General features: G+C 49.4%; 4 protein-coding genes across 5 annotated transcripts; 2 read left to right on the top strand and 2 right to left on the bottom strand.

The window, feature by feature from the left end:
• The first annotated feature begins 11,114 nt into the window (after positions 1 to 11,114).
• On the top strand, positions 11,115 to 14,178 carry OMG (oligodendrocyte myelin glycoprotein). Its single transcript, XM_048519312.1, has 2 exons — positions 11,115 to 11,385; positions 12,318 to 14,178. Exon 2 carries the CDS (start codon positions 12,324 to 12,326, stop codon positions 13,641 to 13,643), a length of 1,320 nt encoding a protein of 439 aa, XP_048375269.1. The 5' UTR covers positions 11,115 to 11,385; positions 12,318 to 12,323; the 3' UTR covers positions 13,644 to 14,178.
• Positions 14,179 to 26,173: 11,995 nt separating this feature from the next.
• LOC125445885 (mucin-5AC-like) lies at positions 26,174 to 33,658 on the top strand. The gene is made up of 2 exons (XM_048519313.1): positions 26,174 to 26,265; positions 31,671 to 33,658. Exon 2 carries the CDS (start codon positions 31,678 to 31,680, stop codon positions 32,797 to 32,799), a length of 1,122 nt encoding a protein of 373 aa, XP_048375270.1. The 5' UTR covers positions 26,174 to 26,265; positions 31,671 to 31,677; the 3' UTR covers positions 32,800 to 33,658.
• A 13,930-nt stretch (positions 33,659 to 47,588) lies between these two features.
• LOC125445886 (basic proline-rich protein-like) lies at positions 47,589 to 48,605 on the bottom strand (the record flags this gene model as incomplete). Its single annotated transcript, XM_048519315.1, has 1 exon — positions 47,589 to 48,605. A coding segment is annotated over one exon (1,017 nt), but the record flags the coding sequence as incomplete, so codon positions are not given.
• A 3,326-nt stretch (positions 48,606 to 51,931) lies between these two features.
• On the bottom strand, positions 51,932 to 138,041 carry LOC125445883 (neurofibromin-like). Of its 2 annotated transcripts, XM_048519310.1 has the most exons (31): positions 137,728 to 138,041; positions 122,168 to 122,311; positions 120,605 to 120,688; positions 115,378 to 115,568; positions 112,091 to 112,197; positions 110,682 to 110,749; positions 108,068 to 108,143; positions 107,184 to 107,341; positions 101,568 to 101,741; positions 98,265 to 98,387; positions 96,202 to 96,276; positions 95,953 to 96,084; positions 92,739 to 92,873; positions 90,946 to 91,059; positions 88,772 to 88,851; positions 86,753 to 86,876; positions 80,555 to 80,710; positions 77,733 to 77,979; positions 76,474 to 76,547; positions 76,258 to 76,341; positions 75,257 to 75,697; positions 72,850 to 72,989; positions 72,111 to 72,233; positions 70,161 to 70,244; positions 68,377 to 68,493; positions 67,396 to 67,577; positions 67,089 to 67,300; positions 62,804 to 62,965; positions 61,680 to 61,783; positions 60,280 to 60,415; positions 51,933 to 52,291 (listed from the first exon to the last, which is right to left on the bottom strand). In XM_048519310.1, exons 1-31 carry the CDS (start codon positions 137,785 to 137,787, stop codon positions 52,202 to 52,204), a joined length of 4,197 nt encoding a protein of 1,398 aa, XP_048375267.1. In that variant the 5' UTR covers positions 137,788 to 138,041; the 3' UTR covers positions 51,933 to 52,201. The 2 variants fall into 2 exon arrangements, with proteins under 2 accessions (XP_048375268.1, XP_048375267.1); XM_048519311.1 differs by lacking the exon at positions 80,555 to 80,710 and having other exon boundaries at positions 51,932 to 52,291.
• Positions 138,042 to 142,910: the final 4,869 nt, after the last annotated feature.

Here is a 142,910-nt window from a genome sequence, read left to right as displayed (position 1 = left end):
TTTGTACTGACCGCGAGCTTCAGCTCCTTTCTGTTTTATTCACTTGTTGACCAAGAGGTACTCCTGGGTTTGTTTTTTTTAAAGGAGCCTTTTTGCTTCTGCCAGTAATCTGCATTGGCATCCTCTCGGATTGCTTATATCTTTCCTGACCTGCAGAATGCATTTTATCTGCACTTCTGCGATGGTGGATTTGAGCACGGCAAAGCAAATTACCCTTCTCGACTCTCCCTTTCAGCTTGTCTGTTCTTCCCGGTTTGAAATTAAGCACAGACAAACTGAACTTTCTGGGCAGCTTTTCCGTTTTCATGCCAGACAAATTTGATCCCTGTTCTCAAATGGTTTGACCATCATTCCACCTCATCCTAGATCCTGGAGTAGCACCCAGGATCATGTCAAGATTGCTCTTCCCTTTGGGGGACTATGCAACTTGCTATTCTGAAGCACGGCCAATTTACTGTACATCTAGAAATTGGTTTGCAGCAACCTTAGTGTACATTCACCTCAGCCAATCTTTGTTTTAAAAAATCACCACGGTGACTTTTTGCCTTTGGAAGCCACAGGAAATTATACCTTTGTATGTGGATTTCATCTTTACCATCCTTGCAATAGAAAGGATGTGACACGAAATCCTCTCACCACCTGCTGTAGCAGTTGGCCTCAGACGCTTAATGAAGCGCTGTGTGGATTACTGTGAATCCAACAGACTGACAATTAATTATGAAAAAACCAAGGTATTGGTCTTCTCTAGGCGCTTTAAGAAGCTCACATGGGCAATGAAAAGCACCCAAATTGAACAGGTTAAGTGCTATAAATACCTTGGCCTCTCATTCTCCTTTAACCTTTCATGGGCAAACTCCAGGAGGGAAGGTCAGCTTCTCCTAGTTGCTACATCTAATAGTATGTCAGCATCTACTACATTTCTTTTTACAGCAGTGGCCACTCCCTTTATCCCTCCTGCCCTTCAAATTCTTTCAATGCCAAAGTCAGCCTGAGTATTGTTTCTTTTACCCAATTTGGATTCCAGCTATTAACCACTCCCTTGAATTCTCTTCAATCCAAATTTTTTCACAATATAATTGGACTCCCAAATTGTGTGCCCTATGCAGCCTCTCTTTGTCTGGAGTTAGGGTCAAAACTCCTTGGAATCAGCCAGCTGCTGGCTGAGGGGACTTTTAGATTCTCTGGCCATGCTAATTCATTTTCTTCTCGACTGTAACTCCCTGGTCCACCGCCTCGCTCTTCTGGACACCCATTCTCCCAACCCCTGGTTTTCTCCATAATTGAAGAAAAAATTGTTTCTATTGGACTGTCAGTTGATTCACTCCTTTGGCTCCTTTGTCCCATTCCATAGAAGCTTATAGGTAAAATTAAAAGGTCAACTATTGGGACAGGAGAGTTCTTCTACCCTAATCACCGCGAGCCAAGAAAACGTGGCTCCCTCCCTTGTATTTTTTCTCTCCCATTTGAATGGGCCACTAGCTGGCACAATACCTGTATTGCTTAATAAACCCTGGTTCAAAGTTGAGAGCCATAATGCTCTCGCCAGGTTTAATGTTATGCCTTCTGCCTTGTTACATGGCAGATTTAATAAGCAAGAAAAGACTAAAAGATTGTGCCCATGCAGCGATGGCTCAGTTGAATCTCTGGCCCACCAATTACTACACTGTCTCAGATTCAAGGAAATCAGATCCAAGTATGTGAATCTCACTCCTTTATATTTACCAGATCTCCCCGATTTAATTAGATTACACTACTTGTTGGACAACCCTGATCCTTCTCTCTGTATGACAGTGGCAGACTTTCTCCTGGAAATTATTAAATGCCAGTAGATTTCCTTCATCCTAACATGGATATCCTGTATTGTATATGCTTTTTAATCTGTTTTTATTATTGTTGTACTGTTTATGCCAATAAAGGCTTGCTTCAAAACCTGCTGTAGCGCCCATTGATACAATGGTGAGGTGGGCATGGGAGGACTTTTGCGGCACTGCCAAGATGACTGGCACTTGAATGCTTTTTTTAAAATGATGCTGCAAGTTGCCTTGAGCTTTTTATTTTACTTTTTAAAATAAAGAACACAAATAATGGAATATTTATGCTCTGATGGTGCTGCTAATCTTTGCCTTTCCAACTAATGTACAAAGAACACTTTGCAGCTTTCGACAGCAAGAACACCAGTGGGACGGCTGCACAGGGCACACGACGGAAGAATACAAAGTCAAGAGCCATATTAAGGTATTCCTGTAGTGAGGCTGATATAATATTTGACAGGAAACTGGGACAGTGTGGTTTATTTAATCTACTCTCCCTTGCAGAGGGGGTGTGTGTGTGTGTGCGCGCACACACACACACGTGAGAGAAAGACATGGAAAGAGAGCAAGTGTGCACACATGAAAATTAAGCACCACAGAAGATTAAGAATTGATGGTGAAATGTTTCCAAGTCAAGTCTGGATATGTTAAATTTATAGACCAACTGTAATATGGCAGTTAGTGTACTGAAGAGACCCTGGTGCAAATCTCCCCTCTGCTACGAAACTCAGTTGGGGCTGGGGCATCTTTCAATGTGTGGCTATACGAGGCCAGATCTTTTCAGAAAGCCGTGAGAAGTCCCAACTAGGCGCTTTTGACTGGCTTCCTTGCTGATAGTGTTCACATGGGGGCAGAGGTGGGAGGATAAAACGAATCTCCTTCGGTGGGCTCTGGGGAAGATTGATTCTTCTAAAGCTGTCAGGTTTTTGGGGCTATTTTGTGTGCATGTTTTACTTTTATGATTTTACTGTGGCATTTGCTTTGATGTAAACCTCCCTGAAGACTATTTTAGTAAATGATAAGAAATAAAATGGATTCAAAATACCCAACTGATTTTCTTCTGGACCTGCACAAACCGCCTTGTTACCTACCTGTTTTGTTGACGACACATCCCTGTCCACCGTGTCCAACAGAGATAAGACCCAGCACAGCTCAAACATCTGCTATTTTGCAGGCAAGACAAGCAGCAACCTCCAGTCAGCCCCAGAAGCTGATGCATCAGTAGCTGAGACTAGGAGAAGGATCTCGGCAATTGCAGAGGGGGAACTGAGCAAACACTGGGGGAAGAACTGGACTATACATCCCAGGGACGCTCCATCCTCCACACAACCCAGTGGTGGGTTAAAATCGAAGCCAAACTGAATGAGTTGCGCATTTCCTTGGAGGATCTGCTAATGTTAACAGAGCAGGAGGTCTCTGGGGCTATCAAGAAGAGACTTTTTGATAAGAGAGTTTCAACAGATGCTAGAGGAAGCTAATAAAACCTGTTCCCCGATCTCTCTGGGAATACCTGTGGATAGATGAATTGTAGCCCGGTACCTTTATCTCCTGGTTGAGGCCCGGTGGCGTAGAGCAATCCCCTTAGCTAGGTGTAATGCCCTGCCTTCTTCCTTTAGCCTTGGATGCCAACTTGGAATTCTACATAAAGAAAGGAAATGTCCGTGTGGCATGGGTTCTGTGGAAACAGTATCTCACATGCTGTTGAATTGTCCTTTTTATGAGATAGGTAGGAAGAAGCACATAATCCCCTTCCTGCATGGAAGTGAAGGCATTGCAGATGAACAGAAGGTTATATATCTTTTAAACAGCCACAACTACGAGCTGTCGGAAGCGGTGGCTAAATTTTTAAATGGTGTTATTTTGACTCGTCAGAAGTTGTAAAGGCTGTTATTATCTTGCAATGTTAATGATAAACTATTCATATGCCATTAAAGGTATTCGAAATCGAGAGAGTTTGGGGGAAGAACCTGCTCAAGAAACTGAAGTTGGACGTGGGGACAGCTCCTTGTTCCCAAGCCCTCCTCCTCCTCTCCTGTCCATCTTTGACCTCCCCCCTCACACCCAATCGTTTAGGTTTGATAGGGCAGTAAGGGGCTGATTCCGCCCCTCTCATTGCCCTGTTTACTGGCTGTGCACCTGACCATCTGACCATCTGCCAGCCCCCTCCAAGAATTTGTCCACTCCCAGGTTTTGATCACCGGGGTGTGATGCCAGACGCCCCCTATTATTAATTATTAACTACTTATTGTGGGGTGCTGCTGCTATAGTTTTAAGATTTGTATCTTAACTGGGGTTATTCGATTTGTTCCGTTATGGTTGTTGTTGTTTTGTTGTACACCGCCCTGAGCCCTTCGGGGGTAGGGCGGTTTATCAAATCGAATTGATGATGATGATGATGATGATGATGATGATGATGATGATGATGATGATGATGATGATGATGATGATGATGATGATGATGATGATGATGATGATGATGATGCATATATTTCAGTTTTTCTTAAGATTTCTGGGAATTTTTCTGGGGGAAAAAGGAAAAAGGCAGGGTCTTGCCCCACAGCTTCACAATTCCCAGAAATTTTACAGCTCTACTCCAGGGACTCCTAAAGAGAGGTATTTCTAATTGCCTAGTAGACGCTCCTTTTAACTTGGGATGCTGGGGGCTGAGTCTGGGACCTTCTGCCTGCAAAGCTCAGGTGCTGCCTCAGAGACACGGTCCTTCCCGGGAACTGTTCTCAAAACAGGATTTTACCAATTTCTCAAGATCATGGACAATACTAATAAATTAATTAATAAATATTAATAAAGAAAATACAAGAACCCCCCAAAAGAGGAGACAGAAATAAGAGCAGGAATCAAGGTACTTTCCATGAATCAACAATGGTAAGCCAGGACCACTGATCTGGATAAACCAGGCTAGTCTGGTACCATCAGATCTCTGAAGCTAAGCTGGGTTGGTCATGGTTAGTACCTGGGTGGGAAACCACTAAGTCCAGGGTTGCTATGGCGAGGCAAGCAATGGCAGACCACATCTGAATGCCTTTAAAACTCTATGGCAGTGGTGGCGAACCTTTGGCACTCCAGATGTTATGGACTACAATTCCCATCAGCCCCTGCCAGTTGGCCAGGCTGGCAGGGGCTGATAGGAATTGTAGTCCATAACGTCTGGAGTGCCAAAGGTTCGCCACCACGGCTCTATGGAGTCTCCGTACATCTGTGATATGGTGGAACTTTCCACTATTACCCTCATAGTTAAAGAAAGAACTGGGAGGAGTGCACAGACAATCTCACCCTAAGAGAGCACATTCCCAAAGAGCATTTTGGTTATCTTCACTTTTAAAAAAAAGGCTTTAATTATAAACACCAGTGAAAGTGGTGTGCATAACAGTACGCAGATGTGGGCATCGTAACAGTTTCATAGGCTACCAAGGAACACTAGCATTCCAGGTAAGCATCAGAGTGTTACCTATACATGTCATACAGCTCTACTCCAGGTCTGCATAAGATCTGGAGATGATCAAGTTCTCAAGCTGTTTAGTTAGGATCATATATGGGTCAGCAAACCCTTTACTGTCTTTTTTGAATGGAACAGGGTCTTGTACTGCACCCTAATTTAGAAGACTTTAACAGAGTCCCATCAATTTCCCGCAAAGGCTGTGACTTCTAAGTGGAACCTCCACATTCAGAGGAAGTAGACCTTTGGAGTCCAGTGTGGGAGAATAACAGAAGAAGGAGTTAGTCTTTGTACCTTCATCTCTCTCATTACTCATGACTTGTATGGCAGGAAATAAATCTCTGGACTGTTGGTTATACCCTGCATAAGAACAGAAGGGTCGTGGCATCCTTTTTATCAGCCCCACGAATCATAACTGCTTGATGTGCATCTTTAGATGACTAAAGAGTCATCTGATTTGATTAGATTTGTAAAGCCTGCGAGTGTTCAAAGACCTCAAAATTGCAAGACATTTTGATGGGGTGTCTGTGACAGATAGAGGAGGAGGAAATCCTACATCCCACACACAGTTCAGAATTTTATTTATTTATTTGTTTGTTTGTTGGATTTATAGGCCGCCTCACCCCCGAAGGGCTCGAGGCGGCTCACAGTATGGCTGTTCTCTAGACGGCAAATCAGTACAAAATATAACTTAAACCCATTAAAAACTTAAGCAGCAATTTCTAGAAATAAATACAAATTAAAACAACAGAAGTTGTTAAAAACAGGCGCCCGATCTAAAGGCCAAAAGGGGTAGGGGGTACGCAGGGACCAACCAAGATGGAATCAGGGCCCAACCAAGATGGAAAAACAGGCAGCCTCAGTGGGGGGCGGTGGAACTGCGGCCGGCCCCTCCAAAAGCCCGGTGGAATAGCTCCGTCTTACAGGCCCTACAGAACTCACCAAGGTCCCGAAAGGCCCGGACAGCTGGAGGTTGAGCATTCCACCAGGCAGGGGCCAGAGCCGTGAAGGCCCTGGCCCGGGTCGAGGCCAGCCGCATCGTCGCAGGCCCAGGGATCTCCAGCAGCTCTGCCGCCGCCAAACTCAGCAACCTATGTGGGACATAAGGGGTAATGTGGTCCCGTAGGTATTTTCCAGTTCATACTTCTTAGTCATTTAGAAGCCTTCACCTTAAAATAACAGCTGCTCTTCACTTAGCAGGTCTACAAAACTGGTGCCTGGGCATGATTCAACTAAGTTTTGGACTAAACTGGTATGTTTGAAGGGTGAAAAAAGTTTCTTTTTCTGCTGTCCCTGAAGTCTTAACCCTAAAAGCAGAGTTCAGAGTATGCCTGCTTCACTGGCAATCGGAATAATTTATGTAATCACCCTACTCCTTCAGCTGCCTCCAAGGAATGCCCTTTTCAAGGAATTACACACCTCAGGTGTATCTAAGGACAGGATCTGGGAAGGGAGGTGGATGCTAATTATCCACTTTGTCATGCCTTCGTGTGCCAGAATTAGATGCGGCCGGTTGTCAGCACTGCAGCATGAACAGCAGCCAACAAGAGTAAAACGAGGAGCACTTTCAACACTGCCCAAGTAAAATGATCTCTGCTGGGATGCACAACGCACACCGAAGGGTCCAGAAGAGGTTTAAGAGCTTATAATGTGCAAGAATGTCTGTCTATGGTTGTGAGAATATCAAAACAGATAAAAGAAAGCACTTCTTCCAATGATGCATACTGGGCCTGTGGAGATCAAGGCCCATCACACCAATGGCCATGATGAGCAGTGGCGTAGGAGGTTAAGAGCTCGTGTATCTAATCTGGAGGAACCGGGTTTGATTCCCAGCTCTGCCGCCTGAGCTGTGGAGGCTTATCTGGGGAATTCAGATTAGCCTGGGCACTCCCACACATGCCAGCTGGGTGACCTTGGGCTAGTCACAGCTCTTCGGAGCTCTCTCAGCCCCACCTACTTCACAGGGTGTTTGTTGTGAGGGGGGAAGGGCAAGGAGATTGTCAGCCCCTTTGAGTCTCCTGCAGGAGAGAAAGGGGGGATATAAATCCAAACTCTTCTCTCCTTCTTCTTCTAATGGAACCTCCACGTGCTGGGGGGGGGGGGGGGGGGCCAACAAGCAGTGGAAGGTTTTGATTTTGTGCCCCCTCCTGTGGGCTTTCTAGGGCATCTGGTTGCCTGTTCTGGGAAATGGGGTGCTGAACCAGATGCCCGCTTTGGGCCCAAGTTCTCATTAGTCATGTCAGCAGGGAATGAAGCCCCCTTGTACAGAGGCAGTGTAATGTCAAGCACGAGGTACCAGGACCAACACCAGAGGAAGGGACACTCTGCTGTTATATACCCAGCTTGGGGGTCTTCCGGGGTCATCACAGGCCACAGGATGCTGAATTAGGTGGACTACTGGTTTGATCAGTGGTGGGATCCAAAGATTTTAGTAACAGGTTCCCATGGGGGTGGGATTCAAACTGTGGCATAGCGCCAATGGGACTGGGTAGGGCACGACAGGGGCGGGGCATTCCATGGGCTGCTGTGGTAAGTGGGACGCAGCCGCCAGGCAGCCGGTCCCTTAAGGGGAAATCTAATGCCATGCAGGCGAGGCTTCAAGCCAAGCACGCCGGTGCACCTCCTGCTAGACTGCTTCAAGTTCTGCACGCTGCTGCTAAGGGGAGGGGCGTAACTGAGGCAAAAATCACGTGGCAAAATCACCAATTAGTAACCCCCTCTCGGCACACACAAATAATTAGTACCCTACTCTCGGGAACCTGTGAGAACCTGCTGGATCCCACCTCTGGATTTGATCCATCAGGGCTTTTACATTTGAGATCACAAGTTGAAATGCAAAAAAAAAAAAGAAGAAAAAAGGAAATGCTAGCATCTGTTCCTAAAACAATTCCAATTGTGAACGAATTGCCTGAATGTAAAACAATCTGCAAGTTTTCAATGGCCCCAACGAAAACAATATACCACTTTCTAATGTTTGGGGGCATATGCTGCTTGGAGGAGGAACAGAGCGTTTGGGGGCACATGCTGTTCTGAGGAGGAACAGCCGTCCTTAACAAAACGATGATGATTCTCCATTTCTGTCACCCTGACAGTCGGGGAGGCCTGTGCTGCAGGAAAGCTTTGGAGAGGCTGCAATCATATGCAGCACGGTGGGAAGCATGCCATGGACTCCAGAGGGGACTGCAGATCCAAGGTGATCTCTTGCACCGTGCCAACCACGACGGGGATAGGAGCACACCACAGTCCCAGCTCAAAACACTCCTGCCCCCAAAAGTGCTTGTGCATTCACGCATGGGATTTAAGTCCTGGGATTGGGCACCTCTAGGAGACTCAAAGGGGCTGACAATCTCCTTGCCCTTCCCCCCTCACAACAAATACCCTGTGAGGTGGGTGGGGCTGAGAGAGCTCCCAGAAGCTGTGACTAGCCCAAGGTCACCCAGCTGGCGTGTGTGGGAGTGCACAGGCTAATCTGGATTCCCCAGATAAGCCTCCACAGCTCAGGTGGCAGAGCTGGGAATCAAACCCGGTTCCTCTAGATTAGGTACACGAGCTCTTAACCTCCTATGCCATTGCTGCTCCTGATGGCATAGGAGGTTAAGGTGGACTGGTTAGTAAGTAGGAAGCAGAGAAGGAAACAAGAGTCAGAGAGAAGGTCTGGGGGCTTCTTGGGGAAAAGAAAGTAGAAATAGAGGGGAAATGAGGTCCACCCTGCAAGTTCTTGTGGGTCCCCCATTTTTGTATATATAGCATTCCAAATGATTTAAAATATGTCAGAACTGGTGGTAGGCTTCAGCTAGAATTAACCAGTATCAGCTAACAGTAAATTGGAAAAAATGCAGTAGATCAGAAGGGGGCGTTTCGGCCTCTCAGAGAAAAAGAGAGAGAGAGAACAGCAGTGCAGAACCAGGGAGCCCGCTGGGGCAGAGGACGCTCCAAGGGGCATAGAAAACTCCCCACTTCCATCCCCAAAGCTCATCCAAAATCCTAGTCAAGCAAAGGGAGTCAAAGTACAGAAATCATCCCCCAAGTTTATAGGAAGAATCGTACATGGAGAACAGTAACTTTTAGGCATCATGGCCTTTCTTATTGCCCACATGCCTCGGCCATTCATTCTCAACGTGGCTGCACAACGCTGCAGCTGCTAACAGGCTGAGATCGGCTTGCTTTGACGAAACACACGGGCAGTTCCCGCCTGGGGCCGCGTCCTCGGCTCCTGGTTCACCCTTCCAGCACAGGACAGCGTGGCTGATGTGGATCTCAACTGGTAGTGAGCCAGAGGCACGGCTGGGAAGCATGGCCATGCATGGAACATCTGGAGGAGGACAGACTAGATCAGTGGTGGCGAACCTATGGCACGGGTGCCAGAGGTGGCACTCAGAGCCCTCTCTGTGGGCAAGCACAGAGCCCCCCCCCCCCACCTAGGCTGGCCTGGGCTGCTGGGCTCAATTATTAGCATTAAACCTAAGACCTAGTTTTGGGGAAGCAGTGTAGGTAACCCTGTTAAGTGCTGTTAAGCCCCACTGATTTTCATGCGAAGAACTAAAGCGCGATCCTTTACCTGGAGTAAGCTCGGTTGCCGGCAATGGGGCCTGCTTCTGAGTAAACCCTCCTAGGGTCGTGATTTACCCGTTGGAGGAGTTGCACAGTTGCTTCAAAGCAAAACAACTGACTACCACCAAGCTTACTCCCAAGTAATGCACACCTCGGAGCCAACTGGTTTTTCTAAACTAAAACCTCAGTATTCAGGTTAAATTGCCATGTTGGCACTTTGCGATAAATAAGTGGGTTTTGGGTTGCAGTTTGGGCACTCGGTCTTAAAAAGGTTCGCCATCACTGGACTAGATGGTCTTTGGGCCTCTTTGCAGCACTACATAATTTATAAAATAAACTCTACCCAAACATGCTTTTAAAACTCTAAGGAACTTAGGAGAACGAGGATGGGTTTCCCATGCCCTGAAAAGCAGATATTAGAAGCAGAAGAGAAGAAGAGTTTGGATTTATACCCCCTTTTTCTCCTGTAAGGAGACTCAAGGTGGCTTCCAAGCTCCTTTCCCTTCCTCTCCCCACAACAGACACCTTGTGAGGCAGGTGGGACTGAGAGAGTTCTGAAGAACCGGGACTATCCCAAGGTCACCCAGCAGGAATGTAGGAGTGCAAAAACACATCTGGTTCACCGGATAAGACTCTGCCGCTCATCCGGAGGAGTGCAGAATCAAATCCAGAGTCCACCTGCTCTTAACCACTACATCACACTGGCTCTTAGTCCAAGATAACATAGTTAAGAATCATGGATTTTTTTTTGAGTAGGGAAGGCTTGAATCTGAGTTTCTCAGTTCCTAGTCTGACACTGTAACCCAGTGGTGGCGAACCTTTGGCACTCCAGATGTTATGGACTACAATTCCCATCTGCCCCTGCCAGCATGGCCAATTGGCCATTCTGGAAGGGGCTGATGGGAATTGTAGTCCATAACATCTGGAGTGCCAAAGGTTTGCCACCACGGCTGTAACTGTTACAGCACATTCCCACACTCTGTTTAACAACTCCACAGATGTAAGGCAACTGTCGTTGAGGATCTCACAGGCAGATAATTAACATTTGAGAAAGTCACGGTGGTCATGAAACGAAGGCACAGCAAGCAGAGAATTATGGAAAGACCAGCAGAAAACAGCCCAAGGGCTGAAGTATCATCAACGATTTTTAAAAAGAACACTCCAAAATCGAGGCTGGATACTATGTGCACAGCTCAGGAATGCCCGCTGCATCCTAATGCAGCCAGGCTCATCCCCTGGGAGTGGGGGAGGGAAGGGGGGTGGGAGGAGGAGGAGAAGGAACAGACCAAGGGAAGTTTGGAAAGTGCTTTTTAAAAAAACCTGCCCGTTTTGTCGAGTGTGCACCCCTTGCGATAAATTTGAGTCAGCACCAAGCGACGGGGCTCTGCAGTCCTCCGACGGAGCGCTGATCAGGTGGTCACGGAGCCCGTGGAAACGGCAGCACGATGCAGCTGAGGAGGCAAAGCACAGCCCACAGGCAAACCGGGGCTGTCCTCACGAGCGAGCCGACAACCTTCGCAGGTCTATCTTTCCGAGGAAGGATGCACTGAGGCTGCAGCAGGGACTGGGGTAAGTTAGTGGCTCGGCTTCTCTTTCTCCTCCACTTCGGACCAGCCTCCCCTTGCCCCCCCCCCTAAAATCGCTTGCTTTTAAGGCCTGCACCTGCCTCAACAGAGACAGAGGGAGAGGATATAAACATATTAATCTCTAAAAGGCAGAAATGTCGTCTTAACTTGCATGCCCAACCAGCCTGCTTGAGGGACAGCTACAGAATCTCCTCTGAACAATTTGGGGTTCCACCGAACAGGCTGCCAGGTGAAGGAAAAATGGAGAGGATGACTATAATGTGAGGAAATTGCAGGGAGGGGAACTGGTCATGTCACGTACATGAAGAATTGTGACTTAACAGTGCCAGATTTATATCTGAATTAAAGACTTCCTTTGGAACTATGTCATACTTGCAGCAAACAGACTGTTTATATTGATGCAGGGGTTTCAAAACTATCTTTTTAGACAGCCATTCTTTTCTCTCCCTCAAACAACCCTTTAAAAATTGTGTGTGTGTGTGTGTGTGTGTGTGTGAGAGAGAGAGAGAGAGAGAGAGAATATGAATGAATACCAACCCAAAGATAAACACAGGATTCAAACCCCTGCAAATAGAAAGCAGGCATTGTATAACGTTTGGAAGGAACGAGCAGTTTAGGAAGAATGCTACCACTGGGAGCTGGCATCGGAGGGGAAAGAGGAGGGTGGAAGGAATAGATGAGCAGACAGCAGGGCAGGAGGATAAAGAGAGCTTTTGTAAATAACTGTCTTTTTGCCCAGGGAGGACCAGGCCACACTGATGGAGGTAGGTGTGCTTGTTTCATACAAATGCAACTTCCACTGAAAGACAGCGATGCAGGGAAGGGGAAAATGCACAGCCGCCCATACAACCCCTCCAAATTGCATTCCTCAGCTGTGCAATAAATTGGGTGTTTCTGTATGTTATTTGCTTCCAGGCAACCATGGAGAATCCGGTCTTCAAGGCATCTCCCTGTCTGCTGGCTCTTCTCCTCGTCCTACCAGCTGTTCAGGGCGTCTGTCCTTCTCTGTGTTCATGCTCAGGAAACCACAGAAGGGTGGACTGTTCTGGCAGAAACCTGACTGCACTGCCCCATGGACTTCAGGACAACATTACCTATTTAAACCTGTCTCATAACCGCCTGGCAGACCTCAACAGCCAACTTGCTCAGTTTGCCAATCTGAGGACCCTGGATATTTCCCATAACCAGCTCTGGAACTTGCCGGCTAACCTGCCCAGGTCGCTCTGGGAGATCCATGCTGCACACAACAATGTCAAGGTTCTCCAAAAGCTGGACACAGCTTACCAGTGGAACCTAAAGGTCCTCGACATGTCTGAAAACATGGTGGAACGGGCCGTTCTTATCAACAACACACTGAGCAACCTCAAGTTCCTCAACCTCAGTAGCAACAGACTCTGGACGGTCCCCACTAACATTCCTTCCAACGCAGAAACAGTGGATCTATCCAACAACTTCTTAACGCAAATTCTACCTGGCACGCTGGTGAGGCTCTCACACCTTTCCAAACTTTACTTGCACAACAATAAGTTCACCCACATTCCCGACAAAGCTTTTGACCAGCTCACTCAACTGCAACTAATCACATTTTCCAAAAACCCGTGGGCGTGTGAAGACGGTGAGCAAGCCCTCTCGTATTTGCGGAAATGGGCAGCAGAGACCAGCGCTGCAATCGTAGACCTCCCCTGTGCCAGTGAAACCAGCACCTTTTGGAAACATGCCACGTCCCCCTCAACTGCTCCCACAGCTGGGGAGAACCACCTCCTTGTAAAGGCTATGAAGGCCGCAGGTACTGCTGGGTCTCCAATGACAACCGAGCACGCCCAGCTTGGGCACCGCCAATTCAGAACGAAGGAGGGTGTGCTCAGTGCTACCACCGGCCACACTGTGGCATTTCCCAGCACCGACAAGCCACTAATCCTCTACGCGGAAGACCCGGGCACAGAGAAGCTCAACTCATATGAAGCAGCAGCTGCCACGCAGACTATCCATCTGCAAGGTACAAGCTCCGTGAATGCAAGCACAAGGGGTCTGGCGGGAACATCGGTGACTCCGATGACCTTGAGCATCACCAGTGGAATGCCTACAAACTATTCAAAGAGGCCTCAAAGCACAACTCTCACCATAAAGAAAGCCGAATCGGCCACAAAAGTGAACCCCAACAGCAAGTCCAGAGCAAGTCACTATGAGGTAGTCCCGTTCGTCACAGTCTTGCTTACTGCTGTGGTGCTGGCAATCGGCTAAAGGCTTGTGCTTGTGAACCGTTGCTTTACCATTCCTCCTCAGCAAGTGGTTGGAACAAAAAATGCTTGAGTCAAACAAGGGTTCAAATAAAAGAAGAAAGCCCATTTCCGTCCTGGAACAGGGCTTACAAAAAGCAACTTCTCCTAAACAAAAAGGCTGCACAAAATTATGTCTTGATAACCGAGCTCCTACTTACCTTAACTTTGTCAGAGTCAAATAACACAAAAGTCTAATTCTATCAAATAATATAATGGGGTTTTTTTATGAAATGTGCTTTTTTTGTATTTACATTTTTAATTTTCTTCAAACACACACACACACAATGAAAACAAAGTCAGTATTTTATGTATCAATTATGTATAGTTTTGTCATTAAACATCTGGAAAAGAAAAATATGAACAGCCTGTATCATCCATGTATTTGCCTTGCCAGACATGCTAGTCCGAGAGTCTTGTAACATAAAAGTACTGGTCCTCTTAAAAGATGATGTGCGAAAAGGGATTAAATGGTTAAAAATAAAATTGTCTAAAACTGACCAGCTTCTTATTTTGAGGTATAAGAGCGGTGCATTAATTAAATGTGCATGTGCATATGTACATAGGGCAGTGGTTCTCAACCTTCCTAATGCCGCGACCCTTTAATACAGTTCCTCCTGTTGTGGTGACCCCCAACCCTAACATTGATCCATTTTACAGATGGAGAACACTGATGCAGAGAGTCTTAGGCGACCCCTGTGAAAGGGTCATTTGACCCCCAAAGGGGTCCTGACCCCCAGGTTGAGAACCGCTGTGTTAGGGGCATCTTAATGAAAAGAAATAGCATTTAAATGTCTTTTAAGCACATGTAAAGATGCTTCGCCTGGGGATAAATGCTAACCGTGGGGTGTTGCTATAATCCCAATGACAATCCCAAATTCCAGTGGAGCCTGCTGAAAGCTGAGGGCCACCTCAAAAGCACAGACAAATGGCCACATTGAACAATGGTCTGCACAAGCTGGGCTTAGCAAGTTCACTTCAGACCCAAGTGTCCCATTCCAGTGTGAAAGTCAGTCCTTAATCACTGCTCAGGTATTCTGACGTTAGGCTTCATGTCAAGGCCTCCATGAAGCAGTATGTTGGCACCACATCTCAGCAGGACAGGCAGATGGATTCATTTTAAGGAGAACCAACTTCTCTGGACTCAGGAGCCCCTCCAGGCAGCCGTATGGGGGGACCTCAAGATTCCCACCACAAATGTATTTTTGGCCACAGCACAGGGTTCTGTTGTGCACACTCAGGTCATTTTCCCAAACCATAAGCAAAGGTCACAAACGCAGGCATGGCAACCACTGCTTTCAACTGGCAAGTGCCCAGTTTGCCCCACCACAAGGAGAGAGGCATGATGAGGGCTGCCCCGACCACATAATGGGCTCAGGGAGGACCAAAGAATCATAATCCCAATTCTTCATCATGCTGCCAGAGACAAGACCCAACCCCCCAACCCCTGTCAGAGAAGAACGGGCTGAAGGGGGGACCTCCATGTGAACGTGAATGATGGGGTCCTCCGCTCTCCTCCTTCCTACACGTGTCCTTCACATCCACTGCAGTGGCGTAGGAGGTTAAGAGCTCGTGTATCTAATCTGGAGGAACCGGGTTTTATTCCCCACTCTGCCGCCTGAGCTGTGGAGGCTTCTCTGGGGAATTCAGATTAGCCTGTGCACTCCCACACACGCCAGCTGGGTGACCTTGGGCTAGTCACAGCTTCTCGGAGCTCTCATAAGAACATAAGAACAAGCCAGCTGGATCAGACCAGAGTCCATCTAGTCCAGCTCACTGCTACTCGCAGTGGCCCACCAGATGCCATTGGGAGCTCTCTCAGTCCCACCCACCTCACAGGGTGTTTGTTGTGAGGGGGGAAGGGCAAGGAGATTGTAAGCCCCCCCCCCTGCAGGAGAGAAGGGGGGATATAAATCCAAACTCTTCTTCCTGCAACAACTACGGGGGGACCTTCTCACCCAGTTCCTGATATGCAGGCTCCCCACCGGTTTGCATCAAATGTCTCCTTTCAGTGCGCTCTCACAGGAGCATACTCCCCTGCTCCCCAAAAACTGGTCCTAGCTCCCATCCCTCCTTCCTCCCCATCCTCCCTTCAGCCCAACTGGCAGATGCAGGCACTGCCCCACTTGCCCTGCCAATGCTGCTTCCTCCATCACCTTGACAACACAGGAATACAGCTCTGTCGCCCTGACAACTGCATCACTGCTCGCTCTTCCCTCCTGATGCTCTGCCTTGGTTTCTCCTGGAAGAGTTCTGTACTCAGCAGTGCAGAACCACCCAAATCTTTACAGGAGAGATCTCCATCCCTGCACAGAAGGCTGTTTGGTTACCACAATGCTTGGTTATCAAGGCCAGCCAAAACCTGTGGACCCCCTGCACACAGATCTCTAGGTGTCTTAACGATGGAGAGAATGAACTGCAGTCACAACTAAAAGCTCAGAAGCAAGACAGGACCTAGATGACCTTCATGGTTTGTTTCCGCTCCCGGGTACGGTACAAGAACGGCCACTAGATTAGCTGGCTTTTCAGGGATATCAGGCAAACACACAGAAGGTTCGCTGAAATGGCAACATGGATCTATGTTCAGAGGCAGCATGCCAGGGCTCAGGTGCGCAGGCAGGGGAAGGCCTTGGCCTCTGGGCCCTGCTCAAAGCCTTCCCCAGTGTGGGGGAGGTTGGCCTGGTTGGCCAGTGTGGGGAGCAAGATAGTGTGGACATTTGGGACACTTGGGTCTGAAGACAGTGTGGGGAGCAAGATAGATTTTTCTTCCAGGTTAGCGGGCTCTTCTTCTAAGCACTTTCTAACGGAAGGGACCTTCTCATTATGGGTGGAAATTTTGACCGAAAAGGGAAATGGTTTGACTCAAGTTGCCTTTCATGGGTTGCAGAGGGGAGGGGAAGGACACTGTGTACATGACAGAGAATCCTTCTCGCAATAGATGAAACGGAAGGAAAGATTTTTCTTCTGAGAGGAGGAAATTGCGCAGCCATTGCTAGGGCAGCATCCTGCTTTGGCCGCTTTCGACACAGTTCCACTCTCTGTCCCTCCCAAATGACTCTAAAAGCAGCAGCGACTGTGCACGCCGCTTCCATTATGCCCTCCGGCCTGGGGGCACTGCTCGCTTCAGGCTGAGAAACTTCTCCGCTAGGGTCACGTGAAGGGGCGGTCCCAGCCTTCCTGCATCACAGAACATGAGGATCCCGAGAGGTTTGTCCAGGGTCAGACCTGTTCAGCTCCAACCAGGAGGCAGGTTCGTGGGCCCTGCCACCATGGCCGGGGGTCTGATGCGGACACAGCACTGAGCCCCAGGTCACCGGACACAGCCTGCCCCTTAAGCACATGTGTACCATCCAGGCACTTCTTCCAGCATGATTATTGGGACAGAAGAGCTGCGCGCGCACACACACACAGAGGAGGAGGAGTTTGGATTTATATCCCCCCTTTCTCTCCTGTAGGAGACTCAAAGGGGCTGACAATCTCCTTGCCCTTCCCCCCTCACAACAAACACCCTGGGAGGTGGGTGGGGCTGAGAGAGCTCCCAGAAGCTGTGACTAGCCCAAGGTCACCCAGCTGGCGTGTGTGGGAGTGCACAGGCTAATCCGAATTCCCCAGAGAAGCCTCCACGGCTCAGGCGGCAGAGCTGGGAATCAAACCCGGTTCCTCCAGATTAGATACATGAGCTCTTAACCTCCTACGCCACAGAGAGAGACAGAGACAGAGACAGAGACAGACACACACACACACACACACACACACAGAGACAGACAGACAGACAGACAGACACAGACACAGAGAGACACACACAGACACACACAGACACACACACACACACAGAGAGAGAGAGAGAGAGAGAGAGAGAGAGAGAGAGAGAGAGAGAGAGAGCTCCTCCTTGGATAGGAGGGCTATCATCAGAAACGGATGGGTGGGGTAAGTGTAGTCAGCAGCTGAACAATTCAGCTGCATGTGCAGGAGAAAGATTTCACGTTGCACGTGTGGCATGCAGTTCAGTCCCTGCTCAACGGAGAAGCTGCTGCTGGAGCCATTCTAAGCCCTTCCTCCCCCCACCTTGGGCTGTCCAGGTCTGCAGGAGGGAACTCTGGAAATAGACCCAGGCCACGGGAGCCACTGTCCTGTTTGGAATGCAAATGCTTGGAGCGCAGTGCTGAAGGTGGAGAGCCAGATTGGCAGCAAACTCTTGACACGTGCCAAATTTTTGCTTTGCAGTCCCCACAACAGGTTATATATTGCAGCAGCTATTTCCATGGTAACCGGAAGCAGAGAACTCCAAAAAGGAGACTATCCTTACATGTTAAAAAAAGAGCACAGCATTTCTCCCTGGTTCAAAGGATCAGGATGGCATGCTGCAAGCCAGCTGGGGCAGTGTTTTCACTTGCCAGCAAAACTAAGCTGGCAAGTCCAGATATTATACTAGTTGCAAAATATCAGGAAAGCCATAACCCAAAGGAGTCCTTTTACTCATGTTCTTGGAGAAGAGCGGCTGGAAAGGGCACTCTAATTCAGTCCATTTCCCCACCACTGTTTTCTAAAGGAAGGGAAGGACACATTTAAGGCCTTACGCGGCCTGGGACCATCGTACCTTCAAGAACGCATCACTCCATACGTCCCTGTACGGCCTCTTCGATCAGTCGAGGCCAATCTACTGGTGGTCCCTGGCCCCTCGGCAATGCAGCTGGCCTCCACATGGGCCAGGGCCTTTATGGCTCTGGCCCCAGCCTGGTGGAACGCTCTACCTCCAACTGTCCGGGCCCTGCGGGACCTTGGTGAGTTCCGCAGGGCCTGTAAGACGGAGCTGTTCCGCCGGGCCTTTGGAGGAACTGGCCGCTGATGGTGCCACCCCCCCTATGGCCCCTGACATCTGGGCCAATTGCCATCTAATGAGACTCGCCACTCCTCCCTTTTTTGGGGGGGGGAGGGAATTTTAAAGTTAGCATACTGGACGCCACCCCTCCCCTCCCATAGAAAACCGTAGTTTTCTATGGTTTTATTGCTGCTTTTAAATGTTTTAATCATCTTACATTGTTATTCCTTATGTTGTACACCGCCCAAAGCCCTTTGGGGATGGGGCGGTATAAAAGTCTAATAAGTAAGTAAGTAAGTAAGTAAGTAAGTAAGTAAGTAAGTAAGTAAGTAAGTAAGTAAGTAAGTAAGTAAGTAAGTAAGTAAGTAAGTCAATCAATCAATCAATCAAAGACACACCACCCACAATACTTCCTGCTGTCTCCCTCAGAAGAACCACCAGCCGTCTCCCATTTACTATGTTATTTTTTTAATTGCTTACATTTCTGCCCTGTCTTCTGAACCCCACGTTCCTTCCAGTGCAATCACCTGGCCACCTCCGGGCAACAAGGCACTCGGGGAAGCTCTCTTGCGGTGGTTCCAGAATGCCACCTTTCAGAGCCTCTTTCCAAAGCAAAAAGACTGCCTAGCTTGGTCAAGGTCTTCAACCCAGACTGAAGTTTCTGTACCCCAGTTTCTTGAGCGTGATTTTAACTGTAACTTTGTGGATCGCTCCAGCCAGTTAAGTGCTTGGGCTCTTCTTTATTTTAGGAGCAGCAGTGGCATAGGAGGCTAAGAGCTCGTGTATCTAATCTGGAGGAACCGGGTTTGATTCCCCACTCTGCTGCCTGAGCTGTGGAGGCTTATCTGGGGAATTCAGATTAGCCTGTACACTCCCACACACGCCAGCTGGGTGACCTTGGGCTAGTCACAGCTTCTGGGAGCTCTCTCAGCCCCACCTACCTCACAGGGTGTTTGTTGTGAGGGGGGAAGGGCAAGGAGATTGTCAGCCCCTTTGAGTCTCCTGCAGGAGAGAAAGGGGGGATATACATCCAAACTCTTCTTCTTCTTCTTAATGGGCGAGGTGAAGCACACGCATCATAAATTCCCTGAAGTCAACGGATTCTAAAAATGCTTTGCTCTAGCTCAGTGAGGGCAAACCTTTTCGAGACCGAGTGCCCAAATTGCAACCCAAAACCCACTTATTTATCGCCAAGTGCCAACACGGCAATTTAACCTGAATACTGAGGTTTTAGTTTAGAAAAAATGGTTGGCTCCGAGGCGCACGTTACTCGGGAGTAAGCTTGGTGAAGTAACCGTGCAACACTTCGAATGGGTGAATCACGACCCTAGGAGGGTTTACTCAGAAGCAAGCCCCACTGCCAGCAACCGAGCTTGCTCCCAGGTAAAGGATCGTGCCCAGGCTAGCCTAGATATGTGTGTGTGTGTGTGGGGGGGTGATTTTACGCCCCCCCCACACGATGAACTCTGTGCACGTGTGCCCACAGAAAGGGCTCTGAGTGCCATCTCTGGCACCCATGCCACAGGTTCACCACCGCTGCTCTAGCTAGACTGAGCCTCCTTGCTTTGTCTTTAAACTATTTGTACTTTACCATTAATACTTCACCACAACTCTTCCCATCTGCTCAGGAAAACATAAATGACACTTTAAAATGGATGGAGGTTTCTCCCCACCTTCAAGTACCACCCTTCAGCACAGATTTTGTTCTGTGACCTCTGAACCCCGTCTCTAATTCATAGGCTTGGCTGTATCAGAGGGGTCAATATACTTGTGTCCTTCTACATTTAGGCAATTAGCTCAGCAATTCTTTGCTTCCACACGGATTCAGAAACCGAGGTAAACATCTGATGGTTGGGCTTTTATCTGCGCATTTTACATTTATTCATTTATTCACATACGTTCCACTGCCTTTTTCTTTAAAAAGAAATCCAATGCAAATACAAAACACAATTATACAAGCCAAAAAAAAAAAAAGGTTAAGAGACAATTATCCAGCTAAATCTCTCTCCAACTTACACTCCTCGTTGTTAGTTTTAAGCAGATTACTAAAATATACAAAACTAGACCACATCTGAACAACTAAGAAAATAAATCACAATGGCATATTATTGCACAACTGAAAGTGTGGTCGATCTGCTATTATTTTCTAATAAAAAGGCAATGTCTCCATGAGATCTGTAGTCTGGAGCAAAGGAAAAATTAAAAGATTTCCAGCCTCAGAAAAATCGTTACATTCAAAAGTCAGGTGATATAGAGTATCTACACTACCTGCTCCTCAGCCTCTATCAGATTAGGATATCTCAAAGGAAAACATTTGGTGGCAAGGCATCTAGGTGAGCCAACATACAGGCACGCCTATACTGAGAAACAATCAAGCAAGAACAGGGGTTGGGAAGCGGGCCAGACGATAGGGTACCAACAAACTGAGTGGAGCAAACACACCTTGCACAATTTAAAACCCACTGCCTCCACCTGGCCCCAAAAGCTCTCCTGAAGAGCTTCCCTTTCCAGTCCCCTCAAACCCAGAAGGGCAGGCAACGCTCCAACTTCAGGGAAACTGTTCCAGCGCAAGAGTCGCTACTGGGCTGCAGCAGCAGTTCTATCAGCGCTGCAGGTAGGAACAGCAAGGATAAACTGTTTCGTTGTTTAGACTGCCACACATGTTCACACAGGGACAGGGATATCGGTTAGGCCAGGGGTAGGGAACCTGCAGCTCTCCAGATGTTCAGGAACTACAATTCCCATCAGCCCCTACCAGCATGGCCAATTGGCCATGCTGACAGAGGCTGATGGGAATTGTAGTTCCTGAACATCTGGAGAGCCGCAGGTTCCCTACCCCTGGGTTAGGCTCTCAAAATTGTGCCCAGGACCTGAAACTCTAAGCCCGTGGTGGTGAACCTTTGGCACTCCAGATGTTATGGACTACACTTCCCATCAGCCCCTGCCAGCATGGCCAATTGGCCATGCTGGCAGGGGCTGATGGGAAGTGTAGTCCATAACATCTGGAGTGCCAAAGGTTCGCCACCACTGTCCTAAGCCTTATAAAAACCCAGATTCACTAGGATAATTTTAAAAGACAATTTCACAGAATGTGTTCTACCTTGCAGGGAATAACTTGCAGTGGAACAGAAGGCAATGGCAGAAGAGAGGCTCTGCAGTTACAGCGTCTCAGGGTGGACCTCCAGTGCAGGGGTGCCAAACACGCGGCCGCGGGGGCGAGGTCCGGCTCCTCCTTCCAAAAAGACAGCCCTGAGAACTGGGCTGTCTTTACTCATTTCATTTATATTCTGCCTTTCTCCGCAACGGTGACCCAAAGCAGCTCACACCATTCTCCTCTCCTTCATTTCACCTCCAGAACAAGCCTGTGAGGTAGGTTAGTTTGAGACGGTATGCCTGGCCCAGAGCCGCCCACTTAGATTTCACTGCACAGTAGGGATTTGAACCCGCACCTACCAGAGCCTAATCTGAAGCCTCCAACCCAGGGTTAGATCTGATGCAACCTATGGTGCTCCAGATGGGACTACAATTCCCATCAGGCCATGCCGGCAGGGGCTGATGGGAATTGTAGTCCACGAACATCTGGAGCACCATAGGTTGGCCACCCCTACTCTAACCACTAGAACACAGGTGTCAAACTCGCGGCCCTCCGGATGTTATGGACTACAGATTTATGCCTAATAAAGGTTTACTGCACTACAGTTCCCTTCATCCCCTGCCAGCATCATGTTGGCAGGGGATGATGGGAACTGTAGTCCATAACATCCAGAGGGCCGTGAGTTTGACATCTCTGCACTAGAACATGTAACTGGCTGTCATGAGGTGCTGCTGCTGAACAGTAGGAAGGAGCCACGCCAGGGGAGCCTTGCCGAAGATGTGCCCTGAGTGCGCGTGGCTCGCTCCCAGATAGGGCCACTCTGAGAATTAGACACACTGATGATGAGTTGCCTAGAAGCACCCCTGGAACGAGTGAAGCTTCTCCAGCAGTGTTCTGCAGGCTGCAACCTTCGCTGTCCCAGGGCTCATCGCATTCAGGCCCATTCTGCACGGCATGCCTACTTCGGGGCTCTTCGCTGCGCAGTGGGGTCTCCTCGCATTCCTTTGCTTACCCTGGATTCAGAAGCAAGCCTTTATTGGCATAGACAGCAGTACAACAATAATAAAAAACGGATTAAAAAGCATATACAATACAGGACATAAATGTTAAGTGGAGGGAAATCTACTGGCGTTTAGTCATTTCCAGGAGAAAGTCTGCCACTATCATACAGAGAGAAGAATCAGGGTTGTCCAACAAGTAGCGTAATCTAATTAAATCGGGGAGATGGGGTAAGTGTAAAGGAGTAAGGTTTACATACTTGGATCTGATTTCCTTGAATCTGAGACAGTGTAGTAATTGGTGGGCCAGAGATTCAACTGCGCCATCGTTGCATGGGCACAATCTTTTAGCCTTTTCTTGCTTATTAAATCTGCCTTCATTTCTTTGCTTACACGCAAGGAAGCACACAACTGCCCCTCTGCAGCTTGCTTGCTGAAATCCCCCTGGCCTCTGCCGCTTTTCCTGGTTTTCTTAACTCTACTCATCAAGTCATTCTTAAAAGCACCCAGTCACAAGATTGCTGGCTTTGTGAAAGCCCTTTCAATTGTTGTTATATTGATACTGCTGTTATTGCAGTTATATCGATACTGCAGTCCCTTTCCAAAAATAATCCCCTCAAAGGAAAGAGGCAAAGCAATTCCCTGGACCATATTCTGAAGAAGGGGACCACTGTGCTAGAACGGATATTCTCTCTCTCCACCCCACCCCCACTGCTGCCATGGGAAGAGAGAGAGGCTTGTTATTTCAATATTCCTCCGTATTTAGATTTCCTTGCATCAGATCTACCCCTCCCCACCCGCTCCCTGACACCCCTGTAGTGTGCATGTGTGGTTGAGCTTCTTCACTTTGACTTCCACTCAGTGGTGGGATCCCAAAATTTTAGTAACAGGTTCCCTCGCCAGCCACCCCTCAGCAAAGGGGGCAGAGGCGTACCTAGGCAAACCTGAGCCCTGGGCAAAACCTGAGTTGGATGCCCCCCCCCCCATAGGCAGCCACCCCACCATGACCCCCCCAAATTTTTTTGCACCAGGTCATTTCTAAATCATTATCACATTATAGAAAATGCCCCAACTCACAAATCTGAACACAGCAATGGTGAAACACACAGGTTCTTTGATAGAGAATGGTGAGATAAAAGGCACGAAAGGCTGAGAATCCATGAATTGCAGTACCTGAAAGGGATTAACCCAGTTCAGGGAGTTGCATTATTAGTCGCAATTGCTATATGGAACCTTCACATTCAAAGGCAGGATGCCTCTCGGGGAGGCGGGGGCGTGGAGATGGGAAAAGCTGACCCAATTAGTAACTCCCTCTCGGCACACACAAATAATTAGTAACCCCCTCTCGGGAACTGGTGAGAACCTGCTGGATCCCACCTCTGCTTCCACTTGCTTGCTGGATTTAACTCATACGTTCCCCCCACCCTTTCTGTGGATTTGCAAAGATGCCATCAGGATGAGTAGGAAGCAGGAAAGAGCTGGCAACACAGAAGGGGGGGAGGGAAGGCATGGGCACCATGCAAGGTAGTGGGAAGGATGAAGCTAAGCAGGCTGGCCATCGGCGGAGGGAAGATGTCAGGGCTAACTGTAGTCACTGGGAAATCTGCCCCACTCTGGCGGCAAAGCAAATCAAAGTCATGCTGGAAGTGGTGTTGCTTGCCACGGAGATACTGGAAAGTGAAAGCAGGTCTCAAGGAAATAAGTCCATACAACACATCTTGTTGTGACTGACATTCACTTCTGCAGAGTGTCAGACACCTTGTGCAGAGTCAGCCTCAGATTCCAAACTCCTTATCTTCTTGAAGCCTTCCCACAGCTTTGCAAAACAATTGTAATCCATATCACTTCCTTGGGTGGACTACATCATGCCACTTTATGTCTACGTGTAAGCGCCATCCTGATTTCCGTAGCAGCTCCTCCTAGCTCATTTTCACTCATTGAGTGAGGAAGAACAGGAGAATGTCACTAGACATTGAATCACAAAACTGTGGTTAAAACAAGCACTTTCCCAAGAGGGGGCCACTTCAGAACACAAGTGAGGAATCCTGTATTTGCTCAAGCTCATCACCCAGGCCGAGAACTCCACACACTAAGAAAGCCAGAATGTGCTACAGTCAGTTTTGTGCATGGAGGAGTACTCAAACGTATCACCATGGACTGACATCCAGAGCAGAATAACTGTAGGGGGAAGGGGAGGAGGAGGAATTTTGCAGTCTATGATCCTGTCCATCTTACCAGACAATGCAGCCTCACTTCCAGTTTCACCAGACAGAGCTCTCATCTTCCCAAGCTTTTTTCCTCAAGAACCATAAAGCCTAGAAGAGACTTGCTCTTTAAATATCACAAATGGACCACAAGCAGAGTTGTGGTTGCAAACCCACTCCAGCTGCAGCCTTGATAACTAGCAGGGAGGGGCTCAAACACATAGATCTTGCCTCCCTTCATCAAAGCAGGGGTGCCTTCAATTTGTTCAAGCCTGCCTGTGGATTGATCTCCACAAAATCAAAGTTTCAGATTTCTTGTCAAGAAAGCCTTTTGTGCAGACAGTTAAAAAATGGAAGAGATAAAGAGTGTCAGCAGTCACTCTGTCAAAGTATGATGCATCTTAGATGTCTATGATCTAGCTTATATAGAACCGCTATCTGATTAAAGAAATTGTAGATGGAGCAGTAGTGGCGTAGGAGGTTAAGAGCTCGTGTATCTAATCTGGAGGAACCGGGTTTGATTCCCAGCTCTGCCGCCTGAGATGTGGAGGCTTATCTGGGGAATTCAGATTAGCCTGTGCACCCACACACACCAGCTGGGTGACCTTGGGCTAGTCACAGCTTTTCAGAGCTCTCTCAGACCCACCTACCTCACAGGGTGTTTGTTGTGAGCGGGGAAGGTCAAGGAGATTGTAAGCCCCTTTGAGTCTCCTGCAGGAGAGAAAGGGGAGATATAAATCCAAACTCTTCTTCTTCTTAATTGTAAGATGCCGATCATTTTATTTTGTATTGGTTTCTATGTTATTGCCGCCCTGAACCCTGTTGGGAAGGGCGGGATATAAATAAATGTATAAATAAAGTAATTTCAATTGCAGGTGCATAAATCTGCGTATTTGCTCAAAGAGCCAAAGTTTAGCATTTTTTAGATGAGCGTGTGTGCTCCTGAGATGTTACTGTGGAAGAGGCATTCCTTTCTTGTGAGATGAAAACAAGGGATACTTCTTCCAAAATGGCACCTGCTATCCACAGTTTTTACAGGCTCTTTCACCAAGAATAACTGATAATGCTTTCTGTTTGGCTGCCAGGCTAATTGGGGGGAATTCATCAAAAAGTATTTAATTGCTAAATGCATCCAATTAATCAATTAAATTTGATGCAGCTATAGTTAACAAATGGACTGCGATCAATATTGAAGGTTGAAAATGTTTCCAGCATTTCTGTTTTACTTTCTGGAGCCCATGAGATTGTGTTTTTAATTCTTTTCTGAAAAGATATTTGTTTTGGATTGGGCTTTGCAAACAAGGAAGCAAACCCTTTGTTAGCTTTCTGATGACATCATTCATAAGCCTGACATAAATTGAAGTCCTTGATATTTCCACCCAGCTGTTTCAAAGTTTGGGCCACTAAAATAAGCTGAATAAGTTAATGAGCTGTACCTGTTCTCCCAAAGAAAGGATCTTCAAAAAACAGAGGTAGGAACTTCAATAAGAATGTCTCACAATTAAAGCAATAGTACCTGTTTTGGTTTAGGTGGGGTTTTTTTTTTTGGTCTGCTTTTGAAATTTACTGCAAGGGCGTAACAATCAAAGTTTGGTAAGGATCTATGATATCAGCCTCTCTTAAAAGTACAGAATAGGCTCTCCTTGTTGAGTGTGCGCTGGTAACGTTTCCTAGGTTGGTTAGCAATGGCCAAGATTTGTCGTTTTTCAGCTGTGTTTGTGAGGCATGGAGGCAGGAGGAGAAAGGGAGATGTGTGCCTTCCAGCTGGGTGCCTTGAAGGTTGTTTAGACTGCTTTGATGTGCAACATGAACTCTCAACAAGAGGCTACTGTTAGGACAGAATACGGAGAAATAGAATCATTTCCAGTTCCCAAAGGTTTTAGACAAGGATGTATTTTATCTCTCCGTCTCTTCAACCTGTAATCATAAGGAAAGCTGGATTAGATTTAGATGGAGGTGGAATGAAAATTGGGGGGGAGGAAAATTAGCTGTTTGAGATGTGCCAGTGAAACTACACTGCTGGCAGAAAACAGTGAAGACCTGAAATGGCTAGTGCTGAAAATTAAAGGAGCCACGCCAAATCAAGATCGCATCAAGCAGACAAAAATAACACTGGAGAATCACACCACTTTAAAGGGAACAGTGAGGACAATGAAATGGTTGAGGACTTTCTCTTCCTTGGCTCCATCATCCACCGAAAAGGAGTCTGCAACCAAGAAGTCAGAAAGAGACTGAAACGAGGAAGGGCAACCATGAAGGAGCCAGAAAAGATTCTGAAGTGTCAGGATGTTTCACGGGCAGCCAAGATTGGGTCCACTCATGCCATAGTGTTTCCTATTACTATGTAAGAGCAGAACAATTAAGAAAACTGACAGGAAGAAAGTAGATTCCTTTGAAATATGGTGTTGGAATTAAAAAAAAACAAATCAGTGTGTTCTAGATCAAATTAAGGGTGACTTTCCCTAGGGCCCTTTCCGCAGGGGCCAATAAATACGGGTTAAGGGTGGGATAAAACCCAGGTTGGGGTGGGGGGGAACTTCACATGGATCCAGCTCCTAAAGCGTGTCCGCCCTGGGTTTCCCTTCCCACCCCCCACCTGGCTTTTACAAGAATTGCGATTTCTGAAATTCTTTTATTTATTTAGTTAGTTAGTATTTATTAATTAAACTTATAGGCCGCCTCATCCCCGAAGGGCTCGAGGCGGCTCACAACATGGCTGTTCTAACGAACAGCAAATCAACAACATAAAATCTTAAACCCCTTAAAACAATAAAATGCTTATGCTTATGCTTATGCCTATGCAGCAATAAATTAAAACAACAGAAGTATTTTAAAACAATTGTTTAAAACAGGAGCCCGAACTAAGGCCAAAGAAGAGAGGAAATAGGTAGGGCCCGCGATGTCATCAGTGGATCAGGCCCAATGCGCCTTGCAGCCCCGGCCGAGCAAATGTTATGTGGCTACGCTTTTTATTTTGTGTCCCTCCCGGATCCTTTCCGCACGGGCCAAGAAACACAGGTGGGGGGGGGGGGGACTTCACATGGATCCAGCTCCTAAAGCGTGTCCGCCCTGGGTTTCCCTTCCCACCCCCCACCTGGGTTTTGCAAGAATTGAGATTTCTGCAATTCTTTTGCTTTAACACGCCTCGCAGCCCCGGCCGAGCAAACGTTATGCGGCTACGCTTTTTATTTTGTGTCCCTCCCGGATCCCATCGGCCGAGCCACGCAGGCAGTGCTGGCTCCTGCAAGGCTTTGGGGGAGCATGAGTGCCTGCCTGCGTCGCTGCGCATTGAGGACGTAAGTTTTTTAAACGTCACCCCCCAAAAGGCGCCTCCATGTGAAGGTGCGCACCGCGGCTGATGCACTGGCTGTCCACGGAACAGCCAGCCATGCGAATGGCCCGGGGCAATGCCGGGCTCGTTGATCCCAGTTGCAGCCTGCTCAGAATCTGCTGTGCAGAAACAGCCTAGGAGCTAAAATGACGAAACTGAGGCTGTCGAACTTGGTTACTTCTTAAGAAGAGCCACAAATGCCAGGAAAAGTTGAAGGCAGCAGAAAAAGAGCAAGATCCAACATGAGATGGAAGCCACGGTCCTCAATTCGCAAGACCTGAGGGAGGCTGTCAATGATTGGACGTTTTGGAGGACGCTGATTCACGGGTCACCAGGAGTCAGAAGTGACTTGAAACACATACAACCTACAAGAAGCAGCCAGCAGCCTCCTCCAAGCCCTTTTTTGCTGTCGCTTCAATTACTCATTCTCTGCCCCCACCCCCGACTCCATAGTGTCAAGCAAAGGGGACCTCCATTTGGAGGAATGGTTAGAACCAGGAACACTGATCCTCTTGAAGATCTAAGAGCTAATTCACCGGGAAATCATTCAAGTCCCCCCGCCCCCAATGGATGAGGGAGACTGTCCTGGGATACAAGACAGTTTTGCCCGCCCACCCACCCCCCAAACAAAACTAGCCTTAAGCCAAGCACAGAAAGCCAAACACAAACCAACTGGGATTTGTCAACAGGCATGGGATTTTGTGTTACTGCTGGCAGGAAAAAAATGGAAGTTCTACTTTCTCCCACCTGGAATGTTGTTAATTATGAGCCTGCCACAAATTGGAATTCTGAAACAGATCGAAGAATAGGGTAGCACAAGTCATGACCATTCCAAGTGGAGCCCATTGCAGACCCTTCAGCAAGTCAGCTCCAAGTCCAAAAGTACCTTGGAGACCAAGAAGATTGTGGAGATGTAAGTTTTCAGGGCGAAAGCATCTTTATTCCTCAGACTGAAACTGGTGGGGTGAAAGAAATGAGCTATGATCGGGAAGGCTGCTGAGGTCAAACCGAGCCTCTGCCATGAACTTGGGAAGGGGTCTCGGCCAGCTGTTCAGCCAGTCTCGGTATTTTGTCTGAAGGGAGCGGTAACAGCGGTGGAGTACCTTAACAGAGCTGTTTGTAGGGAGTACTCCAGAATACAGAAATTAGAGCATGTTTAGGAGTGGGATCCTGGTTTTAAAAACTCAAGAAACACTGACTGCAGGTTACAAGTCAAGTTAGTCTGTTAAAACACCACAGAAAATGGCATCTCCAGACTCCTAGAAGGATAGAATATTGTTTAAGTAGCAAACCTCTTTTGGGGCTTGATGTGTTAGATTATTCCAGTTAAAGGAAGAATTTTCTCCAAAGCGATGATCAATTTATAAGTTTCAGTGACTTTAGCCTTTAGAACTAACGTGCTTGCGTACCACTTTAGCAGGGTAGATTATGAGAGGATAACAAAAATCCACAGAAAGTAGACGCAGCACAGAAGAAGAAGAGTTTGGATTTATATCCCCCCTTTCTCTCCTGCAGGAGACTCAAAGGGGCTTACAATCTCCTTGCCCTTCCCCCTCACAACAAACACCCTGTGAGGTGGGTGGGGCTGAGAGAGCTCTGAGAAGCTGTGACTAGCCCAAGGTCACCCAGCTGGCGTGTGTGGGAGTGCACAGGCTAATCTGAATTCCCCAGATAAGCCTCCACAGCTCAGGCAGCAGAGCGGGTAATCAAACCCGGTTCCTCCAGATTAGATACACGAGCTCTTAACCTCCTACGCCACTGCTGCTCCTCAGAGGCCAAGAGGTTGAGCTGTTGTGTACTGCATAATCCCTGGCTCAAATCTCACATCTGCCTTGAAACCTCTGGCTGGGCTTTGGCTAGATGCCATGTCCCTCTGGCATCCGACCTTATCATTTCCCACCCACCCCACCCCCACCCCCACCCCGAGCTTCCTATTGTACCCTTGTTCCAACCCTAGTGCTGGTCTCTTGCCCGATGCTCCTTTCTCCCTCCTGCGGGAAGAACTGCATCCATCCTCAGAGTCACAGGGTCACGTCACCTCCCTCCCTTTTCTTATCCCTCCCCAAACCCCGCCTGTTCCTTCCAGCCATGGGTTTTCATCTTGAAGTACAAGGTAGATCTCATCAGAGCTTGGAAGCTAAGCAGGGTCTGTGCTCAGATGGGAGACCGCCAAAGACTGGGACGGCCATGCAGAAGAAGGGAACGGCTATCCATCTCTGCTCAACTCTTGCCTTGAAAATCCATTGAGGCAGAACCTGCTGGGATTGCCCTGTTGTGACTCCACCCCACACTTTACCTGAGCTCCACTTGCCCACATTCACTCCTTTCCCCTTTTCTCATTGTTTATTTTCAGCCATAAGCTCTTAAGGGCGCAGCTTGTTTACTTTCACCTATGGAACATGGCTATTATAACAACAACAATTTCACAGTCTGTGCCTCCTGCTCCCCCATAATTAATGCAATACTGACTTGTATTCCAGAGCATACGATAAGTGCTTTTCGGTGTTCTGAAGTGTTATATGAATGCCCAGTATTGCCTACTAGTAGCCTTCCATACTCACCATTGGAGCCTGGAGGACATGGACTTGTTCACAGAGGCCGAGATCACCAGACACTCACAAATAGAACCCGTGCTGTCTCACTGCTAGGTTTACAGTGGGCAGACTTCTCAAAAACTGCCATATTATTAGCTGGCATTGATATCAATGCCAGCAGATGTCACTGCTGCACTCAACAGAGACTGGGGGAGGCTCACGGCAAAACCAACAGCTGTTCCTCTGTCAGTCATGTCATAGGCCAGTGATAGCGAACCTTTTTGAGACCAAGTGCCCAAATTGCAGCCCAAAACCCACTTATTTATCACAAAGTTCCAACACGGAATTTAACTTGAATACTGAGGTTTTAGTTTAGAAAAACGATTGGCTCCGAGGCATGTGTTATTTGGGAATAAGCTTGGTGGTAGTCGGTGGCTTTGCTTTGAAGCAACCGTGCAACTCTTCCGACAGGGGAATCACGACCCTAGGAGAAGCAAGCCCCATTGCCAGCAACCGAGCTTACTCCCAGGTAAAGGATCACACTTTAGTTCTTCTCATGAAAATCAGTGGGGTTTAACAGCGCTTAGCAGGGTTACCTACACTGCTTCCCCAAAACTAGGTCTTAGGTTTAATGCTAATAATCGAGCCCAGCGGCCCAGGCCAGCCTAGATATGTGGGCTGGGGGTGGGGACTCTGTTTGTGCATGCCCACAGAGAGGGCTTTGAGTGCCACCTCTGGCACCCATCCCATAGGTACGCCATCACTGTCATAGGCAGAAATCTGACGGAAACAGTGGAACATTCTGAAAGTGCTATCAAAGGCCAATCACACCTGAAAGGCAGCGTCCTTTTAGATTGGGGAGGGGGGGGGGATGCAAACCCATTGCCAAGGATATATTTCATGAGGTGACCCAGGGATATATAAAAGGGCATTTGGGGAGGGCGGGAACAGATTGGCAGTTCTGTCATTCAACACATTAATTTTTCTCTTCTCCACATTTCCAACAATACAGGTGAACAATGCAGTTCTATTTATTCTCCATCTGCATTCTGTTACTTCGTCCCCCCACTTGCAAGGCTACAGAAGGGACCACCACGCCTACTGCCACTGCTTCTACAGGCTCCCCAACATCAGCCAGACTCCCCAACACCAGCACTGCTGGCTCCACCAGCAGCAACACTTCAGCCACCACCTTGGCTCCTACCCCTGCTGGACCCGACACCACCAACGGCTCGGCTCCTACCACTGCCAGAGTCAATGTCAGTTCTAGGCCCAACACCACTGTCTTGGCTCCAACTGCTGCCAGTTCCAACACCATGAACGGATCGACGCCTGCCAGTTCCAGCTCTGCCAAAGCCACCATCTCGGCTCCTTCCGCCACTGGCCTCGCCACCAGTACCTCAGCCCTTGCCAGTGTCAACCCGACCACTGCCACCAATGCCACTGTCTCAGCTTTTACCACTGCCAGAGTCAATGTCAGTGCTGGCCCCAACACCACTGTCTTGGCTCCAACTGCTGCCAGTTCCAACACCATGAACAGATCGACGCCTGCCAGTTCCAGCTCTGCCAAAGCCACCATCTCGGCTCCTTCCGCCACTGGCCTTGCCACCAACACTTCAGCCCTTGCCAGTGTCAGCCCCACTGCCATCAATGCCACCATCTCGGCTCCCACTACTACTACCATGACCTCTTCCACAGCCAGCCTGGCCACCACCCACACTGCAACTGCTGCCAACCCAGCCCATTCCACTACTGGGGTTCCTTCCTCTGCTAACCTGACCACCATCTCTGCCACCAAGGATACTACTACTGTTCCTTCCACTGCGGGCCCAGCCACTACCAACCAGGATACTACCACCACCAGAGCTCCCTCCTCTGCCACCAAGGATACTACTGCTGTTCCTTCCACTGCGGGCCCGGTCACCACCACCACCAGAGCTCCCTCTACTGCTGGCCTAGGCAGTACTGAGGTTCTTCCTTCCTCTGGCCCAAAAACCACTAACCAGGTTTCTCCTCCTGTTCCACAGAACACCACCTCTACCCCCGGTCGGTTTACGACCACCAAGAACAGAGCTGGCACATTCTCAATGCCTCCACTTGTTGCACTGGCTTTACTTGCAGTTTCTGTACTCAACGAGTAAGACAGCAGCCGGTGCACGGGGGGGGGGGGACTTTTCCTCCTCTCACGGTCAGCAAGCCAAGAAGCAGTTGCTTGTTACGCTGCTTCCTGCACTATCCACTTGCAATACCTTCAATGAAAAGATGTGCCGGGGTGGGGCGGGCGCTCGGATTCTGGAACCATCATAAACATTCCAAATGCTGGGAGGGCTGCAGTGGTTTCCAGTGTCTTCGGTGATCCTTCAGAGTGGAGGCTTCAGCGCTGCTGGTGGGGAGTCAACTTCTAGACACACCGTTTAGCTTGCATTGATATTATGCCCGAGGCAAGAGACAGCAGCACAGATCCTGCTTTCTCCAGAGAACTACAGAAGCTGGAGCCCGCCACTTGCCCAAACAGTGGCCCTCCCTTGGGGTGTTTTCTTTGGTGTCCTGGACACAAACGAGAAAGCCCCCATGACCTGGCTACACTGGACCTCATCTGGCTACTAGAAAAATCCACTGCTCAGGACCTGCCTCACTTAGCAGCTCCTACACTCAGCAGCCAATCAGGAGGACCCTGAAGCATCCTGGGAAAAGGGCAGCAACTTTCACTCTCAGCCCTGCACCAAACTTACCATGAAAAGCCCACTAAGAAAAATGCGGCACTTAAGCTGGTTCATTCAAGCCTTCATCGTGCACAAACTATGGTGGGAGAGTAGCAGAAAAGCCCCCAAGTCCTTACAGACGTCCTGCTAGAAACCCACGAAGCTCTCTTTCCCAAGGCCAACGAGGAGCCCTTCCAAACCTGAAGATCCCCTACGCTACGCATCATGCTGGAAATGTGCTGCACTGTAAAATTCAAATAATGTGAATGTCCTACAATATATTTATTGAAAAAAAAAAGATTGATGTGAAGCGTGTGTGTGTGGGGGGGGGGGGGGAGACAGCAACAGCTTGCTGAAGCTGCGCCAGAGACTTCTGGGATACAATAAAGGCACCTGGTAACTTAGGTCAGGGTCCAAAACAAAGCATAGCACAGAAAGGGAGGAGGAAGAAGAGTTTGGATTTATATCCCCCTTTTCTCTCCTGCAGGAGACTCAAAGGGGCTGACAATCTCCTTGCCCTTCCCCCCTCACAACAAACACCCTGCGAGGTAGGTGGGGCTGAGAGAGCTCCGAGAAGCTGTGACTAGCCCAAGGTCACCCAGCTGGCGTGTGTGGGAGTGTACAGGCTAATCTGAATTCCCCAGATAAGCCTGCACAGCTCAGGCGGCAGAGCTGGGAATCAAACCCGGTTCCTCCAGATTAGATACACGAGCTCTTAACCTCCTACGCCACTGCTGCTCCTGTTGCCCTCCGAATCTAGTAACTGAAGCGGTTGAATTATTTCCATCTGGTATTTCAGACCCACAGTTGAAGCTGGGAAAGAGGAGGGAACCACAGGTGCGTGCAGGAAACACAAAGCAAATCGTCCAGCACTACTCCATTAGGCCAAAAGGCAGCGGCTGAGAGTGACACGGACACAGAAGGGGGTGGGGTCCTGAAAGCAGGAGAGCCAGGTGGGTGGGAGGAGACAGCGGACGGAACACCTGGGAGATGGGAAGCACGCCCCAAGGCCTCATGGGTTAGGGACTACTGGAGAAGAGAGGTTGTGTCGTACCCATGAAAAAAATCAGAGCGGTGGTGGCAGCAACAGAAGGCAGTGAGTTCTACCCATATTTATTTATTTATTATTTGGATTTGTAGACCGCCGCATCCTCAAAGGGCTCTGGGCGGTGCACAACAATATCCACATGTGTACATCATTACAATCAGTGCAATTACTAAAACCAGTAAAATCCATTAAAAGCAGCGGTCAGTACAAAGGTATCAGGCGTCCCCAAACCCCAATTTATTTAAAGGCCTCCCCGAGAAGAGGGAACGGCCGGACTCCCTCTAAGAGGGTAGCATAAGGTGGTAAAATGAATATGTGGGGGGGGGGGGCGCACATTTCAGCGACTGGACACTCCAAAGGCCTGGCAGAACAACTCGGTCTTACAGGCCCTGCGGAACTCCCCAAGGTCCCACAGGGCCCGGACAGCTGGAGGAAGAGTGTTCCACCAGGCCGGGGCCAGGGCTGTAAAGGTCCTGGCCCGTGTGGAGGCCAGCCACATCATTGAGAGGTATCAGAGAAAGCCCACACTGCCAGAGAGCCAGAAACATGAATTTCAAACAGGCTTTTTTAGCTAAGATGACCCAAAGGTTGCCAGTTCAGGAGAAATTGATCTGCTGTGCCGAATCCTACGTATTGCATTACACATGAGGGAAGTTAACCTGTGGGCTTTCTGATTAAATATTTAAGGCAAACCTTTCCAGTGTCTCCACAGGCAGGCATCGCAAGGTCACAGGGCACTTGCTTTATCTTATGCTACCAAGTGGAGAAGTGACCACACGATGACCCCGCTATTGAACCTGGGACCTCTCCCATAATTTGAGCTTTCCTGATCAGGGCATTCAATTCAGTCTGAGTTGAGGAGAGCAAGAAAGGAGCACATGAACACCAGTGAGACTCCCAACCTGTTTCCTGGGAGAAAACAGGACCAGTTCAACTCTGTTCAGAGTATTTGCTTAAAAGCCTCAGTTACCACAACACAACAGTCCTCATGAGAATACACAAATGGTCTGTCACAAAGGTGGCCAAATATGCACCTATCAGGAATTAGCAGGCCCTCAGAGGACTGCGGTGTTCTCCTTTTCATGCTGCCCCTTCAGACATCTGCGCTACAGACAGCCGCACTGTCATTCCTCAGGCCTGTAATAAGTGCCCAGGAAGAGCTACACTAGGGGTGGCCAACTGATGGTGCTCCAGAGGTTCATGGACTACAATTCCCACCAGCCAATTGGCCATGCTGGCAGGGGATGATGGGAATTGTAGTCCATGAACCTCTGGAACACTATAGGTTGGCCACCCCTGAGCTACACTAACTTTCTCAGGTTTTTACTCTGTCTAGTTTCATTCACAAGAATGAAATCATTCTATTTATCAGTAAGAACACATTTCAGATGACTTGCATGTTTTGAGGTACCACTGAGGAAGACTTTAAATACTCGGACAACGTCTTGGCGAAAGGTAGACTTTTCCCCATGATACTTGTGGTTCACTGTGAACCTTGGAGGTTGTTTTCAATCGAGGCTCCGAATGGGTGAACCAGCTATGCAAATGGTTCCTCCTCCTCCTCCTCCTCCTCCTCCTCCTCCTCCTCCTCCTCCTCCTCCTCCTTCTTCTTCAAGATCAGAAGAAGAAGAAGAAGAAGAAGAAGAAGAAGAAAAAGAAGAAGAAGCAGAAGAAGCAGAAGCAGAAGCAGAAGCAGAAGCAGAAGCAGAAGCAGCAGAAGAAGCAGAAGAAGCAGAAGGAGAAGAAGAAGAAGAAGAAGAAGAAGAAGAAGAAGAAGACGATGACGAGGAGGAGGAGGAGGAGGAGGAGGAGGAGGAGTTTGGATTTATATCCCCTCTTTCTCTCCTGCAGGAGACTCAAAGGGGCTTACAATCTCCTTGCCCTTCCCCCCTCACAACAAACACCTTGTGAGGTAGGTAGGGCTGAGAGAGCTCCGAGAAGCTGTGACTAGCCCAAGGTCACCCAGCTGGCGTGTGTGGGAGTGTACAGGCTAATCTGAATTCCCCAGATAAGCCTGCACAGCTCAGGCGGCAGAGCTGGGAATCAAACCCAGTTCCTCCAGATTAGATACACGAGCTCTTAACCTCCTATGCCACAAGGGACTCATCTGAATTTATGATCACGATGACCTTGTCCCACACCCAATTCATCAACACATGGAGTATGTTTTCAGCCCAGCATAAGTGACACAAAAATTCTGGTAAAAAAATTAAAAGTCACTGACGATGTGTATAAAGCAGTGCTAGTCTTGGTGTCCACATTTCTCTGAGGAAACTTCAGAACACTGTGCATTAATAGCCTGTAAAACCAGGCTGGAAATGCTAGGAAGGGAACCATGATGATGCTACCTTCTCTCTCTGACCGCTGCTGGGAGATGTCCTTGGCTTTTCTCCTGGCAGCCTGCTCTGCCCGTATTCAGCGTGGGGTGGATGGTGCCACACATGCTGAATCTCTGCTTCCCAGGATAACAGTTCCCAGAATTGCATCTGGTTAAGCTGGGGATGATATAGCTCAGTGGTGGCAAACCTTTGGCACTCCAGATGTTATGGACTACAATTCCCATGGGTGGGGGGGGGGGGGGGTGGGGGGGGGGGGGGGTGGGGGGGGGGGGGGGTGGGGGGGGGGGGGGGTGGGGGGGGGGGGGGGTGGGGGGGGGGGGGGGTGGGGGGGGGGGGGGGTGGGGGGGGGGGGGGGTGGGGGGGGGGGGGGGTGGGGGGGGGGGGGGGTGGGGGGGGGGGGGGGTGGGGGGGGGGGGGGGTGGGGGGGGGGGGGGGTGGGGGGGGGGGGGGGTGGGGGGGGGGGGGGGTGGGGGGGGGGGGGGGTGGGGGGGGGGGGGGGTGGGGGGGGGGGGGGGTGGGGGGGGGGGGGGGTGGGGGGGGGGGGGGGTGGGGGGGGGGGGGGGTGGGGGGGGGGGGGGGTGGGGGGGGGGGGGGGTGGGGGGGGGGGGGGGTGGGGGGGGGGGGGGGTGGGGGGGGGGGGGGGTGGGGGGGGGGGGGGGTGGGGGGGGGGGGGGGTGGGGGGGGGGGGGGGTGGGGGGGGGGGGGGGTGGGGGGGGGGGGGGGTGGGGGGGGGGGGGGGTGGGGGGGGGGGGGGGTGGGGGGGGGGGGGGGTGGGGGGGGGGGGGGGTGGGGGGGGGGGGGGGTGGGGGGGGGGGGGGGTGGGGGGGGGGGGGGGTGGGGGGGGGGGGGGGTGGGGGGGGGGGGGGGTGGGGGGGGGGGGGGGTGGGGGGGGGGGGGGGTGGGGGGGGGGGGGGGTGGGGGGGGGGGGGGGTGGGGGGGGGGGGGGGTGGGGGGGGGGGGGGGTGGGGGGGGGGGGGGGTGGGGGGGGGGGGGGGTGGGGGGGGGGGGGGGTGGGGGGGGGGGGGGGTGGGGGGGGGGGGGGGTGGGGGGGGGGGGGGGTGGGGGGGGGGGGGGGTGGGGGGGGGGGGGGGTGGGGGGGGGGGGGGGTGGGGGGGGGGGGGGGTGGGGGGGGGGGGGGGTGGGGGGGGGGGGGGGTGGGGGGGGGGGGGGGTGGGGGGGGGGGGGGGTGGGGGGGGGGGGGGGTGGGGGGGGGGGGGGGTGGGGGGGGGGGGGGGTGGGGGGGGGGGGGGGTGGGGGGGGGGGGGGGTGGGGGGGGGGGGGGGTGGGGGGGGGGGGGGGTGGGGGGGGGGGGGGGTGGGGGGGGGGGGGGGTGGGGGGGGGGGGGGGTGGGGGGGGGGGGGGGTGGGGGGGGGGGGGGGTGGGGGGGGGGGGGGGTGGGGGGGGGGGGGGGTGGGGGGGGGGGGGGGTGGGGGGGGGGGGGGGTGGGGGGGGGGGGGGGTGGGGGGGGGGGGGGGTGGGGGGGGGGGGGGGTGGGGGGGGGGGGGGGTGGGGGGGGGGGGGGGTGGGGGGGGGGGGGGGTGGGGGGGGGGGGGGGTGGGGGGGGGGGGGGGTGGGGGGGGGGGGGGGTGGGGGGGGGGGGGGGTGGGGGGGGGGGGGGGTGGGGGGGGGGGGGGGTGGGGGGGGGGGGGGGTGGGGGGGGGGGGGGGTGGGGGGGGGGGGGGGTGGGGGGGGGGGGGGGTGGGGGGGGGGGGGGGTGGGGGGGGGGGGGGGTGGGGGGGGGGGGGGGTGGGGGGGGGGGGGGGTGGGGGGGGGGGGGGGTGGGGGGGGGGGGGGGTGGGGGGGGGGGGGGGTGGGGGGGGGGGGGGGTGGGGGGGGGGGGGGGTGGGGGGGGGGGGGGGTGGGGGGGGGGGGGGGTGGGGGGGGGGGGGGGTGGGGGGGGGGGGGGGTGGGGGGGGGGGGGGGTGGGGGGGGGGGGGGGTGGGGGGGGGGGGGGGTGGGGGGGGGGGGGGGTGGGGGGGGGGGGGGGTGGGGGGGGGGGGGGGTGGGGGGGGGGGGGGGTGGGGGGGGGGGGGGGTGGGGGGGGGGGGGGGTGGGGGGGGGGGGGGGTGGGGGGGGGGGGGGGTGGGGGGGGGGGGGGGTGGGGGGGGGGGGGGGTGGGGGGGGGGGGGGGTGGGGGGGGGGGGGGGTGGGGGGGGGGGGGGGTGGGGGGGGGGGGGGGTGGGGGGGGGGGGGGGTGGGGGGGGGGGGGGGTGGGGGGGGGGGGGGGTGGGGGGGGGGGGGGGTGGGGGGGGGGGGGGGTGGGGGGGGGGGGGGGTGGGGGGGGGGGGGGGTGGGGGGGGGGGGGGGTGGGGGGGGGGGGGGGTGGGGGGGGGGGGGGGTGGGGGGGGGGGGGGGTGGGGGGGGGGGGGGGTGGGGGGGGGGGGGGGTGGGGGGGGGGGGGGGTGGGGGGGGGGGGGGGTGGGGGGGGGGGGGGGTGGGGGGGGGGGGGGGTGGGGGGGGGGGGGGGTGGGGGGGGGGGGGGGTGGGGGGGGGGGGGGGTGGGGGGGGGGGGGGGTGGGGGGGGGGGGGGGTGGGGGGGGGGGGGGGTGGGGGGGGGGGGGGGTGGGGGGGGGGGGGGGTGGGGGGGGGGGGGGGTGGGGGGGGGGGGGGGTGGGGGGGGGGGGGGGTGGGGGGGGGGGGGGGTGGGGGGGGGGGGGGGTGGGGGGGGGGGGGGGTGGGGGGGGGGGGGGGTGGGGGGGGGGGGGGGTGGGGGGGGGGGGGGGTGGGGGGGGGGGGGGGTGGGGGGGGGGGGGGGTGGGGGGGGGGGGGGGTGGGGGGGGGGGGGGGTGGGGGGGGGGGGGGGTGGGGGGGGGGGGGGGTGGGGGGGGGGGGGGGTGGGGGGGGGGGGGGGTGGGGGGGGGGGGGGGTGGGGGGGGGGGGGGGTGGGGGGGGGGGGGGGTGGGGGGGGGGGGGGGTGGGGGGGGGGGGGGGTGGGGGGGGGGGGGGGTGGGGGGGGGGGGGGGTGGGGGGGGGGGGGGGTGGGGGGGGGGGGGGGTGGGGGGGGGGGGGGGTGGGGGGGGGGGGGGGTGGGGGGGGGGGGGGGTGGGGGGGGGGGGGGGTGGGGGGGGGGGGGGGTGGGGGGGGGGGGGGGTGGGGGGGGGGGGGGGTGGGGGGGGGGGGGGGTGGGGGGGCGGGGGGGGGGTGGGGCGAGGGGGGGGAGGGGGGGGCGTGCGCTCGGGGGCGGGGGGCGGAGGGGGAGGGGGGGAGGGCGGGAGGGGGGGGGGGGGGGTGGGGGCCACCATGGCCAATTGGCCATGGTGGCAGGGGCTGATGGGAATTGTAGTTCATGAACATCTGCAGAGCCGCAGGTTGCAGACGCCTGAGCTAGTGGGTTACAAAAGCTCAAAGGAATAACCAGAAGTGGCTAATCCCCAAGCTAGCCACCAAACCTACACAATCTCCCCCCAAAACATACCTCTGGGGATGGGAAGACAAACAGACCAAAAAGACTGTGTGGCCTGACCACTGGGCAAATCTAGGTCTTCACCTAGAATGCAGATTTTGACAGTCATAAAAAAAAAGGCAAGAGGATCTTCCTTTATTGGCTTGGAGGGAAGCTTGGCATTAACTGGCTTTTAGATTCTGCTCTTCTCCACGTGCCGTGATGGAACGTGGAGGGTGTTGGAAGGGCTTATCTACTTTTATTTATCTACTGTTCATTTTGAATGCCCAGGATCCAAGAGGTTCATTCAAGACTTCTCACTTTTGTCTATCAGGGAGATCAGTTTGCTTAGGATGCCAAGAACATTCAGCTGACTCTGTTTTACCAGAAGAACAAGAGGAGAAGACGCGTAGGGGAGAGCAAGAGCATCATTTAAAGGTGGGAGGATATAGATACATATGAGCAATGGAAATGGCAGCCGGAATTCTTTCTGTCCAATACAGGAGAGAAGAAAGTGCCCCTACAACGGAATATGCATGCAGGCTGAGTTAGTCTATGTATATAAAAAGCTAACAGTATTTTTGTTGATGACAGTATACCTCAGTAACTGCTGGGCCAATTCCTCTGAAAATTCCCAGCCACTATAGTCAGCCAGGCGAGAGTGTTTTTAGATGGTCACATACCCAAAATTTCACACCTGGCCCAGGTAAAATGCCTTTTTCCTGGAGCTCCCTGATGAAGGACATGCAGCTGCCTGTGTGTAACTGTCACTTTTAGAATGTTCGTGCTGCTTAGAATGTTCACTCAGATGGCCAAATATGAGCAGTGGAAACAGTACATAGGCAGTAACTCGAGTGGAAGTGAAACACATACACACACATACACACGAGGGAGAGGGGAAGGGAGGGAAAGGGAGGGAGGGGTGGCATGCAAGGGAAGAGAGGGAGGGAGAGGAAAGGGACGGAGGGGAGGCATGCAAGGGAAGAGAAGTGAGAGAGGGAAGAGAATGAGGGGTGACATGCAAGGGACGGGGGGGAGGGGCCAGGCACCCTAGATTCCCTGAATACTGTGGTTACAGTTAAGAAAACCAGGCACGCATTACTCAGGAGTAAGCTCGGTACAAGCTAACCAGACATACTTTGAATGGCTGCGTCGCACCCCTCAGAGGGTTTCCTCAGTTTACACCCCTTGCCACCAACCAAACTTACTCCCAGGTAAAGGATCATGACCAGCCAGCCTAGATGTGTGGGAGGGGTGCCTTTCCATTCCCCCCCCCCCCCAAGGAATGTGGGCACACACATCAATGACATCGCACAGTATCAGGCTGCGTGTTTGCAGCATGAGCACGTACTGCTGGCCTCTGCAATTGATTTGCTGCTACTGTTCCTTTCCCATTTTACCACAATAAGCCACAGCAACACGTGGCCAGGCCCTGCTAGTTTAATATATAAGGACACTGAATGAAGACCTGAAGGGTTTCCTAAGCATCAGGGAAATAAAGCACAAGTACTAGCTAATGTTCAGCATGTATTTAATTTACTGTAACCAATTCAGTTCTGTTGCATTTTACAACCAGTTCACACACAAGCCTTACAAAACCATTAAAGTAGAGAAAAAAGAAAGATAAAGTTCAGGTCTGTCCGGGTTAGTCTTCAGTCTTCTGTAAAAAGCAGAAACTTGCTACCATCTGTTTCCGACTTACCAAAATACTTCCACCATGTGTGGAAACATGACCACAAATATGCTTATAACATGGCTAGGGTATTTTGCTAGGGTCGAGATGTGTGGGGGAAGAAGAAGGCAGGAGGTGAGAGACACCAACGTCAGCCGGCTGCAACAGATGAATGCTCCAGCCAATTATTATTATTATTGTTCCCAGAGGTAGCCTCTTTAGTCTTTTGTAGCAGATAACAGGATATACTTACAGCATCCACAGATATATTTCAGTAACAGTGGAAGCAGAAAGAGCAACAAACCTTGAAAATGGTCTGTAGCTGCAGCCAGTGGCGTAACTAGGCAAACTGGAGCCCTGGGCAAAACCTGAGTTTGGTGAAGTCTGGCTCAGAGGGTCCAAAGGTATGGACCCTCAAAAGTGTAGCCCCCATCTTCTGTTAGCTCCCATTGGAAACAATGGATGATGGGGTACCCCCTTTGGGAGTCCATAGCTTTGGACCTCCTGGACCAAACTTTACAAAACCCTGGTGGTATCAGTAAGAGACTTTCCTGATGATACCTCCCATGTTTGGTGAAGAATTTCCTGATGATACCTCCCATGTTTGGTGAAAAATTCAGGGGGTCCAAAGTTATGGACCCTCAAAAGTGTAGCCTCATCTCCTATTAGCTCCCATTGGAAACAATGGGGGATGGGGCACCCCCTTTGGGAGTCCATAACTTTGGAATCCCAGAACCATACCTCACCAAACCTGGGTGATAGCATCAGGAGAGTCTCCCGAAACATCCCTGATATTTTGGTGTTGCTAGCCTAAAAAATGCACCCTCTGCAGGCCAAAAATGGAAAAACACTGAAAATACAAAAAATCCCACTAACGAACTTGCAGTTTTTGCGCCCCCCACAGGGCTGCGCCCAGGGCAACTGCCCACTTTGCCCAATGGGAGGAACGCCTCTGGCTGCAGCATAAACATAAGAAAGCTGGAGGGGGACACCAAAACAGAGCACAGCAGTATAAGAATCATGCAGAAAGATTAGAATCAGCCATACCTTAGTGCAGAAGCCACAGACCATAGACCAGACTATAAAGCAGACTTTTGAACACAGGACACACCACAGTAGCGGCCCTGGTAGTCCCCACCCTCACTGCCCGATGTGGCTTCTGAAGACAACCACGGCTATCAGGCAGGCCTGTGTGGGAAAAGTCTTGACTGCTCTGAGCATCATGCTACAGGTGCATTCACAAGCATATTACCTAGTCATAAACTCTTCAAACTTGGAACTGGTGAGATTTATACTGGACCACTGCGTGTCTGCGACAGGCTTGTGTTCAGGAGGACCCAGGTATGCCAGCAGAGTTGCCATCTTGTCAAATGGTCGCCTCCCGACAGCTTTGTGGTCCCTAAAGGACAAGCAGATATTCATCAATAAAACCCAACGTAATTTTTACTACTTCTCTAAGGAAACATGTAAGGACCACTGGTCTTGCAGATTTATTTATTTTTCCTTCCAGCAGGCCGCCGTTGGTAATCAACACTCAAAAACCCTGTCTGCTCTGGCCAAATGACACACGTCTCCAGCTTCAGATGGAAACTCTCCTTCCACCTACCCAACTCGTGAGAACAGGGACGTGTGCAAACAGTCATATGGTGAGTTTCGTGTTCTGATTTTACATTCTTGACTAATCAGGAAGTCCTCCCTCCCACAATACAAGCTTGGGCTGACAACTCACAGCTCACATTCCACACCTCTGTGTGCTAGACTTCTGGCTAACATCATAAAGAAACCTTTATATTCCACAGACTGAGAGGAAGAGTTTCAAGGACCTTTGCAACTATGGTCCTTTAAATATGGACATGGCTTGGGACCAGGGAATCATCTCCTCAGTATTCTTGCTTGGGAATTAAGATGGCAAGGAGAGGCCCTAACCACTGTTTCATCAGTCAAGGAAGCTTATCTGATGGCCCTTTTCAGGGGCAGCCCCATAGCTAGGGAACAATCTCTCGAGGGAGGTTTGTCTGGCCCAGGGATGTAGGTATAGATTTTTTATGGAGGGGTTCGGGGGGCCACACCCCCACCTGCCCCTAAGGCATGGCCCTCAAAGGTGTAGCCCCCATCTTCTATTAGCTCCCATTGGAAACAATGGAGGATGGGGGCACCCCCTTTGGGAGTCCATAACTTTGGACCCCCTGAACCAAGCCTCACCAAACCCGGGTAGTATCATCAGGAGAGTCCCCCAAACAATTCCTGAAAGTCTGGTGCTGCTAGCCCAAACAATGCACCCCCTGCAGCCCAAAAACCGAAAAAGCACCAAAATGTTTTAAAAACCCACAAACAGAAGGCGGAGCTTCGGACATGAAGGGGGGGGTTCAAACCCGAAAACCCCCCCTTACCTATGTCCATGGTCTGGCCTCATTTTCCATTGTCAGGAGCCATTGAAAAGTGCTATTTAGGACTGCAATTGACTAAGTTATTTTTTAATTTATCGGCGGCACTGATTTAGATCTTAAATTGCAGTCCTTTGTGCATTTTTAAAAGTTTTATTTAAATTGTAAACCGCTTTGCAGGACCTTAAACAGTTCCAGAACAGTTCCATGTTCTGCTGGGCTTTTGGTTGAGGCCACGCGTCTGTCCCAGATCTATCTGACAGCCTCCCACCAGCTGTCCACCAATGCACGGTGTAGGGGTGAGCCAGAGAACCCAGCAGAGTCTCAGAAAGTGCACAGGAATGCCTGCGCCACCTGTCCCCTTCCGGGTGCACACGCACACCCATCACGGGATCCCCCTGACTCACAGGTCACCAGATGCCTGAGTCATGGGTCACAAGACCCCCAGATGTGGAATTGACCCAGACGGAGACGTTTCTTCCTGCACGTACACTGCCCCCGCAGGCTATGAACTGCGCAACCTCCTCCCACTCTCCCCAAACCCTAATAAAAGGTGCCAGGGACCACGGTACGGCAGATTAGCCAGATCCACGGATCGCGCTAGCCCGCCGCTGGCTTCTCTCCACCGGATTATATCGCTGCATCTCGTCTCTTCATTGCGTCGCAGTACCGACTTCAGCACAGGGTCATTCTGCGCTGTCCCTCTTATCAAAAAGAGAAGAACTCTGCCCACCCTCAGACAGTTCCTTCTGAGCATCAGGGTGGGATGAGTGGTTTGCTACAGGTTTCTGTTATTGCCTGCCATCTGAGTTTTATTTTTTAGCTGTTCATTAGTTTTATATGTGTTTTTAAATATATGTGTGCACCACCCTGAGCCCAGCTTGGTCCAGAAAGGGCGCGATACAAATTTAATACATAATAATAGTTCCAAAAGGTAGAAAAGCTTCTAAAAACATTTTAAATAAATAAATGTCTGCTATTGTAGGTTTGGGCTTTCTACGTGTGTGCTGAGGCAATACCCGGGCCTTTTTGATGCTCTCACACAAGGCTCGAAAGTCAAAATAAAAAGCTGCTGAGATACCGTCAAGCCAACAGTCTACACAGCATGAACTGCCAGCCCCAGGCTATAATCCCAATCCTGACACTAAAAACCAATTAAATGGAAATAGTAAGCTTTTAAGTCTTAGATCTGCAAATCTAAGTAATATATATTCTACTACAGAATTACGAGGAATGCAGGTACTGATTGTCCATAAATGGACATTAACAAATTTTACAGACTGTGATCTAAATTACTTGTCCAAGGCCATACAGTGTCTGTCTGATGTTTGTATCTTGGTCCTTCTAGTACTAGACTACACTATCAATGTAAAGCTATATTTTTTACACACACACCTGCTGGTAGCAGAAAGAAGTGTACTCAGCGTTCTTCACTGACTGCACAGAAACACTCTACAGATTAAACCAGAGCACATTTGTGAATCAGAACGTGCATTCCACATTAAACTTAGATAGTACTTAGCGAAAAGAAAATCCTAGTGCATTCTGCCCCCCCCGCCTCCACCCCCCCCAACACAATGGTCTCCTTCAATCCTAATCAAACTAATACAACTCTTTATCCCTGATCAGTTGCTTCTACCTGTTGCTTGAAAGGTACTGGCCAATCTTCTCCTCATTGTTCCACAGCAGACGGTGTAGAGCGAGTACGTTGCCATCGCTGATGAAAGACAGGCTGTGATTGACAGTGTCACTCGCGGGACAATCCGACGCAATATCCAGGAAAAACCTACACCAAAAGGAAAGCCTTCAGCAACTGCAGCCAAGACATCAACGTATCTCTGGCCCCTTCCGCACACGCGAAATAATGCGTTTTCAAACCACTTTCACAACTGTTTGCAAGTGGATTTTGCTATTCCGCACAGCTTCAAAGAGCACTGAAAGCTCAAACTGCATTATTCTGCATGTGAGGAATGAGCCTCTGTGTGTTGCAAGTTTCTTTTTTCCCTCTCGCAGCGCAGGTGTTCTGACTGTACCAGGTGAGGGTCCTGCAGCGCTTCCCACTGAGCTCACCAACCTTGGGTGCTCTTCATACGCTTACAGAAAAGGCAGGGAGAAGGGAGACGGTGCATAAAGGCTGGCCCCTGCCGCAACCAGCACCGCGCATTCTCCCACAACGGAGGCGGCGGCAGCCAAAGGGCAGGAACCATTCAGAAATCAGCACCAGAATGTACCCAGTCCTGCAAATGCAGAGCTGTTCTAGTCCACTATCATCCCATCTCCTGCAGGGGGGGGGGGGGGTTCTATCGGGCCAAATTTCGTACAAGAAGATCCTGCTCAGCGTTGGATTGATTGGAACCATTTGAGTTGCGGAAGAAGTTTTCCTCAGGCAAAGTCGGACAGGATTTTCCACTTCCCTCTGCTTGGACATATGAAACACCTGGAATATCTTGCTCTGTGGGTACTTTTACGCAAGATCCAAATCCAGATTCCCCCTCCCCAGCACACACTCTTTATTTATAACCCCAGAGGTACAGAAAGCATGCAGAGTGTGGAACCGTGGAATCAAGGCTTCCACTTTTGAGGACCAGGGAAGAGACACCGTGACCAAGCCCTTGCTCCTCCTAACGCTCACGAAAAGCCAGCTGCTGACCAGGGACACTGGCGCCTCCTGCAGGCAGTGAGGATGACACAGTCTCTTCCAACTCCTCCTAGAGCCAATTCAAGGTTGTGGCATCTGCCAGGTCCACCCACTGATATATGAAGTGGCCAGCCAACTACCCAGCTATCTATTTACAAGGGGTGTCTTAACCTCCACAACCCCAAAATGGTGTATCAGGCATCCCATGAGCCTTGTATTCCCTGGAACACAAACGTTAACTGCAGAGGCAGAGGCCCTTTCCGCATGGGCCAAATACAGCAAAAATGCCGTCCCCAGGGAGCTGTTCGCATGGGGGCGCAGCTGCTTTGCAGCCGCGCCGCCCTCATTCCTCTCCAGCGGCGCAAAGCCGCCATTTTCCCACCTCACTCCCCAAGCGAGGTTTTTGGAAAACGGCGGCTTCCAGCCGCTGTCGTGCGAATGGCAGCAGCTGGAGGCCCCATCCCTCCCCCCTTTGCCCGATCGACCTACCTTTTCTGCGACCGTCCGGCACATTGCTGAGGCCAGGGGACACGCCCCCCTGCCCTGCGATTCCGGAGCGGTCGCGCAGGGCAGGGGGGCGTGGGGGGGAGGGGGGGGTGGGGGGGGGGGGGGGTGGGGGGGGGGGGGGGTGGGGGGGGGGGGGGGTGGGGGGGGGGGGGGGTGGGGGGGGGGGGGGGTGGGGGGGGGGGGGGGCGGGGGGGGGGGGGGGGGGGGGGGGGGGGGGGTGGGGGGGGGGGGGGGTGGGGGGGGGGGGGGGTGGGGGGGGGGGGGGGTGGGGGGGGGGGGGGGTGGGGGGGGGGGGGGGTGGGGGGGGGGGGGGGTGGGGGGGGGGGGGGGTGGGGGGGGGGGGGGGTGGGGGGGGGGGGGGGTGGGGGGGGGGGGGGGTGGGGGGGGGGGGGGGTGGGGGGGGGGGGGGGTGGGGGGGGGGGGGGGTGGGGGGGGGGGGGGGTGGGGGGGGGGGGGGGTGGGGGGGGGGGGGGGTGGGGGGGGGGGGGGGTGGGGGGGGGGGGGGGTGGGGGGGGGGGGGGGTGGGGGGGGGGGGGGGTGGGGGGGGGGGGGGGTGGGGGGGGGGGGGGGTGGGGGGGGGGGGGGGTGGGGGGGGGGGGGGGTGGGGGGGGGGGGGGGTGGGGGGGGGGGGGGGTGGGGGGGGGGGGGGGTGGGGGGGGGGGGGGGTGGGGGGGGGGGGGGGTGGGGGGGGGGGGGGGTGGGGGGGGGGGGGGGTGGGGGGGGGGGGGGGTGGGGGGGGGGGGGGGTGGGGGGGGGGGGGGGTGGGGGGGGGGGGGGGTGGGGGGGGGGGGGGGTGGGGGGGGGGGGGGGTGGGGGGGGGGGGGGGTGGGGGGGGGGGGGGGTGGGGGGGGGGGGGGGTGGGGGGGGGGGGGGGTGGGGGGGGGGGGGGGTGGGGGGGGGGGGGGGTGGGGGGGGGGGGGGGTGGGGGGGGGGGGGGGTGGGGGGGGGGGGGGGTGGGGGGGGGGGGGGGTGGGGGGGGGGGGGGGTGGGGGGGGGGGGGGGTGGGGGGGGGGGGGGGTGGGGGGGGGGGGGGGTGGGGGGGGGGGGGGGTGGGGGGGGGGGGGGGTGGGGGGGGGGGGGGGTGGGGGGGGGGGGGGGTGGGGGGGGGGGGGGGTGGGGGGGGGGGGGGGTGGGGGGGGGGGGGGGTGGGGGGGGGGGGGGGTGGGGGGGGGGGGGGGTGGGGGGGGGGGGGGGTGGGGGGGGGGGGGGGTGGGGGGGGGGGGGGGTGGGGGGGGGGGGGGGTGGGGGGGGGGGGGGGTGGGGGGGGGGGGGGGTGGGGGGGGGGGGGGGTGGGGGGGGGGGGGGGTGGGGGGGGGGGGGGGTGGGGGGGGGGGGGGGTGGGGGGGGGGGGGGGTGGGGGGGGGGGGGGGTGGGGGGGGGGGGGGGTGGGGGGGGGGGGGGGTGGGGGGGGGGGGGGGTGGGGGGGGGGGGGGGTGGGGGGGGGGGGGGGTGGGGGGGGGGGGGGGTGGGGGGGGGGGGGGGTGGGGGGGGGGGGGGGTGGGGGGGGGGGGGGGTGGGGGGGGGGGGGGGTGGGGGGGGGGGGGGGTGGGGGGGGGGGGGGGTGGGGGGGGGGGGGGGTGGGGGGGGGGGGGGGTGGGGGGGGGGGGGGGTGGGGGGGGGGGGGGGTGGGGGGGGGGGGGGGTGGGGGGGGGGGGGGGTGGGGGGGGGGGGGGGTGGGGGGGGGGGGGGGTGGGGGGGGGGGGGGGTGGGGGGGGGGGGGGGTGGGGGGGGGGGGGGGTGGGGGGGGGGGGGGGTGGGGGGGGGGGGGGGTGGGGGGGGGGGGGGGTGGGGGGGGGGGGGGGTGGGGGGGGGGGGGGGTGGGGGGGGGGGGGGGTGGGGGGGGGGGGGGGTGGGGGGGGGGGGGGGTGGGGGGGGGGGGGGGTGGGGGGGGGGGGGGGTGGGGGGGGGGGGGGGTGGGGGGGGGGGGGGGTGGGGGGGGGGGGGGGTGGGGGGGGGGGGGGGTGGGGGGGGGGGGGGGTGGGGGGGGGGGGGGGTGGGGGGGGGGGGGGGTGGGGGGGGGGGGGGGTGGGGGGGGGGGGGGGTGGGGGGGGGGGGGGGTGGGGGGGGGGGGGGGTGGGGGGGGGGGGGGGTGGGGGGGGGGGGGGGTGGGGGGGGGGGGGGGTGGGGGGGGGGGGGGGTGGGGGGGGGGGGGGGTGGGGGGGGGGGGGGGTGGGGGGGGGGGGGGGTGGGGGGGGGGGGGGGTGGGGGGGGGGGGGGGTGGGGGGGGGGGGGGGTGGGGGGGGGGGGGGGTGGGGGGGGGGGGGGGTGGGGGGGGGGGGGGGTGGGGGGGGGGGGGGGTGGGGGGGGGGGGGGGTGGGGGGGGGGGGGGGTGGGGGGGGGGGGGGGTGGGGGGGGGGGGGGGTGGGGGGGGGGGGGGGTGGGGGGGGGGGGGGGTGGGGGGGGGGGGGGGTGGGGGGGGGGGGGGGTGGGGGGGGGGGGGGGTGGGGGGGGGGGGGGGTGGGGGGGGGGGGGGGTGGGGGGGGGGGGGGGTGGGGGGGGGGGGGGGTGGGGGGGGGGGGGGGTGGGGGGGGGGGGGGGTGGGGGGGGGGGGGGGTGGGGGGGGGGGGGGGTGGGGGGGGGGGGGGGTGGGGGGGGGGGGGGGTGGGGGGGGGGGGGGGTGGGGGGGGGGGGGGGTGGGGGGGGGGGGGGGTGGGGGGGGGGGGGGGTGGGGGGGGGGGGGGGTGGGGGGGGGGGGGGGTGGGGGGGGGGGGGGGTGGGGGGGGGGGGGGGTGGGGGGGGGGGGGGGTGGGGGGGGGGGGGGGTGGGGGGGGGGGGGGGTGGGGGGGGGGGGGGGTGGGGGGGGGGGGGGGTGGGGGGGGGGGGGGGTGGGGGGGGGGGGGGGTGGGGGGGGGGGGGGGTGGGGGGGGGGGGGGGTGGGGGGGGGGGGGGGTGGGGGGGGGGGGGGGTGGGGGGGGGGGGGGGTGGGGGGGGGGGGTGGGGGGGGGGGGGTGGAAGGGGAGGGGGGGTGGGGGGGGGAGGGGAGGGGGGGGGGGGGGAATAGTGGGGGGGGGGGGGGGTGGAAGGGTGTGGGGGGGGGGGGGGGGGGGGGGAATTGGGGGGGTGGGGGGGGGGGGGGGAGGCAGTGCACTCCTGCGGCCGCATGCACACTCCTGCGCTTCCGCACTGCCTAATCGGGAAAATTTTAAAACCCCGCGGGACGCGGGACGCATTGCCGAAAAGCGTGACTGTCCCGCCAAAAGCGGGACGGCTGGTCACCTTAGTGTAGGCACAGTTATCCCTTCCACATTGTGACTTTCCCCATCACAGTTTTGATATATCGCGGGTCAACATAAGAAATTAAATGGGGATTTGGGGGGAGTTTTGCGGAAGTTACAGATGACCTGCAAAGGCCAGCAGAGGACACAGAAAAGGTTTAGGAAACTCTGGAATGCATAAAATATCAGTATAGTATTATATAATATCAACATATTTCATCTTTTAATACCTTAAATTTACACAATTTATTTTTTACAGTGAAAAGAAAAAGATCAGGACGAAGGGAGGGTGAAAAATTTTTATGTGGATTTCCAGATTGCTTGCCGGGGTGGGGGGGACTGTGCCCCTAACCCCAAGCAATGTGGAAGGGATAACTGTAATTCCAAATGGCCAAATTCATCAGGTACTTTTCAAACTGCCACCTAATTATTTTTTTAAGTAGATGGAATACAGCTGAAACAGGATATTTGGGCTTTTTTTCTTAAGGGATGCAGTGTTTTGGTTAGCAGATGCTTTTTTGAAGACCTGCAGGATCAAAACGAGTGTCAACCCCATTTCTCTTGCATACATAGAAAGAAAAGTTGGAAAGGAAGGTCAATGCATTTTTAAAAGCGCGTACTGCAATGCACCCCCAAGGCCCCAAAGCGGAAAAGCCTGGTGAAACTCTTTCAGCCGTTCATCATACTTACTGGATTATTTCCCCAGCTTTGCATTTTGAAAGCTGGGTTCCTTAGAACTGGGCTTTCAGGCTTATAGAACTTGCAACTGCCCCCCCCCCTCAACAGAAGCCCCCTCATCACAAGCCCTCTTATGGTAACAAACTTCCACATCCTCCCGTGCACAGCATCACACACATATACCTTAATGTATTACAGTTGCCTTCTACAAAGGCAGACCCTGGTCCATCCGCCAGGCAATCAGTCCATCTATTCTGATTGGCAGCTCCTCTCCAACCTCTCAGCCATGCCTAATACCTGACGCTCTTTAAGGGGATTTGCCAGGGATTCACCTGAGACCCTGCAGCACGCCAAGCAGATGCTCTGCTCCTAAGCCATGGGCTCTCCCTTGGAGTGATCGATCCAAAGCATTTCCTTCCCCAATACAGAGACAAAGGCCCCTTCCGCACATGCAAAATAATGCATTTTCAAACCACTTTCACAACTGTTTGAAAGTGGATTTTGCTATTCTGCACAGCTTCAAAGAGCACTGAAAGCAGTTTGAAAGTGCATTATTCTGCATGTGCGGAATGAGACAAAGAGTCCCAACATCTATCCACAAAAGGAGGGAGGAAGGGGTGTGTGCTGCCAAAAGCAGTGCAAAGAAGAAGAGGAGCAACCCCTGCCCTCACTTTCTGACTCTTCTTTGTAAGAACTGCCTGTGGTGGCAAAGAAAAAAACACATCCACATGGCTGAGGCACAGTTGCAGAATTCACCTTCAGTTGTGGAGTCAAAGAGGCACACAGAGAATGCTCGTAACAAACAAGACTTTGGCTCAGGGTTAATTGAAACGAAAGCTCTTTGGGCGCCAGAATTAGTAGAATGATTTCACAATGAGAGTCAAGTTGGCTAGAAGTGAAGTTTTTCTCTTGGAATGAAAGAGGAGCAGAACAGCAACCGGGGGGGAAGGGGAGGGGGGTGCGCGTGGACAGAAGCGGCTAAGAAAACTTCTCCAAAAAACTTACTGATTTTTTGTTTTCCTTTTTTTCTTTTACGGTAGCTTTATTCAGGAGAGAGTGACAAGTAGCCTACAGAACAGAGATGAGTACAAACAAGTCACAGCACCAGCCACAGACAGCAACCCAAACAAAATAAACAGCACAATCAACCAACCACTACTGACTAGGGCACAAAGTTACACCATCAAATGTAACAGAATAGAAAATGAAATATGCACACTTGGTGTCAGATTTGTTTCATGGAGCACAAGGCAAGCAAATGGTGGGTCTCAATCATTCCTACTATTTCTGGCCGGGCTACCGATTTTAAAAGCATCTTGATTTGCTAAGCGTGCACAGCGCATGTGTTGGCCGTTCTTGTTTGTAGCATCTGGAAGGTTTTACAAAAGGGCCAAATAAATTCTTCCAAAAAGATATTCAAGTACGATTTCACCTTCCCAGCCTTGAAAAAAAACACCTTTCTCTGTGTGTCCATCAACATCTTCACAGGAGCTGAGTAAAAAAAATGTTTTACATCACAGTCATGATTTTCGTCTTACGGCAACCACCCGCTCGCCATCCCGAAAAATGTCCCAAGGCCATTTTCCTCCCCCTCCCCCAACTTGGCACAATGCCCAGGAGAATGAGCTAGAAATCTACTTTGGCCAAGCTTTCCAAAGAAGCACACTTGTCCAGTGCGATTAACATTCAACAGTTCTACACAGAGAGTGAGTTTCTCCCAGCCCACGTGATGCAGAGGGTCAATCCTTCCCGTACAGAAGGATGCCCCTGGTCCAATGATGCCAGGCAGCCAGAGGGGCACAAGCTGAAACGGGGGTGTTTCAGTTGGCATCCAACCACCCTGCAGTCACAAAGCACAGCCAGGAATTCTCTGAACAAACCAAGCTGCTCCCTCACAGACACTCGCTCTGACTGCAGCAGCCCGAATCTGAGCCTTACCTCAAGCAGCTGCACAAAGGGGTAGAAGTCCTCCCATACCACACGTGGCATTTTTGGACAGGAAAACAGGAGGACAGGCCCAGACTGCACCAGAAACTGAGGCAATGGCTTTGCCGGCTTTCTCTCTGCTACAGCAACAGCAAGGCGACTTTGTAACCCACTTTGACTCTCAAGCTAGAAAGGTTAATCACACTGCTGCCTCACTGGCTGGGAGAATTCTGAGTCAAGGTTAAAGATATAAGAGCAATCCTGCTGGATCAGACCAGGAGTCTGCTTGGCCCAAGGCCAACTACACACCTCCAGCAAGCCCACAAGGAAGGGCAGGAAGATATCCGGCCTTGCACAGCCATCAAAACTGAAGAAACACAAAGGATCTTGAAGGATCTCCAAAAACAGGTCCATGAAGGTCCGTCAGATTCAGGAAAAGCCACAGGACAGCTTCACTGCAAGGAAGAACTAACCTTTACGAAGTATTACCTTTCATGGCATGTGAGCTTCACAACTCAGGCTAGTAACAAAATTCGTTGCTTGCTATTTGGTTTGACTTCAGGCCTGAATCCTAAATTGCAGGTTCAGCTGTCTTGGAACCGAGTGGAAATCAAAACCATCACTGGGTGGTTAAATCTGATTCTTAGTTGATGAGGAGGAGACCTCTGCTTCTCATCCAGAGACCGGGATCCACAGGCCAGGTGCACTTTATTTCCTCCACACCTTTTCACTTAAGATGAGATCAGTTTGGATGGAAAAAAGAGAGAGGACCAGAAAGCAAGCAAAAGTCTAACAGCCATACCAGCACTCTGCTACTCGCAGTGGCCCACCAGGTGGCCCACCAGGATGAGGTTCAAAAATGAACAAACCCACTGCAGGTGAGCTCAGACTGAAGAGTCAAGACCCAGATTTTGCCTGCTTGAATTATGCATCTCATCACTAAGGAGAAGGAGCCTACTGGATCAGACCAGTGAAAGTCCATCTAGTCCAGCATCCTGTCCCACACAGAGACCAACCAGCCACCCCAGAGAGCAAGTGACAAAGCACCGAGGTCAAGACCTTCCCGTGATGTTGCCCAACTACAGCATGCCAGCATGCCAACTTCATGATGGGACAGGTGGGTGAGAAGGGGGGGCGTTTGTCCCCCGCCCGCTCCCAACTCTCCACCATACATCATTATCTGACTCAGTCCCTACGTGATAAAACTGGTATGGAACAAATTTCTCCAGAAAAGACAGAATCAGATTAAATCAATGGAACAGACAAGCCAAGAACCTTCAGCCATTCCTAGGAGGGAGGAGAGCGGAGTGGACCCTGAAGAAGCAGGAAGAGCCTCCTTGGCCAACTCTTTTCTCTTTTGTTAAAGAAACTGCTTTCCAGTGGAGAGAGCAGAGGTCACCCCAAAGGCTGAAGCTCCGGGGTTGGGGGGAGGGGGAGAATGAGCAAACGGCAGGATCAGCAAAATCTACTTCCTGCTTGATGGGCTGTTGCCTAGCAGAGAAGGCTCACAGGGAGAATTTCACTGAGATTGGTTCTGGTGGGTTTTCCGTGCTGTGTGGCCGTGGTCTGGTGGATCTTGTTCCTAATGTTTCGCCTGCATCTGTGGCTGGCATCTTCAGAGGTGTATCACAGAGGGGAGTCTGTTATACACTGTTATAACTGGACACAGTATGTAACAGACTTCCCTCTGTGATACGCCTCTGAACATGCCAGCCACAGATGCAGGCGAAACATTAGGAACAAGATCCACCAGACCACGGCCACACAGCCCGGAAAACCCACCACAACCAGTTGAATCTGGCCGTGAAAGCCTTCGACAATTCACTGATATTCTTTACTGAGTGAGCTGAATTCCTCTAAAGCATTTGTAAATACCACAACTGGTTTCATCCATTTCTACTTCCATGACCCTTCTAAACTGCTCCCGGGGTCTGGAACCATTTCCCCTTTATTCCTTTTAACTTTGTCTTGGGGTACAAGCTGTTCAGAAGAATGCCACAAGTCAGCTTTCTGGGGTTACACCACTTCAAAAACAGGTGAGAGGATTTATCATTCTCCCCTCCCCTCCCCCCCTGTCCAAAGTGTAACCGTGGCTAGGTAGAGAGGTCTTAGTCCAGGCTCTACATGCTTTCTGAAGTGGGATCACAGCAGGAGAGTTACACCAGGCATGTGTTGTGAATGTGGGCATTCAGACACACAAGCCTTTCAGGCAGAGAATGAGACTGGTTCACAAACAGTACCATGTATAGATTCAGCATCTATTATGATTCATCAAGCCTGACTTGAAAGCCAGAAAGTGGCCCATAAAACAAACTAGACGGCTTTTACTGGCGAAGTCTCCTGCAACTAACAATATTTTCTTACACTTGCATGACTTCTTGGTTTGAAGAGGAAGCGCACAGACAAAAAACCCTCAGTTCAACACTTGCACCCATTGCGGGATTCCCTGAAATTAGTTTTTCTTGTGTAGGCAGACAAAAGCAACAGTAGTCACTAAAATGTCACCAACTGAAATGTCGCAAAGCAGGACGCAAGCGACTGAGCATCCCGATTGCTTTACTGAGTCCCAATCTGGATTCAAGCTATTAACTACTCCTTGAATTCTCTTCAATCCAAATTTTTTCACAAGATAACTGGACTCCCAAATTGCGTGCCCTATGTAGCTCTTTGTCTGGAGTTAGGTCAAAACTCCTTGGAATCAGCCGCTTGGCTGAGGACTTTTAGATTCTGGCTGCAAATTCACTTTCTCTCAGACTGTAATTCCCTGGTCCACCGTCTGCTCTCTGACACCCATTCCAACCCCCGGTTTTCCATAATTGAAGAAAAAATTGCCTCTATTGGACTGTCAGTGGATTCACTTTGCCCTTTGTCCTATTCAGAAGCTTATAGGAAATTAAAAGGTCAACTATTGGATAGAGAGTTCTCTACCCTAATCACCGCAGCCAAGAAAACGTGCTCCCCCCTGTATTTTTCTCTCCCATTTGAATGGGGCCATTTGGCACACTACCTGTATTGCTTAATAAACCCTGTTCAAAGGAGAGCCATAATGCTCGCCAGGTTTAATGTTATGCCTTCTGCCTTGTTACATGGCAGATTTAATAAGCAAGAAAAGGCTAAAAGATTGTGCCCATGTAACGATGGCTCAGTTGAATCTCTGGCCCACCAATTACTACACTGTCTCAGATCCAAGGAAATCAGATCCAAGTATGTGAATCTTACTCCTTTACATTTACCCCATCTCCCGATTTAATTAGATTACACTACTTGTTGAACAACCATGATTCTTCTCTCTGTATGATAGTGGCAGACTTTCTCCTGGAAATTACTAAACGCCAGTAGATTTCCTTCAACCTGTATTGTATGTGCTTTTTAATCCGTTTTTTATTACTGTTGTACTGTTGTCTATGCCAATAAAGGCTTGCTTCTGACTGAGCATCCTAGAGGCCTCTGCTTTTCACACAGAAAGTCCCAGATTCAGTCCCAGCCATCTCCAGTTAAAGGGATTTTGGGCAGTGGATGCTGGGAAAGACTGCTCTATGTTTGCCCTGGAGTATGGCTGCCTGTGGCTGGACTAACAACCTTGTTTTTGAATTCTGGTTCTGATAGACTAACACAACCACCTACCACTTAAAAGTCTAATTTGAAGAAATCTGTCTTTGCCAACACATAAGTGAGATTTATTCTGGATTCAACAGCCCAGAATTACAACAATGTTTATTAAAGACCAAGGGGTCAGTTATCTTACAGACACGGGCAACAAAACTAATGGTGAAAGGGAGTCCCATTTATGTTAGCAAAATAAGATGGCAAAGGGGTGTGTGTGTGTTTTATTTGTTTCTTCATTCATTCAGTTTCATCCTGCTCGTCTCAATATGGTTGGGTTAAGAGCGATTAATACTATTCTATGTCACTGAATAAAACAGAGCATACAAGCCAGTATGGCCGATGTAAAACTATAAAACCAGAGATTAACAAGACACCTGAAATACCTAAAGATGGCGTTCTCGGTACTCTCTTAGCAAAGGTACATAAGCAGCAGTAGTCAAACATAATAACATAATAGGGGCAGCACAGAAACAGCAGGAAATCATTCCCTAAGAAGATCCAGGATGGAGGCCATCTTTTGTGCAATCATTGTTGCCCTTACCTGAAAGTCTGGTGGAACATCTCCATCTTACAGACCCAGTAGAACTGAGCCAAATCCTGCACTGTCACTCGACAGAGAGTTCCACCAGGCTGGTCCCAGTGCCAAAAAAGCCCTGGTTCAGGTTGAGGATAGCCAGGTATGTCTTGGGCCAAGGATCATCAGCCTACTGGTTTCAGATGAGCGCAGTGTTCTTTAGGGGATTTATTGGGAGAGGGAGCCCAACAGGTACAATGGTCCAAGACCATAACCCTTGAACCTGATTCAGTACTCAATTAGGAGTCAATGCAGCTGGCATTCAGGTTAAATAAAGGCTCTCCACGAGGTCCCCATGAAGGACCCACGCCATCACGTTCTGGACCAGCTTAACTTACCAAGCAACTTCAAGGGTAGCCCTATTTACGGTGAGTTAAAGTAGTCTAGGCTGGAGGTGACCCCTGGATGGCTCATTGAGACTAGATCAGGGTAGGGCAGGGAGGAGACTAGATGTCTAATTTGGTGAAGATAAAAAAAAGACCTCCTGGTAGTCTCCATTACTTGGGCCTCCATTGCAAGGGAGGCATCGAGAACCACACCCAGGCACCTGATGAAGGAAGCTGGTACCATGTGAACCCAGTCAGGAGTCAGAAGCTGAAGTCCATGCTACGGGTCTCTTTGATCCAGTAACATGGCCCCCATCTTCACTGGATTCCATTTCAGCCAACTCTGCTCCAATCTCTTCACCACAGGGTCCAAAAACACATGGCCAACGTATCTGAGACAGTGCCCAGCCACCCATCAACAGCTGGGTGTCACTGGCATATTGATGACACCTTAGGCCAAGGCTCTGGACTAGCGGGGGGTGGAGGGTGGAATGCATATAGATATTAAAAAACATTGATGGGCACTGAATCATGGTAGTGCATCATGGGAACAATTTACAGAGAATCCAGTGACTGGAGATGCCTCAACCCCTGTCCCAAAATCACACTCAGTAGTAGGAATCCTTTCCATTTGTCTGCAGGTTGAGATCATAGTCAACCCTAGAAAACATAACCCAACCCAACCCCCCCCCCCCCCCCACAATTTGTCAAAGAGCCTTCTTAAGACACTGGTAGGCGGGAACATAGCTGGCTGGGGAGGGAAAGCATCAAACTGCTATTTCTTAAAATACCTAAACAGTGCATTGGTTATTAATCTCCAAGAAACCTGGGCCCTAAAGAGTGTTGATATTCCCGGGTACTATTCATTCAATCTACCAGCCACCAAATCAAAGACCTTGGGTCGCCCCAGGGGGGGATTGACCATAGCCGTTTCATCTAACATAGCTGTCTCTAGTCTAACTAATTATCCCCCATTGGCACAGGATGTCCTGTTAACCTTTACAAACAGGAAAATAGTATTTGTCAACTCCTATATCCCAGGCAACCTGGCAAAAAGTGCAACTGTTGACCACTGGGACAAACTAACATCTTACATATTAGACCTTAAGTCCAAGAACCCCTTGTGTGAATTTATTCTAGTGGGTGACTTTAATGCAAGGGTAGGCACTAGCTTGCTGAACTTGATGAGAGAAGAGGACCTGGACGAAGACCCCTTCCTCTCCTTATTGACACCAGAAGCCCGACACTCTAAGGATCAAATATGCAACCAAGCTGGGAAATGCTTGATCAGAATGGCCACACAGCTTAACCTCCTCTGGCTAAACGGGCTCATCCAATTCCCAAACTCAGGAGAATACACCTTCACTTCATCAAGGGGCTCCAGTGTGATAGACTACATCTTGACCTCTCCCCTTATAGCAAGTTGCACTGATCTCTTGGCTGTAGACAACTACTTGCTGAGTGATCACCTTCCTCTCCACCTTATCCTGGAATTGGATAGAAGAAACACTTCCTCACTCGAACAAATCTACCCACTGGTAGGCGACCCGGGGGGGGGGGGGGGGGGGGGCAGAGTCCTCAGTGCATTCCTCTGCTCAAAAATAAAAGACAGGCCAACCATTGCCCAGAGGTAGGCAAAATAATGGCAAAGGCAGACTGGGAAGGACTTTGGGTTCCAAGCCATTTATTCAGCCCAGTAGCATCTATCCAAACAGCAGCAACACCCAAAGTCGCATGTGCGGGTTATTCCCAGCCCTGCTATGCAAAAATTTCAAGGTAAATTGCCATTTAATGCATATCTATCAGTGCACCACAAGCTACCCTCCAGCAGCCGACACTGAAACCCTTCACCAGGCCGCTGGATCTCCGCCTCTGCTAACAACCAATCAGACCAGGACTGAACTCCCAAAATCCCCAGGACCAATGAAGAACCTGATGGAGCTGGACATCGACCTAAGGTCCTCAAGGGTTCTTCAGATAGAATCTCATCCATCGAGCTCTGGCAAATCCTGGGCTCAAGAACTGGCAGAACTAAACGAGCCCCCACCTTCCAGAATGCTAAGGCAGCCATGTAAGTCTCCCAACATATCTCCAACAACTCCTCTTATTGTTTTAGAGCAGGGGTAGGGAACCTGCGGCTCTCCAGATGTTCAGGAACTACAATTCCCATCAGCCCCTACCAGCATGGCCAATTGGCCATGCTGACAGAGGCTGATGGGAATTGTAGTTCCTGAACATCTGGAGAGCCGCAGGTTCCCTACCCCTGTTTTAGAATCTGCTACTACAGAGGGTGTTTCCCCATCTCAAATTGACCCAAGCCAAAAAGTCATAAGCCCATCAGAACTCTACCCAACACAGCCACTCACACAGGGATGAACGGATTCCCCCCAGCCTTGGAACAACTGGGACAGGTGAAGAACGGGGGAGCAACAGGGCTGGCATCTCCCCAAACCAGCTGCCTCCCCTTCCTGAGAATACCTAAAGGGCAGAAATCCCACCAGATCACTCCACCTCCTCAACTTCTCAGTATGTAACGGAACAAACACAATGTTAAAAAAACCCAACTTTCTCACAATGTCTCCTGGCAAAATATAAAATATTGACATGGCCTGCTCCGCACATACCTGATAGAGACAGTGGCACACACTTCGGAGCTGGGGTGGGAACTCCGCAGAGGAGTTGATGATTGCGTGGAAGAATTTCTCGGTCATCTGGAGAAGGTTCCGCTTGTTATCTTCCAGGCTTTCGCTGGATTCCAACCTGCAAGTCATGCCCGTTAAGACCTTGCCAATCTAGCAAGGCCAGGGTAGCACATTAAAGGTGTAGAGGTGACCACACAGTCTGGCTGCAGCCGTGTTCAGAACCAGAAATAGCATGGGAACATCTCCCAGTGACTGATAAGTGGGCAGATGGCTAAAGGAACCCACAGAATGTGTAAGAAGAAGAAGAAGAAGAGTTTGGATTTATATCCCCATTTCTCTCCTGCAGGAGACTCAAAGGGGCTTACAGTCTCCTTGCCCTTCCCCCCTCACAACAAACACCCTGTGAGGTGGGTGGGGCTCAGAGAGCTCAGAAGAACTGTGACTAGCCCAAGGTCACCCAGCTGGCGTGTGTGGGAGTGCACAGGCTAATCTGAATTCCCCAGATAAGCCTCCACAGCTCAGGCGGCAGAGCTGGGAATCAAACCCGGTTCCTGCAGATTAGATACATGAGCTCTTAACCTCCTACGCCACTGCTGCTCCAAAGTAAGAGCTTTGCTTCAGGAATTTGTACCTTGCCACAGCTGGACACTCATACTTTCAACCTGAATAATAACAATTGAGTCCCATCAAGTTGCAACCAACTTATGGAAACTGCTCATGTGATTTTACAGACAAGATCCTCACAGAGGATTGTGCTGTGCTGTTGCCTCCCTCTGTATGGCAATCCTGGACTTCCTTGGTGGTTTCCCACCCAAGTACTAAAAAGGGAAGACCCTGCTTCGCTTCCAAGCGCTAATAAACGTGGGGCTAATCTGAGCTACTTAGGCTGCTGAAGGAAAGAACAGGTTAACATTAAAATACAGAGCAAGCTTATAGGTGAGTTTGCCATTGATTTAACAGTAGGAAAAGTGGCCAGAGAGCTCTGAATCTATCCGGAAGGCATCAAGTCTGAGAGGGAGGTGGCCACGTGACAGCAGACTCACCACATGTTGCGCTCCAGCCTCTTTTTCTCCAAGGGACAAGATGGCTGGACAATAAGCCAGGCAGCCATAGCGGGGAGAGTCAAGCCCCGTCCCCTTTCAAGACTGGGGGGGGCGGGGAGAAGGGAAATGCCAAGCACAGCACCAGGTATAGTCCTAACATTAGCTAAACTTCAGTAAGGAAAAAACCATCTCTCTGATCAGTTGTTGGTTCTCACCCCATGAAACCCGAGGGTTTCAGAGAGCAGAAGATCAATCTAAACCCTGCACGAGAGAAAACCTTTGCAGACAGGGTAGGAAGAGACACACTATTGCAGACTTTCCCCATCACCAGCATCAAACCTTGTAGGGTCCACTTCAAAGCTAACATGTTGCCATTCAGAAGATGTAATGATGGTCCTTAACAAAGGCTCCAAAAGCTTTTGCAGATAGGTAGCGCCGTAAACCTGCAAGTGAAAATATTTAATCCAATTTGAGAACTCACATGTCATGTAACTAACTGTCCTTACCATTGATTTAGTCTATAACTGATATCTTTCAAAGGTAGGCAGAACTACACCTTATGAGAAACACACGGTCGTGTTGAGCTTTTCTCTTCTCCCTTCAGCAAAGTGCAGCAAAATGTACCCACTTCCCCAACATCAGTATTTTAGACATTTCCCTGTTCTGGAATATCATATCTTGTTGGGGCAAGCAAATAAATCTTGCTCACCCCTCTCTGTCGGAATAATACCGGAACGGGGGCACATAGCCAAATATCTTGAATTATTAACTGAACCCCAACAGAGATGGATTATCACAAGGCCCAGATCCAATACCTTCCCATCGGCCGTTACTTATCCATCCCTCTCCAGGATCGGGTTTGTCCACACTGTAAAAATCAAGTGGAGACTCTTGCTCACATTATTCTTGACTGTCCGAGATATGTGGGCATTAGGAATTTCTCTCCCAGGCTGGCCCCGGACAAATCTGAAAACGACTCTGACTGCTATGTTGTGGAGCTTCTGTTAAGCAACACAGATGTCGTGCTCTTGGAAAAAGTAGCAAAATTTCTTTTACAAGTGACAGAACTTTCTAAGTAATGTATACTGCTATATACAGTCTTCCTGTCTGCGCTTTGAATGTACTCTTGATTTGTATTTCAAAAATGTCTGGCAACGCTCTAGAACCTATTTTTTAAAAATGCCAAATAAAGGTGGTTGTTGTTGTTGTTGTTGTTGTTACATTTCCCTGTTCCACATCACTGGCTGACAGGAGGAAGGCAAGGAAACATGAAACGTAGCTATGCCATGAAGGCTCACAGCAAGTCACTACATACCATGGAAAGGACAAACAAAGATATGCAGTTTCTGGCAGTGACCCCATGGAGACTCGTCCTCCTTTTAACATTGAAAATATTCTGTTTCTTCATTATGTCCCACTTCTCTCTACACTCACGACTAATTTTTTTTTTAAGACAAACATACCTTAAAACAGAAAGTCATTATTTTGCTTGCCAAACTGTTTCCTCTGAAGAGAGTCTGCATTGAGTCTGCTAATTCCACTTCCTTAGAGAACATATTCCAAAGCAGCTGGTAGAGCAGATGTCGGGAATCAAAGAGGGTGACCAGGACACGAGCCAGTTCATCCTGTTGTTTTTTAAAAATGGCATTAAATATGCATAGCAGCATGACAACCCCAGACAGAAACAAGCAAACAAACATCCACCCTATCACAGACAAACTATTGGGGACATGGGACCCATGTCCCAGCACACTTGCTGGGAGTCACAATCACTCCCTCCTCTGAAGCCCGGTATCAAAAAACAGAAGGATGGCCATGTGGTAAAAGATGATGCAAGCATTGCTGATCCATGGAGTGGTATCCCATAACAACATTTATGAGGCAGACTATGTTTTATAGTGTGGTTTGCCATTCCCTTCCCAGACATCTACATTCTACCTCAGGAGAGGATTGCAGGAACCCTTACAAAAAGGATGCAATAACCTCGATTACACAACATGATTAAAAAGGAAGAGAAGAGGAGTGGGCCAGAAAGAGCTGAGTGAGCTCTGGTTTTTCTTTTCAGAGGGTTTTCTTCAAAGCCACATCTTTTAAACAGTGTATTTTTAACAGGGGTTTTCTCTTTTTTTCTCCTTTTCCTGGGGCTGCTGATTGGTGGGGGCTGCTGAGAGGTGGGGCTTTTCAAATTTTTAAATCTTTTCAGTTAGTCTCTGGAACTAGCGGAACCAATCTTGATCCTCCTTGATCTCAGATTGCAAATGCCTTAGCAGACCAGGTGCTCAGGAGCAGCAGCAGCAGCAGAAGGCCCTTGCTTTCACATCCTGCACATGAGCTCTCAAAGGCCAGGTGGTGGGCCACTGCGAGTAGCAAAGTGCTGGACTAGATGGACTCTGGTCTGATCCAGCAGGCTAGTTCTTATGTTCTTAAGGAATGAGGCACTGATGAAGGGCAACGAAAAGCCAAAATAACGCGTGCTGCTTTTGCTACTATCATTCCTATGGAGATATGAAGTTTCCTTGGAAGTATCAGTATTGCAAGATATCTTTTCTACGGTAACATTACGTTCATTGAAGAAAAAGGCGATACCTCTTTAAGGCAGACAGGAATGGACATATAAGCAACAAACCTAAGTATATATTTGGCAGTCATATTGCATACAGAAGAATTACAACAAATAGACAACAATGATTTGAAAGTTCATTGACTGCGTTGCAAGAGGAAAATGTGACATCAAGTTGAATTGTTATAAACAAATGTATGGTCTGTAACTGACAACAGGTGATGTTTGAGCTTTGAGAAGTGATCTGGGGTAACGCTGCGATATCTGCAAATGTAAAGTGAGAGGTTGCTACATGTTCAGCAATTGCTTTTTAATGTGTTTTGTATACTAGACTAAAGGGGTGTTTAGCAATAAGACAATAGAAAAAGCCATGTTGCAGCAAACGTGCGTTGCGTTTTCATTCAGTCCATAGCTATACTGGTCTACAATCTACCCCCAGCAAGCTGGGTCCTCATTTTACCAATGCTGGATAGGAGTTAATCTTGAGCTGGCTGCCTGAAACGGACTTTCATCAGGAAAGTCATGAGCAGAGCTTTGACAGCAGTATTGCAGATGACCATGGCTGCACCATGGGTGTTGGAGGGCCTGAGTGCCTGGGAAACGCTCGAGTACGGGGGCACACCGCCGGAAAAGGGTCTCTCACACTCCCCCGACTGACCTCTCCTTCCAAAGTGTGGTTTCGGAGAAAACTGCTGACATTGCAGACCCTCTGGCTCCAATGTGTGTACGTGCAAATGCCATATCCCCTGCCCAAATCCCCCTGCGCCCTTTGCTCTGTTCATTGTCTTGTATCCAGGTGCTGCAACCCCCTGCCTGCCTGCCTGCCTTGTTTGTTTTTCCTCTTGTAAACGGTCAATAAAAGGGCTTGGGGGGAAACAGGACAGCAGAGTTGCCCCCTGGGTCTCTCACTTGCCAAAAAGAAATGCTGTCTCCGTTGCTGTAAGACAACACATGGGGTTCCCCAGTCATATGTTGCTCCATTATTATTTTCCCCTAGGATGTCTTTTTTGTGCAGGGTGTGTGTGCATTGGTAATAGAAAGGAAGGTTGCTATGACTGATCCTCCTTATAGGTAAGCAAAGAGTATCTTTGTATGTAAGTTCTGAGACAAAAGGAATCAAAACCTTTTCTCCCCTAGAATTGTGCTCAATCTTAGTTGGGTATCAGGACACAGGCCTACAAAGAGGAAGAGGAAGAAGAAGAGTTTGGATTTATATCCCCCCTTTCTCTCCTACAGGAGACTCAAAGGGGCCTACAATCTCCTTGCCCTTCCCCCCTCACAACAAACACCCTGTGAGGTAAGTGGGGCTGAGAGAGCTCTGGAAAGCTGTGACTAGCCCAAGGTCACCCAGCTGGTGTGTGTGGGAGTGCATAGGCTAATCTGAATTCCCCAGGTAAGCCTCCACAACTCAGGCAGCAGAGCTGGGAATCAAACCCGGTTCCTCCAGATCAGAGTGCACCTGCTCTTTGCCACTATGCCACTGCCAGTACACTACTCAGTTTTGAAGTCACGAAAACATGTTTGGTGTGCCAACCGCACTTTTCATATGGATCGCTACAGCCTGGTCATAGGCACTCTCCTGGATTCCAGCGCCATGCCCACTATCCCACGGGAGTGCTCCAAAATACCTGTGATTGTTCACTCCCCCTTTGTGGGGAATGAAATAGCCACAAAAGAGAACATTGCTTTGTGGAGGAACTGGTAGCTGTGTGGACAGATTTCTCTAGCTCCAAAAGTCACAATCAGCAAGGAAAGGTCAGAGGGGTTTTTTGCTGCCCAAAATAAAAGCTTTCGGAAGAAGCTACAAGCAGGAGAGACTGGAGCCGGAGCTCATGGCCCGAATACTCAGCGAAACAAGGAGGAAGAGAACTGCCCACTATGCGGGGGGGTCAAGCAGCATGCGAGAGGAGTAAAGCGTCCTAGACACGACATCCTCCTCTATCCCAGGCCACCACTGGGAAGGAGAGGAAAAATTGACTCCTTCCCCTGGTGCCTTTTTCCAACCAAAAATCACTATTTCCTCTGGCTTCTTCTACTCACTCACAGGAAAATTCACAGGCATTCATTTGTTCCGTCCACAGAGTGGGTGACAATTTTCAGCCAGAAGATACAGCAAGAGGAAAAGGTTATTCAGACCCTCACAACTTGGCTCCTGTCTGACCTTTAAACTGCAGCCACCAGGACAATACTCATGACCTACAAGTAGCTGCTTTTCCAAACCAAAATTCTCATAGCAGCTTCCGTTTAAAAGAACAGACGATCAAACGAATGAAGAAAAAAGAGCGAGGGAGGATTCAAGAACAAAAATCAGCATCGATGAGCCTTTGGGCTGGATCCAGAAAAAATATTTCCAGTGGCAGAATGGAACTTCCCTGCCACCTCCCTCTGTGGATGCAGCTGGAATGCTGCTCCCAGAGGGGGGGGGGCTGTGGAATTAGACAAGGGGGTCCAGGAAGGGGGAAAGAAATTGCTACGTATAAACTCGTGTATAAGCCAACTCTTGTATAAGCCGAGGCACCTAATTTTACTACCAAAACCTGGGAAAACGTTTTGACTTGCGTATAAGCCGAAGGTGGGAAGCCGGGAGGCAGAGGGAGCTCCTTATTTGGGCAGTGACTCCCCCTGATGTCATTGCCCAAATAAGGAGCTCCCTCCACCTCCTGGCAGGCTGGGCTTCCTCAAACCCAGCCGGGAGGTGGAGGGAACTCCTTATTTGGGCAATGACATCAGGGGGAGTCACTGCCCAAATAAAGAGCTCCCCCGCCTCCCTGGGTTTGAGGAAGCCCAGCCAGCCAGGGTTTCCCTTCACTCTCCGAGGAGGGCAGCAACAAGCGGCTGCAGGGAGGTCGTCCCGGCCACGCCCCCAGCCTCGGCAGAGGCCTGAGGAGCCGGCTGGTAAGCAGTGACTCGTGTATAAGCCTAGGGGGCATTTTTCAGCCTTAAAACAGGGCTGAAAAACTCAGCTTATACGCGAGTATATACGGTAATTTGGTATCGGTCCAACCCTTGGTTTCCAAGACATGCCAAATAAAAAACACTTATAATTGCCAAAAGGAGACAAATAGACTTGCTGGGGAGAACTTTTCACTGCTCCAAACAAGTGTTAAGGGTCACACATGACCCACCATGCTCACGCCACACAGACGCACGAAGCCAACACAAGCAACCAAGAGCATCATTTCACTTACCCACTGGGAGCAAGGCACCACATTTGCCAACGCCATAGCAATGGGCAGTTCTCCTTGGTCACCCATCATGGTGACCAGTTCCACCAATCTCTCAAACCGGTCTGCCAGAACCGTTTCTGCGAGGGTGTCGAACTCCGTGCCCTGCTGCAGAATTTTGGTGAGAACCTCCATGAACGTGGCTCTTGTCTGGAGATCTTTGTGATAACCTAGCCCTACCAATGACAACGGAAGGATTTAGCCGTGGGAACCACGTAAGTCCCTGTGGGTCTCAATGCTCACGCAGACGAAGTGCAGGGGATTACTTTACCTATTGAGTGCATAAGTCCACTGTCGACGTTTGCGTTGAGCAGGTTGGACATGGCAAGGACCGTGCAATGTCGCAATGAAGCCAGCCTCCGAGACATGCCACGCTTCCGGCCTCCGGTCTGCGCACTTTCATCTTCAACTTCACTGCAGTCATTCAGGAGGTTCATAAATAGGGTAAAATACCTACACACAAAAACATTTGCAGACTTAAACCTCTCCAACACAGACACAAACCAACAGATAGATTTGAATCCAGTCAGGTATCTAATAAAGGGAGCTTCGATTCTCAAAAGATCAAACCAAATATCTTATTATGGTCTTCAAGGTGCTACAGAAATTGAACCTAGCTGCTCCACTGCACATCAATATGGGCATCCTCTGAAACAAAAGAGCAGAGATGCACAACCTGCAAGAGACTGTGGCCCCTTCCACACAGGCAGAATAATCTACTTTCAATCCACTTTCACAACTGTGAAATCCAGCTGCAAAACTGCATTCAAAGTGGACTGAAAGTGCATTATTCTTCATGTGCGGAAGGGGTCTAAGTTTGTGACTGTTTCTGTATCTAGAGGCTGCTGACACCTAAACTAATGGCATGAATTTTACTACTGAATCATGAAGTTTCAAGAGGAGATTTGGGTAGGGGAGAGAAATAATATGAACTAGGATTAACTTGAATGTTATTTCCTCCCAAGAGGCCGGAGTTTGGGCTTGTCCATAATTCCCAGCTTCCATCAGAGAGACAGGAACAAACTGGACAGATTCTCTGCTTATTTGAAATTGGAATCTCCCATGACCTTGGGGGAGAAATCTTTAAAATCATTATTTGGCCTGGTGAAGTCCCTAAGATCCCATAACTACAGCCGGCAGCACCCCTCCTCAAAGGCCTGCAAGAGACTGCACGCATGCACAAGCCAGGCATGATATAATTCTGGCTATTTTAATTAAAAGGACTATGGAGGGAAAAAATAAAGGCCTTTACTTAAGGAACAGCTGAGATTTGGCTTCCATCAGCTCTACTCCATCCCCTTCTTCAGGCTGCAGGGGAAGCCCTGCAAGGAGAGAAACCACGGCTTCCATGCTTGCCTGGTCCAAATCTCTGGGGGAAAAAATAAGGCACAACTGAACATGAAATGTTTATGTGTTTACAAAGTGTACATCCTGCCTTCGGACCTTATCAGGGACATCAAGGCAGCTAACAATTAAAAACAGAGCGCAGTAAAAAGAAGAAAAACCCACCAGAAAACCAATTAAAATCAAAACACCGGAGTAAAACAGCAAATTGAAATATAAAGCAGGGAAAAAGGGGGGGGGGTGTGTCACAGGCAGTGCATGTTGAAACAAAAATTTACGCTGCTAGCGGAAGACAGTGATAGAATATCCAGGAGAAGGACATTTCAGAATTTGGGGGCCATGACTAAGAAGGTCCTCTCTCAGGGTGCCACCCATCTAGGATCAGAAGATGGGGGCTGTTAAGGGGTGCAATACTGAAGCGGGGTTCACACCCCAGATAGCAGAGGTGCGCAACACTCACACTGGAACACACAGCAGGAACTGAGACGCACACAGCTATATCAGCTTCCCAGAAGCGGTCCTTCTTTATTAGATTCACAGCAATGTTGCTCTCTCTGACAAAGTGCTTCGCCAGACGGCAAGAAGACAAGAGTCTCACAGTACATAGCACACTGCTGTATTATATGCATTTCATCAACCAATCAGAATACCTTTCCAATTAGCTCCAGAAAGAGGCTGTCATACAGAGGTGGTCATATGACACCTGCCATTTAGATTTTGTAGATCAGACATTTGTCCTGACAGGGGCACCCAAAACAGGGTGACAAAGGATGGCCACAAAAGCAAAGCAAGCAAAGCATTTTATTGTCATTGTGCACACACAACGAAATTGGCAGCAGCATTCCTCGATGCACACAATTCCAGACACATACCCCATCCTGACTTTCCCCTCCCTCCACCCATCCCTACACAGCCCCAAACACATCAACACGAAGCCCCGGAGTTCAGCAGGTAGGTTTGCATGGGAGTAGGAGGGCCTTAAGGCATGCTGGTCCCACCCCATAGAAGTGCTTTAAAGACCAGTACCTTGAATTGGAACAGAGAATAAAGGTGTCCAGTGTAGAGCAGCTGGAGTGATACCACCCACTCCAATGTCTCATTAAAAATGCATCTCTCAACATTTTTTCCACCTGTAAGATGCTCCACAATCTCATTGCAGCCTTGGATCTAGAAAGGCAACTGAGCTGGAGTTTGTTCCCTTGGGGACCACCTCCGCTGCCATCTTAGCATCTGTGAGCCAGGTGGCCTTCACTGTCCTTTGCCTCATTCCACACACCTCTCATGTAGCTTCCCTGCAATTTGCCATGTCTGCATATAGCCAGTCTGCATATGCAAAACCCTATGGATTCCTTGGGGATCCCACTGTTTTCTGCCTTCTCTGGCCACTCATTCAGAATAGGCAGTGGGAAGGTGTGAGGGAAGACTGCTGACACAACTCACATATATCGTTTTCAATACAAGCTGTTAAGGAACTCTGGATACACATCAATGAATGGAAACTCTCAGCAAGCTTTAGTTGCAGCTGTTCTTCTGGGCTGGGGTGAGAAGATGGCTCCCCTATTGGGCCAGTTAGCATTCACCACTCACAAAAGCATCAAAAACATCTTCCAGCTCAGCATTATGAGAAGTTGCTGCACAAGATCCACATCACTTGATCTGAGTTCTGAAAATGGCAACTGAAGCCTCACTTACCTAGTCAGGCATTTTACATCCTCATCCGTGGCCTGGTTGGATGTTCCCATAACCCAATCCGTCAGATACTCCACCATCTTGTTCCTGAAGTTTGGTATCACAGGACAGAATTTTTTGAAGGAAAAAACACACACAACATGCCAATGTAGGTACAATGCAACAGAGTGCAGAAGAAATGATACAGAGTAAAAGGATGCCTTGGAAATTTTGCCCTAAGATCTTGCATTGGTGCAGACGGCAATTAAAAGCTTGGTGACGGAGTGGCCATGTTACAATTAAATGGATTTCCACTGAAAGAGGGAATCTTTCCAAGATCTCATCAAGTCCACAGCCATCTGGGTAATTTCAACCAGGGGTTCAAGATCTTGCTGGAGTCATGGAGTTGGGTTTTTTGTTTGCTTGTTTGGGAAAACCTTGTCTGATGAAATTCTCAGGTGGATGCAGTCCTTCCTTGATTTCCACCAATTATGGGGGACACCAGGGGTCACCAAAACACCAAGGGAGGCATTTCTGCACAACAGAAACTACTTGCTGAATAAAACCTTTACAAGATACAGTTATAACTGCTAATGGGAATGCCTTTAAGGAAAGGCCTCAGATACATGGAATACAGGAGCCCTGATTGTCAAAGATACAATCTTCATGTCCGGAGGCAGCACATTCATCTGACTACCAGCTTCTGGGGGATTTATGGCGGATGGGTTGTCGCCTCTAAGTGTGATAACTTCCTTTTACAGCAATATCTCTATGTCTGGCCCATGTGGCTTTATGATGGAAGGTTAGGCCTAGATATTTAAAGGACTTGGAGTGTTCGACCTTAACCCCATTAATAAGGCTTAAATACAGTAGAAAAGATGACAATTTTTGATTTTTCTGGGTTTAAGGACAGGAAGTTAGATGTACAGTACTCCATAGTTTTTCTAAGGAGCCTTTTAAGGCCCACTTGAGATCTAGAGATCAGTATCACGTCATCAGCATAAAGTAGGAGTGGTACGGGTTTGTTTGCAAGAACTGGGCTGTGTGCATTAACATCTGGCAACACTTGTACCAAATCATTAATGAATAAGTTAAACAAGACTGGGGCCCACACACCGCCTTGCTTAACACCTGTCACGACGGGAATCTTAGGAGTTAGGACTTCAGAGTTTGTACATTTTATCTGGCAGGTTGTGTATGAATAGAGAGATTTAATAAGTAGTAATAATCTAACATCGATCCCCATCTCTGTTAACTTAAGCCACAGCAAGTCTCTTACAACTGAATCAAAGGCACTTTTCAGGTCTAAGAACTTCCCAGTGTCATTTGCTGGGCGTTGTCTACAGTCAGAAGGTGGAGCCACTTGGGAATGGCTGGTGGCTGATGGCAGCTGAGCACCTGCCTGACTGGCTGAAGGACCCAGGTTCATTTCCTTCCCAGTCAAAAAGACTTCAGAGAACCTGGCTGCGAAAGATGCTTGGCTGAGAGTCTGGAGACACTGTACAAGGCAAATTGAAGAAGAAGAGGAGTTTGGATTTATATCTTCCCTTTCTCTCCTGTAGGCGACTCAAAGGGGCTTACAATCTCCTTGCCCTTCCCCCCTCACAACAAACACCCTGTTGAGAGAGCTTCGAGAAGCTGTGACTAGCCCAAGGTCACCCAGCTGGCGTGTGTGGGAGTGTACAGGCTAGTCTGAATTCCCCAGATAAGCCTCCACAGCTCAGGCGGCAGAGCGGAGAATCAAACCCGGTTCCTCCAGATTAGATACACGAGGTCTTAACCTCCTACGCCACACTCATCCATTCACGCCATATGGCTATTATATTCAGGTATCTCACACACATGCTCTTGGCACACCCAGTTAGGAGACTAATACACCCAGCCAGCCATTTCCCCGCACACACTGTCACCCACCTGGGAGAACGGCATTCTTTAAAACGGCAACACCAATGTGGCTACTCAATTAACCCTCACCTGAATTTCATCTCTTGGCAGAAGGAAAGGTCGTCCCGCCTCTCCATCATCACCTTCACCAGCTGACAGAGTTTGGTTTTGATCTGAATGGCATGCACCAGATTCCCGAGGACACGTACATATCTGCGAGCAAACAAGGCGGCATTCAGCTCAGGGTTATGTACCTTCTTGCAATTATCAGAGGTGCAGGATACATCGTATCCTTGCTTTGTAAAGTCAGCACACATTGGTGAGCAGTCAAGAGCTATTTTCGGAAAACCCAGGAAGGAGGAAGAGCCCGCCCCAGGAGAAAAGTGAGAGCAACCAGCCACGCCAGCCCTGACCCCCACAAAAGCTTCCAAGTCTGCTGACCTCTATCAACCTCTTCATGCCTTGTTGTCCCTCTGGCTTCATCCTGCTCCACCCTAACGGGAATGGAGCTGGGTCCCACGTTTGCACTTCAGCATTAACAATAATCAAAGCAAACTGTGCGCTTGAAGCTGACTCTGCAAAGTTACTGGCCCATCAACTTTCTTCGTGAGCCCACCTGACCTGCTCCCAGGGAAGGGAAGGTATTTGCACCAAGGGGTCAGCTGTGCCTGGTTTTTCATTTACTCAACCCGCCACAGGCACTGAAGGGTGGCCTCCCATTTTAATCTGTCCTCATGTAAAGCAGCAAGGATCTGGAGCACACAATTCACGGCCATCAATTTTATCATGTGCACAGCCCTGTGGGAAGGAAAGAGATGGGCCAACGTGCCTGACTAGGTTCAGCATCATGGTCTCAATGCTGGCTTGTCCCAGGTGCTCCGAGCTCCCTTCGGTGTGATTGTCAAGCAGGTTCTTCATGATGGCAATGGTCTGCTCCACAAACTGGGTATTGGTGTCGTTCAACAAGACCTGTGTGGGAGGGAACCAGATTGTAATAGGTATTCAGCTTCTTTGGTCTTGCACTAAAATTGAAATACCTTGACAAATTGAATTCTCATTTCCAGTGCAATGCTAAGCAGAGTTACGCCACTCTATATCCACGAGAGTCAATAGTTTTTGAAGGCTTAGGATTTATTGGACATCTAATACAAAACTGCAGACTTTGCTTAATATCTGAATAATAAGTAGCCTAAATAAGCATAAGCATTTGTTGTCATTGTGCACGCACAACGAAATTTACAGCAGCATTCCTCGATGCACACAATTTCAGACTCATACCCCATCCTCACTTTCCCCTTCCTCCACCCATCCCTACACAGCCCCAAACATATCAACATGAAGCCGCGGAGTTCAGCACAGCCACAGCTCTAGAGTAGAAGCTGTCTCTAAGCCTTTTTTTGTCCTAGTTTTGATAGACCTGTATTGTCTGCCGGATGGTAACAGTTCAAAAAGAGAGTGTGCTGGATGAGACAGGTCTCTCAGAATATTTTGGGCTTTCTTTAGGCTTCGGGAATTGTAGAGTTCTTCCAAGGAGGGGAGAGGGCAGCCGATAATCCTTTGTGCAGTAGTGATCACCCTTTGGAGCGCCTTCCTATCTGCCACTGTGCAAATAGCTGACACTGTGCAAATAGCTGACACTAGAAGCCTCAGGTACCTACATTTGCTGCCCTGGGATGCTGCTGGAAAGATCTAAAACTGCTGGGAAAAGCACATCATACACAGAGTCCCCTAAGAGTTGTCACACCACACACAAACCACCCATCATGGCAAGGGGTATTTTGCTAGGGTCCAATAAAATTGCATAGAACTGGGCTTTCCCTCACAACGTAATTGCTCGGTTTAGATACCACACACAAACTACGTGTCGTGCCAACCACAGTTTCTAACCAACACCATGGTGTGATCTTGTGACGCCTTTGCTGTGGCAGTCTGTGGCACCGAGACAGCAGAGGAGACTGCTGAGTCCAGGGCAGCCACTGCTGTAGGACAGGACGGGGCACCCAGCAAGAGGCATTAGTAGCCCCTGAGCCCAGCAGGAATGAAGTGCGCCCTCTGCCAGACATCGTCTCTCCCCTGTCAGGCAGTAGGGCAGGAAGTATGCCAGCCCAGGGCCTCAGTTGAGTACACAGGGGCCTGTGGCTAGCCCCAAGCAGGGCAGGGAGGAGGTACGACAGGGTGGGTAGAGCTGCAGGTATGAAAAGGGAGATGTAAGGAAAGACAGAAAAGGAGAGGAAAGGCTGGGAGGATGAAGAGAAGAGGGGAACCAATAGGAGGAGCTGGGGCCTTGGGCAAGATCGGGCTGCCAGACCTGGTAGGGCTATCCCAAGCCGGATGGGCAGCTCAGCACCTTCAGGTTTCAAAGGGGCAAAGCAGGTGGGTGAGGAGGTCTGCACTCATGTTTATGGATCCCCATAAAGAGACACTTACAGAGCACCACTGTGTCTGGTGAGTCTCTGCTGCCCGTGGAAGACACTTATGAGGACCCCGCTGGCCCCCCCAGGAGGGAACCACAGGGTCCCCCACAGGGTTCAATCCTGTCTATATTCAGATCCCATGCCAAAAGACAATTAAGCTTCCTCATCAGCAACCATACCTCTACATCAGTGATGGCAAACCTTTTTGAGACTGAGTGCCCAAATTGCCACCCCAAACCCACTTATTTATCGCAAAGTGCCAACACGGCAATTTAACTTGAATACTGAGGTTTTAGTTTTAAAAAATTGTTGGCTCCGAGGCGTGCATTACTCAGGAGTAAGCTTGGTGGTAGTCGGTGGCTTTGCTTTGAAGCAACCATGCAACTCTTCCAATGGGTGAATCATGGCCCTAGGAGGGTTTACGCAGAAGCAAGCCCCATTGCCAGCAACTGAGCTTACTCCCAGGTAAAGGATCGCGCTTTAGTTCTTCGCATGAAAATCAGTGGGTTAACAGGGATATCTACACTGCTTCTCCAAAACTAGGTCTTAGGTTTAATGCTAATAATTGAGCCCAGCGGCCCAGGCCAGCCTAGATGTGGGGGTGGGGGAGGGGCTCTGTTTGTGCGTGCCCACAGAGAGGGCTCTGAGTGCGACCTCTGGCACCCGTGCCATAGGTTCGCCACCACTGCTCTACATGCTGTTATCAATCCTGGAGCAGTAACCACACATTTATTTTCCAAGCATGACTTTTGTTACATAAAAACACAGGGAATTCAGTTTCAATATTGGCAACGCAAAAGAAAACGTCATCAAACGCTTTACCTGCCCCTGAGAGTCAAAGAATTTGCTGATGATGCCCTTTAACTTGTTGAAGAGCATTGGGTAAAGAGCCGGGCTCAACTCCAAGCCCATCAGATCTTTGATGTTGGTGCGTATCTGCAGGCCGACTTTCTCATGGGTGCAGACCATCAGGGATAACAGGCGATCCATGAATTTGCTCACAGGAGTCTCTGTGTTGCCTTCGGTGGACATCATGGATATCATGGAACCTTTGCGCTCACTCACAGGGCCCATGGGGGGGCTGTAGGTGGCAAACCCTGCACTGCCGCGATGCTGCAAGCACACGCCTCCGAGCGCGCACAGGAAACCCGTCATGTTGATCCACTCCTGCAGCGAATCTGTGTCAGAAAGATCTATGGACCCTCCGCCGCTGACATGGGACATGCGCCTCTTGACTATGGTCTTGTGGAGGCTTTCAGTAACCTGGAAGGAGTTCAATACGGGGGGAAAGGAAAATAAAAAGATGCAGAGTCCGTCATGTTCATATGTCTTTTCTCATTTGATCTAGAGGCACAAGGCGCTTCACACAAATTCGTCTGAAGGAGAGCCCTGCGGGGGGCAGGTTACTGGAAGCCCTCAGGTTTTGCAGGTAGAAACAGAAGGCAAATCAGACTTGGCCTGAGCCTTTTCCAGAGGGGTTTTCTTCCCCAAAAAACATTCTGAACACAATTTTCTCTGGGCCATCATCCCACCCCATGAGAGCCACAAAGATTTTACTCTCTGATTGGTTACTTGGCAATTTTATTCCATTTGGGATAACGGAAAGGGAAAGCAGCCCCTGGCCTTACACATTTCCATGAGCCAGAAAGATGCTCTCACACAGCCCCTCAACACACTCCAGGATAGAGCCTGTGATCTCTGCCCGAATCAGCTGGAATCAATCAGACATATTTTATCTGATCCCCGAAATACAAAAGAGTTAGAAGCCCTCTGTTTTGCAGTGTATCCGCTGACAAATCTGGGTCCCAGTACAAGGGCCTTACCTGCCCATCTTCCATTTTAGTCTTTGGATAGTTGAGGATATGTTTTGTGGCCGTCTCCCATTTTAAAAAGGTATCTTCCCAAGCCTAGAATGGAATGGAAAGAAAATGTGGATCTATGAGTCTTCCGAAAGAACCCAGAGGGTTGACACTTAATGGAAAACTACAGTGCCCCGGAAGAATCAATATGTGCATACAAACCCCCCCAAAAAGTTGTACCTCGGTGTTCCCTGGCGTTGGATGCTCAATTCGTCTTAACAATGCCATTGCTCGTTTTTGGAGAGCTGCTCGCCCTAAGGGTGGGGTGGGGGTGGGGGTCAAAAAAGGGTTTCAATTAAAAAGGTTATTTTATGCATGGTCAATATTTCCTTTGCGAAGGAAGAGCTGCAGTCACAACGAATGGCACCAGAGATAATTAAAACACATCTTTTAAAGCATTTGCACGCAATTCTTTGGTTCCTAGCTCAGCTGATGGTCATATACCTGGCAAGGAGCTGTCAGAGTTTAATCCTCACAGCCCCACCTCTCCATTTTTTAAAGCACCTTATAAAGTGAGCCCATAGGTTGAATTATGATGAAAAAATAGACAAAAGGGTAAACACTAGACGGAGCCGCTGACAGTATAGCTATGCATGGAATCAGAAACTTAAAATGCACACAACTGCGTGAGTTGTGACTGACAACACTTTAGGCTGCTTTTATCTCCCTATGCTTGTTTCAAAAACATACTTTATAAATCTGAAACTAGCTAAAATTGAAATCAATGAAGCAACAGTTTTTTAAAAAAAATAAAGAATAGTCTTGGAAGCAATATAAAAAATACCCAATTGTCCTGATTATCATTTATCACTATATATACACAACTTCATAGCTGTTTGGAGTTTATAATGATCCCGTGGCCAACTCTTGGAAAGCTGCACAGACCCTTTGTTCAAGCAGGGGCTCCTCCTATTCAAAACTACAAAAATAAAATTGCTTGTTTTAAATTACTTCAGGGGTAAAACATCTTGCTGTTAAGCACTGCATCAAAATAATGACTTCCACTCTGCTGCTAAGTGAGTTCTTACTCAAGTGAGTTCAGGGGACATTTAGACCCTGATACCCTGGGTGTAACAAGTTCCCCTTTGCTTCACCCCAATGTCCTTTCAGGGAGACCTGCAACATACAGACACCAAGATTGGAGAGGAGGCTTGGAATCGCATGAAACAATTCAGAACAAACATAGACAACTGCATTTCCGAAGGAACAATTGAAATATTTTTCACACCCCATGGGTAAGTTTGGATCCTTTGTGCAATGAAATCAATGTCAATTGCTTGAACGCCAATTGTGTTAACTTTAAAGCAAAACTCTTCAACAGTACAATCCTCAACAGAGCTAGCCTTTCTAAGGACACTGGTTTCAATGGTTTTAGAGGGGCGAGACTCTGCTGAGGACTGCAGTGTAAACCAGAGTCCCAGTAAAAGAGTACTTCTTACCTGTTGACATCATGTTGCTCACAGATGCAAATTCCATAAAGGTGTTGTAGTTGGGCAAGAAGTTGTGTACAGAGACCTCATCTACTCCACACCTGATGTCTGCTTCCTCACAAAGATGCCGGAAACAGGACATGGCCACCAGAACTGCTTCGGTGTCTGGGCTCCAGAGAGACATGTACATGGCAACCTCCAGCTTCGTCTGGGCTTGGCGACAGATGGGCATCCCAGCGCAGCCCACGGTGCTTTCCTTGGAAAATAAGACAAGGGGAAGTTAGAAACCACAGTGCACAGGCAGCAGGAAGCATTCTACAGAAATGATGCTAAGATGAACTGGGTGCTACGTTGGTAACACCGTCAGGAGACCACCAATGAGGACATCTCTGTCCCTTTAAATGTTCACACGCCATGGCCAAATCGTGCATGGTCCCTGGGACCTGTCCAGAGTTCACGTACTTTTACCTGCACCAGTTGTTCCCCCCTGACTTTCTGGTTGTAATTTTGGCCCAGGGCACACTGGTCTGAGAGGGAGCAGAGGGAGAAGCATTCAGTTGCATCCGGGAACTCTTCCACCCCCCACCCCCACCCCCCAACCCCGGATTTCAAGCCTTTCCTCATGCCTGAAGGTAGCTTACAGTTCCAACAACATAAAAGTGGAACGGCATTGACTCCGCCCTCCACCAGAAAAGGCCTGTAGCTTAAACCTCACAAAAACTCCCACAAATACAATGACCATTCAGTGCTTCTAAAGATGGTGCCCCCCCTCACTTCTCCAAGCAGCCCATTCCACAAGGTGGGAGCTGCCACAGAAAAGCAACAGTCTCTAATAGACAGCAAACAAGTCACCTTAAGCAAGAGAACAACTAGACAAGAAGGCTGTCCCTGGAGCAGTTATGGTATCATCATTTGACTTTTTAAAAAAAAATTGGCATTTTTTTCTCAGGCAAAAATACAAAGAAATAAGAGTTAGTGGGGTGCTGTGTGGTTTCCGGGCTGTATGGCCGTGTTCTAGCAGAATTCTCTCCTGACGTTTCGCCTGCATCTGTGGCTGGCATCTTCAGAGGATCTGATGGTAGGAATGTAAAGCAAGTGGAGTATATATACTGTGAGGTGAAAAGGTGAGGCCATCTGAATAGAGTAGCCTGGCATGTGAGTCACAGAGAAGTCTGCAGCATGGGAGTAACAATGAAGCTAGCAAGGTCAATACTTCTATTCAGATCCATTCACCTATTGACCTTGCTATCTTCATTGTTACTCCCATTCTACAGACTTCTCTGTGACTCACATGCCAGGCTACTCTATTCAGATGGCCTCACCTTTTCACCTCACAGTATATATACTCCACTTGCTTTCCATTCCTACCATCAGATCCTCTGAAGATGCCAGCCACAGATGCAGGCGAAGCGTCAGGAGAGAATGCTGCTAGAACACGGCCATACAGCCCGGAAACCACACAGCACCCCAGTGATTCCGGCCGTGAAAGCCTTCGACAATACAATAAGAGTTCGGCCCCTGTGGATGCTACGGAGTTGAAAACTTTGCACTGCTGTTTAATGTGCTGGACAGTGTAATTAATTAATTTGCTTACTTAACCTAAAAGCCCATTTTCTCACTGAGAAAAAAGTAAATTACAAAAAAACAATACGATAAGAACACCGTAACACAACATACTGCAGTAAAATGGTCTACATGTTTTCACAGATATTCGAAGCATAACCACCTTCCACTTGACTAAAGTGCCCTTCCAAACAGTGCCATTTCACAGGTGCAAACGGAAACCAGGCCCAGGCCACAACAAGGTTTCAGTTGCCCCTAAATGCCTCACGAAAAGGTCAGGCCTGCCAGTTACCCACGGTGTTGCCAGGGCTTGTTTGGTTGACCTGCAATTCCAAAATCAAATTCTATCTCCCATCACAGCAGTAAACATCAGGTACCGATTTCGACAGGGGAAGAGGGCTGCTCTGCCGAGCACGACTGGGCAGAAAGGGCCTCCTGCAGAACCCTCAGAACCTGTTTCAGGCTCCGGCCCACACTGTGGTCTCCAGAACCAGTTCATTTTTCAAGGGCTGGGTCTCACGAAAGGGGGCTGAACTGTGTCTGGGAAGTACCACTTCCAAGTGCAGACGGGGGGCTTTCATAAAGGAATGCTCCCCTCTCCCCTCCCAAGAAGTCCCTCCAGCAGTGGGAGCAGCAGTGGCATAGTGGTAATGAGCAGGTGTACTCTAATCTGGAAGAACCGGGTTCGATTCCCCGCTCTGCCACTCGAGCTGTGGAGGCTTATCTGGGGAATTCAGATTAGATGGTGCACTCCCACACACGCCAGTTGGGTAACTTTGGGCTAGTCACAGTTCTTCTGAGCTCTCTCTCAGCTCCACCACCTCACAAGGTGTTTGTTGTGAGGGGGGGAAGGGAAGATTGTAAGCCCTTTTGAGTTTCCTTACAGGAGAGAAAGGGGGGGACATAAATCCAACTCTTCTTCTTCACATGCAAACCAAGGCCCCTTCCGCACATGCAGAATAATGCATTTTCAAACCACTTTCACAACTGTTTGCAAGTGGATTTTGCTATTCTGCACAGCTTCAAAGAGCATTGAAAGCAGTTTGAAAGTGCATTATTCTGCATGTGCGGAATGAGCCCTAGGGATCAGGAGTCTACCTTATGCACAGAGATTTTTTTCAGAGCATTCCAGCCCCCACTGCTACCCCCTGATGTGGCATAACCCGGCCAAAGACTGCCCATCTCAGTGATAACAAGGCAACAATGCTTCTGCCAAGGGCCTGCCCTGTGCTGAGGACAGCAAACCTTCCTGCAAGCCTTCTACATACCAGACAAAAACTGCCCTTGCTCTTCCGGAGTGTACCACCTGGGGTACAACGCATCAACTCTTCATGGTCCAGAGAAATCTGGTTTACTCCACCCCCAGTGACATCACAGCCCACACCATAGGGGAACAGAAAGTGACAGGAACTCCTATCTGATTGCTAGAGAAAGGGAAGAAAAAAATAACGATTAAAAAATTGCCTACATTCTATAGGGAGGATTAAAAGGAACTGTAAAACGGGTAGGAAGCAACATTTCATCAAAGGGTCTTGAAGCCAGGACCTCTTTGGGCCCCCCAAGTGGTTTGAATCTTGGAGCAGGACACATGAGGCTCAAATGAGGAGAAGATTTTGAAAATAGAATGCTGGACGCCACTCATATTTTTATTAGTATTTATTGCATATTTATTAGAGTTAGTTTTCATTGTTCTTATCACTGCTTTTAAATGTTTTAGTTATCTTATATTGTATTATATCTATATGCTGTACACCGCCCGGAGCCATTCGGGGATAGGGCAGTATAAAAGCCAAAGAAAGAAAGAAAGAAAGAAAGAAAGAAAGAAAGAAAGAAAGAAAGAAAGAAAGAAAGAAAGAAAGAAAGAAAGAAAGAAAGGAAGGGAAGGGAAGGGAAGGGAAGGAAGGAAGGAAGGAAGGAAGGAAGGAAGGAAGGAAGGAAGGAAGGAAGGAAGGAAGGAAGGAAGGAAGGAAGGAAGGAAGGAAGGAAGGAAGGAAGGAAGGAAGGAAGGAAGGAAGGAAGGAAGGAAGGAAGGAAGGAAGAAAGAAAGGAAGGAAGAAAGAAAGAAAGAAAGAAAGAAAGAAAGAAAGAAAGAAAGAAAGAAAGAAATGTCAGTTTTGCTAGTAGTGGAAAAGCAGCCACCTTTTGAGACTGAGCAGGAGAGTCTAGGAAGCCCACATCAAAAACAGACTTGGGGAAGAAATCCATTCCCAGAGCTGGTCCCCATCACCACTGGCAAACAGAACAGAGGAGCCTGGACACCCCCCCCTCCCGCCCCGTGCTCAGCACCATCTGAGGCTTTGCTCTGAAGGTCCCCTGGGCCAGCGCTGGCAACAGGCCACCTGGCCTTCAGCCATTTTGACCACACCTGTGGGAATTCTTCACTCGTGCAATTTGCCCCACTTGAAGCCCACCTGTTCCCAAGTCCTCTGTGCCTGTATTAAACTAACCTTTTGTTCCCTTTTATTAATTTGTTCTTTGGAATTTCTATACTGTTATTAAGACAAATTTGGTTATAACTAGAGCAACTGTGCCCCCCTCCCTCTTCCCTCCAGCACAAACATCAGGATGGTCTTGCCTCTGCCCAACCCAACCATCCCACACCCCTGGAGACTTATAAAACTGCATAGAAGGGAAAGATCAGAAACACAACCAATCAGATCTGGCTCACTCCAACCAGAGGGGCAGACTGGGCCAGGGACAGCTGGAGGAAGAGCAGCTATTGAGGGAAAGGGCTAGGTGGTTTCCTACCCAGAACCCAAATGGTCCTTCTTATTCCTCAAAGAATCTGCCCCCTAGTGGATGGAAGGTGCCCATGTGTAAACAACCAGGATTCAACAAGCAGAAAGACCAACAGTTAACTTAGGGCCGTGGTGGCGAACCTTTGGCACTCCAGATGTTAGGGTTACAGCGGGAACGGAGAAATGAAACTTAGCCCAGACAAAAGAAGTGAAACTTAGCCCTGACATCCCGCTCCCCTTAAGGCCCTCTCCCGCCCGGTTTGTCTGGGTACGCCCGGTGAAAGGCCCCAGAGTGAGGTACTTACCCAGGATAGAAGCGATGTTGCACCGACACCCATTCAAGAAAATTGTACCCAGAGGTCCTTCCACTCCTGCACCACAGATATTGCAAAGTTCCCCTATGTATGCTAGAGTCCACGATAGCGGCGATTTCCTGGTGTATCTCCCCATTGACTATGTATACTTCGGGTGGAGGGGCGTCCAGGTGCCAAGCGTCACTGGAGGCCGCTTTCTTTAGGAGGCTGATGCGGAACACCGGGTGGATACGGGCGAGGGTTTTGGGGAGCTCGAGTTCAACTGTGACCGGGTTGATCACCTGAGAGATGCGGAAAGGTCCGATAAACTGTGCTTCCAGCTTGCGCGTCCCCGGCAGGCCCCGCAAGTTCTTGGTGAAGAGGTACGCCCTGTCCCCCACCTGATAATCCACTGGCTGGCGTTTGCGGTCCACGAACCACTTGTAGTCCGATTTGGCCTTGTCTAGGGATTCAAGGGCGGTGCTCCACGTAGCTTGCAGAGAGGCGATCCACTCACCCAGGTCCAGCGGTGCGTCCAGTAGCAGGGGAAATGGGTCATTGTCACGCCCATAGATCACCTTGAATGGGCTTTGGCCCATACTCGCATGTACGACGTTGTTGTGCGCGTACTCGGCAAACGGGAGGAGGGTTGCCCAATCGTCATTGAGTTGGTTGACGTAACAACGGAGGTACTGCTCGAGGATGCCGTTGAACCATTCGGTCTGGCCATCTGTTGCTGCGTGGTAGGCAGAAGAGAGGCCCAACCCCCAACAGTCCCATGAACGCCCTCCAAAAGCGGGAAACAAATTGGGGACCCCTGTCGGAAATGATTTTGCGGGGGGCCCCCAACAAGGAGCCATCTGCTTGAATAGGATTGGGTGTTTTAGTTCAATGAGTTTGAGGCCAAGTGCCTCCATGAGGTCGGGGTGAATTAAACACCTTGAGCAACCGGAGTCAATGAGGACCTCGGAGCGGGTGGAGGAGGGGGACCCAGGGATGGAGAGGGTGACCGAGACAACCACCGGCTTAGTGGAGAGGGCGCTCACCCGGAATTTGGCACTTGTAGGAGTGACCTGGCACTCGGAGCTCCTCACGCCAGGTCGAAGTTGTTTCCCACCGGCTCAATGCAGTCCCGGGTCTCCAACTCATTGGAATCGCTCAAATACTCCTCAGAACCAGCTTGGGCAGATGCCACCTGGACAGTGATAGTTCACGAACGGGGGAAATCTTTAGAAGGTTTTGCAGGGGTTCCCGAGCGCTGGCGAGCGGCGTCACCTGGGGATGCTGCTTGAGTGCGTCGTCCCAGGCACATTGTGATGCGAACGGGGGAAATCTTTAGAAGGTTTTGCAGGGGTTCCCGAGCGCTGGCGAGCGGCGTCACCTGGGGATGCTGCTTGAGTGCGTCGTCCCGGGCACATTGTGACGAGGTGGCCTTCACCCCCACAGTGGAGGCAGAGGCCCAAACGACGACGATGGGTGCGGGTGGCGTCCGAAGGTCCCTGACATGAAGTCCCCATGTCGGGCGCAGGTGGGCGATTCAGAGGGCGCTGAGCGCGATTCCAACGTTGTTCCGATTGCTCCACTTGCCGGATCCGCAGCTCTGCATCCCCTGCTCTCCGGATCCATTCCATCAGAGTCCCAGGGTCTCCGTGGATTAGGCTCCATTGCAATACTTTGGGGTGGAGAGCATCCTTGAAAAGTTGCCCTGGAACCATCTCGGGCCACCCCCGCAGGCAGCTAGCTAGCCTGCAGAACTCCACAGCAAAGTCACTGACTGAGCGGTTTCCCTGCCGTAGTCGTTGGAGTGAAGCCCGGGCCTTGTCCTCGGCTAATGGGTCCTCGAATCTCCATCGCAGGGCCAGCAGGAACTGCTCCAGGTCGTAGATCTCCGGGGCATCCTCTTCTACTAGGCCAACCAGCCAGTTCGCAGCTTCCCCACGGAGCCAGGTGCCCACCTCAAAAACCTGCTCGCGGTCAAAACAAAAGTCGCCCCCATGTACTTCCATGCAGGATCCCACTTGGATTAGGAAGAAAGCTAAGTTGTCTGGGTTCCTGTCAAAGTCCACCTTGAACCCTCTGCTTAGGCCCTTTTGCAAGCTCGGCCCCGGGGGGTGACTCGGTGGGCCACGGCCCGGTGTCAGGTCAGACAGTTGCCATTGTGGGGAGCATACACCAGCCCCCCAGTCCCCTTCTGCCTGCTGGACGTACCTCCCGCTGCCGCGGATGGGACTGTTGCGTCTCGGCGCTCAGCCATTAAGAACTCCACTTGGGCCTGCAGCATTGCGAAGTCCACTTTCAGCTAGTCCTATTCTCGGGTTACTTCCTCAGTCCGTCGCCGCAGTGCCTCGTAGTCGCGGTGTCAGTCGTCCAGTTTTGGGAGCGACCTCCCCTCCGCCACAGGGGAGTCCCTTGCCAGAGAAGTCATTCGGGTGCGCGGCGAAACCATGTCATCTCGAAGGGTCCCGACTTCCATCCAGGATGCACGTCGTGGCAGGTGTTCTCCCACCCACTCTGGCGTGGGGTGCCGTGCTGGTATTCCTCTGCCCCCTGGGGAGAACCCCAGGTAGCGAAAGTGTTCTCCTGGCTCAGCCATTCTCGATCGAGGGTCTGGGCGCACGGTAGAACGTTTGAGAGGAGTTTCAGCACAATGTAAGGCTGAACACACTCAAACGAAGTCAGCTCTGTGAAACAGGAATAACTTTATTGATATATGTCGCCCTAGCTACAGCGTGCTGGAACTGAGGGTTCTTGCCCTCAGTTCCGTATATATAAGGTGTGTGGGTGGGCGGTTCCCTGTTACAGCGGGAACGGAGAAATGAATCTTACAGGGGACCCGGAGAAGTGAAACTTAGCCCTGACAGCCTAGAACCCAAGATTGTCCTTCAGATATGTTCCTATATGCCCACTGCAATCCTCAACAAGGTCCTATTTTTGTTTTAGTATCATGTTTTAAGTGATAAAGGACAGAAGCCAAACAGATGCCAAACAGATGCACTGTTCAGTGAATTCTTTGCGGTTACAAAACCTAACATGGTTTACATCCTAGTAAGTCTGCGTATCGCTGTTTATTACAGCATTTATTAAAGTATCTTTGCACTGTTATGCATTAACTTCATTCTTTAAAAATATGGGACTGTTATTTGACAGCTCGGTAATCAACTAGGGCAGAAGGAGAAGAGAACTAACTGGTCATATGCTGAACCTTACAGCAAACGTGGGCCCCGTGCGTGTAGAGCAGCATACAAGTTTGATGAAATAAATAAACAAATTGAGAAAACTTACCAAATGCAACACAAAAACCAAAGTGGCATTGGAGAGAAAAAAAAGGGGCACATTTTTACCTTAGACTTGCAGGTAAAGAGATCAGAGCAGGGTTGGGGAAGCTCAGCAAAATAGGGATACTTGACTATCTGATAAATGGCGCAACGGGCAGGCAGGCAGGCAGGCTGGCAATCAGTGTAAGAAACGAGGCTCTCCACTGCTCATCTGGGGGTTTGCTTAGACGAGGCTCTAAAAGGACATGGCCTCCTTGTTGCAGGGATGTGGGCGCCTCTGGCCTGCTTGCTGGGTTCTGCCCCAAGTCCACACAACGGACATAACTGCTTAGGATCCACAGGCACATAGTGGATGAGAACAGCACTGTCATTTCCTCAATTTTGCACCAGCTTAACCAACCCCATGTCTTGTGAGGTCCATGCCTGTCAGTGCTTAGATGTCTTGCTGTGTGGGGATTGCAAATGTGTCCTGTAAATGCTTTCCGGTGTCTCTCTCCCCTCCCTGGCAATTCCCTGGCGCCAGCACTCCTGCAGGAAGGTGCAAACGTTCCCAGGTTTCTTGAAGCTCTGTAGTGCAAATGTTATACTCTCTGTGAACCCCATTTGGTGGGAATCAAATGGGGGGGGGGGATTGAAGGATATAATCGCTGGATCTAAGCGGGAGAGCTTAGATTCAGCTTTCTCTGCTACTCTACGCGTTGTAGAAATAAACTGCTTTAGGACTTTCCTACGGTCTCTGTTATTTCCACGTTCGAGAGCCTGACATTAAGCCCTGCACAAATGCTGAATTCACTACGTGGAGACCTGTGGGTCCAGGGTACAACCACCACCCTCTCATGGGTGGGACGGCAGCCACAATCACACTCTTGCATAATTAAACCACATCCAAAGTGGCCCCTGGAGAAGTAATGGAACCATCCGAATCCATGAAACAACCGGGTGGAGGGGGGAAGGCTGATGAGAGAGGGTTGACCTTTCCCAGGCACCAGAGGAGACATGGTTGCCAACTCAGAGAAAACTTGAAGGCACCTTCGATTTCATCTCCTTCACTTAGCGGAAACATCAACAAATAACTGCAGCTAGTCAAATTTCATCCTGATTGAGACTCATCCATTATGACAAGAGAAGGACGGAGGGATGAATTTAAAGCATTCACTCACCTTGTTCTTCAGAAGAAATTTGTTCCTGCAGATCAGGATCTCTCGCAACCATTTGAGAATTTCCGTGCTGCTGAGAATCTGGTTGGTTGTGAGCCTCTTGCAAATACAAAACAGCATTTGTGAACTGCAGCAACACAAGATTAGAAATAGATTGTCAACATCTCAGCATCCCAAGCATCTACAGGAACATCCAATTACAAAAACAGAGAGTGTGTTTCAGAGCCAGGGTGGCAGATGTGCAAATGCTCCAGTCCCACAGGGGACCAACCCTGTCTGATATGCTCAGTATTCCAATTGAGGGAAACCGTATTCATGAGCTAAACAGTTTGCAGGCATCTGAAAGATAGAGGTGGAAGTCAGCACTGCAGAACGTAACAAGTGATTTCACTCATCAGTTTGGTGTCTAAGATGCTCTCGGTCTCAAATCGTTCTACTGCAGACCAATCCTTGGAAAATATATTTGTTCACTGAGTCCTGAAAATGAGCACACGCTTAGGGTTTCAAGTAAAGAGGGTCCCATAGAGTGTTTTTTTCTCCTCATCTCTGCTAAGTATTGAAGCAGATTTGTTAACGTCAGATTAATTTTGAGGACATGATCAAAGACTTTGCAATTACATGCAAGAGAAAACCTTTTGCAGTATAAAGTTATAAACAACCAACATTAAACATTATTTTTCATCTCTGATTTGTGTAAATTAAAACGCTGTGTGTCTTCGAGGCTACAGTATAGGGAGGTACCATATTTTTTTCAGTGCTCAGGGCCCCTAAAGATCTTAATCCAGTCCTGTGTTTACTTCATCTAGACCTACCTTTCTCCCCGATGGAGATCCAACACTGCTTACAGTGTTCTCCTTTCCTCCATTATATCCTCACAACAACCCAATGAAGTAGGTTAGGCTGAGAGTGTGTAACTGGTTTACGGTTACCCAGCAAGCTTCCGTGGCAGAGTAGGGGTGGAACAGGGATCTCCCATATTCTAGGGTCAACTCTCTAACTACTATGCAACACTGGCATCTATATGTCAATGGCAACTGTGCAGGGCAAAACTTTTTCGATGGTGGCACCCAAATGGCGAGACTCTCTCAATGCAGGGCTTGTCTGGGTCCCTCAGTGCTTGACTTTAGGCAACCTGCTTTAGTCAGAAACCTCCCGCTCTCTCATTTCTTCAAGTCGCTCTCATTTTCTTTGCTTTTTCCACTTTCAAGTTGGTTTGTGTGCTTTCTACCATTCAGACACCCTTGGATCCTGATGCATGAAAAGGCAGATTGCATGTGATTTTAGAACACTTACCCATGTGGAGGCAGACAATGGCAAACCACCTCCAACGTCTCTTGCCTTGAATATTCCAAGGGGTTGCCATAAATCAGCTGGGACATAATGGCCTTTTCCACCACACCTTCTATTTATTGACAGTGCTAACAACTAATACCTTTGCTGGCTATTTGTGAAGTCAACTAAGGAAGCTACCTGGGTACTTGCAAGAACAACGGTTTGGCAGCTGCAGATGTGGGGGTCAACTAACAGCACAGCCTCAGCTGGAAAACACATCCTATCCACTGCCCAGTCCATGCATCGGAAGTGGTTTACAGAAGAGATGGCAAACCATCTTGCCTTTGCTTCACCCTCTCCAAATACTATGAGTTATGGCAGATTTTCACCAGAAGCAGTTTGGATTTGCTGAGCACTGTAGATACTTCACTATGTAATCCAACTGTTTACCCAGTTCCTAACTGCAGCCTTAAGAAGATGCTTGATTTCAGTGGATTTGGAAGGGCAAAACTCCACCAAGGACTAGACTATGTCACTCACGTTACACTAACAGCTCACTGGACTGGGCCGCCTCAAACCTCCACTTCAACTCTCCCTCACTGGGGTATTTTCAAAGCAAGGGAATTCCTCTGACTTGTTTACCAAAGAATTCAATTCAATCCTGCGCCGGAGCCAAGATAAACGTATACCTTTCAGCCATGTCACAAGTGCAGGAAAGCCAGTGTTGCCAAGCCAAGAATGAATGCTCACCTAATCTCCCAAAATGTCTCTATAGGTGCATCTGGATTCCACAGGTCAATGCTGTCTAACTGATGAAGCACAAGCAACGCCTGGACATACAAATGGAGAAATTTCTTCATTAAAAAATGTGGCAGCACAGTATTTTTGGAGACACAGCTACAGAATTAACCAAACCTTTTGGCAATGGAAAAGGAAGATCCCTAAATTGTGTATTCAAGGTTGATGGAATAAAACTGGGCATGCCAAGCTGCTAAACAGGAGAGGGGGGCGCCGCAAGCAACAGACGGGTTCTGGCCAGTTGGACGACAGATTGCAGAGTTCTTGCCTGTTCAAAGAATAACATGAATGTGGACTGGCAGGCAGGCTGTATGATGTGTACTGAGATATTCCTAACTCCACTTTTGTTCTCAATGGGGAACCAAAGCCAGTCCCCTCTTTCGTTTATCTTTAGAACTACCCTGCACAGCAGAGGTTCAGCTGGTTGAGAAACAGGAAGCAAAGAGTGGGTGTAAATGGGAAATTCTCACAATGGAGAGATGTCGGGAGTGGTGTCCCCCAAGGATCTGTTTTGGGACCAGTGCTCTTTAACCTATTCATAAATGACCTGGAAGTAGGGGTGGGTAGCGTGGTGGCCAAGTTTGCAGATGATACCAAATTATGCAGTGTGGTGAGAACCGCAAAGGATTGCGAAGAGCTCCAAGCGGACCTTGATAAATTAGGTGAGTAGGCTAAGAAATGGCAAATGCAGTTCAATGCAGCAAAATGTAAAGTGTTGCACATAGGGGCAAAAAATCCAAACTTCACATACACGCTACAGGGGTCAGTGCTATCAGTCACAGACCAGGAAAGGGATTTGGGCGTCTTAGTTGATAGTTCCATGGGAATGTCAATGCATGGCAGCTGTGAAAAAGGCAAACTCTATGCTGGGGATCATTAGGGAAGGAGTTGATAATAAAACTGCAAGGATTGTCATGCCCTTATATAAAGCAGTGGTGCGACCACACTTGGAGTACTGTGTCCAGTTCTGGTCACCACATCTCAAAAAGGATATCAAAGAGATAGAAAAAGTGCAGATAAGGACAACGAGGATGATTGAGGGACTGGAGCACCTTCCTTATGAGGAGAGGCTGCAGCGTTTGGGACTCTTTAGTTTGGAGAGGAGACGTCTGAGGGGGGGGATAGGATTGAAGTCCGTAAATTATGCATGGGGTAGAAAATGTTGACAGAGAGAAATTTTTCTCTCTTTTTCACAATACTAGAACCAGGGGGCATCCATTGAAAATGCTGGGAGAAGAATTAGGACTAATAAAAGGAAACACTTCTTCACGCAACGTGTGATTGGTGTTTGGAATATGCTGCCACAGGAGGTGGTGATGGCCACTCACCTGGATAGCTTTAAAAGGGGCTTGGACAGATTTATGGAGGAGAAGTCGATTTATGCTACCAATCTTGATCCTCTTTGATCTGAGATTGCAAATGCCTTAACAGTCCAGGTGCTCGGGAGCAGCAGCAGCAGCAGAAAGCCATTGCTTTCACATCCTGCATGTGAGCTCCCAAAGGCACCTGGTGGGCCACTGCGAGTAGCAGAGAGCTGGACTAGATGGACTCTGGTCTGATCCAGCTGGCTTGTTCTTATGTTCTTATGTTCTTATGAAATCTTGAAGAAGCTGACAAAAAATTCAGCACAATGGAAAGACTTCAGGAACACATTCAGATGGCTGGTTCTCTGTCTACAGACAGTGAAGACATGATACACACATAATGGCAGTTTGCAGGTAAACAGGCAGGATTGCTGGATAATGGCATACAGTGATCTTAGTAGACACTTCCCCTTTTGTGGCAGACCACAACAGGCTGGGTACAGAATCAGAGAATCACCCTTGCAAACCAGGAGTCAAACCAGGAACAAACCAGAGTTTGGAATCCTGGTTCACAGGGAAATGACCAACCTCATTGCACCAGATCAAACAGTCTGATGGAATAATATGGTTTGCAACGAAAGAACAAATACTCAATCATCCAACCATGTGTGAGTGAAGCAAAGAAGGGGGAAAGAAGTTTTCGTAAGACTGTGCAGCCCACCGTTTACTCTTATTATAGCAGCAAACCCCAGTTGGCCATTAAGCCTGGACCAGATGGCATTGATGGATCAGCAGGCACACATTCACAAGGCAGCTCCCTACCTCCATGGCTTCTTGTGCGATTTCAGGCATGCTGGACTGCGGCACCAGCTGCACCAGCCCTGTGATCAGCTCCGCCGTGCTGCCCTGCGTCTCTGGGCCCTGCTTCCTTGGGTTCTGCAGAGGAAGGTGAAGAGTGGCAGAGTTGTCTTTGCAGGCCTGGCTCCAGCAACAGTCCAGTTATAAAGGCACAGCTCCAGGTCACGTTCCAAAGAGGTGGTTTAAAAACAGCCATGACCACACCCAGTAGGCTATTTGGCCTCTTCTCCCCACCCCCCTTTACTTAAAAGAAGGTTTGGCATTAAAAGAATCAGTTTCAGGCTCATAAGCATCCCTCTTTTGCAGCAAACTCTGCAGAGTAACTCACAGTAACTCTGAACAACAACTGGAAACCATGATCTTCCAATCATGTTTTCCAATTCTGCATTGGAGGGCAAGCACAAAGGACAGTGTGCTGCTTTGATAAAACAGCAATTCTGGTGGAATGTGAAACAGGAAGGGAGGGGAAGAACTACAGCAGCCATGGGGGCGGGGGGGTGGTGGAGTAGAAGACAGAAGACTGTATACAGATTCAAGGCTCCAGACCCTGCACGGGCGTTGGTGGGTCCATCCTTGCTCTCGTTGGCCTGAGAGCGGTGTAGCCCTGGTAACTTGTGCAGCCACAGGTGAGGGCCTAGACGGCTGTCCCTATGGCAGGGCCTGCCAGGGTGGCCTGCCCTGCTGGTGCTCCAGCAGACCTCCTGGCCCTCCCCCGAAGGTCATATGCACCTATGGGCCAGCGGCCCGATCAGCGGCTGCCCTGGGTGGTGCCATGGTGGGATTCAGCCAATTAGCTACCAGTTTGGCAGAACTGGTGTGAACCGGCTGAATCCCACCTCTGCTTGTGTTCTTTGCTTCCCTTGCCATCTTCTTGGTCTCTCCCTGGCATGAGGCTCAAAGTTCAGGGAAGTGCCAGATGGCCACAGTCATGGCTGCTCTTCATCGTGCCAGGCAAGAGAGAGAAGGCCGAAGTGTTGCGAAGCCTCGCCTGGCCAGAAGCCCGTGTGCATCTGTCTTTCCTCTTTGCCTTCGTGCCCTCTCCTCATGTCAGCAGCTCAAACTGGACAGCGAGACTGCAGAGATGTCTTCGAAGCCCCCAGAGGAGAGAAAGCTGGCTCTAGAGAAACAGGACAGGAACCAACCTACTGCAGCCCATTCACTCTTTTCTCAAGTGGCTGCTGTGGTGGTTTTACCCTTTCTTCTCTGCAGCCGGCTTGCTATCCTCCTGCCAGCTGCCTGGATGCTGGGATAAGAGCACAGAGGCTGAGAGAAAGGTGGGGGGGGGGGGCTATGGGAGAAGAAGGGGTCCTCTGCTGCCTCCCATGGCTCACGGTTACCCAACCTCCAGTTCCTCCAGCAGCAGCTTTTTCAAGGCAGGAACCACCTGCCAGCCCCAAGTCTCACTGGGTAATGGTCTTGCCCACTTTCTCAAAATATAGAGTTGGGCATCTTTAGACAATGGAGTTCAGAAAAGCCATATGTGCCTCCCAAGCCACTGAGCAGGTACCACCGCCTTGAACTTTCCTGTGTGGATGGGTAGGGGCCAATGTACAAAACAACTAAATGTTCAACACATTGCTTCTCTTTGTAATTGCTTCAATGTACTGGATCTCATGTTCTCGTTTCTGAATTATCTGGTTCCTGGCTGGAAAGCCTCTGCATGTTTTCAGCTCAAAGATTATGGAAAAACCACCCAGATGTTCATGTCACACATGTTTCTTTAAAACAAAACAAGAAAGGAGTTCTTTTGCACTTACACAGAGCAAGAGTTTTGGATCAGCGTGGATCAGTTTCACCATCGATAACAACAAGACTTTGTAGTTTCTGGTTTCGACATCCGTGGGCTTCTCCTTAAACTTAAGACTTGTCATTTTCTCTTTAAAGGTAAGACTCTAAGGAAGAAAACACAGGACAGGTGAGATGAGCAAGGCAGTGCTTATTCCAAATAAACCACAAAGGAAGTCACTTGGGAGGTGAGGGTAGGCATGTACCACCATCTGCTTCATCTGCCCAATTTTCATAAACTTGATGGGCAAATTAGCGAAAATCATGGTTTTGGGGAAGAAATTTCATCTTAGGAAATGGTTAATAAATGGCCAAGTGAGGTCCTTTTCATACCTAGGATTAAACTTCCATCACACTCTCTCCTGGGTAGAGCAAAGAAACATCATAAAACAAAAAGTGACCATTAGTAAAAATGCCGTCATCCTTTTCTACTATACCAGGGGTAGGGAACCTGCAGCTCGAGAGCCACATGCGCCTCTTCTGCCCTTGCATTGCGGGCCATTGCTTTCACCTCCTGCCTCTGAGCTCCCAAAGGCACCTGGTGGGCCACTGCGAGTAGCAGAGAACTGGACTAGATGGACTCTGGTCTGATCCAGCAGGCTCTTTCTTATGTTCTTATGTTCTTATGTCCCTGTCCAATAGTCGGAACCCTCCCTTATCCAGACATATATGAGTCATTTTTGTTCCGCACTGTTCACATTTTCCAAAGAAAGCCCTCTGTGCCAATTCTTCAGCCTATCACTGACGATCACAGCCATGTGGCAGGGAGGCCAAGACCAGCCAAGAGGAAGAGGAAGAGAAAGAGGAGGAGGAGGAGGAGGAGTTTGGATTTATATCCTCCCTTTCTCTCCTGTAGGAGACTCAAAGGGGCTGACAATCTCCTTGCCCTTCCCCCCTCACAACAAACACCCTGTGAGGTAGGAGGGGCTGAGAGAGCTCCGAGAAGCTGTGACTAGCCCAAGGTCACCCAGCTGGCTGGTGTGGGAGTGTACAGGCTAATCTGAATTCCCCAGATAAGCCTCCACAGCTCAGGCGGCAGAGCAGGGAATCACTACAAATTAATGAAGATGTTAGTGCTGATAGCTAGATAAAACCTCCACAGTCAGAGGCAGTGCACCCACAACTCATCACTGCTGGGGGCAACAGGAGGGAACAGAAGTTTGTTCATGCTAAGTTTGGGGGCTTCCCAGAAGGGTTCTAATTGCCAGCTGTGGGCACTATGATCCTGGACAAACGGACCTTTGGCTCTCACATCTTTTAAGGAACATGTGTCCAAGTGTGCATGATTCCTCTCGTTTCTGCTCTGCTTCCACCCCTTCAGGATCATGGCAACTGTGCAAAACGCACTTGTGGCTACCCTTGTGTGGTCTCAAGGTCCAGGAGAAAGGGACTCATAACAGCCAGGAGCAGCATCTGAACACAGTCCTCTGTGGCTGGCTTCTCTCTTTGCCAGCCCAGAAGTCGGAGTGAGCCTCGTAGGGTGGATGGAGGACCAGCGCTGAAGTACCTCAACTTCTGCTTTTTGGCAGAAGCCCCCATTGCAAAGATCATGAACCTTTACTTCTTTCATTCATTCTACTTATGACTTTAATGGAATCAACTGCCTTTTCCTGACACAGAATGTCCCAATTCGTTCAGCTGCAGCTTCTGAAAGATCCCCTCTCTGAATAAAATTTCCTGTGTATAAAAACTAAAGTAGCACAGTGAAGTTCTAGTACAGTAGAACATAAGAACATAAGAACAAGCCAGCTGGATCAGACCAGAGTCCCTCTAGTCCAGCTCTCTGCTACTCGCAGTGGCCCACTAGATGCCTTCGGGAGCTCACGCGCAGGATGTGAAAGCAAGGGGCTTCTGCTGCTGCTGCTCCTGAGCACCTGGTCTGCTAAGGCACTTGCAATCTGAGATCAAAGAGGATCAAGATTGGTAGCCATAGATCGACTTCTCCTCCATAAATCTGTCCAAGCTCCCGAGCACCTGGACTGTTAAGGCATCTGCAATCTCAGATCAAAGAGGATCAAGATTGGTAGCATAAATCGACTTCTCCATAAATCTGTCCAAGCCCTTTTTAAAGCTATCCAGGTTAGTGGCCATCACCACCTCCTGTGGCAGCATATTCCAAACACCAATCACACGTTGCGTGAAGAAGTGTTTCCTTTTATTAGTTCTAATTCTTCCCCCCAGCATTTTCAATGGATGCCCCCTGGTTCTAGTCTTGTGAGAAAGAGAGAAAAATTTCTCTCTGTCGACATTTTCTACCCCATGCATTTTATAGACTTCAATCCTATCCCCCCTCAGACGTCTCCTCTCCAAACTAAAGAGTCCCAAACGCTGCAGCCTCTCCTCATAAGGAAGGTGCTCCAGTCCCTCAATCATCCTCGTTGCCCTTCTCTGCACTTTTTCTATCTCTTCGATATCCTTTTTGAGATGTGGCGACCAGAACTGAACACAGTACTCCAAGTGCGGTCGCACCACTGCTTTATATAAGGGCATGACAATCCTTGCAGTTTTATTATCAACTCCTTTCCTAATGATCCCCAGCATAGAGTTTGCCTTTTTCACAGCTGCCATGCACTGAGTTGACATTCCCATGGAACTATCAACTAAGACGCCCAAATCCCTTTCCTGGTCTGTGACTGATAGCACTGACCCCTGTAGCGTGCGTGTGAAGTTTGGATTTTTTGCCCCTATGTGCATCACTTTGCATTTTGCTACATTGAACTGCATTTGCCATTTCTTAGCCCACTCACCTAATTCATCAAGGTTCGCTTGGAGCTCTTTGCAATCCTTTGTGGTTCTCACCACCCTACATAATTTGGTATCATCTGCAAACTTGGCCACCACGCTCCCCACCCCTACTTCCAGGTCATTTGTGGACTCCACTGGACTCCCCTGTCTGACTCACTTGCATCCCCCAAAAGTCTTTGGAATGGCAGCAACGAAAGCCACAAGAAGTGAACAGTCAATCCCTGCCCTTTAGTAGGACAAGGGATAGTGTGGGAGCAGCAGCCAAGCTCCTTGTCATCTTGGTTCAGTGGCTGTTCCCGGAGAGACACAGCCACAGGGAAATTTGTACAACCTCTACCTTTAGGATGACAGTACGGACACCACAGACCCCCAACAGTAAAATTAAAACACTAAAAAAACCGAACTGCTGCTACCACTTGCAAACGAAGGCGTCTTCCTTACCGTCGTCATGCGTATTGGTGTGTGCACGCCAGAGCCCTGTAGAGCTTTGTGAAGGGTTTCACTGAACATGCTGCGGAGCTCCATGGAATGACAGTACACCGCATCGATCTTCGGCCACCAATCCAGGGCAGACTAGGGGGAGGGTAAGACACCAACAGGAAATCATAGTCAGAAAGGACTCCATCGACCATGGATGGCTATAAAAGGTTCACCTGGGTGACGCAGTTTTTCCATGCTTTATGAACTTACATTTGTGATTATTCGATGGAGCGAATTGACCAGTACATAGTGAAATGTGGAGGGAGAGTTCTGTGCCAGGCAAGTCTAGAAAACAGAAAGAAAGCAGGGGGTTTTTCCAGCAACTTTCCAATTCAAAAAAGAACATACGGTAACCACTGCGAGTGTCTTCAGACATGAAAACTGCAAGTAAAAAAGGAATTCAGCAGAGAAAACAGAATTCCTTATCCTGCAGGGGGCTGAATAACTGACCTGTCCCCCGCCCCGCCCCCCAAGACAGCCATTTTGGTTTCGAACCTACGACATCATGCCCCATGAGCTTCTCCCTGGCTGTTGCAGAGGCTGAACTCCCTCGCGGCACTTGGTTCCTCACCACACTTCTGCATAATAAGGAAGATTAATATATTTCAAGCAGCCATTATGCACACAGAAGCGCTAGAAGTGCAGGAAGAAAGTGCTGCGGGTGAAGAAGAAGAAGAAGAGGAAGAAGAGGAAGAAGAGGAAGAAGAGGAAGAGGAAGAAGAGGAAGAAGAGGAAGAAGAGGAAGAGGAAGAAGAAGAGGAGGAGGAGGAGGAGGAGGAGTTTGGATTTATATCCCTCCTTTCTCTCCTGCAGGAGACTCAAAGGGGCTGACAATCTCCTTGCCCTTCCCCCCTCACAACAAACACCCTGTGAGGTAGGTGGGGCTGAGAGAGCTCTGAAAAGCTGTGACTAGCCCAAGGTCACCCAGCTGGCGTGTGTGGGAGTGTACAGGCTAATCTGAATTCCCCAGATAAGCCTCCACAGCTCAGGTGGCAGAGCTGGGAATCAAACCCGGTTCCTCCAGATTAGATACACGAGCTCTTAACCTCCTATGCCACTGCTGCTCAAGACAGCCTCCACAGCAGCCACAGAGAAGCACAAGAAGAACAATATCATGGGATTCAAGCCACAGAGGGGAACCTGCCCAAAGTCATTCCAGGGAGCATCGTGTCTGTGTGAGGATTTGAACCCAAGACTCACATGTTCTTAGGTGTATCCCACACTGAAATAAGCAGACTATGGCTTTCATCACCCTTCTGACCTTTAATGAAGGCCAGCTGTGACCTAGAAAGACTGAATCCAAGCAGAGACAGCCAGACTCTTTTCAATGAGAGCAGGAGAAAGACTAGCTCTAGGAGGGAAGTGGAAATGTCTCCTATGACAGCTCTTTGGGCAAACCTTATTCCCGGGGGGGAGGGGGGGAGAGAGATCTTCCCAATGTCGGCACTGCTGGATGAAGAAGAAGAAGAAGAGTTTGGATTTATATCCCCCCTTTCTCTCCTGCAGGAGACTCAAAGGGGCTGACAATCTCCTTGCCCTTCCCCCCCTCCACAACAAACACCCTGTGAGGTAGGTGGGGCTGAGAGAGCTCTGAGAAGCTGTGACTAGCCCAAGGTCACCCAGCTGGCGTGTGTGGGAGTGTACAGGCTAATCTGAATTCCCCAGATAAGCCTCCACAGCTCAGGTGGCAGAGCTGGGAATCAAACCCGGTTCCTCCAGATTAGATACACGAGCTCTTAACCTCCTACGCCACTGATTATTATTATTATTATTAGATTTAATATACCGCCCTATCTCAACAAGGCTCAGGGCGGTTAGGGTTGATGATGATTTCAAAGAATTACTAGGAAGTACCAAGACTTGTGAAAGGGAAGGAGAAGTGTGATTGAAACTGAAGCCTTGGTCATGACAACCAGGAGAAGGATCTGTGTATATAATGTTGTTATGCCAATAAAGGTTCTTTGTTTGTTTGTTTGTTTGTTTGCTTGGTCATCACATGCATTCAAAAGGGAGCTGCATGATGATACATTTTGGGCAGGTTGTGCTTTTGAGCTTCTCCCAGGTAATTCAACCCACTCTGGTCACTAAAAGCAGCAAGAAAGACACACTGACAGCTGGTCACTGAAAAGAGGGGGGAAATGCAAAAAGTAATTGCCAAGAAACAGGAATCCTCTATTATTCATGACGGCCTCCCCTTCCCATCTCAGAGTCTAAAAATAGATGCAGTGCAGGGAAGGTAGAGGGGGGGGGCAGGAAGGGGGTCACGGCTTCACCTTGAAGTGCTGGTTGTTGTGGGGGCTGATGCGGAAGCAGGAGACCAGGCAGTCGATCATGAGGTCAACGTCAGCGTTCTGGTTGCCTCGAGAGAAAGGCTTGCTCGGGTTGAACAGCAGATTCTTGGGGGAAAGAAAGAAGAGTAAATTGCATGGGGGTTCCCGTGGTCAGCACGTGCCGTTCTACTGGGCTTTTGTTTCTCAAACCACACACAAACATGAACCGGAAAAAGGAACGAGCTCCTTTTCTAAGTGCAGAGGAAGATGCTCGTGGAAAAAAAGACATGCAATAAACACGGGCCGAGAATAAAGACTCAGGCCAAACATAACTAACCTTGTGAGGGAAGACCGTATTATTGGTATGATAGGAGCAAGCTGTCCCCTGCAGGATCCTGATATACATTCTTTTCATATCAGGTGTCAATCTAACCCCACAAGACTGGCCACACTGTCTCACCCTTTCGCCATGGAGTCCAAAGCAGTACACCTGGCAGTACACTTGGCCTTAAAACCCTTTACTGAGGGGCTCTAAAGAATGCTCGCTTTCGCCAGGAGTTTAACCTTTTGGTACTCCAGAGGCAGATTTACCGGACCGTTTCATTAAGCTTCGTGCGCCAGCATGGCCAATTGGCCATGCTGGCAGGGGCTGATGGGAATTGTAGTCCATAACATATGGAGTGCCAAAGGTTCGCCACCACTGACCTATATACTATGAGCAATGTTTAAAGACACAATACGCAGCATACTTAAAGCTGTACTTAGACTTAGGTTTACTGTGACAGCAATGTAAAAATGTGTTATTTACTCTGGTGACTTTACTACATGAATAAACATTGCTCTGATTAATCATAATTGACTATTGAAATGCATGCCAATTTTAGCACGAGGGAGTTTCCCCACAAGGAAGGCATCTTTCCCCCTTTGTGCCATAAATACAGGGTTCTAATTTTTGTTCTAAGTTGCGTTCAATTTTCCGCTGGCAGAATGGAGCTTTCCCTGCCTCCTCCTCCCACTGACCTCCATGCGATGTTCTTCCTGGAGATGGGGCGACCCTGGGGAAAGACATGAGTGGGAGTTTGCAGAAGGAGCAGGGACTCGGGGAAACTGCCCACGGAGTCTGAATCCAGCCTCTGTTCTGACAGATCATCCTCATCCCCAATAATGCTACCTGGACTGCTCATGATAGGATGATACGGAATTTTCATAGCACCAGAAGAACAATCACCATTCATTATCATTTCCCATTCAATATCCTGAGCCCTTCAGGGGTAGGGTGGTCTATTAAATCTAATAAATAATAAAATAATAATAATATCCCAGTCCACACTTGGCATCAATATTTTTTGAACTTATATACCTTCGAAAGTGATGAACCAGCTGAACAGGTTCAAGACCCTCCAGAATGGTGCCCTGTTACAGTAGCAGAAATTAAACTGCTAATTGGCCAGCTTAAACCATCCAAATCACCTGACCCTGATGCCCTACCCCCGGAACTATTCAAAGAACATGTGGAGTGGTGGCGCCTCTTCTAGCAGACCTATTCATGATTGTCAACATGTCTGGGTCAGTACCTCCAGCTTGGATTTGTGCAATAGTTGCACCCATTTTCAAAAAGGGTGATCATCTGATACCATCCAATTATAGACCTATTAGCTTCCTTTCAATTATAGGAAAACTATATGTCAAGAGCTTTGCTTGTTAAACTCAATGCATGGATTACCCAGAATAAGATCTTAGGGCCAGAACAAGCAGGCTTTAGAAAGGGCAAATCCACCTTGAACGATTGCACAGTCCTTAACCAACTGATCAGCAAATATAGTAGAAAGGCAAAGACAAAACTGTACGCAGCCTTTCTTGATCTCAAGGGGGCCTTTGATTCGATCTCTAAGGATTTGTGGAGAAAGCTTGTCAGACTGGGCATTGACAGTAGACTCTTAGCCCCAATTAAGTCACTCTATAGGGCTACATCCTGCCAAATTAAATGTTATCTTTCTGGAATACTAACTCCCAAAATACCCATCAACAGAGGCATGAAACAGGGATGTGTTTTGACCCATGTACTTTTAAATCTTTTTTTTAATGATCTTGCGCCTGCATGAACAGAAATAAACTCACATTGCCCAAGACTAAGTAATGTACATATCCCGATCTTGCTCTATGCTGACGATGCAGTCATTCTCTCTTGTTCCAGGGTAGGCCTCAATTGTTTCCGTACCTGCTGCAATTATCATTGCACCAACAATAGTCTTGCTTTGAACTTTGAGAAATCTAAGATCCTCATATTTTCAAGGGCTTGGAGACTTACTGCTGGTCCTTAAATGGTAATTCCCTGGAGCACATTAAGCAATTCAAATACTTAGGGCTACATTTCCATCATGGAATGGGCTGGGCAACTCATTGGGACATAGCGATCTCAGCAAGCAAGAGCAGTGATCATCCACTTTTTCTATAACAGGGGCCACAAATACGTCCCTGCTGCCCTTCAGACAGCAGATACAAAGGTGCTCTATACATACAACCACACAGCACCCCAGTGATTCTGGCCGTGAAAGCCTTCGCCAATACAAAGGTGCTCTATGTTACTCCTATATGGATTGGTGCTTGGAACCGCTCAGTTGAACGTACACAGTCCTGCTTCTTATATAAGTTACTCAGTTTGCCACATTGTGTCCCCTATGCTGTCCTTTGTCTTGAAACTGGCCAACATATTTTAGAGACCAGAGCCTGACTTGTTCTATGATTTGTGGAGAAAGCATTGAGGTTCCAGCTAGCCCTCTGTTTTAACTTTGAGGACTCAAGCCTTACATACAAGTCTCTTGTAAATCTTCAAAATTCTGCGCATCAGTGGGAGGTAAGTTTTTTTAAAAGCCACACCTCCATGTGAAGGCGCGCGTCCCAGCGCTCACTGTCCATGGAATGGCCAGGCATGCGAACGGCCTGGGGCAAGGACAGGTTCATGTACTCTGCCTGCAACACGCTTTAAAGTAGCTGTGTGGAAAGGGTCTTAGTGGTCGGTAACATTTGGAGGCAGAAGACCCAAAACTCGGTCTGGACTCTGAAAGGATCCCATTGAATCAGGAGCCAGGAAAAACCTCTCTCTAAGGAGGCTCCTGGAAAACTGCTGCCCATCAAAACAGTGCTGCATGTTCAGCTTGATATAAGGAAGCTTCATAAATGCAGCCTCTAACTCACACCACAGGCGTTGCAACAGGTTTGGTTAAATTCAAAAAGCACTGATGCAGTTGAGCTTAACACTTTAAAAGAATGACGTAATTTTTTACTTTGCTCTTTTTTCATTTTTACCTTAAGATCCACCACCATGGACTGCACTAAAAGGAAAATGACAGAATTGTCTTCCCAGTTGATATAGGTCGATGCTTTGCACAGCTTCACGCAAGCAATGGCGGCGCTTTCAGTCAGCTGCCTGCTGCCGCCGTGGCCTGCAAGAGCCTTCCTGAGGTTGTCCAAAAACAGTTTCTGTAAAATCCACACACAAAAAAAGTAAAATCCACACACACAAAAGAGAGAAAGGAAATTATCACACACACCAAGACCAATTTCCCAATCTGACCCGCTCAAGCCTCCAATGCTGTAGCCCCCCCCCCCCAAAGAAGCCTCTCAAAATACATACGTGGAATATGTGCATGCAGAACCATAATCTAATTTCATTTCATCCCAAAAATGATTGAACAGTCACGTGGGGAACAGAATACTATTATGTATTGTCTATTATGATAAAATACTATCATGATAAAATGAGTATCCCTGTAGAGGTTATATTGACATGTGAAAACAGAAGACATCTGAAAGCGCATTTCAATGCATGATGCATTTTGAAGTTGCCTCTGAAGTTGCATCATTTATACAGTGAACAGACCAACAACAGGCTCTTGGAAGTCACAAGTTTATCTTGGATTTTAAAGTTGCTTGAAGTGATTTTCCAGTCTTGCTGAACTGCCGGGAGTTTCCAGGTACCACACGGAGGATTGTCCTTGGAACCCTGGCCTCGCAGGTAACACACACACAGGAAGACTGGAGTACCAGGTGCGGCTCATTATACGTGTCAATATATACTGGGAAGTAGCAGCTAGGAACGGAAGGTACTGTCACGGGGTGAAATTGTGTGAAATTGTGGGTTATTAACTGATATATATTTAGCTGGCATTGTTGGAGGATTGTATTCATTCATATTTATTCATTTGTTATTTCTATTTTGCATTTATACACTATAGAGTTGTTTATAGGTGGTGGTTATATAGTATATATGAGTTTCCACACATTGCACATGCAATGTGTTAGTAGTCTTAGTATACCACAAACTGAACATGAGTGAGCAGTGTGATATGGCAGCCAAGAAAGTCAGTTTAATTCTGGGATGCAGCAATAAGAGTATAGTGTCTCGATCGAGGGAAGTAACTGTACCACTCTACTCTGAATTGGTCAGACCTCACCTAGAGTACTGCGTTCAGTACTGGGCACCACAATTTAAGAACGGATATTGACAAGCTGGAACGGGTCCAGAGGAGGGCAACCAAAATGGTAAAAGGTCTGGAGCATGCCTGTTAGGGTCTGTTACTCCAGTCATCAACAAGACTCAGGAAGGTTTCAAGAGCTTTATCGGAACTGTGTCATCCCAGGCTCAGATACCCGAAACTGGGGGTGTGGCTCTCTGACCACTGGTATGGCTGGAGGCCATCTGTGGCTGGGGTGTGGACATGAAAACTGCCAGGCCTGGAATGGCGCAGGCCTGACAATGCCCTACAAAGAGAAACTTAGGGAGCTTGGGATGTTTAATCTGGATAAGTGAAGGTTAAAGGGGGAGGACGACATGATCGCTGTGTTTAAATATTTGAAGGGACGTTGTGTTGAAGAGGGAGCAAGCTTGTTTTCTGCTGTCTCAGAGTCTAGGAGACTGAGTAATGGATTCAAGGTGCAGGAAAAGAGATTCCACCTAAACATTAGGAAGAACTTTCTGACTGTCAGGGCTGTTCAACAGTGGAATTCACTGCCTCGGAGAGTGGTGAAGTCTCCTTCCTTGGAGGGTTTTCAACAGAGGCTGGATGATCATATTTTCAACAGAGGCTGGATGATTGTATGTTCCTTCGGGGTTGGACTTAATGGCCCTTGTGGTCTTTTCCAACTCTATGACCCATTCATCTTTCCAGTATTTATTAACAACATAGTTATTGCTGGTCATCTAAATATGCCCAACGAACAATGAGGTTTTTGAAAGATTTTCGGGACAGCCATGGAGGATTGGAACAGGAAGTGTTTTCTAGTTTGCCACGTTTTACATACAGATGTTGCTATTTCATCCATTATTAGATTTCTGTAGCTTTTTTTGCTAGAAGGATGATATGCTTTGCATAAGAGTATCATAACTGTTCTGCTTATACAAAAATTGGGGAAATAGTTCAAATTTAGGCATTGGTAAGAAGTTCTGTAAGATTTTCATTTTGCCCAAAAAACGGGCTACAGGCGTATCTGATTTGGAAACAGTTTTTATTTTTTGATGTTATGCTATTGATATTGTTGTCCACCGCCCTGAGCCCTCCGGGGGAAGGTGGTATACAAATCCAATAATCCATAAACCATGTTGTATATTTGTATATTTCTCTGTGAAATCAGGTTTTGGGGAAAAACCATCTTCACAGACAAGGCTGTCTTTATTTATGGAACACTACCGTGTTTCCCCGAAAATAAGACAGGGTCTTATATTAATTTTTGATGCAAAAGATGCATTAGGGCTTATTTTCAAGGGATGTCTTATTTTTTGCACCCCAGAGGTGTAGCGCCCAGGGGGCTGGGTCCCCAGGGGGGGGGGGTTCTGGGGCTGGCGAGGGAGTTCCAGTGGTGTGGCAGGAGTGTTCCGGGGGCATGGTGGGGGCGCAGGGCAGGGGCTATGCCCGGGAATCTAACTAGGGCTTATTTTTGGAGTAGGGCTTATATTTCAAGCATCCTCCAAAAATACCGAAAAATCATACTAGAGCTTATTTTCGGGGTAGGTCCTATATTCAGGGAAACACGGTACTTACTTTCCTCTGTTAACTCAGATGCAATTTAGGGGAGGTGCTAGTATTCTGAATGTGCAGAACAATCAACCTCTCCACGTCTCCCCTCAAGAGACTGTGACAGCATTCCTCTGTCAGTATTACATGTGATGAAATCTGTGCATCTAGGAAAGGGAGCCTGTGCATGATTGCTAGCTGATGAGCACTGAGTTTGTGCAGGTACATAATGTGTACTGTCTAGGATCCACTGCCATGATTTGGAACACTGCTTTTTGAACATGGGTGAACACAGAAAAAGAGCCCACCTGTGCATGTTTCACATATGCGCAGACGATGCTCACAAACCAGCAACCGTGCACAGGCCAACACTCTCTTAACCACGCCATCTCTACCTGCATTGATTTCAACATACCTTATGTTGTCTGCAGAAGGCTGGAGACAGCCTCCTCCAGGGGAAGAAAAAGACTCCCTGCCCTACTTTGCTGGAGAGGTAAAATAGTAAGGCCCTGGCCTCGACTTGGGCCAGGGACTTTACAGCTCTGGCCCCTGCCTGGTGGAATGCTCTCCCCCCAGCTATCGCCCTGCGGGACCTTGGTGAGTTCCGCAGGGCCTGTAAGACGGAGCTATTCCACCGGGCTTTTGGGGGGGCTGGCCGCGGCTCTACCGCCCCACATTGAGGCTGCCTGTTTTCCACCTTGGCTGGACCTGATTCCATCTTGGGCCCTGCCTTTCCCCCTCCCTCTCTGGTCTTTGGATCGGGCGCCTGTTTTTTAACAACTTTTGTTGTTTTAATTTCTATTTATTTAAAGTAACTGCTGCTATTAGATTTTAATGGGGTTAAGTTATATTTTTGTATTTATCTGCTGTCATTGTGAACAGCCATATTGTGAGCCGCCTCGAGCCCTTCGGGGGTGAGGCGGCCTATAAATCTAACAAATAAATAAATAAAATAAAATAATGAGGTAGGAACAGAAACTGCAAGGAGGTTGAAAGCTAAGATGCGCCTTCTTGAAGCAATGGCGGGAAGAGTTTGCAAGTCTCTTCAGTAATGGTTGAATTTTTTATTTGAATGTCACAGAATGACACATTTATAGTCTTAGGATGTAGATGTAACATCTGCAAGTAATTCTGCAGATATTTCATTTTCCCCCAAAATCTGCAGGGTGGTGAATGTTGCCTCCACATACACCATGGCCTCAAAAGTTTTTACATCTGTAAACAAAAGGTTTTACATCTGTAATTAAACTTTTGTTAAAGAACATTTGTCAAAGCACATTTGTTTCTTCTGTCAGCATAGAGCAAACTTAGTCTTTTGGCTGCATGAAGTCTATGCCTCTGTTTTTGCAAAGGGACTATCTGGAACCTTCAGTGTTCAATACACTTTGGCTCATTCCGAACATGCAGAATAATGCACTTTCAAACTGCTTTCCGTGCTCTTTGAAGCTGTGCGGAATAGCAAAATCCACTTGCAAACAGTTGTGAAAGTGGTTTGAAAATGCATTAGTTTGCATATGCGGAAGGGGCCTTTAACATTACAGAGCTCCAGACACCACAGCTGCATGGTTGCACCCTAGCACTGAACACAATAGTTCAAGATCACAATTGTTTTTTATCGATATAACATCACACCAGTTTCTAAGGAGCTAAAGCTGAGCCCGGGTTGCACTTCAGATTAGATGTGGAAGAGAATGCCTAAATATGCCTACACATTCCCTCAACAGTAAAACCAGCAGCAAAGAAAAAAATCTAGTCTGGCCGCTTCCCTAATGAGTTGGTACTTTTTTATACGATGGCACCAATAAACCTCATGAACACTTGCAATCTGAAACGGAAAAGCCCAAGTTTACTGTCTCCATGACAGAATCTAATTCAGTTATTTAAAGTATTAATGAACAGGGTGCCTCTGACACCAATTCCACATCGGTAAAACGTTTTCCCCACTCATCATGAAGAAGAATGTTTCACACATCCTCCTGTTAGGTATCATAAAACTGGAATGAAGCAATTGCCAAGTATAGGATGGGCAAAGCCAGTGTGATAAAAGAGATATCTTTTTTCTGTAAAAGTAGTTTGAGCACTGCATGATTCAATGTACTTAAATGGTCTTGGGCAAAAATCTCACAGCAGATTTATACAAGAAAAAAAACCACAGCACGGCCTCCCCCCTCCCCGCCGAACTGTACCGTTTCAGATCATAGATGGGGGGGGGGGATGTATGACAGAATAGTCTCTACTTAAGAGCTCTTCGCATGTAGAAAAGTAGCATACCAGGAGAGACTGCAAAATAACCCCGTTCCCGACAGCACAGTGAAATACCCAACTGCCTGCATGTGTGAAAGACTGGATCATGTTGACCACACAGAGATACTTAGGGCTACATGACAGAATCTAATTCAGTTATTTAAAGTATTAATGAACAGGGTGCCTCTGACACCAATTCCACTTCGGTAAAACGTTTTCCCCACTCATCATGAAGAAGAATGTTTCACACATCCTCCTGTTAGGTATCATAAAACTGGAATGAAGCAATTGCCAAGTATAGGATGGGCAAAGCCAGTGTGATAAAAGAGATATCTTTTTTCTGTAAAAGTAGTTTGAGCACTGCATGATTCAATGTACTTAAATGGTCTTGGGCAAAAATCTCACAGCAGATTTATACAAGAAAAAAAACCACAGCACGGCCTCCCCCCTCCCCGCCGAACTGTACCGTTTCAGATCATAGATGGGGGGGGGGGATGTATGACAGAATAGTCTCTACTTAAGAGCTCTTCGCATGTAGAAAAGTAGCATACAAGGAGAGACTGCAAAATAACCCCGTTCCCGACAGCACAGTGAAATACCCAACTGCCTGCATGTGTGAAAGACTGGATCATGTTGACCACACAGAGAACATTTTAGCTTCCTTCACCTTGTTTGTTTTGTTGTCCTCCACCACATCCTTGGCTATGTCTTGGATGATGTCCGGACACAGGACAAGCAGGATGATTTGCAACGGCCACACAGCTGCTTTGCGTTTCGTGCTTTCGGCAAACCCATCCACCAGATCAAACAACTTCTCTGCACAATCTGCATGGAAGGCATGGGGAAGTGTGGGAAGAGCACACATAGTCCTGAGCTATTTCAAAAGTACTGCTGAGGTGCAAAAATCAAAACACCTCCCATTTTTAGCTCATCATCAATATTTAATAGTGCTGCAGCACCATCACTCTGGGAAGAAAAAAAGACCCTGAAGCCATTATGCCCTTCAAGGAAACAGACATCTTGAAAGTCACAAATGTTACATTTGCTTTTTTCATAAACACTTTTTTGACTGCCTACAGAGAAGAACAGAAAAACAGGAAAAACATGCCACTATAAATTAAAGAGGGGAAAGAGGCTAAATACAGCCTGAGTGGACTGAGCATGCTCAAGGGGGCAAAGCATGATGAAGGGAACTGATCGAGTCTAGGGGCAGGGCACGGCAGCGAGAGAGAGAGGAAAGGGAAGGTTGGGAAAACTGGCTTGCTCAAGCCCTGTGGGGGAATCAGGCTGGTGGGGTCCTCGTCTACTTCCTCCACCTTGAAATCCCGTTTGACATAACTTGATACCAAAAGGGTCCCAAGATGCTCTCTGATAAAATCAATCAATGAACAACGTATCCAAATATTCACGTTCCATCAGATATTTCTTATTCTTCTCTAAGCATTAACACAAAAAGTTCCTGGCCTCTGAAATCAATCCAAGTCCAGAAAACCAGTATAATCTTCAGCCAGGTTTATAAGAGATGGTGTCCAACTATTTAGCAGGCCTTACCTGCCAGATCCATCTGTGGCGTCTGGTACAACTTTGTAAATTCATCTGGATAGTTTTCCACCCAATTCCAAAATGCCTGCACAAAACATCAAAGCACTGTTACTTTTGGAAACATGTTTCTAAGAATGAGATGTGCTACACTTTCCTTTCCAGTCTCACTGTGCAATTAAAGTCACTTCCTGAGCTACAAAGGAGAAGGGTAAAGCCAAAGGGACTTTGTGGATAGGAGACTTTTATAGGTTTCCCCTTGAATAAGGAAGCACGCTGCGTGTTAGCCAAGCTTGGTGAAAACAAGTGGAGGTGCTTTTCTAAAAGCCTTTGAAAGTATGAAAGGATGCTCCCTGCTATCATCATGACGGGATGCCAGTTTAACCTCCTCTGAGGAGCTCTTTCTTACGTTTCCCTCTGGCCAGAGCAATGCTGATCAATTTCAGAAACTCACACATCACTTGATAGCGACACTTATCTCCCTGCTCCAGAGAGGATATATCCTCATTCTGCCACCACTGTGACCAACTAGCCATACGGGGTGATGTGACTCAACATATTGCGGTTTGTGGTCGAATGTTTCATTAAGCCATTTCTTCATTTTTCAATATCAAATATCTTTATTTCAGTTTAATACACAAAAACAACCATAGTCCAAAGACACGGTCAACAACAACAGTAACACAGTAATAGCACTCAGGTCCATAAACAGCAGCGAAACAAAAAAGAAAGAGATTAAAAGTCTAATACAACACAAAAGCCTAATAACTTCTCTGTTAATTTCTTTCTCATCTCTCCAGTGAGAAAGTGTAAACTTGGCAAATAAATGCACAGTTGTTATTTCATTATACATCTATGCCCACCAATTCAAATCCTTCATATGCCAGTAAATCGTATTACTCTTATTACTTGGCTCTTTTATATTTAAGAACTCCTATTCGAAATAATCGTATTTCTAATTTTACAATCCTACCTCCAGTTTAATTCCCAATTGTTCCAACACCATGAACGGAGACCAAGTACATTGAATTTTTCCAGGGAATCTTAATAAACAAGTCAATCTGTCTAATTTGTCAGCATGCCAAACTTTCTCTACTCATTGTTCTCTACTTTTGCAATCCCGCTGAGCTGTACAGTTTTTTGCATATATGACACTGGTCCCCATTACATTGTTTTCTAATTCTGTAATCTCCCTCGAGCCTCAGCAAGAAAGGCAAACTACAAGATAAGTAAATAAACTGAAAGAGGAGAAGAGCAGAATTGATATCACAGTGATCCATGCAATGGTCATCTTCAGGCTGGATTACTGCCATTCCCTCTACGTGGGCCTGCCCTTGAGATTGATCTGGAAACTAACACTGGATCAGAATGCGGCTGCCAGGCTCCTCACCAGCATAGCGGTGAGGGATTACATAACACCTGTACTGCGCAGTCTGCACTGGCTATTAGTCAAATTCTGGATGAGGTTCAAGGGGTTTTGAGTTTTAAGGGCTTGTGCAGTCCTCTCAGATCTTTGGAAGTGCATTTCCCCACATTGCCCAAGAAGGACACTCCAGTCTGCTGACAGAAATCTTCTGGTGGTCCCTGGCCCCAAGGACGATAGGCTGGCCTCAACCAGAGCCAGGGTCTTTTCTGTCCTGGCTTCAGCCTGCTGGAACTCTCTCACAGCTGATACCAGCAGGGCTCTGCGGAAACTGACAGTTCCACAGGGCCTGCAAAGCGAAGACGTCCCGCCAGGCTTTTGGTTGATGGCCCCCACTGTCCCTATTCCATCTTGCTGGCCTCCCCACCCCCCACCCCCCAATATATCACAATCTACTGATACCAACCCCCTCGGCTCCTTTTCCTCCCTATCTCATAGATGAGTTGGATGAACACAGATAAGGACATGTAGCATTGGTTAAATTGATATTGCTGCTTCTCGCCATCTAGGGTTTTCATGGTTTTAGCTATAGCAGGGGTAGGGAACTTGCGGCTCTTCTGCCCTTGCACTGCGGCTCCATGAGCCGAGCCGCTGGCCCCATCCTTGCCCGCCCTGCAGGCAGCAGGGCAGACGCATCCATGCGCTTCTCAGAATGAGCGGAGTAAAAGGTTAAAAAACCCAATATATACAGTGTTATCTTTATTTTAAATGTCAAAAATTATTTGCGGCTCCAAGTGTTTTCTTTTCCCATGGAAAATGGGTCCAAAAGGCTCTTTGAGTGTTAAAGGTTCCCTACCCCTGAGCTATAGTGTTTTACTATATTTTTGGAATAATATATTTTAATCTCTGTAAGCTGCCCTGAGCCCAAATTGGTTGGGAAAGGGAGGGATATAAATCCACTAAAATATCAATAAACAAACAGTTTGTGGTTCAGATACAATGACAAAACCACGGGGCATGCTGCAAATACAGAAGCATTTAGTAGCTTCTCAACCTTCCTAATGCCGCGACCCTTTAATACAGTTCCTCATGTTGTGGTGACTCCCAACCCTAACATTTATCCATTTTACAGATGGAGAACACTGATGCAGACAGTCTTAGGCAACCCCTGTAAAAGGGTTGTTCGACCCCCAAAGGGGTCCTGACCCCCAGGTTGAGAACCACTGTTCTAAATCATGAATTACAAGGACAGCGAATACTTGCCTTTTCAAGACTGTTGATTGCGGCCAGTTGTGCTACTTTCTTTAGGGCTTTGAATTTAAACACCGTCTCTGCAAAAACAAATATATCTATACAATGAACTAACTTACAGAGGCTCCATAACTATCCCAGCTCTTCCAAAATGCTCACTTATTGACTTTTGATAGGTAACCATTCTCAAAATGACCCTCATTTGGACTGGCACATAATAGCTACCAATTGTCATGGGAATTTACAATGTTCCACTGTCCTTATACAGATTGGTATAATCCAACAGTTTACAGAACATCAGTAAATCAGAAAGTCCTAAAATCTGTCCCAAATCTGACAGCTGACATTGTTTTGCATCTCACACAAGGTGAGAGGCCTTTTTGACTCATTTCTTTAAAAGGCTGGCTGCTTGAAAGTTGAATTAACAGAGTAATACAGAAATGGTCTGATGAAGCTCAACTCATTTTCTGCATATTTTACATACTTATTATTAGTACACTGAATATTATTTACAATTGCATGCTTGTCATGTTTCTTCAGATTGTGGGTTCAGGGGGTGTTTTCAATTTCAGTGTTCAAGACACTCCTATTTTCATACACCTCCTTGTACTAGTGTACTCTGTTTTCTTTTCCCATAAATCTAAGTCAAACATACGTGCCGAATCAGTACACAAACATGTTAGGACAGACCTGGGCATTATACGGCCCGCGGGCCACATCTGGCCCGCCGGATGACCCTGACTGGCCCCCCTGCCGTGCTGGGGAGCGAGGCGTCTTTGAAAGCCCCGCAGAAGCCCGTTGCCTTGGCTGCCGGCTTCTGCAGGGCTTTCAAAAGTGCCTCGCCCCCCTGCCTTTTGGCCCGGCCCTCCACAATATTTTCTGTTTCTTATGCGGCCCCATGGAAAAAATAATTGCCCACACCAGTGTTAGGATATCCAAACAACTTACCAATTAAAAATTTCCCCTGAAATCCATGTTCAAATACAAGAAGCATTTCTATAAAGATGTTTGTCCACCTTTAAAAAATGTTTGGTAAGTCGTATCTGTGCATTCAATCAACTGTGGTAGATTTTCATTTTGTATGCTGACCTGGATGGTCCTCATCAGACCTCGGAAGCTAAGGAGGGTTGGCCTTGGGGAGTATTAGAATCAGGAACCTTCAAGGAAGTCCAGGGTCACTATGCAGAGGAAAGCAATGGCAAGCCACCTCTCTTAGTCTCTTGCCTTGAAAACCCTATAAGGGCACCCAAAATTGCCTGCATCTTAATGCCACTTTATACACACACCACTTTCTGGGCTGAAGAACAGGATAATAAATTAGATCCCCACAGGCCATCCAGAAGAATAAGCAATAAAATAATTTTGGATGGGTTGGGGCAACTGGAGTCAAAACGCTCCGTGCCACCGTGACCATCTCTCACCTTGCAGGATCCGCTTCAGTTTAGCACAGTCCACACTGATGTACTGCAAGAGCTCAATGTCATGAACATCGGCATTGTCCTCAGAGCACACGGTCAGTTCCTGTAATCTAGGAAGGCAAACGCAAGATTCTCAACATGGAGGGAAAAGGAATCAGGAGACTTTGCAACCTTAGCAGAACAATTGACAACCATAAAAGGCAGTACATTCAAAAAGGGACAGGCATTCAGTGCAGAGTTCCCAGAGTACTGTAGACCTTAACTTTGGAATTTATTTTTCATTGAAAGATGCTTAGCTTTCTAAGAATCAACATTTCATTATCATTCAAATTTCCAGGCTACATTTGTAAATGCAATGGGAAGAATTCTGCAAAACATTTTATTTTTCTTAACTTCTTTTGGAAAAGAGGATGGGGTTAATCAAGTGGGATCCTTTCTGTGTGTGCATTTTCCCTTCCCCTTCGTCCCACACAGTCCGCTGCCAAGCCAGGCAACCCCTGCACACATCAGGCCAAGTCATGCAACTGCCTTGGCCTGAAGGAGAAGGATCCTATGAATCCACATGCTTTCCACATTAACATTACGTGCAAAAGGAAATGTGCGGACACCCACACCACTGCCATCTGGAGAGGAATGCAAAACCACCTGGTGCCTTAGGAGGACCACTATTTTATGCATGAGAAAAAGTGGGGGGGGGGGGGGGGGGAGAGATTATTGGAATTAAATTGCTAGGTGTGAAGTGAAGGTATCTTCTGAGTTTAGTCGCTGGTCCATTAAGATCAGTATCATCTAATCCAGTGATGGCGAACCTACGGCATGGGTGCCAGAGGTGGCACTTGGAGCCCTCTCTGTGGGCACGCGAACACAGAGTTTGTTATGTGGGGGGCAAAAAATCACACACACACCCCACACACACCTAGGCTGGCTTGGGCCACAGAGCATGACGTGCGCACACTGCAGTGAGCAGGGAGGACTTGGCTGGTGGGCCTGGTGCCTGTGTTCCGGGTGGCTGCTGCTGGGGGGGGGGGGGGGGGGGCAGAGATGCTACAGAGGCACAGAGCGGTGCACGTGGGACTTGCTGGAGGCTAGAGCAGGCTGGCCCCTGCTCGAGCGGGTGGGGCGGAAGAAGAGGGAGCCAACCGGTTTTTCAAAACTAAAACCTCAGCATTCAGGTTAAATTGCCGGGTTGGCACTTTGCGATAAATAAGAGGGGTTTGGGTTGCAATTTGGGCACTCGGTCTCAAAAAGGTTCGCCATCACTGACCTAATCTGACCAGCAGCAGCTCTCCAGAGCCTGAAACGGAGATGCTTCACATCACTTCCTACCTGATCCTTTTAACTAGAAATGTTGGGGACTGAACCTGGAACCTTCCACATACAAAGCAGAGGCTCTTTCACTGAGCCACAGCCCGACCCACGGATGATCCTCCAAGCAATGTCCATCGTCCATATACAATTTTCCACCACTACCCTTCAGTTTTAATTTAAATGTATCTGCGAATTTGACATTCTAATGATGGGTTGGTGCTGATTAGATTAGAGGCAGCACTTGCACAGCCAATGAGGCCTCCCTTTTTGAACCCCCCCATACCACCCCCACTCCCCGAATGACCAACTCCACAAAGCATGGGCTGGCTTGCCACTAATCATTAAATCAGAAGTCTTCTTTGCTAACTAAGAAACTGCCCCGAATGTGCACATGTGCTCTTGACGGGATATGCAACTTCAGCTGCTAGACACCAAGGGAGTTCTTTGTTTCATCTATTCACAGAAAGATTTAATAGCTCAGGCAATGGGAAGGTGCCTGGAACTGACAAGCCAGAAGTCCCTCTACGGGACTTAAACAGGAAGCACAGACCACGGGCTAGAAAAACTGACTCTTTATGGAGATTTGAACCACAGACGGACAAATGTTTATGTTCATTTGGTGCAGCCGACATCAAAATTAAAAGCATTACTGGGAACCCCGCGCTTGTTATGAGGGCTTTGTTTTTTCTTCTGGGGTCAGCAGCTTTGATCTGAAGTAGCGAGCCTTTAAAAGGCAGAGAACTTGGCGCAGGTTTTATTTAACTGTTTCTGGCTGTTCCCCAAAATGGGAATGCAGGGATTTGTTTCTTATTTTGCAAGCAACCTCCCATCAAGCATTGAAGCATTAAAAAAAAAAATTAAACCCACATCCCCCGTAGCTGACTGCCAAGAAAATCTCCCTTTGTGACAAAGAGGTTATTAGAGGCCTTTAAAGTTTTAGTCTCAGAACTGTCTGCAGTTGTAGTAATCTCAAGCTAGTCTTAATGTAATGTATTTATCTTTACCCAGAAGAAATTACTGTTCAGATAGCAACTTCATCTCTGACTACCCAAACAAATGACAAAAACTGTGATACGAAGGAAATGTGCAGATTTTGCCATAAAAGCCCAGAAAAATGATTGTTATGTCTTGAATTGAGATAACCTGAACCGTTCCATCTGGCCTCCCGTGGACGCAAGGGTGGGGAGGGGGAGGGATGACGCCATCTGATATTATATGGTTCCTGTTTTTTTAATTAGACGGTATTAGTTTTATACTGTGTTTTAAAGTTGTATTTTATACCATGGTTGTTCACCGCCCTGAGCCCTCTGGGGGAGGGCAGTCTATAAGAGAAACAAACAAACAGACAGACAGACATTCTACATGCAGATGATACTCAAGAGTTGAAGCTCTTTAGAAATACACACTTGGGTGCCCTCTGAAGCTTTCTTTGCCAGTGGCTGCACGGAGCTCCCAACATCCCATCTGTCGACTTTTTACCCCACCCTTCCTGCAAGTTGTTCAGGGCACCATACATGGTTCTCCAATCTCCAGTTTTATTTTTACAACAGCCCCATAAGAGAGGTTAGGCTAAGGAGGAGGAAATGCCATCAGTTTCATGGCTGGACTTTGAACCCAAGCCTTCCCCAGACCTAGTACAACAACAGAATTCCCTCATCAGATCACAATTCCATGATGGAAACAAATGTGAGCACCAAGCAAGGCAGAAAGTTGGTGATGGACCATGGCTCCAACTGAGGTGCTGCTATTTTATCTCCTCACCAAAATAGCCATGTTTTGTATTATATTCTGGTATGGATGAGAAACTCCTGTGATCACCTAATTGGAGCTGCAGTTTTCAAACTCAGCTACGTTACAAAACTCTCCACCGTGAGAACAAAACGGAGCTGCTCTTTGTGCCGATAACTGAGTTTTCTGTAAGACGTCTCACAGACCTAGCAAACCTTCCAGGAATGGACAAGCGACACCTTCTGCACACTCACCGGGTAGAAATGCGGCTGAACACAGCATTGAAGTTGTTGCAGCTGAGAGAGAACAGGACCCCGGAGGCAGAGCTGCGAAGTTCCGCTGCATGTTGATTCCCTTCGCGGTAGGTGTGGATGAAGTGGCAGATCTCTGGCAACAACTGTTTGACCAGCATGGTTTCATCAAGCCGCAGAGTGTCCTTCGGTTGCTAAAGAAATGACAAGTCAGAAGGAGTTTCTTGCTTACTTCCACATTCGACTCCATTTGTAGCACAGAGAACACCGGCATTCATAAAGAAGCTGTTCAGGCCGGTTTTATAACCGAAAGGATACGCCTGAATTACTGGGACACCAAACCAAACTGATGCATTGCAGTTTCCCATAACTAGGCCCCACAGTTAGGACCATGAGTCTATTACACATGCGCATGCTCCCCCATTAGGGCTGCCCTGTGCCTGTAAGCAGAAGGAATACATAATTTTTCAAATGGCTGGTGATATCATTATGTCACTTCTGAGTTTTTGCTGGAAGCAATGTCCAGAAACACTATGGTTTTGCCACAGAGTTTCTAATGATTCCTAAAAGGGCATGACAATTGCTGCTGCTCTGTATCCCCAACCCACTCCGATCTCCTCCTGGTTGCCGAGCCAGACCTGGCACCCCTATCCCCAATCCCCCCCTCCAACCTCTATCTTTAATCCCCTGCGTCCAGTTATTTACATTTGGCCTTGACCAATTTTTATCACCTTTAAAGCAACCTCAAACAATCAGGAGGCAGACTTATTTTTCAGTTTACAGGGCTTTACATTTTGCTTACCATACTTTTCCATTATTGCTTTCAAAAAACCTAAACTACCATCGGCTGTTACAATTTATCAATCAAAACTTCTGGCTCAACTATTGTATAGCGCCCCTGTTTGGGTTGGCAGCAATATTAAACAATTGGAACTAATACAGTCCAAGTTTCTCCACAGTATGTTGGGAATCCCAAATTGTGTGAACTACTCTGCCTTGTGCCTGGAAACCGGTGCGAATTACATGGAAACCAGAGTGTGGCTAAAAACAATTAAGTATTGAATACACCTACATTTCAAGGCACGGCACGGCAATCTTATCTGGGACATGCTATCTGATTTTCAACAGTCAAAATGGAATGAATTAATAAACAAAAAAATCAAATCTATAGGTTTAGCTTTAGACTTACTCCTCAATCAAGAAGAACCATATATATATAAGGAATTCAAACAAAGAATCCTGGACACTGAGATGCAACACTTATTTTCGCATGCCCACAAAATTTGTTCTCCTTTGAATCTAGGTCTCACCCCAAAGTATAAAATATTACCTGCATAATTTTATAATTTAACAGCACCAGTTTTGAGACGTGCATTTATGAAAGCACGAATGAACACAGTGCCCTCGGCTGACCTCAGAAGAAGATATTTAAAGATCCCAGCAAATGACAGATTATGCCATTGCCCAGACAAACAAAAAGAAACTATAGCACACATATTGCTATACTGTTCTCAGCACAGCACCCTAAGAAGAGTCTTCATTGATCCCCATCTGAATACTGATCACCTACCTCATAGGGTTGGTGTGAGGACAAAATTAGGAAAGAGAGTTGGTGGGGAGAGAGCCATGTATGTTTTGATGGGGGTGGAGGTAGGTGGTTTGTGAGAGATACTGACATTTGTTTGGTAGATGTTTTGCTAGGGCAGTGATGGCAAACCTTTTCAAGACCAAGTGCCCAAATTGCAATCCAAAACCCACTTATTTATCGCAAAGTGCCAACGTGGCAATTTAACCTGAATAACCCCCTTGAGCAGGGGCCAGCCTGCTGTAGCCTCCAGCAAGTCCCACATGCACCACTCTAGCATCTCTGCCACCTTCCCCCCCCCCCCCCCGGGCAGCAGCCACCTGGAGCACAGGCACCAGGCCCACCAGCCTCCCTGCTTGCTGAGGTGCACGCACATCAAGTCCAGCGTCCCAGGCCAGCCTAGATGTGTTGGGGGGGGCGATTCCCCCCCACATGACAAACTCTGTGCACGCGTGCCCACAGAGAGGGCTCTGAGTGCCACCTCTGGCACCCGTGCCATAGGTTCACCACCACTGTGCTAGGGGTTATTTGTGAGAGATTTACATGCTTAATACCCACTTGCGCTGGCTTGGAGCTATTTCTCAGGCTAACAATCTACTTCATAGGGTTGGTGTGAGGACAAAATTAGGAAAGAGAGTTGGTGGGGAGACAGTCATTTATGTTTTGCTGGGGGTGGGGGTTGTTTTGTGAGCTGGTGCAAAAAAACATTGTTTGGTCGTGGTGGGGGAGGGTGGCCACCCATACGGGGGTGGGCAAACTCAGGTTTTGTCCCTGGGCTCCAGTTTGCCTAGATACGCCTCTGAGGGAAAGTATGTCAGGAATATGATATTAAAAGGGTCATGGGGTGACATCACATCACGGTGTTTACTAAGCAGACTACATTTATGAGGGTGGTTTGCCATTGTCGTTCCCAGTCTTCTACACTTTATCTACTCATTTTACCGACCTTGGGTGGATGAAAGGTTGAGTCCACCTTGAGCCAACTACCTGAAACCAACTTCCGTTGGAATCAAACTCAGGTTATGAGCAGAGATTCGACTGCAGTACTGTGCCAAGGGGCTCTGTATAATGTAACGTTAGAACCCAGTTAATGATCTATAACAGACTGCAGCCACAACATCTCCAGCCATATAGTCGGTCTCTTTTGTCTGTAAAGGTATTTTACTGCCACACAACAAAGGAAACATTTTCTCCCCAGTTACACGAAGTCTCTTAGCATGACAAACCAAAAAAGAAATAGGAATAAATGGACTACAGGTCAGAGACGACGGAGCGTGAGGATATGGCAAACCATGGGCTCCAAGCTTACGTTTCACTGTTCACAGAAGGGGAGGTACAAGCTGCGGGCCTCATGAATACATACACTGTCTGTACATATTGTTTAGACAGGTGACAGATGACATCCCAAGAACTATTTTGTCTGCTCTGGCTTGGAAAGCCATCTTATGCACCCGGTATACAGCTTATAGATGATCTCATTACACTGAACTTGAAAATGTGTTAAAGGCAGCTCTGGGAGTCAACAGAGGTTCTTCGATTTCGCCAAAGTTCAAATTTGGCTTCTCAACTGTACGACTCAGCAAAAGCAACTGACCCAACAGCTACATCCCAAAGGGCCTTTCAGAGCAGAGTTAAGTGAAAAGAGGAACGTTGCTCTGGAAGCCTCAGGATTCGATTCCCGCTGGAAGTTTAGATAAAGTTTACTCATGTAAACTAGGAAGCACCTGCAAAGTTCATCTTCAGCAGCATAAGAAAAAGCTCCACTATTGGAGAGCAGCTCAGCACCGAGCCAAACTAAACTAAAAGCCAGTCGAAGACGTTAGACACTAATGAGATTTTTACAGTATAAAAATTAGTTACTAATTTATATTTAAGTTTCTTTCTAGCACTGGCTGAGCAGCAAGAAAAGTGTTTTTTTAATTAATTCTTCAGCACATAAGGATAATTTTAAATTTCCACACATACCCATGTGATTATATTCTTTTCATCAGAATGCACCAAAGTCTGTAAGTTGTCTTTCCACGTGCACTGTGATTTATTTTTGTGAAACTCCCTCCAGAAAGAGAGAATGTTTTTAAGCAAAATAGGAATTAGTTGTCAGGAAACTCTTTAAATTGGCTACTCTTCAAAGGACAAGAACTACAGAAACTCATGCCTAAAAGCCAGCTCTATCCAGTTAGCTCCCATGTTGTATTTGCATATGTAAATAGCTATGCTGTTCAATATCTCTACTTTGATACATGATACAAAAATACATCAGCCTTCAAGCAAACTTACAAAGCAGAAAGTGCTGCCCTCCTGAGGGATGCGTTGATAGTGCTGATGTACACACTAGCATGGGGGAGGATGTTTTTGGCGTTCATGTTTTTATAAAATATATCTAGGCAATGGCAAACCACCAAAGAACAGATGTTGTCTTGCAAACCCTACGGGGTTGACAGAGGTTCACTGTAACCTGACGGCAAAAAAAAGCAAGGTTCCATATATCCAGTGGCATAGCAGCCACGGGGCAGGGGGGAGTGTGCCGTGCCCCGGACACACGCCATTGGGGTCATGATGGGGGTGGGAAATCGCCCCCCTACCCCTACCCCGCCAGAAGCCCAGAACAGCCTGGAGTTCAGACGGCTGCGCTTTGCAGCCTGGAGTTCAGGCTGAACTAAGGTAAGTGAGGGGCAGGGGGTGGAGGGGCGGCCCAGCCGGGGTAGGGGGGCAGACCGGAGCAGCCTGGAGTTCAGTCGGCGGCAAAAAGCAGCCAGGTGAAGTAAGATAAGCGGGGGCAGGTGCCATTTTTCCCCTGGTGCCATCCCCCCCCCCAGCCACTGCATATATCCATCTGTTTTTGCCCTACCCCTCATGCATAGACCTTGGGCCACGTAGGTCCTTCTCCCCTCTCCATTTTATCCTCACAAAAGGCACGTGAGGAAGGTTAAACTGCAAAGACTTGACTGACCCAAGATGACTGTGAGCTTTAAGGATCGGTAGGGACTTCAGCCTCCAATGCTGTAACCCAAGGGTCCCCGACCTTTAAAAAAAAATCTGAACAGCCAATCAGAAGATTTGATGGCGACAGGTCCATCTGGCCCTGCCCACTTTCTAAAAAAAACACTCAATGGGTGCTGGGAAAGCAGATGCCAGGGCACCCACGAGGCATCATGTCTGAAATACCTGGTGTAACCACTATATTATGCTTGTCACACTGAAATAGGAACCCCGGAGCACCATGGCATATAATACAGGAATTGGACATAAAGCTTAAGAGACAGAATTACCAATGAAGTGGAACATTTTTTGGAAATATCTATATGCCAGGTGTTCTGCTGTAAGAGAAAAGTGTTATGAAATTTTAGCAGAATGGTTTTTAACACTATATAAACTATTAAGAGAGCTCTAGAATAATGGAAATGTCTGGTTTGCCAGGTGTTTGTTAGCAAAGCGTTTAATGTAAAACTAAATACACTTGCACGTGAGTGAAGAACTTCTACAGACAGAGAAACTGTGATTGATTGTCAACCAATCTGGGCAGTGTCATTCCTGTGTTACAAAATCTATACTTTAGCCACTCTTTACTTTGAGAATCACGTCCAGCTACAGGTTCTGCATGTGCAGTTAGCCCAACCAAACGCTTCGAAGAAATCAGTTACTCACCCCTGCCAGACATTTTTCCAGTGTATCCAAAATAATCAACTGAGAGAGGTACAAGTTCTTTTCAGCAGCTTCTCCAAATATTCTCTGGAAGATGAAAGACCCATTTAAGTTGTCACTAAGAACATGAATTTGCTCAGCACCTAGAATATGGCAAATATCCTGGATTCTTGAAGATTTCAGTAAGATTTTGACCCTCAGGATTGAAGCCAGGTTTTTTTAAAGAAATTCAGCAAAAATAAACATGAGCCAGTCTTCAGTGTCACCCTATTCCAGTCCTTTCTCTGATCCCGCCACTTTCCCCAACCAGCACCCTTCTCTTTGATTCAGTCCTCTGCCACAATATTCTGAAAATCTTAACCGAGTAACAGGAGATCATGCAGATTTTGCAATTCACGGGTTTTATTAGACATGGAATTTGCCTTGGGGAAGAAAGAGGACTTTAGGTGCTGAAAATGCTGGAGTCTGTAACATCCAGAAGACAGGCAAAACTGCTGAAAGATGACTAAGGGAAAAAGTTGTGACTACTCCCAGGCATACACAGACTCCAAAGGGAAAGAGGATTTTGCACCAAAAGGGCTTGGCTTTATGAGACTCCAAATTGAGACTGAACAGACATGAAATTGATTTGTGTGATGCAGAGGTCGCCAAGAAGTAGCTTTAGTGCCCAGGGGTGGACTAGAAAGCCCCTTTAACAGTGCCTGCAAGACCCCAATTGGCAGTGAGGAAAAAAGCCCCTTCCCCTCACAGTTGCAGAATCAAGGGGCATCCGTTTGGAACCACCAAGGATTTCATTCGAAAGAAACCCTCCGCCATTTATGGAGGTGGAACTATGAGCTTGTCTGCTTCCTCAAGACTCTGACTTACTCCCACTGGTCTTAAGATGAAGCATACAGAGCATGTGCTGAATTCTCCTCACCACCATGGTCAGCACACGGATCCCTCTGATCAGCTTTTCAGACCCCCTAAGGCACAGGTGTCAAACTCATGGCCCTCCAGATATTATGGACTAGTTTCCATCATCCCCTGCCAGCATCATGCTGGCAGGGGATGATGGGAACTGTAGTCCATAACATCTGGAGGGCCACGAGTTTGACACCTATGCCCTAAGGCAATGGGTGCCAGGCAGGCAGGAGGAAATATGTCCCCTCCCTTTAACAGAAGTAGGAGCGGATTTTATTCAAAAGGTGATGTTATTTACCTCCTTCAGGACACATTGAGCCAGGGGTGTCAAACTCTTTCGTTACAAGGGTCAGACCCTAGTGGGGGGAGTGACTACCTTGGCTGGTGGGCCCCTGCTGAATCCCCAGCCCAGACTGGCACTATGGGGGTGGCTACCTCAGCTAGGACATATCAAGAATGGGGACAGGATTCCTCAGCTGGATTGCAGGCCTAGTAAGCCCCTTTAAGGGGCCGGATTCTGCCCTTGTGCCACATGTTTGACACCCCTGCATTAAGCCTTTGTTAAAGGGGCAAGACTTTATTTTCCAGGCCTACTGGTAACCACAGTGGCAGGAGATTCTCTCTCATCCAGGAAGTTCACAACAGCAAAAGAATAGGACTTACCATATTGTTGACATTTTTTAAGATATTGGTGAGTCCGCTGATGACCAAGGAAAATTTGTACTTGGAAATGTTGATGAGACATTCTTTATTGTGTTCTGTGCTGACTTTGGTGTGGGTATTCTGTTGGCCAGCTTTGATGGGAAGCTAAAGAAAAGCAGAATCAGTAAGCATTTATGGAGGTGGAAATATGCAGCATTTCCTATGCTTTAAGGTTTCACAGACAGATGCACAGGGAAGAGTCCAGTAAATGGAACATTGCAGGAGCGATTTCTGAGATTTCAACGTTACTAGGTTCTTTTTTTTAAAGCCAACCCCCCCCCCCCCCCTCAACACCTTCCATTGCTCAAAGCAGACTGTCATTTGAGCCATGACTAGTAGAACTCATCACTTTAACCAACGGAAAGTAGAATGCTTCCATACTCACACATCACCAAATGCCAAAAGGCCCCCAAAAGAAAGCTTAAAGGGAAAAAAAGAGATCCCCGCCCACATTTGCTCCACCACTACAACCAACCAACTGCTGCCCACGATCAAACAAAGAGGCTAAAAGTTCTGATAACATCTTTGGCTCAACTCGGATATAAAGCTGGAATTGGGGATTGAGTGTGAGGCAGGGGATCCACACCAGCATGCAAGCTTCTCCCGAGGCCCACCCCTTTCTGTCTTAGGTACCACATGAGACCCTCATCAAGATGAACCTGGACACTCTTTCTAAACTCACCCAAAATCTTAATTAAACTGAATCCTCAGGGCAAATTCAGGAAGTGGGTCTGCCAGCTATTACTACTAGGGTACTATAAAAAAGGTAAAGGTAAAGTTTCCCCTTCAGTCGTGTTCGACCGTGGGGTACCACTGCAAGCAGTGATTTTTTAGGCAAGCCGTTTTTGTGACGTAGTTTGCCATTGCTTTCCCCAGCTATTCTTTACCCCCTAGCTATGAGCTAGGTCAGTGATGGCGAACCTTTTCGAGACCGAGTGCCCAAACTGCAACCCAAAACCCACTTATTTATCACAAAGTGCCAACACGGCAATTTAACCTGAATACTGAGGTTTTCGTTTATTAAAAAAACAATTGGCTCCGAGGCGTGCGTTACTCGGGAGTAAGCTTCGTGGTAGTCGGTGGCTCTGCTTTGAAGCAACCGTGCAACTCTTCCAACGGGTGAATCACAACCCTAGGAGGGTTTACTCAGAAGCAAGCCCCATTGCCAGCAACCGAGCTTGCTCCCAGGTAAAGGATCGCACTTTAGTTCTTCGCATGAAAATCAATGGGGTTTAACAGGGGTTAACAGAGTTACCTACACTGCTTCCCCAAAACTAGGTCTTAGGTTTAATGCTAATAATCGAGCCCAGCGGCCCAGGCCAGCCTAGATGTGTGTGGGGGGGGGGTGACTCTGTTTGCGTGTGCCCACAGAGAGGGCTCTGAGTGCCACCTCTGGCACCCGTGCCATAGGTTCACCATCACTGAGCTAGGTACTCATTTACCAACCAAGAAATGGATGGATGGCTGAGTTGACCATGAGCCAGCTGCCAGGATATCTGACCCACAGGGGGCTCGAACTCTTGACCGTGTGAGTGGCAGTGCAAGCACTTAACCACTACGCCACGTGGCTTCTCAGGGCTTACAAATTTATATAATGATCAATTGGTGAGTCTGAGCCATAAATTCAAGAAGAGATTAAACACCTGGGTAAGTCAAATTCATCCCTTACTTGAACAATATGAAATACCTTCATTGGAGAGCATTACCCTTTGGAAGAGAAGCAACATTTCTGACTGGGTATTCAATAAGGATGGCTTACATGACAGAGCTACAGTTGCCAGGACAAATGATCCCCCATGGTTTCCTAAGTTTAAAAAGTACAAATGTCTAGCCCATTACTTCATTACACTTTAAAGAGGCCCATCAAAGGATTGTGTTTACAAGCTTAAGGCCTTTTAGGCCAGAATATTTACAAGGGAGATTTGACAAATGTTCAAAGGAGACGAGGTTATGCAAATGTGGCTCAAAGCAGGTAGAAGACATCATACGTTATATTCTACATGGCCCTTTCTATGCTCATATACGCCACAAATATCTACAGTAGCGATGAAGACAAAGTCTTCTTTCTCATGGCCAACGTCTCTCAGGATGACTCATATAATGTTGCAATCTTCATGTTCTTAGCTGCTAGGATTAGGGAAAAGTTAACTGATGTTCTAGCTATAAGAGCTAAATTGTAGACACACCTGCTACACAGGATAAGTGATTTTAATATTTATATTCTGGATTTGGATAAGTTTTATATTGCTGATTTCGGTTATGTATTAGTGCTGATTTCGGTTATGTATTAGTTATGTATTGCTGATTTCGGTTATGTTTTAGTGTGTCTTTGGATTTTGGATTGTATGTTTTATGTTCACACATGCAAGGCCTTATGGCGATCAATAAATGTGATGTTGTTGTTGTTAAAACAAAAGCAAAAAAAGATCCGCAACAGCTACATGCCACACCAAAACCTCACAGGGGAATCTGTCCAAAGGGGAAGACCTATTTTAACTTGAGTGACTTATTTTAATGCTAAGTTATGGATTGGATTCATTTTAATGCTAAGTTATAGATCGGATTTATTTTAACGCTAAGTTATGGATTGGATTTTTTTAACGCTAAGTTATGGACTGGATGTATTTTAATGTTAAGTTACCGTATGTATGGGATAAGTGAAACAAATTAGGCCTCAGTGTTGATTTTAGGGTATTTTATATATTACAATTACACTGGGAATTACAAGGTTGAGAGTGTGTATAGAATTTGTTGATCCTTGACTGCAATTTGCTGTATAGAATTTGTCGGTCCCTGACTGTAATTTGCTGGTCTTTGACTGTAATAAATTGAAATTGAAAATTGAAAAAAAACCTGTTGGGTCTGCTTCTCGGATTTTTTAACCAGCTTCCTTGGACCTACTAGAATTAAAGAGAGCCCGGCAGGCATTTTATGCATGACTTTGGAGAGGTGTTGGGTGCAGGAAGTCCAGATGCACATCCTGACAGCTGGCGCCATGGCCACTGCACCAACATTTACTGCAGCTGTAAAGGGAGTATGCTGAATGCATGGAGCACACACCAGCATAGCCATCTCCAAATAGGAGCCACTTGCTCTTTGAAGCAACTGTCATCAAAGATCTGAGAAGCAGTCAAGTTTCTTAATCAATTCCAGGTCGCGAGGCACACCCAACACTAGATCATGGCTCGAGCGCAATGGGGAATGTTTTGGAAGCTCATGCTTAGCAGAGGCCAAATGCTCAGCTTGGCAAGGACAGAGCAGTCAGCGGCACTTGCACATGTGTTGCTTATGTGCAGACAAGCTCTTCCATGCCGGGACCAAATCCATGCATTCTAACCGTGACTTGTCTCTACGGTAGCTGTTGGAATCACCTTATCTTTGTAGCAGCAAATGTTTTCTGAAACCCAAACGGATTCTGAGCTGAATCCTTTCCTGCTGGCAACATGTCGTCCGCAGCCTCCCGGGGAAGGGGGCTTGGTCGCAGGCTGCTCAGACTCCAGCGCCTGGCATTAAAAGGGCTCTCAGGCCGCAGGCAGAAGAGACAATAAAGCAGAGCAGCTAGAAGACAACGGCCACTGGCCTGGCAGCTCCCTGGGTCCGATCTCACCTGTGACTCAGACTGACAAGACGGCACATAGGGAAGTCGCTCTCTTAGCCTCAACTCCCCACATTCAACCCAGTAATAGCAGCCTACCTTACAAGGCTATCATAAGCATTACAAGATGATGTACACAAAATGGTTTGAGTGTTGATGGCACTACCTAAGTGTAATTCATTATTTGGACTTAATGGGTCCTCAGCTGTTACAAGGAAGTTTGGGGTGAACGACCTTTTCAGCTCTGGCCAGAATGAGGCAGAATTTAGCTTTTTAGCCCAACCGTCCATCTTTCCCCTCCGACCCCCTCTGCTTTTCTCCTTCTCTTGGGTCTGTCTCCTGCTCTCAGGTCCAGTCCTGTAAAGTCACCTTTGACAGAAGACCCCTTGGGAAGCTGGTCTGACCTCATCTAAGGATAAATAGGGAATAAACTCCCCCACCCCCAACAAAAACATCTGGTAGAAGATGGTGACAAGGCAGCTGCTGGAAGGGCTCCCTACCTAATGAAGATCAACAGGCCCAAGTGGACCACTGAGGAGCCCAAGGTCCCTTGCGGAAGGTCCCTCTCCCCAGCAGCTCTCATCCTGCCCAACTCCCGCTGCTCCTCATTGTCACTGCCTGAGGCACACTCCTTCTCCCTCCACAGTAGAGGCATCATCAGAAAGCAGTCAGATGTCAGCCCCAAGCTGCTCAGCTCCAGCAAGCAGCAAGTGGGGGTGGTCAGTGGCAACAAGGACAGCCAACAGCTTGTCCTCTCCCTGGGCACAACCCTGCCAGATGGCAACCACTGATAGCTTCCGCTCCTCCTCTTCATCACCCCACCCTATGGGCATCCAGGGCCCATTTCTGGGGCCTCCCCTCACCACACCACAGGGTACTGCTGCAACCAGACACTGCCAAACACTGACAGCAGATTGCTATCAAACCCAGGAAGGGGAGGTCCTATGTGAAGCTAGAACTGACTCTCCCTCTCTTTTTCCTTGCTCTCTGGGGGACTGGTGAGGGAAAGAAGGAACAAGTATCTTCCAAGAAAGGCCTAGGAAGAAGACAGTTTATACACCAGGGGTTATAACAATGTTAAATCTGATTTATTTATAATACAAGGTAACAAAATTAAAATCTAACTCCAGAAGCAATTAAAAATGGCACATTACAAGCACTTCCAAAATGAGAGCAGAGAGCTTGAGAAATAGTAGGATGAAATCAGTAGGGTCACTACGGTGTAGTAAAAAGGAGTTTGGGGGTTGGTACCTGAATGGTCTTGTAAAAGATGGTCCAGACTAATGAAGAACACAATAAGCAAAAGGCAAAAATGCATGTGTGGGGTAGAAGTTGAAAACCCCATTCGAATCTCAAGCACAAAAAGGACAGAATTTCTGTTTCCAGAATGCAACTTGCTTGCTGTTACTTGATACAGAAGGGGAAAGCAGTGACTCTGGCCCTTTCCGCACGGGTCACGGCCAAATACAGTGCCCTGGGGACGGCAAAAACGCCGTCCCCAGGGAGCTGTTCGCATGGGGGGCGCAGCTGCTTCGCAGCCGCGCCACCCTCACTCCTCCCCAGCGGCGCAAAGCCACCATTTCCCCACCTCGCTCCCCGAGCAAGGTTTTTGGAAAACGGTGGCTTCCAGCCGCTACCGTGCGAACTGCAGCAGCTGGAAGGCGCCATCCCTCCCCCCTTTGCCCGATCGACCTACCTTCTCTGCGACTGTCTGGCGCGTCGCCGAGGCCTGGGGACATGCCCCCACTGCCCTGCGACTCCGGAGCGGTCGCGCAGGGCAGGGGGGGCATGTCCCCTGGCCTTGGCGACGTGCCGGACGGTCGCAGAGAAGGTAGGTCGATCGAACGATGGCGTTCCGCGGCGCCGTCTTCCCTTTCATTACTGGGACCGTTCATGCTAACGGTCCCGGGGGGGGGTTGGGTCGGCGTCATGTACATCGACCCAACCCCCAGCGTGGCCATGCGGAAACGGCCTTTGTGAGGAAGCCCTCGCTCCAAACACAGAAGAGCCCCACATCCTCTACCCAAAGTCCTGGAAAAGGTCTCTTTCTCTGCAACTGGCTTCCCAGCCATGGTTTCAGCCAGTGGTGAGATGGGGTCAGGAATTATTTCAATGGGCTTTGGCTGCAGTCACTCTGCTGGACAGCATTTAGTCAACAAGAATTATTCTGTCCCAGTCTCAAGCACCAGTTCATGATCTCTGACCCCTGTCTTGGCATCTCTAAAGCACCCGGTTTTTTTCATAAGGAAGACTCACAGCCAATCAACTGAAGAACAGATGCACAATTTCCAGAAATTGTGAAGTCACAAGGAAAATAATCTTTCTAATTTAAGGCAGAAAACTGAAATACGCACAATAGTTGCTACTTTCCTGTCAAACTTAAGCTTATTTTAATATTTTAACATCACAAAATGCATCAGCCGTGAGCTCCCAAAGGCACCTGGTGGGCCACTGCGAGTAGCAGAGAGCTGGACTAGATGGACTCTGGTCTGATCCAGCTGGCTTGTTCTTATGTTCTTATGTTCTTATCTATAATTTGGCTGCCTATAAAGTTGTACCATTTAGCCACCGAATCAACCAGTTTAGTTACCATCTACATTTGGAGGGGGCAAGCAGAGAAAGGGCACGCAAGTCACAGCACCATCCTTGTCTCACTGCACATCTGAACAGGTCTACAACATCTCTCTGAGAACACATTCCCACACATGATATGCTCCACATTAAGTGCGCTGTCACTCCATTCTATTCCCACCACTTCTTTTAAATGTAAAACGGTGACAAGAGGCTAGCTGGGCTTGGATTTTCTTTTAGGCCCTTTCCTTGCTAGTCATTTGCCTGCTCAAAATCTTCATTCCACATTTTTTTTACCGCAGATTTTCCCCTTCATGAAACTCAAAACTGTGCACACCAAAGACTCCCACGCAGGAGAATGGCTGTGAGGCTCGCAGTTTTGCACGCTGAAGGTCCAGTTCCTTGCACTCACCAGCTAGCACATGCAGCGGCAGAAGCATTTGCAGACCAAAGCAGATTGGACTGGGATGCCTTCTGTCATTTGAAATGACACTCCGAAGTATATTTTGCCTTACATTGTGCCATTCATCTTTCTATACAAGACTCAAGAGCAACCATTAGCACAGAAAGACATAAATGTTGGTGAAAACACGATTGATGGGGGATTCTCTGTAAGCAGCAAATGTTGGATATCTAATATTATCTGTGCCATTACAACACCCCCAAAGATTAGAAGCACCTCAACCCAGCCAGGATATGAACTCTGCTCGGAGAACAACACAAGGCACTTGTTTCAAGTTATAGCCCATGAATTCTTCAAAAGGTCACAGACGAACCATTTCCCTCATGCGTCATTGCCACAGCAGTGCCCAACAGGGCAACAGGATCACTCCAAAATCCTACTATACTGTTGATCAAAGTCATAAGCTTTTGATCAAAATAAAATGCATGTTAAGGGGGCAAGTTAAATTTAACCCCCCAAAACTGTATTATTGATCTAGGCACAGAAGAGGCAAAGCACACAAAAAAACCAGTTTAAAAGAGCTATTAAAGCCTCTGCAAACCGGGCAGAACCAGCATCTCATCAGAAGTCATGGACGAAGTAGCGTTTCCAATTATAACTAGTGATAATTCAGTAGTAGTGCCCCATTGAGGAATGCACAACATCTCTAATTCACATTTTTACCACTATTTGAGTCTCTCCTGACTCTTGAGCAGGGGTCTTCAAACTATGGCAACTATGGTTCATAGACTACAATTCCCATGAGCCCTACCACTTGGCCATGATGGCAGGGGCTGATGGGAATTGTAGTCCTTGAACATCTGGAGGGCCATAGTTTGAAGACCCCTACTCTTGAGGTACTTGATGGGATATGTGTCTGTAGGATATTACTGGCCTTGCAGTCTCCTCAATGGCCTTGAAAATCCATGTTTCTCAAGCCACCCTTAAGCACATGAACCCAGCAACCGTCCTGTAACTGGCAAGAGTCACTAGCCAACTTTGAACCTCCTCAACGCCACAGATTTGCAATCTAAACTATATCCTGCTAATCACACATCCTGTCATCACATATATGGAGATCACACAACTATGCATCTTATATGTGTGTGTGTATAAATAATTGCTTTAATTAAAAAAAACCATTTACCATTTACAATCACACTAGCTGCGGCTCTTTTAACCATGTGCACACCTGAGTTGGCTTTGAATATGTTGTCTAATCAGGACTATAACAATAAACAACTGGTTGTTCCAAAAGAAGATTCAGAAATTGCATCAAACACACAGGATCCTCACTGACCCTAGAAAAACCTGTAACTTTTCTTGGATTTTGTCATGAAAATGGTGGGGCACCAACTTCACATACACGCTACAGGGGTCAGTGCTGTCAGTCACAGACCAGGAAAGGGATTTGGGCGTCTTAGTTGATAGTTCCATGGGAATGTCAACTCAATGCATGGCAGCTGTGAAAAAGGCAAACTCTATGCTGGGGATAATTAGGAAAGGAATTGAGAATAAAACTGCAAAGATTGTCATGCCTTTGTATAAAGCCGTGGTGCGACCGCACTTGGAGTACTGTGTTCAGTTCTGGTCGCCACATCTCAAAAAGGATATCGAAGAGATAGAAAAAGTGCAGAGAAGGGCAATGAGGATGATTGAGGGACTGGAGCACCTTCCTTATGAGGAGAGGCTGCAGCGTTTGGGACTCTTTAGTTTGGAGAGGAGACGTCTGAGGGGGGATAGGATTGAAGTCTATAAAATTATGCAGGGAGTAGAAAATGTTGACAGAGAGAAATTTTTCTCTCTTTCTCACAATACTAGAACCAGGGGGCATCCATTGAAAATGCTGGGGGGAAGAATTAGGACTAATAAAAGGAAACACTTCTTCACACAAGGTGTGATTGGTGTTTGGAATATGCTGCCACAGGAGGTGGTGATGGCCACTAACCTGGATAGCTTTAAAAGGGGCTTGGACAGATTTATGGAGGAGAAGTCGATTTATGGCTACCAGTCTTGATCCTCCTTGATCTCAGATTGCAAATGCCTTAACAGACCAGGTGATCGGGAGCAACAGCCGCAGAAGGCCATTGCTCACATCTTGCATGTGAGCTCCCAAAGGCACCTGGTGGGCCACTGCGAGTAGCAGAGAGCTGGACTAGATGGACTCTGGTCTGATCCAGCTGGCTTGTTCTTATGTTCTTAAACAAACCAAAGGTAAAGGTGCAAAGACCAGATCTTTGCAAAGACCAGATCTTTACTGACCCATGAGGTGACATGTAACACAATGCTTATTAGGCAATATCTGTTAGGTTGACTGGATGGTTTGCCATTGTCTTCCCCAGTTTTCTATATTTTTAGACGCAGACAGCTGGGTCCTCAATTTACCAACCTTGGGAGGGTGGAGCTGAAACCAACTCCCGTCAGGACCAAACACAGGTCGTAAGCAGAGCTTTGACTGCAATACTGCAACTTACCACTCTGCACCACGGGGCTCCAAATTACCTGTCTCCTACATGGGCACCAACACAGTAGTGGTCTTGACATACTGGCTGCTCCCCCCACTTACAGAATCTCAACAGGCATTAATCATAAGGGGCTCCTTGAGGACATGAGGAGGATGCTATTGCGAGACTTTTCAAGAAGGCAATAAAATATTTTTTATTTGATAGGTCTTTTCACAGGTAATAGACTATGTTGGCAATATTTAGGGTTTTACTGTATTTTATATGTTTGAATTTGTGCTCTGAGCCACGAGGAAAGGGGTATATAAGCATTGTAAATAAATAAATAAATAGAATACTTGTGTGACTTCCCAAGTACACAGAAAAATATGCAGCCTCAGGAGTAACACTGAGAAACACTAACGATCTGGACACTGAAGGATTTTCAGGATCTACTGTAGAAGTTATCTAACAAGAGGCCTTTTTCTGCATGTACAACTTGCCACCGGTTTTCCCAGTGGTTCCAACTTAGAAATGTTTTCTGCACAACTCCATTCCCCTTATTGTTTTTGGGGGGTTGCCCTTGTATCTCCAGTTGCATTTATGCCACACACTACTGCTCAAAATGGGCTATTCCTGATGGTGGTGGGATGTCATCCATGCTGCAGAAGAACAACCCTTCCCCCTTTTTCCCTCTTGCTCAGGTGCTCTAGTGTTATTACGTTTTGAAGAGGCAATTCAAAAATGTCTCAGTCTTCATATCTACTATTAAGAACTACCAACCCAAAATGGAAGCCAAAGCACCTACTGGAGCAGGTGCCATTACCTGAAGGGACAGAAACACGTAGCCCACAATGCCACACAAAGAACCACATTTTTCAATCAAATATGATCTGCAGAAATATACGATCGTTACTTGGAGCAGTCCACGATTACATGCAGCAAATATTCCTAGCACTCTTGTCAGTGACCCCAGTGTCTCAGCGTTCTATTGCTGATGCAATCCTCCCATTTCAAAATCGCTCTCTGCCATATTGATACATCACTAATGCAATGCGAAATTGACAGCGCTGATCCAGTCAACCCTACTTCTTTATATCTCTGCTTGAACATTAACATTACAAGTTCTATGTGAAATTAACTAAACTCATCCAGTCCACCATGCTTCTCTGTATCTCTGCCTTAACATTATATAACTAGTTTGATATGATAGATTTTTAAAAATCCTTTTAAAGAGTTTTAAATGTAATCTGTTTATACAAACACACAAATGCTTCAGACTTTACTAAAGTATCCAATTGCCAAGTACTCCTGAGCCCTGAAAACTGCACTGTCTGAGACACTCCAGTTACTTATCGGGGGTGGGGGGAGAAGAATCTGCACACAGTACATTGATCCCCTTTCCCTGGAAGGGTGGGCTGTTCTGGCAATTCAAATGTGGGATACAAATTTAAGGCAAACCACTGGAAGTTCTGTGGTCACTTCAGCAATGCATTTAGGTGTGAGGGCATTTCCAGCAGGGACACTATAGTGATTTGAGATGCTCACCCTGGCTCACACACAGGCACATCAAAATTGTTCAGGTACTTCCTGAAGAGCTGGAGCTCCAACTTGCCCACTGGTAGGGCGGTCTATCAAATCTAATTAATTAATTATAGTTTGCTCCCATAGTTAAGGTAATATATAATGAAGGTACTTCCAAGCCACGCAGGAAGCTGAAAGTTCTCATGTGTATCAATAGCCGCAATCCCCCCCGCCCCACAAATTCTGAAAGGGAGACTACTATAACTTTCTTATTAAGAACCAAAGGAATGCATACCACTAAAATGTTTGAAGTATTCCAGAATGCTGAAATGTGGAACATTCACAGACTAGAAGCAGACCTCAGAACAATTCCAGACCATCCAGAAAGATTGAATATGGTACACAAAGAGTCCACACTATATTGACTACTAGACAACATTAAAAGTTGGACATTTTTGTAGCTAGAATATAGGCCATGGCATTTACTCCATAAAGGTCCCAGCATCCCATACAAATGAAAGCAACATCATTTATGGGATGTCATGTTGGCTTATGTCTTGTGTGCCCCCAAATCAGCAGTAATCAGCTCCCGCATTCAAGAGAAGGAACATTTCTAACCATAACCAAGAGGTCTCAGAAAAAGGGGGGGTTGTTATCACCCAACATCCATTCATAAGACATTGCAGGAATTAAACTTGAGGCTTCATGAAATACATGTACATGCCACAAATAAAGTGATCCCCATAGGAGCCTGTACCAACACACAGCTGAGGAATAACCTAAGCTGACTGGCAGTGGCTCACCAAGATCACATACATGCCAAGGTCTTTCCTGCTACGTGAGATTCTCTTAATGGGAAATGCCAGGGACTGAATGTATAACATTCTCCACCCAATGCATGTGCTTGACCAATAATTAACAAATAGGTGAACCCCCATGGGCTTAAGAGGGCATCTCATTTCCCTCCCTCCAATATTTCTTCTTTCGCTTCCCTGGACACCACCATACCTCTCCCTTTTCATGCTTCCTGGTGAAGTGATTAACAGCAGTGGACTCTAATCTGAGAAACTGGGTTTGATTCCCCACTCCTCCACATGAACGCCAGAGTCTTATCTGGTGAACTTGATTTGTTTCCCCACTCCTACATTCCTGCTGGGTGACCTTAGGTTAGTCACAGTTGTCTCCGAACTCTCTCAGCCCCACCTACTCACAAAATGTATCTTGTGGGGAGAGGAAAGGGAAGGAGTTTGTAAGCTGCCTTCCGTCTCCTTAAAGGAAAGGAAAGGGGATTCTCCTTCTCCTTCAACTACGCTAGGCTCAGCAGTGAGAAACCGGCAAGGACTTGTGGGTGGTACCTCACTTCCCCCTGTATCACATTCTCCATTCTATTTCCTATTTCCCTCTTCCTGGAAGCATTCATATCCTTACTTTTCCCTGGCTCATTCTCACCTACTTCCACCCACCAGCCTGCATTTTATTCCCCATGTTTATTCCTCATTTTCAGTTACATTATTCACTGAATCAATACTTCTATCATTCTCCACAATGAGAGCCCAAAGCAACTGACATCCTTCTCCTCTCACCTATGAGGCAGATTAGGCTGTGTGCCCGTGACTGACCCCAAGTCACCCAGTGAGCTTCCACAACAGAGCGAGGGTTAGACCCCCGATTTCCCAACCTGCAGCCAGAAACTCTAACCATTACACAATGCTGCCTTTTGTGGGGTAGCTGCTGCTGAACAGTAGTGAGCAGTCAGGTCTGGGTGACTCATGCAACTTGAGTAGGAGCAAGTTGCCCAGTGAATACAGCTGGGCCAGGCCAAGATGAGTCCTCTCTCAAAGGCCATAATAGCCCTGGAAGGCTGGCAATACTGTTGTGGCTGCCTAGCAACAGCTACAGAGGCAAAGTCTGTTTCTTAAATCTACAGGCATTGCCCTCCCCGCAAACATATTTTTTTAGATCTTAGATTTCTTGGCAAACCTTTGGATTTTTTCAGGTTTGTAGCAAGATCTGTCTTGTCGGTCCATAGCCCCAGTCTCTGGATTTAAGCTTCCACAGAGAGGATCACAATGACAATTAGATATATTGATTAGTGTATGCATATAGCCAGTTTAACTTCTTTTAAAAGTTCAGCTTAAACCTCTTCCCAAATAAGTATCCACTCAGCAGTCACAAAAACACAGTGGATAGTTACTGATCTGCAATATTTGCAGTCAGACCATGACTGTAATTAAACAATTAAATATACATGACTTCACAAAGGTTGTTAGGTCTGACTTGCACGACATTCTTCTCATTCTTCTATGCTCATAATGGTCAGCATTATTTTCACTTTAAGAGACGGATAGCCAAGGCTGAAAGAAACCATCTTGCCAAAGCCACTCAGCTTGTCTATGGCAACAAATTTATTTCAGTTCAGGCCTTTTGGAGTGCCATTGAAAACTATGACTTGTACTGTAGTCTCACAGCTCCAACAAGGAAGATCAACCAACAAGGAAACACTGGTAATATCATAACTTTCAAATTGTTACAAAAAAGTTACTGCATATATTGAACATGAAATGATACTCTTGACTTCAATGCCTTAAAGACTAAGTCATCATTTGAAAGCTTTGTCTTCTCTAAGTAGAAAATTTTTCTCTTCATATATTTAAAGATGTCACAGCAACTGTGGGAACAGCTAGAATAGTTGAAGCCTTTCATTCTTAACATGTGAACCTGCCCAACTCTGCGACAACAAAAAATGACAACTCTAAAGCCAAACATATACCCATTCCAATATAATTTTCCATCACTGAGAGTATAATGAAGACGACTCCCTTTTAGGACAAAAATACATGTCAAAATACATCTTGGGGGCTTGTCCATATTATGCTGACCGCCCAATGAGTTTGTCATTGTTTATGTTATCATCTGATTTTAAGATGGAGGTTGATGGTTTTATTGGTTGTACGCCGCCCAGAGCCCTTTGGGGATGGGGCAGTATATTAAAACTGATATATAAATACATCGATCCAAAACAATTTGAACATGCACAGTGACATGACTAAGTACATACCCAGCTACACTCAAAATTTTCATTTCTTTGATAAAATGAAGGACTGGACACATTTTTAGGAGAGACTATACACCAATGTATTGAACAAATGTAAAGTGTTTACCAACTACTTTGTACAATCCGCATTCCAAACACAAACCCTGCTAAAATAGTTAATACAAGGCAACTCAATTTATTTAAGCCGCTGACCTGTGGCACCTACTGTAGTAACATGGAAGCAGGGGGGGGGGGGGATCACTCAACTAAATTTAAACTCCTTCTGTTGTCCAGAAACCACCATGGAAAAATAGGGAACTTGTGCATATATACCGAACTGCACTGGAAAAGATTCAAACAAGTGCTCTTCCTATAAACAGCTTCCAAACTTCCATAGCCTCAGGCTAAGAAACACTTCCTGTTTCCATCCTAAGTAAAGACTGCTTTCAATTGCTCTCTGTTTCATAAACATAAGCCACTTCTCAAAGTCCATTCAGAAAAGTTTCCTAGTTATTCCCCTGCATCCAGATTAAAGCCACTAATGCCAATTTCTTCTGATAATCCCTTTGATCACACAGGATCCATTCATTCTGTCCACACTCAGCAGCATCTCCACTTGATAGTGCAGATTTATGGTGTCCAGCTCCCTTCTGACTTTCTGACTTTCAGTATATGCCTCAGGTGTTTCCCATCCCACCCAAGCGTCTCCCACTCTCAAGGGTACAGGACCTGAGTATCCACATCAACTTCCTTTATCCCTCAGGGCTTCCAACTCCTACAGAAAAATGGCATATCCAAGCTGCTTTCTCCTCACATCACTCTGAAAGACGCACAGAATCACATCTGAGAAAACCACAAGGAGCACAGACTTTTGCATGTACTTTGCAGAAGAATGAACTCACAAAAGCCTGTTCTGTGACACTCTCTACCAACAAGGCTTCCACTCCAGGCGCTTCGTCCTACAAGACATAACCAACATTGTCTCAAGGAAGACCCAGCTCCAAATCTCGCCACCCCCAACGCAGAGATCCATCCGCACGGGCCATGGAAATAAGCCCACTTGAATCCACGGCATTCTTGCCCAAGCCTGGCGTGCTCCCAGGGAACAGACGCCAAAGCACTGTGATGGCACCCCAGGGAGCACACCCTGAACAGCACACACGACAAGGCATCACCCAAAGCAGCTCGTTTTCCATTCATAAAGGAGGGACCAGTCCCTAAAAAGCGCAAGGCCGGACCCATGCTTCTTCACCTGCAAAGGACTCCCCCCTCCCCCCCCCGCCCACAGCAGCAACTTCCACAGGTCCCCCTACCCCCTTGGGCGCAGAGCCCCTCCTGCCAGGCATCCTTGGGGAAGCAACGGCCTCCCCCACCAGAGATGAGCAATGAACCCCCCCCCCCGCCTGCTCCATCCCACCGGCGCAGAGCTCCACTCCAGCTCCGAGAAAGGAGGCCAGCCCCTCCTTCTCCTCACACCATCAGAAGCCTTTTCTCTCCCCAAAGTTCCCCCCCCCAGGCCTTTTCATTTCTCCCAGAGGAATGGAGCCCCCAGAGCCCCCGTGCACGGGTGGCGGGGGGGGGGGGCAGGGGGAGCCGACATCTTCGCTTTGCCAAGCATGACAGCCCCCGCATCAGTAGGGGAAGGGAGGCAGGCACACCCACCCACCCCCCCCAGGGCGAGAAGAGGGGGCGCCCGCGCCCGCTGCGACACGGGGCCCTCCCTCCCCCACTCCGGAGCAGAGCCCTTCGGCGAGGGCGGGGGGAGCCCTACGGAGCCACAGGCCACAGGGACCCGCTGCTCCCCCCACCGCCACCCCCAGGCGGGCACGGCGGAAAGGGATGCCCAGCTGCAGGCCCAGCATCGCCCGTCCCCCCGCCCCGCCCCGCCCCGCCCCGCCCCCGCCAGGCCGTTACCTGCTCGTCGAAGCGGTTCACCACGGCCTGCACCCACTCCACCGGCTTATGGGCCGCCATGTCCCGCCGCCCACCAAGCCCGGAGGGGGAGGGTCTCGCCGCCCCCTGCCCCTCGGCTCGATCCGGCCCCCGTCGCCGAGCGTTCAGCTGCCTTCCTCTTCCTCAGCCATCAGAGCCCACCGGTCGCCATGACACCACACCGGAAGCGGGAGCCCCGCCGCCCCCAACAGCAGCCCCGGCCGCTCGCCGGGAGAGGGGGAGGCAGACGAGAGGGAAGCCCGCGCGGCGCATGCGCCAAGAGCCAGGCGGAGGAAGACAGGGAGGGATCGCGGCGGACACGCACGCGCAGTCGGGATAGGGAGAGCCGGGAAAGCCAAAGGGCAGCGCGCATGTGGGAGAGTGAAACTGGGAACGGAGGGGGTTAATGCGCATGCGCCGTGGCGGCCCTTTGGGATGGGAAGGTGCACGCGAGCGCCGAGAGAAGAGGAGTTAAAGTGTGGCACGCATAAAGAGAGAGATTCGGCACATGCGTCTTACGCATGCGCAGGGAGAGTCAGTGTGCATGCGCGTAAGAGTACGGCGCTGCTAAAAGCCTGCGATGCTAGACAGAGAAGACAAAGCAGAAGAGTCAAACTGCGCACGTGCCGCCAGCGGGACTTGATAATGCGCGTGCGCAAACTCTCAAGAGGAAGCAAACGGAGCGGAGCTTGAGAATTGTTGGGGCGGCTTTTGCTGTCGGTCAGCCTCTCTATCCACGCGGCAGAAGTCCCCGGAGCCAGAGGACTTGCTGGCTGCCCTTCGTGGCCGGAGCTGGCCGGAGCTCGGGTCCTTGCTGCTGTGAGCCAGCCCAGCCCCGCCTCTGCTGTGTCTCTGCGTCCATTCATACCTTATCTTGATCCTCTTCGATCTGAGATTGCAAAGGCCTTAACAGACCAGGTGCTCGGGAGCAGCAGCAGCAGCAGGCCCTTGCTTTCACATCCTGCACGTGAGCTCCCAAAGGCACCTGGTGGGCCACTGCGAGTAGCAGAGAGCTGGACTAGATGGACTCTGGTCTGATCCAACTGGCTCTTTCTTATGTTCTTAAGGCCATTGCTTTCACCTCCTGCACGTGAGCTCCCAAAGGCACCTGGTGGGCCACTGCGAGTAGCAGAGAGCTGGACTAGATGGACTCTGGTCTGATCCAGCAGGCTCGTTCTTATGCATTCTTGAAGGCCATTGCTTTCACCTCCTGCACGTGAGCTCCCAAAGGCACCTGGTGGGCCACTGCGAGTAGCAGAGAGCTGGACTAGATGGACTCTGGTCTGATCCAGCAGGCTCGTTCTTATGTTCTTAAGGCCACTGCTTTCACCTCCTGCACGTGAGCTCCCAAAGGCACCTGGTGGGCCACTGCGAGTAGCAGAGAGCTGGACTAGATGGACTGATGCAGCTGGCTTGTTCTTATGTTCTTAATGCAGCAGCAGGGGCGTCTGACATGCCGCGGGGGGGGGGGGATCCAGCCCTTTGCGGGCGCTCGAAGCAAGACCTGGGAGTGAGGGAGGGGTGGCCCCAGCTGGCTCACAGGCCTGAGAAGCTCTCTCAAGGTGAAGCAGCCCCTGCCCGCCTTCGCCAGTCTGGGCTGGGGAGCCTGTTGGGGGCTCACCAGCTGAGGCAGCCACCCCCAGCCCCAACCCGGCCAAGTCACATGAATGTTATATTGGGTCGTCCTCATGACAAATGAGTTCAACACTCCTGTCTTAACCTGTGGGGAAATAACATCTTGCCCTGTGTGCCTGAGCAGCCAAGCAAGCCGGCTGTGCACCTGAAGCAATTGGAAACGGTTTCTGTCCATCCTTATCTTCCAGACACCCCGAGCCAGCAGGGCATAGACCTGGTTGGCCCATGTGTGCTCTGATTGGTCATCAATAAAGGGTCTTGTGTCAGAACTCCCTTTCATAGACAAAGAAACCACTGAAAGTGTAAGAGTTTATTGCAATGTCAGGTGCAGCAATTGCCTGTTCTGAGGAGCTCCCCTCAGAACAGCAGATAATATAGAACAGCATTCCCCCCCCCCACACACACACACACACACGTGAAACTAAACAGAACAGCATTCACTAGACTCCTCCAAGGTAGGGAGGAAACAGATCAACACAGCAGACAGAGCATTGCATAGGGCAGCATCCTGCTCTCACTCCACCCCCATAGCAGACCTCCCGACATCTTGGCTGCCTTCCCAGGGGAGATGTCCTTCACTTAGGTCCCCAGGGATGGTGGTCAGTTGACAGTTGACCCCATCTCTCGTAGGGTGCCAGGCTGCCAAATCATTTATGTGGAAACGCTTCTATTGCCAGCCCATCCCCCCCTCCCACACACTTTGTACATTAGAATGGAAGTGACCATGTAGGGGCCCTGCCCCGTGTCTCTCAGCCCCAGTGGGAATACTGTCAGATCCCCAAAAACTGAAACAAACTCCATGTAGTAGTAGTAAAGCCTTTATTGGCATTGTAAATTACAGTAAAACATTTATCAATTTAAAAAACTAGAATGCATCAAATATATACACATACAAGTTGTTCCCATGAGTTATGTTTGTAATTCCAGCTCTTCTCAATATAAAGCCCAAACGTGATCACCAAAAGCTACAATCCACAAGTGCTTACTTTTTTACAGTTCATATAAAAAGTGACACCTGATAATGAGACTGCAACATCTTTTTAGAAGTCCTCCGCACTTGCTTGGGATTGGTACAAACTCCATGTATAGAACAGAGGTTTATTCACAATCTGGAGGACAGCTTGGAGAAGCCAAGATTGACTTTTCCCGTGCAGTGAACAGTAATATGTTTCCACAATCCCCCCCCCCCCCACACACACACACACATGGGAACAGCACTGTGAAAATGTGCAGACAGTAAGACAGCACAAACTGAAACCACAGAGGCTGGCCTTGGCTAGCACCTGGCCAGACAGAGCATAGAAAGACATCCCATCCCCCACCCGGCGAAGGCAACGAGCAGCCCCAAAAGCAATCTAACTACTAGGCATCCTGACAAATGCCCACTTCTTAACCAGGACAGCGTTCCCCTGTGCCAGAAGTTGGGCCCGACTGTGGATGTTGTAGCAGAGCTTCTGCTTCTCTTGGGGTCTCGCCGGATCTTGACCAGCTGCCGTTTGGGCCAGCACAAGTCGATCTTCCAGGAGGCGAAGACGCTCAGGCGCCTGATGTCCCTGTTCTCCCACTCCTCTCTCGCTTCAGGAATGCCCCACGGCTGCCACTGTATTGTAGCTCACAGGGCAAGGAGCCCAGGGGGGCTTGGGGGGTCTCGCCAATGGCGAACAGGAGGGGGTCCACAAACAGGTCCCACTTCTGTGGCTGGTCATGCGCCAATTCCTGTAGCATCGCTTGCAGGCTTTGTTTAAACCATTCAATAAGTCAGTCAGGTTTTTTTGAGGTGGGGGGGGGACAGCAGTAAAAATCTGGTGGATCCTGAAGACCTGACACAGCTGCCGCATGGCTTGGGCCGTGAAGGTTGTGCCTTGGTTCCACAGCAGCTCCTGGAGCAGTCCCACGTGATCTAATATGCATACCAATACCCTCATCGAGCAGAGCAGGACAGCCTCCAGATATCAGGTAATGCAGACCATGAGTGCAAGCAGCTACCAGGCTCCACACATCCATGGCTACTTGCCGGAAGGAGGTCTTGATAATGAGCAAAGGGGCCAGAGGTGCTCAGAGTAGGGTTCTCTTCTCTGTTTGCTGGCATGCTTCACATGTGCTGTTTCATGTCCCGAGACACAGAGGGCCAGAAGAACTGGGCCTGGACCCAGGCCATCATAAACACAAGAACATAAGAACTAGCCTGCTGGATCAGACCAGAGTCCTCTAGTCCAGCACTCTGCTACTTGCAGAGCTCACGTGCAGGATGTGAAAGCAATGGCCTTCTGCTGCTGCTGCTCCTAAGCACCTGGTCCTTGACTCCCTGGTGACCTTCCCAGGGGTGGTCATGTCTGGAGGCCAACACCGTTAGCCAGCAATGTGTGAGTACCAGAAGCTGCTGGACCTCCACCCCACTCCTGGGGACCACACAGTACCACACTGCCCCTTCCTGTCAGATTTGTGGCAGGCATGAAGCCCACTGCAGGTCCTGGACTGGCCCTTCTCTTACTGCCACAAGCAGGCAGAAATGGGCTAAGGAGCTGTTCTTCTCCTGGGCCTGAAGAAACGTGGGGTTGGTGGCCTACACTGTGGTGCTGGTCAGTGCAGGTCCCTCTTTGGGGTCCTCCTCTTGCTCCTTGACTGGTTTGCTGGCCTCTGCCAGGAAGGTTTCCTCGCCGGGGTCCAGTGGGATAGATCGGGTGGTGGCAACTAATTCTGCAAACGTGGAGGATATAGCAGGTCAGGGACCTAGTTATTTCCTAGTCCCACTGCCAGAGGTCCCAGACAATCATCACCATGACCTCTGGATACATTTCCATGTGCCAGTGGAAGCAAGCCACAGTTAGTATGCAGATCACTGGCAGTCGGGTGGGCAGGAACTTGGTGCAGACCATGGATACGGAGCTTCTGCTGTCCAGCAAGGCTTGGACATGCCTCCCAGCCATTGTCATCAGAATCAGCAAGAGAAGTGGCTGAGCCCCTGTTGCCACCCCCTGCCTGGTTTCCTCCCACCCCAAGTCACATTCCATCATAGGGCACTCCCGTCGGAGGTGGTCTCACTGTCCGCAAGTGAAAGAGGGTCCCATCTTTGCCCCTTCTGCCATCCCAGGTGGCCTCGGGTCCATCCATGGTCAACGTCCTCCACATTGGTCCCTGCCAGTGGGGACTCCCTCCCATCTCGGGGTGGGGACTCCTCTTACCACTCCCACTGAAGTATGGGCTGGGGTCGAATGTCTTGACCACCACTCCTCCTCCCTGGAGTCCTCCCATCCCTACGCTTTCTCCTCTCACTCGCGCCAGGGCCCTTCTGCGCAGTCTCCACCCCTCCCAGGTTTTGGCGGCTATGAAACCCTCTAATTTAGTGACCATGGCTTTGAGGTTGGTGGACCATCCATACAGCACCCGGGCCCAGGGTGTGATGGCTTTTAGCAACTGCTCTATGGCTATTTAGTCCACAATTTTCTTCTCCCCCTCAGTTGTGGGCTTGAGCTACCACCAAACCGAGCCTTTCAGGGCATTCCCGAAGGCCTTCAGGCCGTCTTTGTGGC

Source organism: Sphaerodactylus townsendi, linkage group LG16 (genome assembly GCF_021028975.2).
Source record: "Sphaerodactylus townsendi isolate TG3544 linkage group LG16, MPM_Stown_v2.3, whole genome shotgun sequence".
NCBI lineage: Eukaryota > Metazoa > Chordata > Lepidosauria > Squamata > Sphaerodactylidae > Sphaerodactylus > Sphaerodactylus townsendi.
This window is presented reverse-complemented; position numbering and strand designations above follow the sequence as displayed.

What these genes read in the sequence shown, in the direction of transcription:
- LOC125445885 (XM_048519313.1), top strand. Translation starts at nt 31,678, where the DNA reads ATGCAGTTCTATTTATTCTCCATCTGCATTCTGTTACTTCGTCCCCCC.
- LOC125445883 (XM_048519310.1), bottom strand. Translation starts at nt 137,787, where the DNA reads ATGGCGGCCCATAAGCCGGTGGAGTGGGTGCAGGCCGTGGTGAACCGC. An exon ending in ACTGAAGCGGATCCTGCAAG is followed by an intron (nt 110,750 to 112,090) that starts GTGAGAGATGGT and finishes TTGTTTTTGCAG; the next exon opens with AGACGGTGTTTAAATTCAAA. An exon ending in CAATCAACAGTCTTGAAAAG is followed by an intron (nt 108,144 to 110,681) that starts GCAAGTATTCGC and finishes TGTTTTGTGCAG; the next exon opens with GCATTTTGGAATTGGGTGGA.
- OMG (XM_048519312.1), top strand. Translation starts at nt 12,324, where the DNA reads ATGGAGAATCCGGTCTTCAAGGCATCTCCCTGTCTGCTGGCTCTTCTC.